Source organism: Brachyhypopomus gauderio, chromosome 3 (genome assembly GCF_052324685.1).
Source record: "Brachyhypopomus gauderio isolate BG-103 chromosome 3, BGAUD_0.2, whole genome shotgun sequence".
In the NCBI taxonomy this organism is placed as follows: domain Eukaryota; kingdom Metazoa; phylum Chordata; class Actinopteri; order Gymnotiformes; family Hypopomidae; genus Brachyhypopomus; species Brachyhypopomus gauderio.
In genome coordinates, this window is record NC_135213.1 from 12458348 (window position 1) to 12602526 (window position 144179).

At 44.1% G+C, this 144179-nt stretch overlaps 2 protein-coding genes and 1 long non-coding RNA gene across 28 annotated transcripts in view; 2 read left to right on the top strand and 1 right to left on the bottom strand.

Moving 5' to 3' along the window:
- The first annotated feature begins 8552 nt into the window (after nt 1–8552).
- On the top strand, nt 8553–69026 carry svila (supervillin a). 14 transcript variants are annotated; one of them, XM_076999575.1, is made up of 45 exons: nt 24185–24423; nt 24454–24614; nt 27976–28036; nt 30575–30693; nt 32113–32179; nt 32302–32447; nt 32750–33431; nt 34919–35002; nt 37802–38707; nt 39080–39235; nt 40302–40336; nt 41711–41775; nt 41958–42091; nt 43134–43229; nt 44341–44593; nt 44943–45014; nt 47617–47986; nt 51089–51302; nt 52174–52303; nt 53533–53577; nt 54160–54228; nt 54803–54853; nt 55141–55309; nt 55622–55708; nt 56084–56170; nt 56285–56462; nt 56726–56898; nt 58245–58400; nt 59113–59249; nt 60001–60148; nt 60342–60487; nt 60575–60750; nt 61749–61905; nt 62282–62475; nt 62587–62669; nt 62885–63033; nt 63232–63340; nt 63920–64127; nt 64239–64372; nt 64465–64620; nt 64982–65125; nt 65626–65747; nt 65881–66036; nt 66574–66594; nt 68349–69026. In XM_076999575.1, the coding sequence occupies exons 2-45, from the start codon at nt 24560–24562 to the stop codon at nt 68433–68435; spliced, it is 6987 nt and encodes a 2328-aa protein (XP_076855690.1). In that variant the 5' UTR covers nt 24185–24423; nt 24454–24559; the 3' UTR covers nt 68436–69026. The 14 variants fall into 14 exon arrangements, with proteins under 14 accessions (XP_076855705.1, XP_076855703.1, XP_076855699.1 ...); XM_076999590.1 differs by lacking the exons at nt 24185–24423; nt 24454–24614 and adding an exon at nt 8553–8858; XM_076999588.1 differs by lacking the exons at nt 24185–24423; nt 24454–24614 and adding an exon at nt 19005–19193.
- Nucleotides 69027–97395: 28369 nt separating this feature from the next.
- znf438 (zinc finger protein 438) lies at nt 97396–137056 on the bottom strand. 12 transcript variants are annotated; one of them, XM_076999608.1, is made up of 6 exons: nt 136789–137056; nt 136476–136602; nt 121946–122078; nt 104590–106327; nt 100585–102229; nt 97396–100371 (listed from the first exon to the last, which is right to left on the bottom strand). In XM_076999608.1, the coding sequence occupies exons 4-6, from the start codon at nt 104636–104638 to the stop codon at nt 99789–99791; spliced, it is 2277 nt and encodes a 758-aa protein (XP_076855723.1). In that variant the 5' UTR covers nt 104639–106327; nt 121946–122078; nt 136476–136602; nt 136789–137056; the 3' UTR covers nt 97396–99788. The 12 variants fall into 12 exon arrangements, with proteins under 12 accessions (XP_076855723.1, XP_076855727.1, XP_076855729.1 ...); XM_076999612.1 differs by lacking the exon at nt 136789–137056 and having other exon boundaries at nt 104590–104649; nt 106164–106327; nt 136476–136760; XM_076999614.1 differs by lacking the exon at nt 136789–137056 and adding an exon at nt 104025–104098 and having other exon boundaries at nt 136476–136760.
- The window catches only part of LOC143510354 (uncharacterized), a 13620-nt gene continuing 896 nt past the window's right edge, over nt 131456–144179 (top strand). Inside the window, exons 1-2 of one of the 2 annotated variants that reach the window (XR_013129951.1) lie at nt 131456–132507; nt 133476–133663. This is a non-coding gene — a long non-coding RNA (uncharacterized LOC143510354). The remainder of the gene's footprint in view (nt 132508–133475; nt 133664–144179) is intronic. The other variant, XR_013129952.1, reaches the window with a different exon arrangement.

Here is a 144179-nt window from a genome sequence, read left to right on the forward strand (position 1 = left end):
GCAAATGTGCTTGTCGCGCGAGCACCGTCCTAAAATCAAGGAGGAAAAAAACACTTGAGCATGAAAAAAGACAGTTTAAGCACACGCACTAACACAAACGTGCACGGAATTTGGCTTTCTGTGCTCGCGGCTGTCATATTTATGCTCCCGAGTTGAATATTTACGCTCGCAAAATTTGTTTTTGTCACAGACATGACCCCATACAAAAGCCCTATTGTAACGTTCTGCTTAGCGCAGAGCATGGAGGCGGACACAAACGCTGAGAAGAGCGAGATTTATTACAGGGCATTCCATAATCGTAGTCGAAGTCACAGGCAGGGGTCACAACGGGAGAGCCATCCAGATTAGACAGGTACAGGGGCATGATCAAAACAGACACGAAACAGAGCAGGGATACACAGAACAAAGAGCTCACGGAGAATCAAAACACAACCGAACGTAGAACCCCGGGTAACTTCCACGACAGAACAAAACAACCGACGAAGGACATGGGAGACGCAGGGGCTAATATACACTGAACTAAACTAGGACCAGGTGCTAACAATGACGACAGGGGCGTGGCAGACAATAGGGAATTAACGAAACAAACGAGCAGGGCGGGATGAACAGGCACGGAACACAGACACAAGGGAACCCGGAGTGACAGCTAGGAGAGGGGGCGTAGCCATACGTGATACCTATATTGTTATTCCTAATACTTCTTATTATTGTAGTGCTTGAAAAGCCCTATGTTGTTATCCTTCCTTCTCTAAATGAACTTCCACTAATTAACCCTGATAAGGCACACCTGAAAACCATTTCAGGTGACGACCTCTTGGAGCTCATTGAGAGAATTCCAAGAGTGTGCAAAGCAGTAATCAGAGCAAAGGGTGACTATTTTGAAAAAACTAGAATATAAAACATGTTTTCAATTATTTCACCTTTTACTGTTAAGTACATAGCTCCACATATTTTCATTCATGGTTTTGATGCCTTCAGTGAATCTACAATGTAAATAGTCATGAAAATAAAGAAAACGCATTGAATGAGAAGCTGTGTCCAAACTTTTGTCCTGTACTTTACATACATCTCTCTCACACACACTCCACATTCACCACACAGACACACCACACAGACACACATACATTCATACATCTCTCTCACGCACAGTCCACAGTCACACACATATACACCACTTAGACACATACATTCATACATCTCTCTCACACACACTCTACAGTCATACACACATACATTCATACATCTCTCTCATACCCACTCCACATTCACCACACAGACACACATATACACCACACAGTCACACACACATATACATCACACAGACACACATACATTCATACATCTCTCTCACACACATTCCACACAGTCACACACACATATACACCACACAGACACACATACTTTCATACATCTCTCTCACACACACTCCACACAGTCACACACACACATATACACCACACAGACACACATACATTCATACATCTCTCTCACACACACTCCACACAGTCACACACATATACACCACACAGACACACACACACATTCATACATCTCGCTCATAGCCACTCCACACACATATACATTCATACATCTCTCTCACACACACTCCACACACACACATATACACCATCACACCATACACACACATATATACACCACACAGACACACATACATTCATACATCTCTCTCATACCCACTCCACACACACCTCAATATAAATTTTTATATATAGGATTATAATGTATTTAAATTATACTGTATTGCACTGTATTGTAAACATTTTTGTAAAGCACTTTGTGAGCTACTCTATAAAAGTGCTATATAAATAACACACGCACCTCTCATACACACTCCACACCCACACACACACACATACATACATCTCTCTCACACACAACTCTCTCATACCCACTCCACACACACACACACACACACACACACACACACACACACACACACACACACACACACAAACCTCTATCATACTCACTCCAGACACTCCACACCCACACACATACATCCATCTCTCTCACACACCACACAGACACATACATACCTAAGGAGGTGTTGTCATACACACAATACACACTGCACACCTTCATACACATCACACTATACACACTATGCATCTTCATGCACTACACACACCATATACAACATATACATCATACACACTACACACCTTCATACACACCACATATTCCCACACACCATAAACAACTTAATACACACTCTACATTACACTCTAAGCCTCTCACAACCAGCAGCTCCCCTCCCCCACACACACATACATCTCTGTCTCTGACACACATCACTCAGACACACACACACACACACATACTTAAGGACGTGTTGTTCAAGTACACAAACACAGACACACACTATGCACACAATACACTCACTGTACAAACTTTCATACACACTGCACAGTTGTACACACACTCGCACTCACCTTCTCTCATGCCATATACATCCCTTCAATCACACACACATACACACACACACAGACACATACCCATGAGGTGTTCTTCAACTACACAGACACACCCTATGCACACACCATATACACATTGTACACATCTTCATAAATACTGCAAATGCTGTTATACACCCGTACACTCACCTTCATTCATGACGTATACACACCATCATTCACACACACATACACGCACACACTGTACACACTACACTATCATCACACCATACACACTACACACCTTCATACACACCACATACATTACCACACACCTCAGGCTCATCCTCAGGCTGCTATCATCTTCATGGTGATGCTATCTCTGTGACATGCGAAACCAGCCAGCTGGAGTAATAGCTATGTATGTTGAAACAAGTAAAATATAAAAGACTTGGGTAATTGGAGTATCATCACTCAGACATTTCTTTTGCTAGATTAAAGCAAAAGCTGATAAATTCTAAAAAACGATGTTGTGATGCACAAGCTCAACGCACAGCTTTGCCACACTGGAATAACTGGAGCTACATTGTGTCCATCATCAGACATCTGTCTAACATACACAGACCTCTCTCTCTCTCTCTCTCTCTCTCTCTCTCTCTCTCTCTCTCTCTCTCCATTTGTTTTCTCCATTCCTTTCCATACTTTTCATCTTTTAGTCATCCCATGGAAACACACTGGCTTCAACTGCTGACCTAAGCATATGCTAATATTCTCTGTGAGGTAATCCCACTACCATTCTCACATCCTGCCATCATAAAGAAATTCACTGGTTCTGTGATCTATTGCATTACTAGAAGCACCACATCTGCTAGTTGATCTGAAGCACATATCTGTGGTTTTTACTCACAACACTTGTTTAGTTACGCTCACAATTCCTAGAGACACACTGATTTTGTTGCTCATTTAATCTTTGAGCCATAAAAGCCAAGTCTGGTAGAAATGTTCTGCACTTAACCTAAACACATGACTGCATTTTATGCATGTTGCCTTAGGCAGTGCCTGTATGCCCTATCTGAAACCCAAGTGAGACATCAGCCAGCTACTGTGTGTGATACAAAACAGTGTTCTTTTGTCCCAGACACATGAGAAAGGTGTTCAGTGTCTACCCAACAGTCCTTGTCTCTTGCTCTTTCATTCTGAGTGATCACCTCCCACAGTGTCTCCTGCTCTCAGCTAATGAACAGAACATGTCACAGGAGCACTGTGCTAAGCAGACTGTAGATGGTCTTCATGGACATTGTTATTATAAGTCAGCATAGAAAAAAATAAAGAACTGAGCTATTGCTGAATTTCTGCTTGTGGTCACTGCTTTAGCTTATGAATGTGTTTCTTTGTTACAATCTACAGTTAACGTTTAATTCATTTTTTTAAGTCATATGTATTGTACAGCACAGACAATCATTTATTTGCAGTCAATATAAACATTTCAGTGAAGACACTTAACTAGCCTCACCTCAGAACTGTTGAGGTGAACAGTCACTGTATTGGGGTGAACAGGTACACTGTTTGCGTGAACAGGTACAGTATTTGGGTGAACAGGTACAGTATTGGGGTGAACAGGTACAGTATAGGGGTGAACAGGTACAGTATTGGGGTGAACAGGTACACTGTTTGTGTAAACAGATACAGTACTGGGGTGAACAGGTACAATATTGGGGTGAACATGTACACTGTTGGGGTAAACAAAAACAGTACTGAAAACAGTGCTTGAAAATGTACAGGTATAAAAGTTGCTTGCTTGTTCTGTCCTCAGTGTGCAGTGTACACAACACCGACCTGTTTCAGGTTTGGTTTCTGTTCACTTCATCTGCCAACATTCAGTCAGCATCCTTGAACAGGTACTGTATTGGGGTGAACATGTACACTGTTGGGGTGAACAGGTACACTGTTGGGGTAAACAGAAACAGTACTGGGGTGAACAGGTACACTGTGTGAACAGATACAGTATTGGGGTGAACAGAAACAGTACTGGGGTGAACAGGTACACTGTGTGAACAGATACAGTATTGGGGTGAACAGAAACAGTACTGGGGTGAACAGGTACTGTTGGGGTTAACAGACACAGTATTGGGGTGAACAGATATGCTCACTGGTACTAGGTACTGTTCATGAGGTGCTTTGAAAGTTTTGTGCAAAGGTTGGAAATCCAAACAAGAAATACTGTTTCCCCCCCTTTGGCATTATTTTCTCTCAAGGACAAATAATCTTTCTGGGTCACTAACATACATAAACCATATTCAGTAATCTTACTTCTTCGTAGATTGTGCAACATAATCCAGTAAAAGACCACGGGCTCTAGCCTGGGACACACATATCTTTCTTATGGACAACATGGCAAATGGAACGGCAATCAAACCGCTCCCACTGCAACATGTGCAATGAGACTTGGAGGAACAACTTTATTTACAGTGTGCAACAGCTGTATTTCATCTTTGCAGTCACTGGGGGCAGATTCAGAGATGCAGGCCTCACTCTTCCATTTAGGCTTTTTAGCTGACTGTTAGAAATGTTTTTTTTTTCAATCTACATGCATACAGTGGGGAAAATAAGTATTTAGTCAGTCACCAATTGTGCAAGTTCTCCCACTTAAAAAGATGAGAGAGGCCGGTAATTGACATCATAGGTAGACCTCAACTATGAGAGACAAAATGTGAAAAAAAAATTGAGAAAATCATTTTGTCTGACTTTTAAAGAATTTATTTGCAAATAATGGTGGAAAATAAGTATTTGGTCAATAACAAAAGTTCATCTCAATACTTTGTTATATATCCTCTGTTGGCAATGACAGAGGTCAAACGTTTTCTGTAAGTCTTCACAAGGTTGGCACACACTGTTGCTGGTATGTTGGCCCATTCCTCCATGCAGATCTCCTCACGTTTCATCTTCATTGCCCTTGCTGATGGAAGGAGGTTTGTACCCAAAATCTCACAATACATGGCCCCATTCATTCCTTCATGTACACGGACCAGTCGTCCTGGTCCCTTTGCAGAGAAACAGCCCCAAAGCATGATGTTGCCACCCTCATGCTTCACAGTTGGTATGGTGTTCTTTGGATGCAACTCAGCATTCACTGTCCTCCAAACACGACGAGTTGTGTTTTTACCAAATAGTTCTACTTTGGTTTCATTTGACCATATGACATTCTCCCAATACTCTTCTGGAACATCCAAATGCTCTCTAGCAAACTTCAGACGTGCTTGGCTTAAGCAGGGGGACACGTCTGGCACTGCAAGAGCTGAGTCCCTGGCGTCGTAGTGTGTTGCTGATGGTAGCCTTTGTAACGTTGGTCCCAGCTTTCTGCAGATCATTCACTAGATCCCCCCTTGTGGTTCTGGGATTTTTCCTCACCGTTCTTGTGATCATTTTGACCCCACAGGCTGAGATCTTGCGTGGAGCCCCAGATCGAGGGAGATTAGTAGTGGTCTTGTAGGTCTTCCATTTTCTGATTATTGCTCCCACAGTAGATTTCTTCACACCAAGCTGCTTGCCTATTGCAGATTCAGTCTTCCCAGCCTACAATTCGGTTTCTGGTGTCCTCCAACAGCTCTTTCGTCTTCACCATAGTGGAGTTTGGAGTGTGACTGTTTGAGGTTGTTGGCAGGTGTCTTTTATACTGTTAATGACTTCAAAGTGGTGCCATTAATACAGGTAATGAGTGGAGGAAAGAGGAGCCTCTTAAAAAAGAAGTTACAGGTCTGTGACAGCCAGAAATCTTGCTTGTTTGTAGGTGACCAAATACTTATTTTCCACCATTATTTGCAAATAAATTCTTTAAAAGTCAGACAAAATGATTTTCTCAATTTTTTTTCACATTTTGTCTCTCATAGTTGAGGTCTACCTATGATGTCAATTACAGGCCTCTCTCATCTTTTTAAGTGGGAGAACTTGCACAATTGGTGACTGACTAAATACTTATTTTCCCCACTGTATTGTATTAAACATTTAACTATTGAAATGCAGATCATATTAGCACTAGAACGTGAAAGCAACAGTATTTTTATTCTGCTGGATTATGTTGGTTTTAAATTATTAATTTGATGTGCAATGGTTTGATTGAAGCAGATGTTTCAGAATGTTTATTATTTTGGTAAATAAAGACACTTTCCTTAGTAGGTAGAAACATACTAAAGTGTCATACTAAAGTGGCATACTAAAGTAACATACTGGGGTAGCTCAGTAGTCAAGTTACTGGCCTGGTAAGCAGAAGGTTGCTGGTTCAAGTTACCACTGTTGAGCACTTGAGTGAGGCCCTTAATTGCTCAAACTGTATTTGGTCACAGCTCTAAGTTACATTGGACACAAGGATCTGTTAAATACTGTAAATATCATGTAGTAATGTGTGCTTGAAAATGTACAGGTATAAAAGTTGCTTGCTTGTTCTGTCCTCAGTGTGCAGTGTACACAACACCGACCTGTTTCAGGTTTGGTTTCTGTTCACTTCATCTGCCAACATTCAGTCAGCATCCTTGTAGTCTTCAGTTCCCATACGACAAAGGTTTCTTTGTAACTAAGAGCTGCTTTACTGTCTTCTCTGTGGGAGAGAATTTAGCTCTGGCCACAAGAAGTTTGCTGACAGTAAGAATATTATTTGACATGATGAACAATTGAAGAATATGTTGATATGGAAATTACTGGAGCACATACACACATGTTTCAGTACATATGTTTTTTCTGTGCATATGTTTTTTGGTCTAACTGAATAATACTTTCTGTTGTCTCTATTATGTAGGCTCTACAATAAATACTGAACCAGGGTCTACAAATCAAGTTGCTATGTTGTCTTTTGTTTTTTAATTTATGAAAGATCAAGATAATTGTATACTGTCTCTCTCTCACTCCCTCTCTTTCTTAAAAATTAAAAGTCAACTCAAAGTGTTGTATTGGCATGGCAACGTATGGTACTATCACCAAAGCTTAGATTATAGAATTTGAGATTATTACAAAATATAACTAGAAATTGAACATTATAGGCTATAGTTTGTGAAATAGGAAATTGGATTGGAGAGGAGAAAAGAACTTTAAATAAAGTTTGAAATAAAACAGCTCTCTCCCCCTTTCCTCCTCTCACCTCTCCTCCAGTTCATATGGCCATTTCGTCTTGTCGCTGTGCTTCATTATATAATTCTAGCAGTTAAGACAGAGTTACAGTGCTACACATCTTCACCATGCAGAAGATTCAGGTGAGAGTTTGTTTTTATTTTCTACTTGCCTTGTGATAATAGTTTTACTATTTGAATATGACCTTTAACATTAATATTGTGTCATTGCAGGTTTACTGCAGTACACTTACTCATGGGATGCCAACAAGGGCTGATTCTAATCAAGATGCATTATGTAGGAGTTATGACGCCCACATATACATTAAGTACACAGAGAGGTGCATGTGTGTGTGTGCGTTACCATCATGTGCATGATATGACCGTTTTAATTAACACACTTGTTGATACACAAGTCCAGACACTGTTCAGACAGAGAGAGAGAGAGAGAGAGAGAGACAGACAGACAGACAGACAGACAGACAGACTTGACAACATGCTGAAATAATGGATATGAGAGAGAGAATGCAGGAAAGTTCAGGGCTGGTATGCAAAACCAGAGGGCAAATATGGAGCACTATCAGAGAGAGCCATGCGAGAAGCGTGTATAAACAGAAACGAGTGACTGAGGCTTTTGTGTAAGCCTCCATGAATAATGGAAATTGCTTCAATGTACAATTGTGTCTAATTTTCTATACTGTGTAAGTGATGCAATCTATCTATCTATCTATCTATCTATCTATCTATCTATCTATCTATCTATCTATCTATCTATCTATCTATCTATCTATCTATCTATCTATAACTGCATTTCAGTCTAATTTTTCAGATAGCATGTATGAGGCTCTTAACAAATGCTAAAGTTTTGTTTTGTAAATAGGCTCCTTAACCATTAAACTGAGATCCTACACGTTGTTGCGGTCGATCTGCAGCACCAGAAGAAGCAGGAGTGAAGATGCTGCCCACGGGCTCGGCCCTTTAAGAGTAGCCTCACGTCGCCCGGAAGCTGCCTCAGAAAGGCAGCTGTCGGTAAGTTTGAGAATCCATCGACCAGGAATGACAGACGGATGGACGAGGTCTCGTTTTCTTATGAGGTCGCACGCAAGGCGCGGAACGCGTTTTCTTTTCTTTTTTCTAAGAGACATCTTAGGAGTTTTCAAGAGTGCGACTTTCCAGATATGCTTGTATTAAACCGCTTTGAGAACAGCCACAGCGTTTCAACATTACCATCCCAACCTCCCCGGAGCGCTTCAGAAGAGTGAACGTTCACCTCACACACCGACTGGTCACTTGTGTCCTCGGAGTCCAGTCTGTCAGCCTTCATACCAGACCCCGGACACTCCGTAAAGTAAGTGAAATCTCCGTTTAAACTATACTTTCTGGGTTAAATGTAAGACGAGTGCAAATGCATGTATGCGGGGTTTAACTTTGTTCCCTACACGCCTGTAACGTCTAATGAAAATGCCATCAGGTTAATAGTGAACACAGCCCCTGGTCATTAATAGTGAACACAGCCCCTGGTCATTAATGCCATGTTAGGTCATTTTCTCACGTTTCACTGCTGTTTTCTCCTGTCACTGTGTTATTTAGTAACTGAACTGAAGTCAACGTTTGGTTTTTCTTGTAATAAGTTTCTCAAGTCGTGTAAGACAGTATTTTGATGAAACTGTTATAAATAAAACACTAATGAAGGTGCTTCTAAAACATGTTGTTCAGATTATGAAAACACACGTTGAGTGGGATTGTGTATGTGCACCAGCAGATAATCCGAGATGCGCTCGCATTCATCTATGAAGCCCATGATTGCCACAGAAGTGGTATTGCATGGATATAGCATATCACGTTTGGATTAAATGTTCTGCAGCACGGTACATTTGGGACACGTCTTCACTGGATACTTTTTGGACACGTATACTGACATGTCGAAGTCCTGTTGATGTTGAAGAAAGCTGTCATTATTGTGGTGGTATTTACCTGGCTCACCTGCTCTGCGGCTCCTGATCACTCCAGGTTTAGCCATTCTTCTGCTAATCCTAATCCTTATTTGAGGATTAAAAACCACTTCCCTGTAAAGTCACAATTCTCTTAGAGATAAGTGTGTTAAAATTTTGGCACTGGTCTTTGACAGGAACTGCAATGGAAAAGCTGGCTCAGAGATAATGCTACTGTTGATTTTAAATATAAAGTAAAATATACCGTTAAAGCATATCCACAAAGCAGTTGTTTGGGTAAAGCATGAATGTGCCGAAATTAGATTAAGGAATCTTAAGCATATTTGCAGAGATTTCTTGGAGCTGTTAGCAGATGCTGCTTTGGGAATTGTTGATGCCTTAAGAAGCCATATTTATGCTAGCAATTATTTATTTTATGACACTGCATACTTGCATAATACTAATACTAATAAAACATACTAATAATGTCAAAGTTTTCCTCGGGGCGTGTTTTCACACACAAGAGCTCGTTCCAAGTTGGTTATTTCATTTTCTTTTCCATTTATCATCATCAAAAGTGTCTTTCTCTCCTGCTCTTGCGTGCACACGCGTGCGTGATCAGGCCTCCAGCGTGGCCGTGCTGCTGACCATCACTCAGCAAACGCAGCCCGCAAGCTGTCAAAAGACAGCGGCTGTGTGGCCCACTGGCTTCGGAGAAGATGCCAAGGGCAGGCGGGGGGAGCCGGGGTGCTGAGAGAGGCCACGCTGCCCTGTTGACCTGCTGCCCTGCTATTTGTCAACAAATACAACCAGAACCTGTATGCTGTTGACACTCCGTTTTGGAACCTTGGGAGGAAGGAAGTCTAAGTCACATGGTACAAATGCGCTTGTGCCTGTGTGTGGGAAGGCTTCCCTTCTGGAGGGCTTCAGAGCAGAGGGCAAGCACCGATTCTGCACCAGTTGCTCAGTAGTGTGTTTTCTCTTGACTCGGAGTAAAGGCCAGTGTCCTCTTGGACAAAGGAGGTTGGAACAAGATAGTAAGAACTGCAAGACCAACAGTTATAAAACGGGTCATCCTTAAATATAGCCAAAGACATTAAGCCTTATGAAGTTAGGTGGTTTCATCTAGGAATTTTGACCTTTTTAAAAAAATCATAAAAAATGATAGTTCTGAACATCAGCCATTATTGTTCTAACAGGCCACAGTTCCAGGACACACCCCAGCTGAGTTACAGCAGCCATCATTCGTTAGTTTTGGAGCTTGCATCATCTGTAGAGGCCCAGGAATGGGTGGTAGATGGGCTGGAGATCAGAAGGAGCCTCAGCCATCACCAGCAAACTCAAGCCTGCGTTGGGATGAGGCACAGATGGGAGCCCCTGACTCCCAGTGGCAGCTTGTGAAAATGGCCCTACACTGAGTGTGTTGGGATTTTGTCTGGTTTGTGCATTTTGCTCTATCATGTAGGATGTTTTTTTCCTCTTGTGTGTGTGTGTTTGCACATATATCTTCCCTGGAAATGTATACTTTATACATTTGAGTGTAAATGCAGAACACTTTTCCAGATCCTAAACCATGCTGCATTCATGTCTGTTTTCAGCATCTGCCCGACGTGGCCTTGTTGAGAGCTGCAGGCATCTAGAGGCCTCCCTCTTCAGCTAAGGTTGTCGAAGGAGGTGGTGTCATACATGCATGAGTTTTCCAACCTTCTACATGTATTAAACAGTCCGCACATGTACGTACACACACACACACACACACACACACACACACACACACACACACACACACACACACACACACACACACACACCTAGTATTGTATTAGCTTACAAAGTGCACCATTCCTAGAGGGAGTTTTTCAACACGTGGGTATACCCCCCACACTGAGGAAGCATACGGTACACAGATGTGTTGATCATTCAGGATCCACTCTGGCTTTTGTCCATGAAATACTGAAGGAAGCTGTAAATTGTGCTTGTTTTGGAGTCTGCTGGCATCGACTTAAATGTAAGTGCCCTTTGTTGTTTGTTTGATGGTGTGTGAGGTCAGTAATCATTGGTTTCTTCAAACCAGCTAATATGCACATGCTAAGGTAATCCTTTGTGCTTTGTCCCTATCAGAGAAATCACATTCACTGCTAAGTGTATACAATCAGCCTTCTTTTGCCGTCTTAGGTTTGGTTGGTTGCTGGGGTGGTGCATAAGTGATTGGTCTGTATCCAAGATGCCTCTCTCTGGTTCATCCGGGAGTCAGATCACGAGAGTGGTGATGTCACCAATGGCTTCTGACATGTGGTCGGGCCTCCCTGTCAACAGCAAACCGTTTCCAGCGTAACGGCACTGAAGTTTGGGTTGGTGCTATGGTAACTGAGGGCGGGCCCACAGAGAGGGGTCGGGGCGTTGCTGTTGGAGAGCAGCCGTGGGTCCGGCCTGCACTGCAGTAAGAGAAATAAAGAACATGACTTTTCAATTAAGTCTTCCCCCTGTTTTCCCTCCGTCAGAGTGCAAACAGCCACATATGGGGCATGACCAAACCCCTCCTAGAGCAGCATTCCCATGTTCAAGAGACCCAAGTCTCTCTGTCAGTCTTTCTCTCTCTGTATGTGTGTGTCTGAAATATTTAACACTTAAAGTTTTCTTCCTCGTTCATTTCCCCCCCAAAAATCTGAATGTCCATTTTCTAGTTTAAGATCATGATAAAAGCTGTTTTCAGTCTCTCAGAACGGAGAACTTTTCCCTGAGAGTTGGTGTGACATTTTGATAAAATATGTGAGATTTAACATGTATTCTTCTCAGCAATGTATTGTGTGTGCGTACTTGCACACGGAGGATGAAGTCATAGGCATGTGTTGGTGTTCTAGTGAGAAATGTGATTTACGAGGCTCACAGTGTCCTCTATAAAATGATACATCAGTCAGAACATCTCTAATCATTTGAGACCAGAGAAAATGCTTGCCTTAATTTAGTTGTCTTTCAAATCTCTTTATAAATAGAAAAATAAAAACCCATCATTAATAATAATTGCCTGTCATCTGTGACTTTCACCCCGGTCCTTTTCTTAACTGCCCCACCCACTGCCCCACCCACTGCTTCACACTGTTGCAAACTCCCACCCTTTTCATAGCAAGGTATCAACGTAATGGCCCACATGTAGCATGGTGCTGTGCAGGCGTGTGGTGGGTGACACGGCTTCAGGCCATGGTAAACGACAGGCGTGACCTCGGCCTCATTTGTGTTCAGCGATCTGTCAGCATTCGTGTGGCTTTCCAAGTCTGAGACACACAACCTACCTGTTGATTGGGAGTCTGTTAAGAGATCTGGATGTTGAGTTGATGTGGGCCTGCAGGCATGACTGTCAGCTCTCTGGTGGAAGGATTTTATGACCGTGTAGGTGTTCTTGGACTAGTTTGGTTTATTGCTGTATTTGATATTAACAGGAAAATCTTGTGTCTTTGATAAATGTAGTCTTTTGTCCTTGTGGTTCCTAGTACCCGTCTTTGGGACCGTACATTCAGAACTTGATCCCCATGGTGTCTCCTGGACTGGGACTGAGAGCCTGGAGCTGTAACCATGCGTGTCGGTGCTGAGATGATTGTTCTTTAAGTGCATGGAGTAAACTCTTGGCCAAACTTGAAAGAAATCCACTGTGATCCATTTCCTTTCACATGGCAGAACCCCTTTTACAAGCAATCTGGTCATGTTCCCAGCAAGTCTGCTTGTTGTATGCTAGTTTCTATAATGTATATATATAAAAAACAAACAACAACAAAAAAAAAAACCATTTGTTTTCTATGTTTTTCCTATTGCACTATAGTGGTGGTCTAAGTCTTCTCTTAATCATCGACAAGCAGACACGCATGTCCCGGTGGACAAAAAGCTTGCACTGATTAAATGTTTGCATATAAAGCCTGGTTCACACTACACGATTTTAGGCTGGTTTTTCAGTCGCCGACTGATCGCCAACAAAAACTGTGGTCGGAGGCAAATCGGCGATCACTCGTCGCTCGCTCAGTCGTGTAGTGTGAACTGCTGAAAGACGCTGAAAGACGCTCGCCGAGCCGACGACGCTCGCAGACGACTGGCAGATATCTAGCATGTTTAATATCTAGCAGTCGGAGACTGAGAGTCGGCAGCAGCGTCTAGCTACAGCCAATGGGAACGCGGAGAGAAAACTTTCAAGAATGCTTTCAAAACAGTAACCACACAAAATCCTCACCTTTCTTACAACTTTACTACAACACTGTTTAAGTTATTGTAACAGCACTGGAGAAATAGTGCGATTGATTATATCTATCACTGCAACGGAGAGATGAAATAATTCTGGCAACTTGGGACTATGGAGTGTTTAAACGGTAAAAAATAATAATAACGAAAATGTGGAGTACATGTGCATTGTTTTTTTTCTTCTACGTGGTGTTGCTGGTTCTGGGAGAGTTTCGTTTTCGTGTTCTCGTGTTTTTGGACGGCAGCCAGATGAGTCGGCGATTCCCCAGTCGTGTAATTCGTGAGCCCGCGTCGCCGATCAGTCATGTAGTGTGAAAGCCACAACAACTGAAAGACTCGCGATTACAGCACGACCAGTCATGTAGTGCGGACGGCACAAAAACCTGACGACTGAAAAGTCGTGTAGTGTGAACCAGGCTTAAGGGGCTTTGCCAGATGGACATATTGGCACAGATCCATATAGTTGTTGCTAAAAAGTATTTTCCAGCATGACCTCATCCTACCCCTCATTAAACGTTTTGGATAGCATAATGTGCGTGTGTTTGTTAGCAGCGGGTTGCTTCATTTAGGTCCCTCGTCGCTAATGAGAAACACTTTATTATGTGTCTTTTATCTGGGCCCCATCGTGGTCAGCTGTGTACTGGGAACGGGCAGAAGATGGTTCCTCTGAATTTCCATTGAAGTCCGTTCTAATCAGGGAAGCCTCAGAGGGGATGTGGTCTTGTCTTGACAGTAGACTGACCGTCTCGTGTCTGGCCAATGGTCAGCCAGTGTATTGAACATAAAGCACCACCTCTTTCTTTTGGGGGGCAGGTCACAGTGTTGTGAAGCTAGTTTATGGTTTTGTGGCGAGGTGTTTGTCTGGTGGTTGCCAGTTCACGGTGCTCCTTCTGGGCTGCTGGTCTGGGCCGTCTTCCTCAGGGTCCACCTCTCGGACTCCTCTTCCTCTCACTGGTGTCCATGTGGCGCTCAGTAGATCTGGTTCTGGTGGATGTGTCTGCATCTCCCAAGTTGAATAGCACACAGTTGATTTAAGGGTCAAGGATGGTGTGGGACAGAGCAAGCAAGATGGGAGGTAAAGTGCTCGTGGATTCAGGCCCTCTCGCTCCCCCTCACGCTCCCCCTCACGCTCCCCCTCACACTCCCCCTCACGCTCCCCCTCACGCTCCCCCTCACACTCCCCCTCACACTCCTACTCTCGCTCCCCCTCACGCTCCCCCTCACGCTCCCCCTCACACTCCCCCTCACGCTCCCCCTCTCGCTCCCCCTCACGCTCCCCCTCACACTCCTACTCTCGCTCCCCCTCACGCTCCCCCTCACACTCCTACTCTCGCTCCCCCTCACGCTCCCCCTCACGCTCCCCCTCTCGCTCCCCCTCACGCTCCCCCTCACACTCCTACTCTCGCTCCCCCTCACGCTCCCCCTCACGCTCCTACTCTCGCTCCCCCTCACGCTCCCCCTCACGCTCCTACTCTCGCTCCCCCTCACGCTCCCCCTCACGCTCCCCCTCACGCTCCCCCTCACACTCCTACTCTCGCTCCCCCTCACGCTCCCCCTCACGCTCCCCCTCACACTCCTACTCACGCTCCCCCTCACGCTCCCCCTCACGCTCCCCCTCACGCTCCCCCTCACACTCCTACTCTCGCTCCCCCTCACGCTCCCCCTCACACTCCTACTCTCGCTCCCCCTCACACTCCCCCTCACACTTCTACTCACGCTCCCCCTCACGCTCCCCATAACCTCTCAATCTCACCTTTTTTTGGCACTTGTTTAGTATCTCTGTTGTCCATACGTGATTTTCTTTTTTCTTTCTTTCTTTAGTTTTTATGACATCCCACTCTTTATAGCATTTCTCCTATTGTCAAAATCTTTCTTTTTCCTGTGTGTGTGTGAGATCTAGCTTGCTCTGTTGGCTGGTTAAGCCTGTTTATTCTTCGGGTTGCTGTATATTGCAGAGGGCTGATTTAAAGAGGCACAGTAAGAGTTTAGAAAGCTTGATGCTTGTTGTTTGAAAGTTGCTGTGTCAGCTTTTTATATTTTGGGCTAGTTTACCATTCGTGTCCGTTACTATTGACCTGCTGTCTTGAAACGTGATGGTGAAGAGGTGCGTTTTCCTTCTTCATATTGAATTTGTTCGTTCCAGGTTACTCATGCAGAGCAAGATCATTACTCCACGTCCCCCACACGGGACACTTGTGTGATCCTGCAGCCTTTTGTTAATTTTCCTTTTCTTGCATAAAAGTGATACCCAGGCCATAGTCAGCAAAAAAAAAAAGCATTTAATGATTTCATTTGCTTGTCCTGGTGGCTGGAGCAACCCTTGCTGCATACTTAGCAAACGTGAGGGTTCAGAGGTGAAAGACTTGCTGATTTCTTATTTCCTTTATCTCAGTAACCAGTGGGCTTGTTTGCAGAGTCGGCGGTTTAGTGCGTTCTCATTTGGTAGCTGGATTTTCAGCCTCTTCTGTGTAATTCATCAAGCACAGTAATACATGTTGCCCATACTACATTTTCACTAGCTTTGTTCATTCTGTGATTTCAGCAAGTGGTGTTTTGAGCAGTCACATGAGCTGTGTGTGTTGACTGTTGGCTGTCTGCCTCACCACACTCACCACAAAGTTAATCCAGACCCAAAGGACACGGACATTACGGAGTGCTATATGATCCGTGGTTGCTTTCCTTAACAGAAAAAGATGTCGGAATAGCCAGCTCAGGCCTGCGTGCATGTTTGAGTGTAGATCTTCTCTTGCTGTGTGTAGTAGCTAATTGCAGGTGTATGCATCACTGCTGTGTTAAATACCAGCTTCCCTGCAGTGCGGTTACAGAAGAATAAAGTGATTTGTAGTAAGAGGAAGACAGAATGAACGAAGAGGGCAAAGCTAAGCTGAGAAGCACCAGAAGGTCTTCAGCCTTTATGTTGAACCTCATGGAGCTGAACTTGTGTGTGTGTGTGTGTGTGTGCGCGCGTGCGTTTTGGGGGCTTGTGTGTCTCTCTTTCACTCTCTGATCTCTTGGCCTCTATTCTTAAGAGGATCAATTAAGTTTACACATTTCTTCCACTTTATCTTTGCTGGCTGCAGTAATGGGCACTCGAGTGAGCGTCACGATGTATTATGATGTTATTATTGTCTTGGACTCCAGCCTAAAGACTCGTGACTTGACTTGGGTTTGGTTTTTTCAACTTTTGAACATCTAATTGGCTTTAGCACAGCTGAATTGCAAATGATAATCTTTGCACTTATCTAGCCATAGTCTAAATACCTCTAAATCTGTCTAATACATACACACACACATGCACTCTTCTGTTTTGGAGCATTCAAAGTTCCTGAGTTCCTTCCTCGACTCCCAACTGGACATTTCATGTTTGGCTTACTGATCAAACACAGAGGTACAAGTGAGGAACAAAATGTGTTTTTGTCTGTGAGTGTATGACCATGCAAGAGACAGGACACTAGGTGGCACTATGGTCTATGAAAAGCTCCTTAATTTCGGTCTGCCTTTGGGCTGTGGCTCTCACTTTTTCTGCCAGTGTGGTGTGTGTTAACAGAACTTCTCAGCCATCAGGAGGCGCCGTGATGTACCATAACACACTGCGGATTCCATTTTCGCTGCACGCTGTGGTCATTGGGTCTTTCATGCTGAATTTAAAACGTATCTATTGTGGAAATGGATTTCCTCAAGCTGCTGAAATCTGAGTTTCATTACACTGACTTGTTGTGTGGTTGGGGCTTCCAGCACATGCAGTGCAGAACATATTCAGATCCCTTGTTGCACATGCTATAAAGGTATGGATTTGATTTTCAATTATATTTTCATTCTTACCCCGTTTGCACTTTATAGCACATAACGAAGTGAAAGCATCATGTTTTTGAGCATTTAAAAATGCCTTATTCATAAAAGTATTCACACCCTTTACTCAATACTTTTGTAAAAGCCCCTTTGTCAGAAATTAGTCATCTTGAATATGTTTCTCAGTGGTTTGTGCATGCAAGTCTGGGCAGTTTACGATTTTCATGAAGACGGATCCTCTCAAGCACAGACTGGATTGCAAACATCTGTGAACCGCCATCTTCAGGTCTCTACACAGACATTTAATGGAGTTTAATACTTCATGCAGGCCGCTAAAGAGAAGTTAGAGTCCTTTATATGCCGTTTAGTAATCTTCAAGCTTTTTACCAAACGGTGCATTCGGTCGTGCCACTCTGAAGGCTGCAGAGGTGTCTGTCTCTCCTATAGGTTCACCCATCTCTGACCAAGACTTTTGGAACTCCTCTAGAGTGGCTATTGGTTTCTTTCTTACCTCCTAAAGGTCGTTATTGCCTGCATGCACAATTTGGCCAGATGGCAAACTCCAGGAAGGTTCAAGCTGTGCCAAGTTTCTTCCATTTCAAAGTTCTTGAGACCATTGTGTTCCTTGGAGCACTCTGTGTTGCGTATTGCTTTATATCCTTGGCCTGATCTGTGCCTTACTCCAATTTGATTGAGGGGATCCACAGTTCCTTGGACAGTTCCTTGGACATCAGGGCTTGGCTTTTGTCCTGACAGTGCAGTGTTAACTGTGGGCCTTTTATAGATCCAGGTGTTTCCAAACTTTGTCCAGTTACTTCAAACTCTAAAAGTTTGGCAGTCATGGCCTGGCGGTTAGGGAACTGGACTTGTGACCGGAGGGTCGTGGGTTCGATTCCCAGACAGGCCATGACTGAGGTGTCCTTGAGCAAGGCACCTAACCCCAACTGCTCCCCGGGCGCCGGGCTAGGGCTGCCCACCGCTCTGGGCACGTGTGATCCACAGCCCCCTAGTAATCACTAGTGTGTGTGTGTGTGTTCTGACTGCACAGATGGGTTAAAAGCGGAGGACAAATTTCGATTGGGGTGTAAAAATCACAATTGACAAAATATGGCACATTTCACATTTCACATTTCATTTAAAAGGTGGAGAAACATGGCCTAGAGTCCACAAATAATGAAAGCAAACCAAATGCATCTGTCCACAGTTTGGAGGGCTACAGCAAAGGGGCCTGAAACCTTTTTCTGAATATGGAATTTCAAACGAGGATTTTGTTAATTTTTGAAAATGTGATTAGGTACAGTTTAATGGGTAAAGACATGGAAATTGTATCCAATCAAAATCCACTGCACAGTGAAGTGAGGTTGGAGTTGTTGGCTTGAAAGAGACACTGGTGGGAAAGTACCGTGCTATATTTGTGGCCTTCTGATCCCCTCCTGGAGCACTCGGAGTGGATGGGGGGTGGGTGGAGGGCTTGATTAACGGTGTAGCGATACGGGGGGTGGGGGTGGTGGTGGGTCGGGAGGGGGTTGTGTTCGTGCCGTGTCAACATTGTGAGATCCCTCTCTGTGATTCTCCGGTCCTGTGCCTGACTCGCACTGACCTTCCTTCAAGTCGACCAGCCACGCATGACCACCAACCACCATCTCCAAGTCGAACCATTTCCACGCAGTGAGATTAGGTGGACCTGCTTTGCTCGGTGTCCCCTGATGAAGGCTCACCACTGACGATCAGCACACCCAGTAAGTTCTCTGGTGATTTTTGTGTTGGGTTGAGACTTTCCAGAGTGTGTGGAGACTGGGGGGCGGTGAAGGCCGGCTGAGGGTCTTTTTAGCAGGTGTCTGAAGCAGATGGGTGTCTGGGAAATTATGTATTGAATATGTTGAGTGCCATGCCATGGTGTGGTTTGTGGGTGTGTGCTTGTGTAAGCATGTAAAAAATGTGAAAGCACTAGAGAATCCACAAGTTTCTGGTTACTCTCTACTGTAAATAAAGTGTGTATGTGAGTGAAAGAGAGAACTGTTGCATTTGTGGAATACAGGCTCCTTTTATGGACACTCGGGGTAATTATATCCCATACTGAAATAATGGACACATGCAGTTCACTTTTTCACTCAAGTTTAATCAAGCTAACTGATATTATTCTGGGGCTAAGTGTTTTCCTTGTAGGTGTTTTACCTTCATGAACAGTGGAGAGGGCTACTCTGTTACTGGTGTGTTTGTGTGTGTGTTTGTGTGTGTGTGTGTGTGTGTGTGTGTGTGTGTGTGTGTGTGTGTGGACGGTGATACAGGATGGCAGAGTAACTGGGGCTGAAGTTGTCCAGCTGTCCACTGAGGCCCACCTGCTCTCCCCTCATCAGAATATAGGAACTAAAATAGAAGAGGCGCATACCCACGAGCCCCTGGGGCCGCTCACAAACGGGCTTTGTCACTGCAGCATGAGGTCAGGCTGTAATTCTGGGTACAGGTTTGCTCACATGTGCAGCCATATATGCTGGTGATGTGAACCATTAACGCCCCAGGTTACAAGAGAACCTCCGTCCTTTCAGCTGAGGGCAAGTCACGGGGGGGGGTGGGGGGTTGTAATGTGTGTGTGTGTGTGTGTGTGTGTGTGTGTGTGTGTGTGTGTGTGTGTGTGTGTGTGTGTGTGTGTGTGTGTGTGTGTGTGTGTTTGTCTACGTGTGTATAATATAGAAAATGCAGGTCTCTCAAAACACTTCACTTTGTGTCTGTCATCAGTGTTTGATGGTACCAAGATAGGCTTTGTTCTCTTAAGGTGACGGACACTTCACACCTCATCATAAACTTCCCAGATGTAGTTAGTGTCCCACTACACAAGTGTCCCTCTGAGACAGTCTCTGTCCTTCTCAGATGCTCACTGTCCTGTTTTATGGCACAAACTCTGATTGGCTCTTCACAGCCTTTTTCCCCTTGGCTTGGGAAGTGTGTGTATCTAAGCTGTAATTGTGAAGGAATGGACAGCAAAGGCCATATGACTATATGGGCTAGTGTTTTGTGTATTTAGAGGTGTGTGTGTGTGTGTGTGTGTGTGTGTGTGTGTGTGTGTGTGTGTGTGTGTGTGTGTGTGTGTGTGTGTGTGTGTGTGTGTGTGTGTGCGTGCGTGTGTTCACTTGCTGTAGATGCTGTGTAATCAAGGGTGTTATAAGAGTACTGTGTATACAAATGGACCAAAACACACTCGCATGTCACACGTGCCCCTAAAGGTGCAGTCTCCGGTCAGACCAAAGAACTGGTGACCAGGACACAGCCACTCAGCTGACACCTCTCCTTATTGGGCAGGAGGGGCAGAGGTGTGTGTGGGGGTGGGATGTTCTCCTGACCTTGCTCTGAAGCATACAATGTGCTTCAAGAACCCAGCGAGTGGGCCTGGCTGAGATCCACTATAAACATTAACCAATTACAAGCGAGTGTGTGTTATGCAGCTCTCCATGTTGTGCTACACTCTTGTGAAGGTGGAAGCATCTAAGCCTCCTTGCCCCTCCAACTGCTCAAGAACGCCCTGTGGGGTGTGACCCCAGGCTGCTCCCAATACGTCATCTTCAGCATTTTCTTAGCGTGACTTTTTAACGTTAAATACATCAGAAGAAGCACCCTGTGATAGGAGGTTAAGTCCTGAGTCTGGCTTTCAGCAGGCTCTGGTAAGAAAATCCCTCCCTCGTCAGGTCGCGTCCTGCTTGTGGGGAATTGGTATCTGTGTGCCTGAGGGCCAGCACTCTGCAGGGGGCCCGTGGCTCTGGCCTGGCCTGCGCTTGGCCTTTCAGACTTCAGTCGAGTGGAAGACTGATGGCCATCTAGAGAGATGCAGTAAACTCTGTATTTTATAACCCAGTGCAGCTCGACCTCAGCTTGGCTCATACAGACCCCCCCATCCCTGTCTATCTCCTCTATGAAACAGTGTAAACAGGCAAATCTAGACCCTGAGAGGTGTGTGTGTGTGTGTGTGTGTGTGTGTGTGTGTGTGTGTGTGTGTGAGATGAACAGGAGCAGGGTTTTCATGGATCATAGCATTTATATAATTTCCTGGAATTGTTGAATTCTATTCCTCACATGGAAAGTCAGGGGATTTAATCAATTTTTATTTATTTTTTGGAACAGTTCATGAAATGTCAGGGTATTATAACATTTTATTTGCTATTTATCAAAATATGTACATGCGTTTCCCGTATGGTGTGAGGGTTTATAAAGGTTAAATCAGGTGATGTTTCCAGTCCTGTCTTAATAAAGGTGCCCTATTTTAAACATTAATTACAGGACATGGAAATTCAGCTAAGTGGTTGAAGGTGAGCGAACGATCAGGGAATTAGACTTTTGTAGTGGGAATGCTGGAGTAGGACTTTGAAGAGGTGGAGGTGTAGTCGGGCTCGGGCTGGTGGGGAGGCAGGCCTGCTAATGCTCGTTGTGTTCTGCTAACTGGCTCTGTTTCATGGCGAGATTTCAGCAAAGCCTTAGCTGATGAAGATGGTAAAGGACACCTCCAAGTCCAAACCCGTTTCCTACATCCTGTATTCCTAGACTCATTATGTGCTTGTTGAGGCTTTGGGGTAGGATGGATTTAAGGTTTTGAGAGGTGTCTATGAAGATCCCAAGGCTAACAGGTATAGCTTGGTTGCCAGTTCAAACCCCATCATTGCCAATTTATCCCTGTTGGGGCCCCTGAGCAAGGCCCTTAACACTCCTTAACATTTGCACTAAATGTATGAATTGCTCACTATCATAACTCACTGTGGATGATGGTGCCTGCTGATTGCTCTACATGTAACATTTTCATCGACGGCCACTGCACCAGTGCTGTTTCCAGACTGCATTACTGTTGGGCTGTGACCTTTTGTCCTGTCGCTTCTTTTAAGTAGCATATGCCTGGCTTTGCGTTTCCGCCGGCTCCACGCAGTAGCACGAGCCTGCCACACGGTGGCGCCTGCGCAAGTGTGTACTGTGTATGCATGTGTCACTGCTCCATCAAACTTCACCAGAGCGCATTTGCACTTGAGCGTGATGTCATGTGTCATTTGAGAGACGAGCGGAGTTTATTATATCTAATGAGGAGGAAGCATGCAGCTCTCGGGAGGAGATCGTGGAAGCCAGTTGCGTCCAGGCCTCCTGTGGTCGGCCCTTGGGTTTAGTTTGGACCTTATGGTATCTGACGGGATGATTATTTGGGGCAGTAACTCATGCTGTGGAATGCCTTTGAAGTCTGCTTGTGTTCTGTAATGGTTCTTTTGAGGTAGTCCATGTTCTGTATTGGTTCCTTTGAGGTCGTCCAATTGTGTTCTGTGTTCCTGCAAACAGGGTTCTGATTCGTTATCCTCCCTTGCATCTTTCAGAAACTGTAGCTGCAGCTGAAAAAGCAGGGCACATGTAGATTTGACTGTGTGTGTGGGGGGGTGTGAATAAGGAGTGTTGCAGTGGAAACATTGCAGGCAAGATAATGAGACAGAAATAGGCTAAGCCAAATGCCAGTCTATATGTGCTTTAGTGCTTGACCTCCTAGCTGTGGTAGTAGTACTCTTTGCTGCCCCCTGTCTCTCGAGCCATTGCATAGCCTACACACACACACACACACACACACACACACACACACACACACTCCCATTCTACAGTACTGCCTCTGACTTTGTGACTGTGTCACTGAATCTTTTCATACATATTGCTTTTATATTCACCCCCCCCCCCCCCATCAAAACGTAGAACACCCTGAAACATTTAGTTTTTCTGTTGCTGTTCTTTACTGTCTCCTTTGTTCAGGATTTCAGTTTCTGAGGCTGGGCTACGGGTCTGTCCTTCTCTGCTCTGTGGTTGGTCCTCGCCACACGGGAGGTGTTTCAAGGAGATGTGGAGCTCCCACAGAGTTTGGCGTGTTATGGTTATCTTCCATTGCATGGAGCCCCGGTGTGCACAGGTGTCTGATGTATGCTGGACGTTCCTGTCCCAGCCCTACAAACACCGCAGGGCGCACAGTTAGGAAATACACGCTAATGCGGTGCAGGTATTGTAGAGGTATGTAGTCAGTGGTTAGTCAATTCACTAATATTGCACACGCACGCATGCAGAAACGTGGAGAGATTTGCAACGCGGCTTCAGAACCTGGGGCCATGGAGACCATTCGAAGTTCATTGTCACAGAAATGTATTCAGCCAAGTATCCTTCATTCTGGGGCGCTGCTTGGTGAAGGTTTCTGAAGGAAGCAGGACTTCATGCGTTTGTGGCTTCATGTGAGATAAACAGAGAAATTGGCATGTACGCTAGTCATAAATCAGTTTCCCCTTCTCCCAGCTCCGGCTATTTTGCAGTGAAGAAGCTCTTGCCACAATATTTTATTCTCTCTCTCTCTCTCTCTCTCTCTCTCTCTCTCTCTCTCTCTCTCTCTCTCTCTCTCTCTCTCTCACACACACACACACACTGCACCTCTCCTCTTCTCCTTCCTCCCTGCAGTCTCTTCTCAGTAATCTGATTAACATTACGTGAAGTGCGTTAGCGCAGCCCTCACTTAGCCCGTTAGCGCTGTGGCTCAGCAGGATCCACTTCAGCGCGAGCAGCTGGGTAGCCGATGTGAAGGAGAGGCACGAATGGCTGCTCCTCCATGGGAGGATACATCTCTACACTAGCGCTCTCTCTCTCACACACACACACTCCCTCTCACTCCTCTCTCTGCTCTTTTCTCAACCCCTCACACTGCGTGCTTGCTTGCGCTTTCACTCTCACCCCTCTCTCTCTCTCTCTCTCTCTCTCTCTCTCTCTCACCCTCCTTCACTTCTTCCCTCCCTCCCTCCCTCCCTCCTCTGGCTGACTGTCCCAGGACTCCCGCAGTAGTAGAGTCTGCATCACCTTGACGTCCGCCCGCTGCCTGCCTGCAGTCCCCTCCTTCTCCACTCTTCCTTCAATCCCTCTCTTTCTATCCTCTTTCTGCTCCTCCACCACTACCACTTTGTTCTTTTACCTCTCTATTCCCCCCTGTCTCTCTCTCTCTCTCTCTCTCTCTCTCTCTCTCTCTCTCTCTGTCTGTCTCTCTCTGTCTGTCTCTCTCTGTCTCTCTGTCTTCTGTCTCTATCTGCCTGTCCTCTGTTCACCCCTCTCTTACCTTTTTGCCAAAATGTACCAGAACCCGTGGATCACCAACTATCTCAGCCATGTCAAGTTCTGTCAAGGTGAGTAGAACCTTGGTGTGCAGCCCAGCGAGGGTGCTGTTCTACATGCGTGTGAACGGGCCCTGCCCCGCATCTGCGTGACGGGACGCTCCCGCGGCAGTTTTAGCAATGCAGCTTTGTTTCCGAAGTCCATGCAGTACATCTGTAACCTCAAAGGGCGTTCTGATTAGGTGCGGAAATCGGAGAGAGAGAATAACGGATTGAAAGAGGCGGAGGTGTGGAAAGAAAGGCGGCGGAAATGTCTTGGCTATTTGATACTGTTGCTTTTGTAGGGTTTTCTTTCGTAGTTCTATTTGCAGCGTGGTACTCCTGCTGGTGTTCCTGAAGCAGTGAGCATGTCAACTCTTGTGGCACGTGCAGTACCGTCACTGTTCCTGGATCAGTTTAAGGGGCTTGTTTTGGCACGTGCATGCTTTGCAGAAGGATATGGCTTTCTACTTCCCCTCTGTTTTGCCTAAGTGGTGCAGAGGTTCTAACTGGTGTGGGTGAATTGTAACTCTCTACTGACTGTCTGGGTCTCTGCCTGTTTTCTCCAAGAACCATGCAGACATCAAAGGAGCCTTTTCTTCCGTAAAAGCAATTAAATGCTTTGCAAGTTTACTCTTAGGTTGTTAAATGGGTTTAAAGTGTTATTGCATTCCTCCACCTACTTTTCAATTGTTTACTTTTATTGGAGTACTACAGAGTTTCATTTTGAGTCTGTCATTTCACTAAAGAGGTGAACACCCTCCACACAGACCTATCAAACACTACGTCCTTAAGATGGTTAATTATGCTTAGATGGTCGGAGGCCAGTGTTTTCATTATGTCATTCATAATGTAGGCAAGACCTCAGGCAGCGAAGGGCCACGCTGGCTGCGTGTTCCTCCGGAGTAATCCAGTTTGTCTTGAGGGCTAATCCTTCATTAGCTGAAACACCGTCCCCACCAAGACAGAACTGCCATGCTGCTACGTTGCTATGGAAATGCCTCTGTTTTTTTTTGCCGAATGTACTCTCCAGAAGTCTAGATGTGTCATTCTTCTGCCCAGTCATATTTTTAACTCCTGTTACAGCTTGTAACACTTTTCTTTTCTTTTAATATTGTTTTCCTTTCTTTCACTGCGTTACGCTAAAGTTGTTCTTGCATTGATTGTGTAAACCGGAGTGTAGCAATAGATTTGAGCTACTGCGGTGTCACTGGTGAAGTGTTTATATTGTGCACTGAACTGTGTCTGACGTTTAATGGCACTCTACACTTCCTCGTGCTCACAATCAAATGGCAGATGGCCAGATGGTATTAACAAACTGCCACATTAAATAGTTTAATGTAGTATATGTGTATATGTGGGCATCTCCCACCCCTCCCCCACTTTCCTCTTACTGCTAACCAGGCCAGGGCAATCAGTCTCTCACCCTTAAGGTCTGCACGTGCTTCCAGCGTGATTTATCACACAGCGATGACAAAAATGCTTGAGTCATGCACTCTTATCTCCCCCTTTAGAACGTTATCCAAGACTGTGTCTGTGCTTTAAAGCCGGCGGCCAATGGGAGGAGAGGATGGTGTGAAAAAGATGGGTGTCCTGACAGGACAGAGAGCCTTTTTTGCTTTTGAATATATAGATTATTAGGACTGTGGTTGGCATATTCCAGCTACGTGTTTGTGTGTGTGTGTGTGTGTGTGTGTGTGTGTGTGTGTGTGTGTGTGTGTGTGTGTGTGTGTGTGTGTGTGTGTGTGTGTGTGTGTGTGTGTGTGTGTTACAGTTACCATACATATAATAAAAGCATTAAACTACACCATGTGCAAGTTCAGAAATATTCAGACACTGATGGTGCCCTAATCTCTTGTTGATTGGCTGAACCTGGCTGGCCCTGAAGGCCTGTGCATGGCTTCAGATGTGACTGCTGGAGTGTGTGCTGTTTATTGCTCTGGACATCTGTCCGTTTCCTCAGTAGTGTGCGTTGCAGTTCTAGCTGAGGTCAGTATTTGTAGTGTGTGTGTGTGTGTGTGTGTGTGTGTGTGTGTGTGTGTGTGTGTGTGTGTGTGTGTGTGTGTGTGTGTGTGTGTGTGTGTGTGTGTGTGTGTGTGTGTGTGTGTGTGTTACAGTTACCATACATATAATAAAAGCATTAAACTACACCATGTGCAAGTTCAGAAATATTCAGACACTGATGGTGCCCTAATCTCTTGTTGATTGGCTGAACCTGGCTGGCCCTGAAGGCCTGTGCATGGCTTCAGATGTGACTGCTGGAGTGTGTGCTGTTTATTGCTCTGGACATCTGTCCGTTTCCTCAGTAGTGTGCGTTGCAGTTCTAGCTGAGGTCAGTATTTGTAGTGTGTGTGTGTGTGTGTGTGTGTGAGACTCCAGTATGTCTTTCCACATCAGCCATGAATCAGCATGCAGGTGAGAGCTCTTCGCTTTGGCTGACTCCAGTCTTCATTTCACACAGTCCATCTCCTTGTTTTCTTAGTTCTTCTCTGACTTTAAGCCTTCCCATCTCTCTAATCACTGTTGCTTCATCAGCTGCCGCTGTGCTGTGAGGTGAAAGGGCATGTCTAGGCATTGTGGGACGGTTTTAGTGGACACTCTGGCCAGCTGTGAAAACACTACATGCTGAAACTCAGTCCTGGGGGAATCTACAGAGCCCTCGTTTATTCTCCCATCTCAGATGATGTTTGTAGAAAATGAGGAAGCTGTAATACTCCTCCACAGCAACATCTCCTGTGTGTGTGTGTGTGTGTGTGTGTGTGTGTGTGTGTGTGTGTGTGTGTGTGTGTGTGTGTGTGTGTGTGTCTTTGTCGGTCTGCTGGAGGTGGTTGATTAACTCAAATGTTAAACGATGCTTTCAAGAATTAACTTCTATATAACAAATGTACAGTACACAGTAAATGCAGTAAATTCCCTACATCTGGTGTTATATGCTTATAGCAGGGCTAAGATAACATTAGTGTGGCCATCACCACATTCAGATTGAGGTGGTCAGATTCCAGTAAGTCACTAATAGATTGTGAAGGGATTTGCTTGTTCTTCAATGGCACAGAGTCAAATATAAGATGTTGAGTTTAGGAGTCCACTAGTACTCGTGCAGTTCAACCCCTATTTGAGAGTTTCCATCCAGCTTCTTCCGCAGGATTAGTCATGACTGCCCTCAACAAAGATAAATAACATTTGACAGTAAATGTTTTGATGGAGGAACTATCAAATGCCTTTTTATACACACAACTATATTTTCTGTGGGAAAGATCCTGTTTGAATCTCTTGCGCTGTAAACAGTCAGCATTCGCTGAGAGAGAGAGAACTAAAATAAGTCAAACCCGTTTTGTGAAGTCAGTTGGCATGGGTGACATGTATTGCTCACTGTGGTGCTCTTGTATGTCAACAGGCATCACAAAGCAGACCACCACCACAGTTGGCAGACCTAAGCTATCACCAAGGGCTCTTGGGTAAGTGCTGTTAGCCTTGCGTTCTTCATCCTCATGTGAAGTTCAGCTTGACCTCTCTTTTTCCTCTCTGTAAAACGTTCCTGTAAGTTTTAGTGTGACTGCCCCATTTCATAATGCAGTTCAACATCTAATGAAGCCAGGCCATTTTTAAAATGTAGTTTTAAACAGAGGTGGACAATCCAGGTCAGAAAGAAAGTCCTCACCAGGATTTTGCTCAGGCTTCCTGGATTGTGTTGATTCCACTATTTTTTACCTGGCTTGCACTTATTAGAAAATCCAGCAAGCAAATCCAAGGATTTTCTGAACCTGGAATGTCCACCTCTGGTTTTAAACTACATTTTCTTCCATTTGTGGCCAATTTGTTGTGGGATTCCTGCTGTGTTTTGGATCGGTATCATGCTACATAACTACTTTTGAGTTTTAGCTCACACACAGATGCCTTGACACTGTACTGCAGAATTTCCTGGTTCTACTTGGAATTCATTGGGCCCTCGTTAACTGCAGTCCATCCAAGGTCTCCACCCTTCCCCACACCATTCTGTTAGCTCCACCCTTCCCCACACCATTCTGTTAACTCCACCATGCTCCACCCTTCCCCACACCATTCTGTTAGCTCCACCCTTCCCCACACCATTCTGTTAGCTCCACCCTTCCCCACACCATTCCATTAACTCCACCCTTCCCCACACCATTCTGTTAACTCCACCCTTCCCCACACCATTCTGTTAACTCCACCGTTCCCCACACCATTCTGTTAACTCCACCCTTCCCCACACCATTCCGTTAGCTCCACCCTTCCCCACACCATTCTGTTAGCTCCACCCTTCCCCACACCATTCCGTTAGCTCCACCCTTCCCCACACCATTCTGTTAGCTCCACCCTTCCCCACACCATTCCGTTAGCTCCACCCTTCCCCACACCATTCCGTTAGCTCCACCCTTCCCCACACCATTCCGTTAACTCCACCCTTCCCCACACTTCCCCACACCATTCTGTTAACTCCACCCTTCCCCACACCATTCCGTTAACTCCACCCTTCCCCACACCATTCTGTTAGCTCCACCCTTCCCCACACCATTCTGTTAACTCCACCCTTCCCCACACCATTCCGTTAGCTCCACCCTTCCCCACACCATTCTGTTAACTCCACCCTTCCCCACCCTTCCCCACACCATTCTGTTAACTCCACCCTTCCCCACACCATTCTGTTAACTCCACCATGCTCCACGGCTGCCATGAGCTTTTGGTGTTGCATCAGTTTGTTCATCAGGTGCAGGGGAGGCTTGTGGATCCTTGTTTGTCATCCAAGGGCTCATTTGAAGAATTTGTATCATGCCATTGGACTTACCTGTGCAGGTCACACCTCCTTTGGGAGACCAGCAGGAGCTGAATCTCTTCTGTTCTACTACCTGTCCCAGCTGTCTGCTATATTACCCCACTACTCCAGCCTTGGGTGCTGCAGCCTGTGTTTTGAGTGGACATTGCATTTTGGCTTACGCAAGACAACTTCTCATTACCTATGACTAATGTAAATTTGGTCGGGATATATCATTCCTCCTTTCTGTTTGTTATCCTTTCATTCATTGGAAGTAAAGCGGTCTCTAGATTTTGGTGCAAAGTAAAGCACTTCACAGTTTATTGAAGACAACACAAAAGGTGCTGAATTCAATCGTTCCAGCATGCTTTGAGTCTACCGAACACCTTAAGGCATTACTTCTGCCAATGAAATATATTTTATAGACAGATAATTTATGGGAATAATTTATGATTGTTCATATTTTATGTAAGTAGAACACATAGAATACAGGAAATAGCTCCTAAAATGTGTTGATTTATTATTCGCTTTGGCCATGGTCATCAGTTTCCAAAATACTGTGTCTCCATGTTATCAAGTGCTTGTGCAAAAACCGCTACACGTGTGTGTGTGTGTGTGTGTGTGTGTGTGTGTGTGTGTATGTATATATATATATATATATATATATATATATATATATATATATATATATATATATATATATATATATATATATATATACACACACACACACACACACACACACACACACACACACACACACACACACATTTGCTTTTCATTCTTTTCATCTCCACTCTTTTTGTACACTCATAATGTTTTCTTATTTGTTTACAAATGCACAAATAGGAATGTGATGTTTACTATATTTCATGCCTTGACTTAATTTTCTCATATTTACGTTTTGGAATCTTGTACAGTACTGTATGCCAATAACCCCATTTGCTGTCAAGAAATATTTTTTTTCTGTCAGCTTGGTACTTAGTGAACTAATTCCAGTAGAGGAAAATAAGCTTTGTAAAATTCCCCATTTTTCAGAAAAGAATTCCTCCTCTTTTGCCAAGTTACAGTTGGGACAGTTTTTTTTCCCTTGCAATAAAACTGGAATGCTACATTTTCATCACAATATCACTATTTGCAATAGTTTTCTTTATGGATTCAGTTATCTTCACTTGTCTCCCCGTCTGCCGTATTTCAAAAGCCAGTTTTCTGTTTTCCTAAGCTTCCAGAAAAAGCTCTTGTTTGAAGATAAAGTATCCCAGACCAACCTGCCTGTTGAAGATAAAGTATCCCAGACCAACCTGCCTGTTGAAGATAAACCCCTGACCAGTGTGCACAAAGGTGAGTGAAGAGTGTCCAGTCCTTGCTAAATCACTTCCGCTTCACACTTTGGGGGCGATTAAATGAACTCTGGTTTTGTTCAGCAGCAAGACACACCAGTTTGGTTTTGCTGCAAAAAGTTACTGTGACCATCTACTGAAACCCGAGGGACTACACCACTTGAACGCCTTATTCTGTTAATATTACTCCAGTCTACCTTCACTGGACCCTCTTTTCCCCTATGTGCAACGTCCATTGACTGGTCCCGGGGGGGGGGGGCTACTTCATGACTTCCTGCCCATTAAGTCAGGCTGGGGGTCGAGACTTATGTCATGATGGCCTATTTTTACCCTCCTAGGGTCCACCTGTTTTTAGGCCAGTGGCTGATCTTACTCAGTAGCCCTGTAAGTGATCCTGGTGCGTACAGTGGTTTAAGTGTATGTGCCGGGTGGTTTAAGTGTATGTGCGCTTGGGTTTAAGAAACGGGAGAATAGGATTTTGATGATCTGTCACCGGAGCAGCCTCCGTTTGGTAAGAGCTCACAGAAGACTTGCGCCATACGGTTAGATGATGTGGCCCGGAGTACCCCAGGACCAAGACCTATTATCAGACCAAGATTACAATACTAACACTGGCATGTGTCGGTTAGAGTGGCCTTGCAACATCGTGAACCGTCGGTTAATATCGTTATACGAAAAGTGGTCTGCGTTTAGCAGTGGAGTATTTTGGACCTTAAGTAGACTTGTGAAGAGGCATTTATTTGTGGTTTGGAATTGCCTTAATCTACAGTGTGTGTTCACAGAGGACCATGGCTGATATCCCTAGATAGAACAATCTCACACTATCTGTGCATTGTGTACAGTTCTAGAGAGGACATCTGGACTACGTGTCATTACCTAGAACTGCTCATCGGGAGGTAAATGAAACCCAGCAGTGATTCTTGACCGCTGTGGCATTGTAATGCTATTGCTATTTGATGATAAACTAAGACATTTCACTCCTTGTTTTGTTATAAGCAGTGGTGGGTTTGGAAGAGAGACCATTTGTGATTGGGTGATTCTTAAAGGTCTTCATACACGCATCCAGGCATTTTTTGGATTTGGGGGATTTGGGTCATTCCTGTAGCTTCAGGATCTCTGTGAAAGCTGGAGCTTCTCGAGCGCTGTTGGACAGTAATTTAGTCATGATGGTCACTCCACTTGCTTTTGTGAGGCTGATTTCTTTGCTGCAGTGGTATAGTAGAAAAGAACTTTACTTCTCATTAAAGTGTTAAACATCTCTCATTGAACTGTTGATTACTTACCTTTACTTTACTTATTTTACTGAGAATAGGGAACCATTTTTTTTGTTTACAGAATAAAAAGTTTAAATCTTTTCTGTTGCGAGTGTTGTTCACCTTGTGTTTCCACTGCCGCCTCCTCTTGTCTTGTTTCTCTGCAGTCTCGGAGTTAAGGAAGCGATTTGAGAGCATCAGCACGAGTCAGAAGGACCGCTGGGACATGAACAGGTAAGACATTTTTATTAGCAACAGACATGAATCGAATTCAAATGTTTGCAGATCTGGTTGTATTTCTGTGGCTGACTTGTGTTCTGGGGGAGTTAATGGCTGCCTTGTCCCGCCTCTCCTAGGAAGGAGCGAATTGCGCGGCGCCTAGAAGGGATTGATGGGGATATCCAGCTATCCCTTTCCAGCACTGGTCTGGTAACCCATCGGCTGCTGGAGGAGGACACGCCCAGATACACCCGAGCAGCAGACGCTTGTGACCCATGCACAGGTAAGAGCGGTGGGATGATTCTTGACTCTAATTATACTGTACTGTATTTACAACTAACCGAGTAGAAACACGAGTACTTGTGGGTGTTGATGAATTTCTGCAAACATAAGCGTGTTGAAAAGTAACCAAAGCAACATGCTAGTGAAACCTACAACAGTTCTCAATAGCAGTGATTGGAACCAGAAATCTGGAGTGTTTAGAGCCTCTTAAAGGCTCCATTACACAGTAATTTAAGCATTTGCAGTTGACATACTGGCAGCAAACAGGGTAGAACCAGGCTGTAACTTGCTTTTCGCCTTCAGCTTCTCTCCAGCACTTTGGCAGAGATGACCCTGCTGAGTCAGACCTGCATGGCTCAGGGTGTGCGCCCAAGTACCAGATGCATCCGGAGACGCAGTTGGCCCACCCCGCTCCGGCCCACCCCGCGCCGGCCCACGACCCCAGCTCTACCGGCACAGCTGGCCTGGAGTCCAAAGCCGAACGCATCGCCCGCTACAAAGCGGACCGGCGCCGTCAGCTGACCGAGCGCTACCGCATCTTGCTGGACGAGGACGGCGACGTGGACCGGGCCCGAATGTGGAGGGAGCCCAAGGGCCCGGAGCATCGACACAGGCAGCAGGCGGACACGGGTGAGCAAGCGGAGCGCCACGCCCACGTGTCCCGCCCAGAGCCGGAGAGGGACTACGGCGGGGAGCGGGCTGACTCACTCTCCGAGCACGAGAGGAGGATGAACCTGGAGAACCGGAGGAGCGGGCAGGACTGGGGTGGGGTACGTGGGGGTGGGGTACGTGGGGGTGGCGTCCCTGCCCCTGACCCTTCCACCACGTACATGGACACTTCTGAGTACGCCAGGGCTCCAGGCCGGGAGCAGGTTGGCACGGAGGTCCCCAGATCACCCAAAGCGAGCCGACCCGCCAAGCAGGCGGCTTCCCCGGGGGATTTGTTCATGGAACAGCAGGCCCAGAATGTCCTTCACAAACAGGGGTAAGTGTTGGCTGCCCCCGACACTCGTGACACTCTTCATCTATTCATGGGCTCTTTTTGGCAACCTTCCATTCTCACCTTTTTCATTTCACTCTTTTTTTTTCCAGTCCATCCCCTTCTTTCCTCTCTCTCCCTTCTCCTGGTCATTTAAAATGTCAGTTTTGGCCTCCGGCACTCTGTATTTGTGATGTCTTTAGCAGACTCTGTCTTCATGCAGAGCTTCAAAGCATACGGATCCTCTTGTGAAATGGTGCAATATTGAGTTTTTTCTCTTTTTCTGTAATCCTGTAATGGGAGGACCACTTAGTCTGTGTATTCCAGTTTGTTTGCTCATAATACGAGTTTCACAACTCTACAATGAAAGAAATCTGAATGTGGAATCACACATATTATGTTAAGTTAGCTTTAATGGCAAATTCCCATGTAGCATAAATAAATCTAGTAAGATATAGAAGATGTGTTTTTAATCCTGATGTTTATTCTTATCTGATCTCCACAGATTTATATTTCTCCATTGTTTTCCTTCTTTTCCCTTAGCTGTATCATATTTTCTTCTCCTCCATAACTTTCTAAAAGCTTAATGGATGTGCGATGCACAATAACATTCAAATAAGTAAAGTTAATCTGGGATTTTTGAAAACCTGAATAGTCAGATTATGATGCATCTGTGTGCTCGCATTTGTAATGTAAGGCTATCTGGAGCTCATATGCAGGCTGAGTGAAAATTAAAATGATGATAAAATGTTTTAGGTTGTGTATCTGTACCATTTTACAGCTGTGCAGACGCACATAATTTCCAATATACACGGGACAGTGACTCGCATATCCATCATTTACTCTGATCTTGCCATTGTGACTTTTTCTAGTCCTTTCTCCAGTGTTTCTCCAGTGTTTCTCCAGTGTTTCTCCAGTGTTTCTCCAGTGTTTCTCCAGTGTTTCTCCAGTGTTTCTCCAGTGTTTCTCCAGTGTTTCTCCAGTGTTTCTCCAGTGTTTCTCCAGTGCCTGTGTGTCCTGTTCTTGCACCTTTGTGATTCAGAACCGCGGCTCCTGCTGTAATCCTGCCTCTGTGTGTTTTTCTTATCGGTTTGGGTAAAATCTTGAGGTTTTGGCCTTAAGATTCCAGTTCTCTTTGGCGCACGTTCAGTCGTGTACGAGTGCGGTGAAGCTGCTTGTCCAGTGTGAGTGTTGTGACTGCTGCTGCTGGAGGTGTTTTGGCTCCTGTCACAGGGAGATTTGTAATTGCTATTTGTGTCATGCAACCTTATCATCTTTATCCTTTCCTCTTATATGCAGATGCGTTGAACGAAAGCCCTTTTTTTATGTGGTATGAATTGGAAAATGATTTTTCCCATTTAACAAGCTCATTCAAGGTCTGAACCACTTGGCCTGCTGGTCAAGCTAGATATGCATAAGATCGTGTCTGTTGGTCCATGGCTGGCGGCCATGTTGAGAGGCTCACTCATTCACATCTCTGTCGCTGCATTTAGCCCCCATAACCAGCCAGCCAGCCAATGGTCACTCCAGACTGATTCAGAAGGAGACACCATTTCCCCAATCAACTGGCCTTCCAGGTACCTTCATGTTGGGGTGACTGGTTGTGTCTCATTCTCCCTCTAATACCCGCCACATCTAACCTCATGGCCCAGTTCAAAACCATCTATAGTCTCTTCTCCACTCTTTGACAAAGGAGATCTCACTGTATCCATGTAGGACCATAGTACTTCAATGGGTCATTTGATTATGAAGCTTATTTAAGGTTAGAAGGTCTGTTTGGTCCTGGAGGACCAATGTACCAAAGTTGAGATTCTCAACATGCTGTAACTGAAGATTACACCATGGTACTTTGATAAATCCCATGTGATTGTATTGTGCATTTTGAATTGGGCCTTTTATTTATCTAACCATAGCCATGTTTTCATCCCACGCTGTTAATGGGTGGTGGTGTTGATTTTGTGTGTGTGAACATTTTATTTATTTTTTTGGAGTTTCCAAGATAATCAGTTTCCTTAGAGTCCCTTTCTAGTATAACAGTTACTAATATGTTGGACAGTCAAACACTGCTTAATCTTCATTCCATATCTCCTCTATTTTAGTGTAGATCTGTGTTTTAAGGATATGTTTGAATAAAGGTTAATGTCCTATTTCTGTCAGTTTGAAGGGAAATGTGCTTATGGGGCGTGAAGTGTAAAATGGGAGAATTTCCTTTGCAGGATTCTCACTGACTTTATGACGTATATTCAAAATGATCAGTAGGACGTGAGCAGTCATGCATAAAGGGAAGAGAGAACCATGGCCTGACTTCCATCCACTCATTTCACACACAAATTGTCTGTCTGGTTTTTGTCCATTGATTCTGGCAAGCACGGTGGTGTTTCTGTCCTGTAGCTGCACTGGTAGCATCTGTAGTGGTTAGGGAGAACATGTTGTAGATTACAGGGTGGCTGTTTGTCCTCTCATTGCTTCCCCCGTCACAGCGGCGGCCGCCTTCGCCAGTCCCAGTGAGGGTGATGGCGGGGGAGGGGAAGGTCATGGCTTTGGGTGATGACGGTGAAATAGTCCTGACTCATCTCCTCTTGCCTCGAGTGGAAAGACGTTCTGAGAGTGTTCTTATTCATGAAAATTTTAAATGGCTACAAAATAAAGAGGCTTTAGAAATGCTTTGAGCTTTTTAAATGCCGTTCCATCTTTTTAGGGTTTTGTCTGCCTTTTGACCTCTCAGAAGTCATTAGTGGTGGTTCTTTTGTAGAACCACTCTGTGGTGGCTGGTGTTGAAGTCAAACACATTTTGCTTGCTTTAGGTGAACATGCTCATCACCTGTCCATAATGGCTAATAATCTAGGCTAGGTAGTATATACCCTAAACCTGTGCATTCTCTTCTTTGTCTGTGGTAAGCCACAGAGTCAAAGTAAAACCAGACATTAGGCAGGCTGTTTATTATTTAGATAAACATTACACATAGTAATCCAGTCCTGTGTAGGCAGCTGTGTAGAATAAATGCATAATTGCCTGAAATTAAGCACCCTTGTATGCAAATCTACACGGGCCAGCATCTGGGAACCTTTGATCAAAGGTTCAAAAGAAAAGGCAAATGAGCACATTTTGCCAAAATAAAATGGATGTTGAACTTGAAAACGCTGGCGCAGTGAGTCGAGCCATGCAGGGTGCAGCGTGCTCGTCATGGCCAGACAGCTTAAGCCAATCGGCGTGTGCCCACCCCCCACTCTTTCTTTTTGGCTGCGGTGTGAGAGATTTCTGTATTGAATTATTGAGATGCATCTTAAGATACTTATAAAGGTCATTAATATGTCTCCACTTGCAAAGAGACACAGAAGAAAGCAATCATGTTTGACTTATGTTTGACTCGTATTAGGGGGGGAAAAGTTCAAACGAAGTGTGTAAAATACACCATATATGCAGGTGAACCATCAGCACGTGCAGATGGCTGGAGGCTTTGGGCCTGGGTCGGGTCACGGAGGCTTTAGTATCTAAAGGAGTGTGGAAGAGCCTGAAAATATGGCTCTGTACAGGAGGCGTGGGAAGACAGGTTAATGACTTCTGCCTTAACAGTTCTCAGCTGCAGGAGATCCAGTCTTGACATAGGATAACAGATGGGGGGCCTTGGATATAATGCAGTGTGCAGTAACAGATGTTCAGAGAAGAAGGTGACAAAATGTTGGATATTTTTCATTGTTTTAATGTCTTAACCCCTCCAGAATTGGACGCCTTTTTGTGTAATCCGTGGTTTATTTAAACAGTACTTGGAAACTGAAGAGTTTAAGTGAGTCTTACCATCTGCTTTCTCTGTGCTGGGAACTTCAGCCTGCGGTGGTAACCTTAATAAAAAATAAAAATAAAGGAAATGAGTGAACCACTGACAGCACATATCATGAGGTACTGAAGATCCAATACTAATATCAACTTATCGTATTCACCAATTATAAGGCAATAATGAAAGCTGAAAATCTTCAGGCTCTGAACAGTATTGGTGCTCCAGTGCGTCCAGGTTCACGTTCCCCTCATCTGCGGGCATTATTTCACTTACCAGCACATGTTTCTCATTACTGCTGCTGTAGAAAAGAAGAAATTTGAGAGCGTCTGAATGTTTTTTGTTTTTGTTCTTTTTCCTTCCAAATATGATCAGGTTGATCACATCTTAATATACTGGAGACATACCTGAATAAAAACGAGTGTGATTTGCATCTTTAAGGAAGAGGCATTGCGCGGAAGACTTGGGGCTGTATTGTTAGATCCTCATTGCCTAACTCATAAAAGTGTCCCACCTCAACTCACTCCTTGTGCTGGGTGATCTCTGGTTTTTCCCTTTGTTAACTATCTTGGTGTTAACCCGTCTCTCTCTCTCCTCCTGAAGAATCAGAGTTAGGGAGAGGCAGGCACGTGAGGAACCATCACAGAGCAGCCTCAAGCAGGGTTCCATGTCCGAGGCGCCTGCATACCGCCGTAACCCCTGCTACCCAGCCCGCTCGGCCTACCATGACCATCCGGGCACCCACCTCGCCTACCAACCAGCCCAGCGGCAGCACTCCCGTGCTGGGCAGGCTGAGTTTCAGGACCGTGGCTGCCTTGGCTACCTCTCCATGGGCAATGAGCCCAGCCCTCAAGTTTGGCAGGAAACAGATCTAGGAGTTGAAGAAGCGGAGAGTACGAGAGAGGTGCGGCAAGACCCACGGGCAGAGAGGCTCCTGAGCACCAGGAGAGCCGCGTTGCCCTCTACGGCCCGAACAACGGAGAGAGGTTCTGACGACCATTGTGGCAGGCCTGGGGAGACGCATCGGGCCTCGGTCAAACAGGGCCGGGACGGACGGAGCAGAGATGGAGTAAGCAAAGAGCCTAGAGGGAGATACGATGGTCGGCCACGCCGAGAAGATTATACTGAACACGTGTCCCGACTTCAGGCAACTGAAGCGGTGCAGGCCAGAGCCAGCCACGTCCAGGACAGACCGGAGGGCTGGCATCGGCAGCGAGGAACCGGCTGTCCGTCATCCCAGGACACGGCCCAAGCCCCTCTCCCACCGTCCGATGGACGATGGGCTCCAGGTCCGGCCAGGCACCTCACTCATTACATAGCAGAGAACATACAGACTACTCCTGCTCCTGCATCACCCGCCCAGCTAGCCGTCCACCGCAAGGACGGTGGCCCTCAGGCCAGCGCCGCCAACGGAGACCGGTCCCCTGTTGACGCGATGGTTTCTGTAGCCCAGCTCCGCCACTCCTATCTGGAGAGTGCCACAGGTCCCCGGAAACCTGATCAGTTTCAGTATGTGGAGCTTTTTAAAATACAGGGCCTGTGTCTCCCATTGGGCTCTTTCTAAGACTAACTCTGGAAAATTAACCTTCAAATTGCTTCAGCTAACTTCTAACCACAGAGGAGATAGAAACGTGGAAAAAAAAAAAAAAAAACGCTTGTTCATCCTAACCACCGCTATCTGGCTACATTAGTTGGCAGACTCCACAGCTTTCACCCAAGAAATGGGATGTGGCTTACTTTCTCCTGTTGCTGGAAGGATGCATGTCAGTGTTCTCACTGTTGTTCATTTTGTGCTGACACTAATTCAGGCACTTTTCAGCCTCTTAATCCCTTGGGCCTGTTCTGATGCTGCTGCCTGCTTCCTCCACTCTGTTGTGGTAGGGTAGAGGGCTTCCCTGCCATCACCGAAGTACCCTGGAGAAGTGAGAGAGCGTCCCGGCAGCCCCGGAAGTACACGTCTCCCTCTGAGAGTAGAAAGACCTCAGAGAGGTTTAGAACGCAGCCCGTCACGTGGGCTGAGCAGCAGGACACCAGTCGGTAGGAGGCGTAGAGGGCCGTACCTGCACGAGCACGCCAGTGTGGGGCTGAGCTTGGAGATGGCACCTGTAGCTTTTGCATCTCCACCTGCTGCTGAATCTTAACTTAACATCTTAACTGATATTCACATGGAGTGATCTGTTTGTGTGACATGGCCTTTGACGGGTTTGCCCTTTTTATTCCCCCGGTAAATATTGTACAGATCAATATATGCCATTTACAAAAGAGATGAAAAGGTAGATCAACACCCCCACCCCACCCACCCATCCGATGGTCATATTAATTGCTGCAGTAAGCCATCTTAAATTTTGTCTCTTTCCAATTAACAAGATTGTTATTCCACTATGTTACGACCCGCCCCTGTGTAGGGTAGAGGCGGACCAAAGAAATACACGGTGGAGTGCAAGTGAATTGGGAAAACTAGGAGACAGATATAACGGTTTGCCAGACTGTTTTTACTGGAGTGCTGCACAATAGACCAAAACAAACTTCCTATAAGTGGACTGTAGACCGTGCCAAAGGAAAGAAATAAAGAAAAGAAACTAGCCTACCTAACAAACTAATTCCCTAACCAAGTATACAAAGATGGCACGTGCCCCTAAACTGGTGTACTAAACAGGCAGTATTCCTACATGGATGTCAGAGAGTCAGAGGGCCCACATAAACTGTCCACTTATAGGAACAAAGGAACAACAAACATAACAGAATAAAGACCAACACAGAAACAAAACTAACCATACCCAAAGTGTTCCAGTCCAATATCTCAACAGTGTGCTTATATATAACTAAACAGCGTTTGTCAGACACGCACCCCTGCTCATCTGTCTGCCAGTCTTACTGCTCTTTGCACGCTGCTCAACAATCTACCAAAATCTCCCTGCTCGTTACACGCTGGTTAAAACAGGTCTGCAAATCTCTTATTTCTCATTGTGCTACTTCTCTCTCACATGGTCATTGCTTCTTCTAACATTTGATTGGTTGAGTCATTATCTAACTGCTTCTAATTTATTTGCTTTGATCTTTTAAACATATTGGATACCTGATATTGGATCTGTACTTTCCACAGGTGTTGCCCAATCTCAGAAGCACAAGTTACAGAAGGTTAGTCAAATGTCTTTAGTTGAAGCCATCAAAACATTTTTAAACCTCTTGGGGTTTTTTTTTTAATGCTAGTTCTGTAGTATAGCGTCATTTGTTATGCTCTGCTACTTTTAAAATGAGATTTTTTTTTTGTTGTGTAACAATTTTTTTTTATTTAGTTATTGTTTTATGTAATAATGGCTCATTTTCTTAGAATTGTCAAAGATTTTAAAGACTGGAATAAAGGCTTGAAAAAGGACTATGTAGAGGATGATGTAACCTAATTACACAGCTTCTGAAGATTAATCTTTTTGCTTTGGTTTCAGATCTTTGTGTTCATGATTACAATTCCCAGTAGTGTAAGCCCGTTCTGCCATATTACAGCCTACCAGCTGTTCTGTGCTGTAAAGCTTCTGAGACTTTGTGTCATTTAAAATGAAGCACAGTAAAGTTTTAAAGAGACCAGCTGATATTCCACATCCTGTCTACTAGCTGACAAGGAACATTGCTTTAAAAGCTGACCTACTGCCAGTAGATCAAATACGTCAGGCAGCGGTCGACCTCTGCACAAGAGCAGGTCCTTTTGTCTTGGTGTGGAGGAATCTGTGATGGCTGGAGTGGTGTTTTGAAGTCCTCTGTATTTGTTTGTTCGAAAAGACTACTAATGGCTCAAAGGTCAATCAAATACCCCTTCAAAACATTTTGATGTTGTATTTGCTAAATCAATATAAAATGTTGGAAAAAACAAAATTCATTCTAGATGCAGAGCAGATCTCTTGGTCTATTTGAAGATTTGATTTAAAGATAAAAAATATATTTTATTTAAAAATGTTAAAATCGCTCAACCTATGTGTGTGAGAGAGAGAGAGAGAGGGATTTCAGCAACACAACATAGGCCAAAGGTTTTGCACTCCGTCACTCTTGGGTGTAGCATTAGAGCCTACATCAGAAGCCCTGCTATAGAAATTATGTCAGAACCGCAGTATCTTCCCACCTGCAGGCCTGTGCGGCCCACAGCTCCAACATTAAAGTCATGACTCAGACTCGAGTGAATCTGCAGTAGACGCAGTGCCTCTCAGCAGCAGGGCCGTGGCCCAGGGCCAGGGGCTTTACTAGAAGCTCTCACTTGTTGACAAGAGAAATAATTTGCCTGAAATTGGTCAGGGACTGGACAACAGGAATACACTCCGTCTGTGTGTGTGTGTGTGTGTGTGTGTGTGTGACTAAAATCTTTTCACCATGTGTGCCGGACTTTGTGTTGTCCTCTGCAAACCTTTTGCTTTGAAAAGGCTGTTCTCACGAATATTCCTTCTCTCTCTCTCTCTCTCTCTCTCTCTCTCTCTCTCTTTTCTAAATGTCCTGTTTTTCCTGTGTCCTTTCCCACTCCTTTCCCAGTGGATGAAGAGAAGTTGGATGAGAGAGCCAAAATGAGTGTTTCTGCCAAGCGTTCTCTCTTCAGGGTATGTGCGTGTGTGTACGTGTGCAGATGGCTTAAACACTTTTCCAACTTCACACAAGATCACTAGAAAAAGAAGTGAAGAATCCCACAAGTTTTCACAGTAGAGTTTTATTAGCCCTTTACGAGCATGAAGTCGTTTTTTTATTTTTATTTATTTATTTAATTTGTCTCACCATGTCTCAGGAACTGGAGAAGAGCATGGATACTGTTTTGAAGCCACAGGGTTATAGCGGTCCGTCTACACGCAGACTGAGACGAGATCAGGAGCGCTACCGCACCCAGCCCGTCACCTCTGAGGAAGTTGTCAGCGCTGCTACGTAAGGCAGCCCTCACTGATCCGAACACTCACACACGCGGACGATCGGTCTCTCTATAGGGTGCGGTCCTCTGCCTGTCTCTCTCTCTATAGGGTGCGGTCCTCTGCCTCTCTCTCTATAGGGTGCGGTCCTCTGCCTGTCTCTCTCTCTATAGGGTGCGGTCCTCTGCCTCTCTCTCTCTCTATAGGGTGCGGTCCTCTGCCTGTCTCTCTCTCTATAGGGTGCGGTCCTCTGCCTGTCTCTCTCTCTATAGGGTGCGGTCCTCTGCCTCTCTCTCTCTCTCTCTCCCTGTCAATTCAATTCAATTCAATATAGCTTTATTAGCATGACTGTATAGGGTACAGTGTTGCCAAAGCATTACAGCAATGTTAACAATGACAATAACATTGACAAAGAACAAATAACAATAATAAAATAAGATCAAATATGATAACATTTAGGGAAAGTTATCATTTCAATTATTTACATTCACATTCTGAAGCTGAAGGGGAGGGTTGTTTCCCACTGTCTCTCTCTCTCTATAGGGTGCGGGCCTCTGTCTGTCTCTCTCTCTTTAGGGTGCGGGCCTCTGCCTGTCTCTCTCTTTTTCTCTCTCTCTCTCTATAGGGTGTGGTCCTCTGCCTGTCTCTCTCTCTCTCTCTATAGGGTGCGGTCCTCTGCCTGTCTCTCTCTCTCTCTCTCTCTCTCTCTCTCTCTCTCTATAGGGTGCGGGCATCTCTTGTTAAAGTTGTGAAAAGTTCCTGTGAGAACTGATTTTTGATTTTTTTAATTTTTTTTGTATCAGCATAGGATTTCAAAGCTTGCATAATGTAGTGGATCTCCAGAGTGCATTAAATTCACGATATCACCATAAATTCTTTTCCAGTGAGTCACCCCTGAGCAACAGGTTTCATCCATGTGTGATTATTATACATTTGCCAATGTGTAATGAAAAAAAAAATAACCTTCCACTCATGTAGTTGCAATCTCAGGAATTTCTGACTTCTATCTCCCCCCCTCTCTGCCCCCCCACCCCTCTGTACCCTTCTTCATCCTTGTGAAGCGTCCCTGGTCCGTTGTCACAGACCGTGTCTGTTCGTTCTTCACTAGCGCGTGCGTCTAGTCCCACTGTAGTCAGCAGCACAGTCACCCAGCCCAGGTACTCCGTAGACGTGGACACGTGTGCACGTGTGTGTCAGACAGACATGGTAGTGCCCTTGGATACTAACACGCCCGGCAGTCCTCACAGAGAGCATGTGCTTTTATTTTCAAACCGTGCGTGTTAACACACCTTTGTGTAGTTGATGCTCTTTGAATTGACCTGGATACCTTTTGTGGTCCAGCAAAACATTTTGAAGTTTATAATTTTTTATGTAAGACTTTTAGGCCTGCTGAATAGTCGTTGGTCTTTAGAACAGTTAGTAGATGAAGATGAAGTGTGTCAAAGGTGAGTTTATGGGTAGGTGCAGTGCTCCCCCTTGTGGAAGGTTTTAGAATTAGTCACAATTGAAGAAACTCTGGATCATGCACATTGCATACATATTATAAAATCATATTACATTTGACAAAAATTTCTCTCTGTGTTTCTCTCTGTGACGAGATCAACCCATAGTATTCTAGCCTAAAAAAATAACTCCTTTGTGGCTTTGAATTTAGATGCAAAACAGCTGATTAATCAAAGGTCACCTTTTAAAAAGTCGATATCTTGTGGTGTCTTAAAAGCTGTGAAACCTTGTGATGAGTGTCAGGATGACTGGGACAGGATGTGTCCCACTATGGTGACGCCCGTCTCTCCCAGAACCTGCGTGTCCCACTAGAACCAGCGCCAGGCCTCCCTACACCATGCATGCGTCTGCTGGGACTTTACTCATCTGCTGCACTGAATATGCTCGTCTAACCTCCTTGGACAAACCCTCTGGCTGTTAACCATGTGGATAAATGACACCATGTTATGATGTAAACAGCAAATTGATTTTAAATCACATAAGCAGTACCCAGCAGAGGCTTTGTTTAAGGTTCTGTTGCCCCTTTGTAGCCCCAGGGTGGTTATTCCTCCCACAATGCATGCATCGGTCATGTAAACACAAGTTATACTATAAAACCCTTCGCCCTTTGAAAGTCCTGAAGAACAGCTTACAGTAGTAAAATGGATGACCTGACGCATGTCTGTGAACTGACAAGTTGTGCTAATCTGCTGTTCTCACCCTCCCCTCTCCCTCTCTCCCTTCATCTCCCCCTCACCTCCTCTGGGGGGGTCATTTCTTCCCCAGCTCTGTGGTCCTGGAGCGGGCGAGGACGTCACAGCTGCGTCAGGACGCGTCCGATACTGGGAGAGCCGGCCACTCCGTGCCCGATACAGAATGCCAAGAGGAGCCGGACCTCTGCACGCTCAGCTTGGTGGAGAAGATGGCCATCTTCAACAGACTGACCCAGACGTCCGTCCTCAAGCCCAGCGGCCGCAGAGACGGCCGGTCGAGGCGTGGAAACGCCCGCTACCAGACCCAGCCCATCATCCCAGGACAGGTAGAGCAGGGTTTTTAAAATGTCTGGCAACACTGGTTCATTGCTCCATCTTCAGGAGCGGCGTTATGCAGTGACCCTGAAGAACGCTGCAGGGGCAGAGAGAGTGGACGTGAAGGTCACCAACCCTGGTCAGGTCTGACGCTGAAGGTGTACTGGAGAATTAAGAGAAAGGTGGATGTGGCCTGCTAAAAGCCTTAGCTCACCCTGGTGCCCAAGACTTCAGGCCTCAATGTTTTCAAATAAAGTTCTAGGGCTGAAGATTTTCTAACCCACCACCACCACACACATTCTATTTCAAATTGCACATACGAACACGAGCTTCTGGGCCTGATGGTTCTCTTTGGTGCAGGGCGGCTCGGGCTCCGACCTTGCTGAGGAGGACGAGGAACAGTTTTCAGGCAGCCTGAGCGAACTGGACTATGTGAGGGCCCGAAGGAGCGATCCGCTCCACTCGTCGCTTTGACCGCGCTCGCTCTCCGGGCCGCACCTCAGCGGCGCTGCACCTGCACGCTCTGCTGCGGCGTCCGTGCTCTTATTCTACCATCCCCTTCGGGATCGGCTGGATGTTAGCATGCTGCAAGTTACGAGTCCGTGCTCTTATTTTACCATCCCCTACGGGATCGGTTGGAGTTTAGCATGCTGCTAGCTACGAGTCTTAACTGCGCATATGGTAGATTCAGGAAGTGTTCACATGCCTTGTTGAACACTTTTATAGTGTTTTGGATCTGACTTTGAATGTATGCGATTGCCGTTTTTGCATTTGATGCCGTGTGATGTTGAATGGATATGATTATCCTATTTAGTTTGTCCTCTAGGTACAGTTTAGCTAACTCCAAGCAGGCTGACGTGCCTTTCGCAGTGGCTTCTGATTTACCACTCTGCCATAGTCCTGATTTTTGAAGTGCCGTAGAGATGGTTGTCCATCCAACAGGGTCTCCGATCTTCCTATGGAAATGCCCAGTATGACTACATTGTGACGAGCTTCTTCCATTCCAGCATCATTTGAGGCCTCTAGTCCTGGGCAGTGTTGTATAAAGTATTAGAGACCCGTAAAAGTACTCTATCAAAAAAAGTGACTTAAGTAGAAGTACAGAAGTATTCAGTATTTTTTGTACTTAAATATTGCAAGTAGTTTATTCTAAAATGTATTACTCAAGTACTGAAAGTAAAAAGTACAAGTATTGTGTTTTGAATTAATTTAAGAAAGCCGTCAAAGTTTGATTATCAATTGCTTTTATATATCACTTACTAATCAAAGATGTCAAAGACCACAAATACAAGTGTTCTGTATGTACAAACAAGTAGCAGCAACTTAAAAAACTGGGCTTAACACTTCGTACACAAAAAACAGATAACCTATGTCCCGCTACGTCGTAGGTTTGACGTTAATTTAGCTGAGAAAACGAGGTGTGTATTGGACGTAAAATCCGTTCGTCGGGTTCTAAGGGTGAGCCTACTGCCCTGCGTTTACCCTCAATAAATGCCCTTACCCTATAAAAACACTACACTATAAAATGGGCACATGCTTAGTCAGCATGAAAAGAGACACGGCTTACTGTTGCTAAAAACACAACTCGGCGTGACCTCGCCTTTGATTGCCAGGTAATGTTAAGTGAATACTGCAGCACATCATGAACATAACTAGGTTAGTTAGCTAAGATATCTAACCTAACTAGTGCTTACTGACAGCTAGAGCTGGTGTGTCTTCTGTGCATTATATTTATAACTTGCATTGATGTTTCTTCAAGTTCAAAGGTTTTTTGAAGACCAATATTTCACCCTCTTTAGGGAGGCAGAGATGGCACTTCATCCTATAGGAATTTACTCTCACTCCAGCAAACGCAAACACTGTCTCTAGGTAGGGCCAGGGTGGTCTCCTTCCTCACCGCCACGATCACTCGATGTTGAAGGTGTGGAAGGTGCCAATATATGTACATAAAAACGCCAACAAGCTTATTATGCAGCACTTATGCTGCTCTTCTGCTGTTACCAAACACTGTACCATCTCCTTTAATGAGATAAAAAGCGAATTATTTGGAATAATTTCGAGTATGTGTATTTGTATAAATATGTAAATTAAGCGGAAGGTGCTGGTAAATACTGAAAATGGACCTTCAAAGTGCCGTACAAGTGCATGAATTCCACCTTGTAACTTCGCACGCACAAAAATCGAGAGGTGCACGACCTCGTGCATGGGCGGAGCCATCGCGACTGTGTCATTTTTGCCGCGTGGACCCTTGCGGCAGTGTGTGTAGTGGGAGCTTTGCGAGTATGGGCCTCCGTGTCTGATCTGTTTGTGTGAGCGCTTCCTTCAGGAGGGGCCCTGCCAGTGCTGTGGTTCTGAATACGGTCTGGGCCTGGACACGCACTACAGCCAGTGCAGAGAAGGCCTGTTGGCTTGTGTTGAGGTCATGATTTCTGCTGCATGGTGTCATTACAAGAAGCTTCATTCTTAAATGATTTGTGTGTGTGTACTGCTTGTGAATGAGTGTACCGGTAGTAATTTTTAAAGCTATGACCTCTTCATGCCCTGATTAGAAGGCATGATGAACAGTGTGTTTTGCTGTTTGTAATTATGAGAGTCTCTGTGTGTGTCGTCTATATCCTTGTGTGTACAATATCAGTATGTGCATCTTGCTACTTGTCATTGTGGTTTTGTGAGTAGAGACTTTGATTAGTCAGCACGATTTACCGTGTGTGTGTGTGTGTGTGCATGCTCCTGTGTAGTAAATACACAGAAACGGAACTGTGTAAGAGGTGTGTTAGGGTTAGGATTTGTCCCTGTGTCGAGACTTCCTGTTACTGGATACACTGGTTCTCTGTTTCACTTGGTGACCCCCCCCCCCCCTTTACGTCCTCTGTCCTTTGTCCCACTCTTCGTGTGTGTCCGTTGTGTACTGTCCACGTCCGTCTCCCTGTATCCGTCATCTTCTCCCACTGCCTTATTTTTTATTTTATTTTTTTTAATTTTTTTTTTTTACTACCTGACATTTCTGTTATATTCTGTCTCCTTCTGACTGCAGGTAGAAGGCGTGTCTTCCTTAAGCACCACCTCCTCAGCCGTTAGATCTTCCACAGTTTCCACGGCGCATGCTGGCGACATCCATCTGACCGACGTGTCCAGCATCACCTATGACCAAAGAACCCTTCCCTCCTGGCAGCAATCACACACTGCTACAGCAGTACAGAACTGGAAGGGGCCCTCTGAAACATCTGCCATCCTGAGAGAGGAGCCCAAATTGGGTGTTGGCAAGAGGAAACACCCCTCTCCGGAGAGCGTGAGGCAGCCAGCCAGGGAGTGGGAGGGACGGAGGGAACACGGCCAGGAGGAAGTTACCTCTGGGGATCTTCTGGACACAGCCAGTCAACAAAGGTCAACAACAGCCGTGCCAGGTAGGGTAAAAATGTGGAACGTTCATACGGTCACCAACCACTTTCTTACGTACTCTTGTTCAGTTGCTCATTAATGCAAATATCTGATCAGCCAATCTCGTGGTAGCAAGGCAAGTAGACAAGCTCAAGATGACTGAACTGCTCAAAATTGACCTTCAGAATGGTGAAGAAATGTGTCTCATTTAGAATGTGGCGTGGTCGCCGGTGTAATACGGGCTGGTCTGAGTGATTGACTGCGATTCACAGAGAAAAGGTTCAGTCTGCAGCAGTACTTTGGGCAAAAATGCCTTGTTGTTGCCCCAGGTTAGAGGAGAATGGCCGGACTGGTCTGAGCAGATAGAAAGGCAACAGTAACTCTCCACTCTTTACAACTGGGGCACAGTGAGTAAAATAAGTATTTGAACACCCTGCAAGTTTGCAAGTTCCCCCACTTAGAAATTATAACTCTTAGGTGCATGTCCACTGTGAAACAATCTCATGAGACATAATAAAAAATAAATAAATAAATTGGAAATAAGTACGATTTTTTACATAATTTATGTTACTGCTGCAAATAAGTATTTGTACACCTGTGAAAATCAATGTTAATATTTGGTACAGTAACCTTTTGTTTGCAATTAGAGGTCAAACGTTTCCTGTAGTTTTTCACCAGGTGTGCGCACACTGCAGCAGGGATTTTGGCCCATTCCTCCACACAGATCTTCTCCAGATCAGTCAGGTTTCTGGGCTGTCACTGAGAAACGCGGAGTTTGAGCTGCCTCCAAAGATTTTCTATAGGGTTTAAGTCTGGACACTGGCTAGGCCACTCCAGAACCTTAATATGCTTCTTACAGAGCCACTCCTTGGTTATCCTAGCTGTGTGCTTTGGGTCATTTTCATGTTGAAAGGCAAGTTAATTTATACAGCACCTTTCATACACACTGGCAATTCAAAGTGCTTAAAAGACCCAGCCATGACCCATCTTCAATGATCTAACAGAGAGAAGGAGGTTGTTCCCCAAAATCACCCAGTACATGGCCCCGGTCATCCTCTCCTTAATACAGTGCAGTAGTCCTGTCCCATGTGCAGAAAACATCTCCAAAACATGATGCTTCCACCCCCATGCTTCACAGTAGGGACGGTGTTTTTGGGATGGTACTCATCATTCTTTGTCCTCCAAACACGGCGAGTGGAATTACGACCAAACATTTCTATTTTGGTCTCTTCTGACCACAGAACTTTCTCCCATGACTCTTCTGGATCATCCAAATTGTCATGGACAAACTTAAGACGGGCCTGGACATGTGCTGATTTAAGCAGGGGAACCTTCTATGCTATGCTGTGACGTCTTGGTGTATTACCCACCATAACCTTGGAAACAGTGGTGCCAGCTCTCTTTAGGTCATTGACCAGTTCCTCCTGTGTAGTTCTGGGCTGATTCCTCACCTTTCTTAGGATCATTGCTACACCAGGTGAGATCTTGCATGGAGCCCCAGTCCGAGGGAGACCGACAGTCCTGTTTAGCTTCTTCCATTTTCTAATAATTGCTCCAACAATTGATATTTTTTCACCAAGCTGCTTGGCAATTTCCTCATAGGTCTACACATTTGTCTCTGGACATCTCTTTGGTCTTAGCCATGTTAGTAGTTGTAGTCTTACTGATTGTGTGGGGTGGACAGGTGTCTTGATGCAGCTAACGACCTCAAACAGGTGCTTCTAATTTAGAATAATTAATGGAGTGGAGGTGGACTTTTTAGAGGCGGACTAACAGGTCTTTGAGGGCCAGAATTTTTGCTGATAGGCAGGTGTTCAAATATCTATTGCGCAAAAAAAAAAAAAAAAAAATCATACATTCTGATTTCCAGGGTTTATTATTATTATTATTATTATGTCTTTCACTATGGACATGCACCTAAGATAAACTTCAGACCCCTTCATGATTTCTAAGTGGGAGAACTTGTAAAGTTGCAGGGTGTTCAAATACTTTTCTCACTTGCATCTCTGAATGCACAACGGACCTTGAAGCAGATGGGCAATAGCAACACACACCAGGTGCCACTTCTGCTGTGCAATTTTGGTGATCCAGTACAACCTATGTCTTCAGTGGCCTGTTCTTGGCTGACAGAAGATTGGAAAAATGGTGTTTGGTCTGAGATGTCTAGATTTCAGCTGCGATCAGATTTTGGTGTAAACAACACGAAAGCATGGATCCATCCTGTTTTGTGTATTAACAGTCCAGAGCTGATGGTGGTCGTGTTATTGCATAGTGTGGTTATGTCAATGTGAACCAAAATCTCCTTGTAGAACCTTGTAGAACCTATGCCATGAAAAATTAAGGTAGTTCTGAAAGCAAAAGGTTGTCCAACCCAATGCTAGTAAGCTGTACCTAATAATGTGGTCTGTGTGTGTGTGTGTGTGTGTGTGTATGTGTTGTGTGTGTGTGTGTGCTGTGTGTGTGTGTGCTGTGCTGTGATTTGTTTGTTTTTTGCTCTGCTCTGTTCTTCCGTCCTGTGGGTTGACTCTGCTGAGTGTGCACTGTGGAGCCCAGTGGAGCCCAGGCTATCTCTCTCTCTAACACATGCAGCTTTGTTTTGGTATGATGCGTATGTCTGACTATGAAACTCCAGTGATGTCGCAGAGAAAGAGACGACACGTCTCGCACTGCACCGCGTGACCCGCCATTTCCTGCAGCATCTGTGGTTCATGTCCTTATGTGCTTCTGCACGTTTCCTCTACCTGAATCTACTGTGTGTGTGTGTGTGTGTGTGTGTGTGTGTGTGTGTGTGTGTGTGTGTGTGTGTGTGTGTGTGTGTGTGTGTGTGTGTGTGTGTGTGTACGTATGTATGTTGTTCCATTATGCACTTTTTATGTAAATCGGATCAAATAAATTTAAAAAATGTCATGGGGTGGTTTCGGTGTCTCACCCCACCCTAATGTTCTAATGTTGTGGGTGTATGTGTGCATGCGTTTGAGTGTGTGTGTGTGTGTGTGTGTGTGTGTCAGTCTCTCTCACTCTTCTGCCTCACTGAGCTCAGCCACTGGGTTGTCCTAAGAGCTTCCTGTGTGTGTGTGTGTGTGTGTGTGTGTGCGCGCGCGTGTGTGCATGGGTTTTGTCTGTAACAGGTCTTCCCGAGCAGACAGTAGCAGCGAGAGGCATAGCAGCGGCTGCACAGTCCTCTCTCACACAGCACACACAGGCTCACACACACACACTGCAGTCGCCCGAGTCCCACAGGCCCGCTGCAGAAGACGGTGAAAGAGAGAGGGACTTGTGCCCAGGAGAGGCGGACGAGCTCTTGAACATCATGTCATCCCAGCAGATGTCCATCCAAGACAGGTGGGCTGCTTTAACTGTGTACTCATCTGTGCTTGAACACACTTTAAACTACATCACTTCAGCATAACAGTTTTTCTGTTGGAAGTGCTAGGACCCCTGAAGCATCTCGATATAAGGCTGTGAAGAGTTTTAAACATGTGCTTGTTCATTACGATCCAAACTGGTTTGTTTACAGATGTTAAAGCTTCCTGGACACTATAGTCCTACCGTACATTTTGAAGTGGAGACAAACCTTGAGTAATGATGCTAGCGCAAAGATAGTTATTGCAAGTGTGTGGATGTGTGACCTAATTTTACGGACAGACAGAGACCAAGAAGGAGAGAGAGGAAGACTGACCAGATTGGTTTTAGCTTTTTGTGATGTAGCTGAAACTCCATCTGTACACCATAAAGCTTGTTTGAGGTAATTAAGTAAAGATTATCATGAGATAGACGTGTGAGTGAGAAAGCAATAAATCTTTTCTTGCGTGCGTGGTCCTGACATCACGGTGTCAGTGCAGCCTGAGGTCATGATTTTTCAGCTTCTGACTGTTTGTAAAAGTGACTTTGCATCTTGCCGACATAATGGTGGATATGGTGTTGAGCTGATGTCAGACTGTGTTCTGTTGCCATGGTGTTGTACATGTGATGGACAGCAGGGGGTTATCTAATGCCACCAGAGACTTGCTGGCGTAAACAAATAGGACTGTAAATTGACTGATATGATGCAGTAACCACATTTCCTCACTTTGTATGGCTCTCCCTGCACTCCAATACTGCTCCATCCTACTCCATCACTCCTGCTGGGCACTCTGTCCCTCCACCCTCCCCTGTCTGTTATTGCTTCTGTTTGGCTTGGTCTAATACGTGTGTACGTGTGTGTGTGCGCCAGGCTGGCTCAGCTGAAGAAGAGCAGTGAGGAAGACTGGAGAAACAGGATCAATAAACAGGATGTTGTGAAAGTGGCCATTTCAGAGAGGCATGCTCAGCTCTGGGAGGTGGAGCAGACCTTTAAGAAGAAGGTAATTCCTCAAATGAAATAAAGTTTAAGCACTTATTGGATGAAACTCAACATTCTAAAGTTCTTTATATATTCTACTGACCTCTAAATGCACACTATATATAAACTTTAATTAAAAGTTTAAAAATAAACAAAGATTATTTGCAGATGCAATAAGAGAGGTATTGTTGCTTCTCACCTAACCATTTTTAATGGATGGTTATCACAGGCCTCTGGCAGTGGTGGGGAAAATTCTCCCTAGATTCCCTGCTGCCTGTTTTAGTTGATGATGTGAAGAAGTGGAATTTATAAACCAAGGGTGGTTGTGTGTTTTGTATTAGGCTGTATAACAACATTCACTCATATTCTAATTGGAATTTATTTTCTTGTAATTTATTTTCAATCTTTGTATTTTGTTTTGTTTATCCTCTCTACTGCAAAATCTAAAGCTTCTTAATCCTTTATATTTGATGTGTCCTCCCCTTAAGCAGATATATGCTGTCTTAACAAACACACTGTCCAGACAGTAAGGCATGAGTGGGGTTATAAGAATGCTGGTGTTATACGTGGGTCTTAATACATTCCTATTATACTGTACAAGATCAAGAATAGAAAAACACTTCAACATTAAAACAGGTGAGAATAAGCAAATGGCCTGAGCCCTGTAATCTGGTTTAGCAGGACTCAACGCAGCACCCGCACAATGGCAAGAATGGTGTGTGTGACTATACAAGTAAATAACATAATTCATTTATGTTATTTGTTCTAATTCATTTTCCTGACTCTGCAAAGCTAGAAAGAGTAGTTTATCAGTGTCGAAATAGTCCTGGTGTTGTTTGAGATGCATATATTTAGAAGAATATTGATATGTTGGCTTTTTATTCCATCACTGGAGTACAAATCTGTCATAATGTTTGTTTTTACTCAGAGGTGTCCTAATGTTTTCCTGTGTGCAGTGGAATATCTGGTACACGTGATATTTTCCTTTTTTGGTCGCCTTTGTCAGTTTAGTCAGCGTTTGGTGTTTAATGAGATGTTATGGCAGGTTTGATGAAGAACAGAGTTCCCATTCTCCCTCGGTTATTTACATGCTTGGTCTTTCATCTTTTGGACAAAAAAAAATGACAAGGAGGAATCAGGAAGGGTTTTCACAGAGAAGAGAGACTTTTACCAGTGGTAGGGCCAGTGGTATTGTTAGCCTATGGTTTCCAAGACCATTCTTGGCCTTATTCGTTTAACCCCATTTTTTAGGGCAATGGAATTCTCGATGACTTTGCAGTATCTGATCAGCTCTGGGTAAGACTGAGTGTGTGTTTGATGTTATGCTGACGGTGTGCTGTACTACTGTTTCTACCCTGCTGTTGTGGTTATCCGTGACCCTTCCCCCTTGCTTGTGATGGATTTACTGGTTCCTGTCGTGTTGCTAAACTAATGGCATCCATACAGTCAGACTGGATGTTGGTCTCCCAGTTATCTCCGTCATGACATAATTTTGACCTCAGATTAATGGCCTTGCTATACTGTCATTGCAGCCATTGTGTGATACTTAGCTTTGGACTGTAGTAAATAGTAAACACAAATATTATGTGTCTTTTTTTTTTTTTTTTTTTTTAAAGCTCCGATCCTGTTTTATTTCGGACACTTTTACATATTCCCTGTCTAGGGCTTTGCAGCTAACCATTTGTTTTGCATTGTAATGTTTTTGTTGCTCACTTCAGCAATATAAAATAACCGTTTGTTCTTTTCGTGTTTTTGTCGGTATCGCTACTCTACGTAGACGTCATCTGTATGTCGGCGGCTTTCGCTCCTTCATCCATCCTTTCTTTTGCATCTCTCTATCATGTCTGTCTTTACCCCTCCATGTCTTCATCTCTGAAGGAGCCTGTCTTTTCTTCCACTCTGTCCTGTGCCTCTGAGACTCTGGACCCCATCGACCCTCCGCCGCAGGTGAGCGGGAGACCGTGGGTATCGCCGTACTCACCTCGCTCGTAGACGCTCTCGAGAAATGGGCCCAGTTGAACCACTAAAGCGGTCCTTCATGTGTACCGTCTCTCATGGCACTGAAGTGCCCCATGTCTGTGCCATGCAATTCTCCCCAGTGGATGACCTTTCCTTAGTTTTGCTCTTCGTCCTTCATATCTGAGCTCACCTGGCTTTCCTCTGTCGACCATAGAGGCTCTGAACGCTCAGAGGCACCATTTAACTGTTTACCAGAACACTTAGTCTCCATCAGAAGAGTTAGCACAGAGCTAACATTCTGTCTCTTCACACACACACACACACACACACACACGCACACACAACACATACCTAACAGCACAGAGCTTGTGCTCATACTGCATGGATACGCTGGCACAGATACTCATTAGGGATTGATGGGGTGAAGTGTGAGGGGTTGTCTGGCCTTTGCTGTGTTTTAAGAGCCTCTCTGGTCTACACTGCTTGTTTTCATCCCTCTCTTTCTACTCTTCTATCACCCCTGCACGTCTATTATTGCTGCACCTCTGTCCCTCCCGTGGAGGCCAAACCCCTGCTTGGGCGGGCTGATGAGCGTCACCCCTGGAGACGGAAGGTGCCCTATATCATGCACCAGCACACACACACACACACACACACACACACAGACACACACACATGCACCCAACGATGGCACTAGCTGTGGTGCACAGGACTCTGTCTTCACAGCACATCAAAGGTTTAAAAGCATTGGAAGGAAAACGGCAAAGCAAGGATTGTTTCTTTGGGGGTTTTTCATCCAAAATGAAATCAATTTGCAAAAGTCATCATTGCTGAATGTGAACATGAATGAGTCTTTGAGATGTTGTGGTAAGTTTGTCTTTGTTTGCTGCTCTTGTTCAGAGGATGGTTGGGGAGGAAGAGCAGGTCCAGAGGGCTGAACACATGCAAATGTCCATCCAGGACCGCAAGCAGCTCATCACAGCTCAAGAGAATGTCTGGAAGGTCAAAGGTCAGGGAGCCGCCAATGACTCCACCCAGTTCACCGTGGCTGGACGTATGGTCAAGAAAGGTCAGACAATGTGCAATGCATATATTTATGTTTAGGGTTTTTTTTTTTTTTTTTTTTACATATCATCTCCCAGATCTCCCTACAGCAAAACTATGACTCATTTGACTTGAATTAAATGATAAATCCCACTTTCCGTCAATAGAACAGGACAGTTCTGAATTTCCTGCCATGTGTTAAGGATTAGCTAGTATTACCTCCAAGCAAAAATGTAAAGAATATAACTATATATGGCATTTCATTGTGTTGTAGAGGTCATGGTTATGTAGTCTTTGAGTGGTTGAGTCATTCCAGACACTCTGCTCTGTGTCTCAGGACTGGCAGCCCCTGCTGTGCTTGAAAACCCAGTACTGTCTCCTGCTACCATTAAAAACAAGAACGCCATTTCTAAACCCCAGGAAGGTAAGGAAATACACACACACACACACACACACACACATACACACATGCTGCATAATAGCATTTTTATCATGTAAAATCTGACATATAATACAGAAAATAATTTGGTGGATTAAAAGGGTTGCTATTTATTTATTTTGAACAAAAATAGGTTCTTCCTGTTACAGCACATTAAGCTGCAATGCAATGTTTGTGTGTTCTGCACCCACAACCTCTCTGATATGAACATAGCAAAATGGCAAAAAAAGAAAAACACCAATGGATGTCATTTTCAAAGCCAACCAAAGAACTGTGAATAATGTGCTTCTAATCATAATTCATTTGTGCTTTGTCTTATCACATTCTGTAATATTTCCCTCGTGTTTAACGCCTATTCAGAGATTGAGGTCAAGCAGGACATGAAAGTGGAGTCAGACGTGAAGTTGGAGAGGTTGGAGTCCTTCCTGGGTCGGCTGAACAGTAAAGGTGAGCAGGTCCGGTCCAGCTGCCCCCGTGTGTGTGCACTGCTGTGCTAAATCTACCTGCTCAAATCTGCACCTTATAACCTCTTCAATTGTTTCCTCTATCTTTGACACCCAGTGGATGGACTTCAGGAGACCACGCTTACAGTCACTGAGAAGTCAGTTAAGGAGGTCATGTCCATGGACGACGATTGCTTTGATAAGTTTTACAAACACACAGAGGAGCTCGTGAACGTTGCCAGCAAAGTGGAGATCGATGATGACTTTGACACCATCTTTGGAGCTCAGATGCCCAAGTAAGGCCAGTTAAAATTACTAACTTAGGCAAATGGGAAGGTGGCAACTTTGAACTTTCAACTTTACATTGACCATCATTATTTAGGATGTTGACATAAGGTATTATGTTGGATGCTACTGTATTAGCAGAAGTAAACTAAGCATTACAAGTATACCAGAATAACACGTTGGCTGATCACCAAACCTGAGACTGCAGATGTAGTCTGGCTGCACCCTGCAAGCAGCATTGTGTATCCTGACCTTTGACCTGGGTGCTTTCCAGACTGACCTCTGAGATGGTGCAGCATAAGCGGGCAGTGCGTCCGGCACGGAACGTGCAGGCGTCGAGGAACCCTCTGAAGCAGCTGGCCGCCCGCCACGACCTCAGACGAGAGTACACGGAGTCCAGACTCAACGTGGGCCTGCTGGAGAGCAAGAGGATGAAGGAGGAGAAGAGTGAGTGATGGAAGCGGGTGGAGGAGGAGAAGAGTGAGTGGTGGAGGAGGAGGAGAGTGAGTGATGGAGGCGGGTGGAGAAGGAGTAAAGGCTCAGTGCTGGGCTGCACGGGTGGTGCTGGGGTGGGACCCTGCTGATGGCTGTGTGAATCACAGGCCGTTTGTGGCTGTTTCTGGGTGCATGGTGAGGACCATCAGTCTCTCTGTGTGTGTGTGCGTGCGTGTGCACATGTTTTTGTTTTTTCTGCCCCAAGTACCATATATATCTGGCATTGTGTTGCTAACATAAATCTTCACATGAAAAACTCTGAGTGCAGCCACTCTGTTATTGTAGTGTAGGCAGTAGTGTAGAAGGAAACAGGAACTATGACTGGGCTGTATTACCATGTGCCTGTTTCCTGTATTTGTTTAAATTTGTTTTCGCTTCAGTTCACATATGTAGATTTGCAAGATATTTAGCCCCTCCCCCCAGTTCTTACTGTCTGCCATATGATGGCTCTCTCTCTCTCTCTCTCTCTCTCTCTCTCTCTCTCTCTCTCTCTCTCTCTCTCTCTCTCTCTCTCTCTCTCTCTCTCTCTCTCTCTCTCTCTCTCTCTCTCTCTCTCTCTCTCTCTCTCTCTCTCTCTCTCTCTAGCTGAATATTCAATTACAGCTTTGCCAAAGCAGTATTACAGTAAAGCAGCATAAATGAACCTTTGTAATTAAGGAAATGAAGAATTCTGTTTTAATGATTGACTTTATTTGAACTGTAATTGGTATGAAATCATATTTGAAAGAAGTCAAGAGGGTAAAGATGGGAAATAATGAGACAAAACAATTGATAATTAGATATGTGTTTATAAACAGTGAAATAAAGTGTGTGTGTGTGTGGGGGGGGGGGGGGGGGGGGGGGGGGCTGCTCGCTGTGGCAGGCATATGTGGGTGTATATATATTTGGGGTGTATCATCTCGGAGTCTGTAAAATAAATTTTATTTGTGCTGTCTTCTCTGCCCAGCTATTGGTATTGTAGGGCTTTGTAGTAAGTGATGGTTAGTGGTACATTTTTCAAATGTTACTCAAAATTCATCTAAGGGTTATTAAATACTGTTAACACTGGGGGATAGTAACCGAATGATAGAGTAATATAATTGGGCTAATTCACCTCTGCAAGTGGTATTTATTTTTACCTAATTTTGTAGTGCATAATATCAGCTGGGTGTTTGTTCTTTTTTTATTTGAGAGTGAGCCCTTCACCTCAGCCATACAGCAGTCTCAGTTCTATTATAGACTGTAATATATTGAGCCAAATTCAAACTGGTATTTGTGAATTTGAAATCTCCCTCTCTCTCCCTCTCCCCCTCTGTCAGTGAGTAAGAACAGTGGATTCTCTGCTGTGGCTCTGGCTGGTTTGGCCAGTAAGGAGAACTTCAGCAGTGTAAATCTACGCAGTGTGAATATATCTGAGCAGAGCTCCCACAACAGCCACATGCCCTACAAGACTACCATGCTCATGCAGGTCAAAGGTCAGTGACTTAATGGCAATGACTCAAAGGTCAATGCCATCTAGCATTAACCAAGCATGCTTACTAATGCAGACTTGCAATATGAATACAGACCACGTAGATATCCATTTAACCTTTTTGGCAATCACCTTAGTCATAAGAATTATGAACTCAAGTAGTGTCTTAATCAGAGTAGAGTATGTGAGAGTATATGCTCTTTAAGTAGAATAAGTATGAGTATTTGCTCTATAAGCATATATTTTATAAGTAGGTTATGTACATATTTTATTAGTAGAGTACAGAGGTGTTAATTCCAGATGCAGAAAGTAAAGGTCCTCACCAAGATTTTGCTCAGGCTTCCTGGATTGTGTTGATTCCACTAATTTTACCTGGATTGCACTAATTAGAAAATCTAGCAAGCTTGAGCCAAATCCTGGTGAGGACTTTTACTTTCTGAACCTGGATTATACACCTCTGGTGGAGTATGTTGCATCTCAGGGTCCTGTCGCAGGCTTGCCCAGTCTAGGTTCTGTCCTTGTGTTTAAGAGCACTAATCCATCAGTGTGTTTACTGCGTGCCTTTCTTCAGTGTAGAATGATGGGAACACGCTGTAACTGTTCAGGGCCTTCTGGGTAGTTATAGTGGCTCTGTGGCACAAGTGCAGGACTGACATGCCCCCCCCCCCCCCCCCCCCCCCCATTTTAAAAATGTTTTATTATTTATTAAATTTTAGGTCGACGGCATGTCCAGACCAGGTTAGTGGAGCCCAGAGCTTCGTCCCTGAACAGTGGCGATTGCTTCCTCCTGGTCACACCCCACCACTGCTTCATCTGGATCGGAGAGTTTGCGAACGTGATTGAGAAGGCCAAGGTGAGTGTTGGTGGAGATGACACTCGTGCACGCACGAGAGCACAACGTCCTTAATGACGTGCATGTTTACATCAAGGCAGCCTGATTGGTGAAGGAAACTAAACACCAAAATCACTACGTATGCCTGCTTATGTACTCCTACATAATGATGTCCTTTAATGGATGGGGAATGTGACACTCAGAGCAAGGCTTTATTTATCTATCTATTTATTTAAATGGAAATCGGATGTAGTACTGCGCATTTTTGGCAGTACACAAATGGCAGTACACAAAAGTTGCAACTGATGAAGAAAACACAAAATATTTCTGCTTGCAGCATTTAAATAGCTTTGTTCATATTCATTGAAATGGCTCTGTTCACATTCATGTTTGACGTGTCGGAAGTCATCTAACCACAGTGCTGCTTTGACATCACACCAAGGCAGGATGTTGGTTGTAAAAGACAGGAAACATCTCAAAGATGTTTGTGAAAAGAACCGTCGCATAGTCATGCTTTTAAAAGACAGAGATCACGCTGTATGGGGTTGAATTTGGCCCACATCTGACAAAGGCCCCCTGCAGCAATTTCACAGTCTTTACTTACTTTTAACCTTTCAAGGGATTATGTAGTAAACTTTGAGTTATGTATAATAAAATGATCTGGGCAGGTAGAAGGCATCTCTCTCTCTCGCTCTTACTCTCTCTCTCTCTTGCTTGCTCTCTTTCTTTCTTGGCCTGCTCCAAGTTGAAGGTAAACAACATCTCTCTGCAGGCTTCCGAGCTGGCGACCTTCATCCAGACCAAACGTGACCTGGGCTGCAGGGCCTCGCATGTGCAGGTCATAGAAGAGGGCATCAACACACACAGCCACGCAGCCAAGGACTTCTGGAGGGTCGTGGGAGGACAGAGCAGCTACCAAGGCAATACGCTCCATCCTGGTCTTCTGCCATAGTCATGCATGCCTGTGTGCTGGAGATGGGGCTCCTGAAGCACACGTGTGATGGTGTCTGAGCTCCCCATGCAGCACTGTTGAAGGACGTGGATGGTGAGGGCTGATCTGAGAGCAGTTCCCAGCGTGTAATAACGGAGGTCTCGTGTGCTTTAATGCCACAGCCGCAGGGACTCCGGAGGAGGACGAGTTCTATGAGAGCGCCATAGTGGAGACGAACTGTATCTACAGGCTGCAGGCGGACAAGTTGGTGCCCGACGATGATTACTGGGGTAGAATGCCACGCTGCACCTTGCTCCACCCTACAGAGGTCAGGCTCCGCCCATCACAGCCAATAAACCATAACAAGTGCTTAATGAATGTGAATTTAAGAAGTGTGTGGTGTGTGTGTGTTTAGGTGCTGGTGTTTGATTTTGGCAGTGAGGTGTATGTGTGGCATGGTAAAGAGGTGACCCTAGCGCAGAGGAAGTTGGCCTTTCAGCTGGCCAAGCATCTGTGGAACGAGACTTTTGACTACACAACCTGCGATATCAACCCCCTGGACCCAGGAGACTGCAACTCCCTCATCCCCAGGTGAGCCCTTCCCAGCCTGGGCAGAAGGGGCACTGAGGCTTGTTGGACTGGCATGCACGCAGCTGCCCACTGTTGTTTACGTGCTCTGCACAGTGTTGTCAGTGCAGCGTAATAGCTCATTTTAGCATCAGGAGCCTTTTAAAGATGTGACATGGAGATGTGCTCTGTTGGTGTTGGGAGGAATGAATTTGGGAGCAGAGGCTCCTGTCAGAGCACCAGCCAAGAATCTTTGTTTTAGATAAACAGGTCTTGGTTACTCATAGCAGTGCCTAAAACATGATACAGAGAGCTTCAATTTGGCAAAAACACCCCACACCATTCCTCTCCCATTCAAAGTTCAATCCGCCTGATTCTGCACTCTGTATTTTCTGTAATGGCCTTGATGTTGTGCATCATGCTTTCTCTGGTCGTACCAGACTGATTTCTCCATTTGGAGGTCCTGGTGGGAGTTATTTGAGGGTTACCATCAACATTTGACCATGCTCTGTTTAGTTTTGGGTGCTGGTTCTCTAAAGCTCGACATGCTAAATGTGTTTTGGTGAGCTGAGCAAAGTTAGCGATTTGGAAGTCTTCTAGATGAGCATGTGAAGAATGTAGAATCATGTATAAAGGATTATGAGTAAAGGATGAATTAGTCTTCTACCTATGCACATGGAACATATGTGGCTTTGATGGGAACTGTGTGTAGATCCATGTTTTGTGTGAGTAAAGATACAGGGAAGCTAGTGATTACTGTCAATCCTATTGCAGTTTTCAGTCTGTTAACTCCTCTGGTATTGGGTCCTAAATGAAGGGCTTTTAAAACTGTCTTTCTCTATTTTCTCAAACACTCCTCCTTGTTCCTCTTTCATACCCTTTAATGCAGCTGTCTCTGTCTGTATACTTTTCCATACCTGCTGTTATTTATTGTTCTCTCTCCGTGTTTGTGTGTGTGTGTGTGTGTGTGTGTGTGTGTGTGTGTGTGTGTGTGTGTGTGTGTGTGTGTGTGTGTGTGTTAGGAAAGGACAGGGCCGTCCAGACTGGGCAGTGTTTGGTAGGCTTACACAGCATAACGAGACCACGCTGTTTAAGGAGAAGTTCCTAGACTGGAATGACTCCAGTAAAGCTTCAAAGAAGAACGGTGACACACAAGCTATTGAACAAAAGGTACCGCAGGTCTGAAAGGTCTATTCTTTCTGCTCTTTCACCTTCCTTCTCTCCTCATTAGCCACTGTGTTAAATCCACCCGTCTTGCAGGCGTGTTTTATAGGGCTACAGTTGCACACTGTAGTCCATCATCTCTGAGCATGCCCAGTTTCTCAGCTGCCTGCTCCCTCATTAATCATGGGCCAGTTTCTAAACACAGGCCCACTGCTGGTCTCCACACCATAGATGAAAAAGAGCAAAGTTATGTGCAGTTCTTGAGTATCAGCAAGAATAACGTCTATTTTACAAATGGTTAAAATAATAGTAAAGATATTAACTGACAGATTTTATACAGACATTGCAGGATTTCAGAAAGGAGATTATTGACTTACATTTTACTTTGTAGGAGGTGCAGAGTGGAGATTGCCGGCCATACAATGCCTCTCTCATGTTGCCACTGTCACGGACACCTGTGCGGACCGTTCTGGACGGAGTCGATGTGGGTCGGGGTTACGGGTTGGTGGAGGGAGATGACGGGCGGAACTTCGAGATCAGCACCCTGTCCGTTGATGTGTGGCATGTTCTCGAGTTTGACTACAGGTATAGAGTTCGTCAGTTGTAGCACACTGTGCCTTTTATATGGTGAAAATAAGTTTTGTTCTGTTCAGAATCCTGTTCTGTGAGTGTAATTTAATGTGTTTCCTTCTGCAGTCGCCAGCCTAAGCAGAGCATTGGCCAGTTCCATGAGGGAGATACGTATGTTGTTAAATGGAAGTTTATGATCAGCACAGCAGGTGAACACTGTGATTTCTCAATAACGGTTTGGGAGTGATTCGCATTTGTCTGCGTCCTCAGTGTGTCTAAACAGCCAAACCATTGAATGATTGTATTTCCTCTACTGGCATACCAGCGTCACATATAAACGAAAGAGCTACCTCGCTGTGAGGCGTCATGACAAAGTGATTAATCTTGTGTGTGTGTTTGTGTGTGCGTGCTTGTCTCCCCTCAGTTGGAAAGAGGCTGCATTCAGAACGCATCATTGGTCCAGGGAAGGAGAAGTGTGTGTATTTTTTTTGGCAGGGGCGTAACTCCACGGTTAGTGAGAAGGGGACGTCCGCTCTGATCACTGTGGAGCTGGATGAGGAGAGAGGAGCACAGGTAACCCCACTGACGTATTCCACACCTTACCAACATTAAGCACTTTGATAGTTATCAATATAACTGCAGCATAACGTACCGATTATAGGCCCTCCAACATGGAAAGCTGGGTTAAGGACTAATGTTAAGGACTAAGGCTTAAGGACTAACGTTAAAGAATAAGAAGGATTAAGGTCTGTGTGTGCACGTGTATTCCAGCTTCAGGTGCCACAGGGGAAGGAGCTGCCCTGTTTCCTTCAGTGCTTTAATGGAGGAATGATCATTCACGCAGGGAAGAGAGAAGAGGAGGAGGAGGAGAACACCCAGCGTACGTCCCTGACCTCTGACCTCTAGCACCTCTGACCTCTACCAGGACTAGTGCTCATACACCCTTTTAGTCTCCTAGTCCATTTTAGCAAAACTTGTTTATTAATGTACTTGCACGTTCCAAAACAACTACATTTCATTCTTTTATCCTGCTGTGGCACTTGATAAGAGGTTAGGAGGATGGAAGACTAGGAGTGACTAATACGAGCAGAATAAATAATTCCTGTTTCCGACATGTCAGTCACGGATCGGCTGTATGGTGAAAACAGGAAAAAGCTGTCTGATCCAGATAGTGCCCAGCTAACAGCAGCCCCTGGACTCATGGGACATTATGACACTAAACTTCACTGCATAGCAATCCAAAAATATTGTATAAAATTTATAATTTTTAGTGTGCAAATATAAATACGTAGTTTAGCTATGGAGCATTGATTTTGATTGATTCAAAAAGAGTACACAGCAATAAGCTTTAGTATGGCTTGTGACAAAGGTGTTCTTTTTGTAGCTTTCCTTCATTTTGTATCACAAGAATGAGATTCTCACTCTTTGTGCTGTCAAAATCCCTGCGTGTAAACCCTAGACGACTGGCGGCTGTACTGCGTAAGAGGAGAGAAGCCTGTTGAGGGCCATCTGCTGGAGGTGTTGTGTCACTGCAGCAGCCTGCGCTCTCGCACCTCCATGATTCTGCTGAACATCCCCAAAGCCAACATATACCTGTGGCACGGATGCAAGTCCCAGGCGCACACACGGGATGTGGGCCGTACTACCGCTAACAAGATCAAAGAGCAGTGAGTGGAACCATCATTTCTGACGCTAGCGTACACTCTCGCGTACAGATGTTACGTACATAATTGTTGTCACGCCTTTTGCACACGTTTGTATTGTCATTGTATTGTCAGTTGTCCACTGGAGGCGGGGCTTCACAGTAGCACTAAAGTGACCATCCAGGAGTGTGATGAAGGAACAGAACCAATAGGCTTCTGGGAAGCCTTTTCAAGGCGTGACCGAAAAGCATATGACTGCATGATTCATGGTGGGTGGAATTAAACCACTGGGCATGTGCACAGTGCGTGTTTGCGTGGGCTTGTATGTCCCGATGACACAAGATGATCGTTTATGTTTCAGACGTAGGAAAGTTCAACTTCGTGCCCCGACTGTACCAGTTGAGCAGTGTTTCTGGGGAGTTTGTGGCTGTGGAGTGTTTGTGTCCGTACAGAGAGGCGAGCCTGGTGAACTCCATGCCGTTCCACCAGGAGGACCTGTACAACGCCTCTCAGCCAGGTGCAGTACACCACAACGCAGACCAACACTGCCAAACACGAAGCTCCCACACGCTCTGTCAGACGGGGACTATGCGCTTAAACGGGCCGACCGCATTCCACTCCGGTCAAGTCGGGAACTGTATGAAGATGAGCTCAGTGATACCAGTGGCAGGGCAATGATGCCATGATGTTCACTGGCTGATCCTTGATTTCCCAGTTTCCCTTTCGTTTTAATGCAGTGATGAGCTCTCCAGCGAGATGGTCAGGTGACCATAGATGACCTGATGATGTGCAGCAGAAACTCCTGCTGTCCTGTCTGTGCTAGATGGCCATGGCTGTAGTGGCACTGATGTCATTTCCTCTGTGTCTTCCTGTTGTAGCTCTCTTTCTGGTGGATAATCATCACGAGGTGTACCTGTGGCAGGGGTGGTGGCCTCAGGCCAGTGATAACACAGGCTCCGCCCGCATACGATGGGACTCGGACAGGAAGTGCGCCATGGAAACCGTGCTCCAGTACTGCCGAGGTAATGCCACCAGACAATAAAGCTTTATTATGGAATAGCTACAAAAATTTCAAATAGTGTAATTACAGTGGTATGCAAATGTTTGGGCAGCCCTGTTCATTTTCATGATTTTCCTTTGGTTGTTCAATGGTTGTTCGGATCAGCAATTTCAATTAAATATATCAATCATATAGCAGACGAACACAGTGATATTTGAGAAGTGAGATCAAGTTTTGATTTGCCTAATTTTGTAAATAATTATTGCACACTTTGTGAATAAACTTCATTTCACTTCTCGTATCACTGTGTTTGTCTGCTATATGATGTATTTAACTGAAATTGCTGATCTGTACTATTGCTCTTTAATGCTTAGCCTCCACAGTAGACATATACAGTGGAAATGTTCATTTCAGAATACTCAACAACTCACATTATCGAATCAGGATGTTCACAGAACACGAAAAATCTTTTTCATAATTGGCTTGTGTGTGTGTGTGTCTTGGTGGGTTGGGGTCATGCAGAGAAGAATGAGAAGAAGCCTCCTAAAGCATACCTGATTCATGCTGGACTAGAGCCCCTGACCTTCACCAACATGTTCCCCTGCTGGGAACACAGAGAGGACATCGCTGAGATCACAGAGAAGGTTTAACTTCACACACCCGATGACAAAGTACCACAAATGCATATGAACCATAAAGCACGAGTTATGGGTGTGGATGGAGCATGAATGCGTGAATGACCAGTGACCATTTCTCTATGCCCATCCCATACTGTAGGAGGCAGAAGTGTGTCATCAAATTATTCTGGTGGAGGACGTCTTGGCCAGACTATGTAAGACCACCTATCCACTGTCTGACCTTATGGCCAGGCCCCTCCCAGAAGGTGTCGACCCTCTGCGCCTTGAGACCTATCTGTCAGATGAAGACTTTGAGGTGAGTTAGTAGGGCCTGTTTGTTGAATTACAAAGTGGGTCTAAATAACAACTTGTAGTTTAAGTTATAAATAAAGGTTGTTCTTTGCAATAACCTGTTTTAGAAACTGACTGCTGCGGGCTTCATCGGACACTGTCAGATTGTTAGCTGTGTGTTTTATGTTGTGAAACTGATACCGTTATTTTTTTTTGCATTGTAAAACCTGTGTACATAGTATGTGCCTCATTTTCTAGCTAGCTTTGTCTCATGTTCTCTCTCTTGCTGTGTCTAGTCTCTTTAGCTATTTCATGGTCTCTCTCATGCTCTCTTTCGTACTGTCACTCCTGTCTTGTTCTCTTTCTTTTGCTCAAATTTTCTCTTCCTCCCCTCACTCATCCTTCTCTTATTTCGTAATTTGCCCCGTCTTTTCCCTCCTTCTTCCGAACCCTTTTGTATGAACTCTCTGTAACATCTTTCTCTCTCATTCTTTCTATCTCCTTTCTCCTGTGGTGGCATAGTCTCACATCTGACAGAGGTTAAATTTTCCTTTCACTTCAGGGTGTGGGGGCCTATGGGAAGGTGAGTTCTTAAAGAGTCCTGGTGTTCTCCCCACATCCACAGAATCCTCACGTTTGGAATCAATCACCCAGAATTCCTTTTTGTTTGTAGTGCATCCTTCACTAAATAATAACTTCTCTCTCAACTGGGTGTGCAAGTCACCTGGCACAAATAATGCATGTGCTTGTTTTATCATTAACTTATTAATTGCTTTTATTGAAGAGTGACTTCTTGGCTTTAATGCTTTGATTTTAATCCCCTTAAATCAACATTTTCTACTAAACTTTCAAATGATTCTTTAAACTCTTTACCATTTAGGCTGTATTTAAATTTTGACAGAAAACGTGATGACAAATAATTATTTAAAGCTGAATTAAAATGTTCAAAAATGTATAAAAACTTTTGAGAATACGGATACGTTAGCAGATGTTTGACATACGTATATGTGGTCTGGTCTCAAATGGGTTAATTTAGTTTTATGGTATGACAGTTCAGTTGTGCAAAAGCAGCCTGGTGCTATTGGCCTTTACTAAAATGACTGAATGATGTGATTTAAAATTTGACTGGGTAGTAAAATGAAGATGTACAACTAAATGAATAATGTGGGAGGTAAAACTCCCTTCCTGGGAAGAAAGACTGGGTCCATATTTTCTAGCCAAACCATTCAAACAGTCCATGATGTGCCTAAATGCATAATAAAAACTCCCAAAGCATCACACAAAAACTAAAACACTCAACGGCCTAAGGATTTCAGCCCAAAGTGACAACAGTAATGAACTATTCAGTGTGTGCAATAGCAAGTGGATCAGTGAACAAAGGACACATTGTCCTAATATATCCATGTACTAGTTGTCCCATGTCCTAATACATGAAGCTGTAATGTCCAAACTAATAAGTTTCATGTATCTGACCATAATAGTGCAGACTTGGCAGAATGCCAGTTTGAAGTGTAACCATATTCTGCACACATGAGAGAAAAATACAATATGTCTTGTAGTAGTTCATAGAGACAAAAAACAAAAAATGCCGGTCAGTACGGTTTTATACCAGTCTCCATTTTAATTACAGACTAGTTTTAGCTGGTCTATTATCCTATGAATTGACCACCATGTTAGAGTATCAGCATCGGCGCAGATGGTAATTCTGAAGTGAGGGGGACCAAGCTGTACAATATATACGTTTATGCTTGTAGATGCTAGATTTCGGATGGGGTCAATATAAATCTGGAGGGGACATGTCCCCCCCGTCCCCAGTGCCATCTGCGCCCCTGAGTATCAGATCTCCACCAATGCTGATCCTTTCCCACAGGTTCTAGTGATCCTGTTTTGGCATTGTTGTATCTGACTAGCACCAAAAGCTAAGATCAACAACTTCACAGCTCACGGATCAGTTGGTGCAAGGAGTTTCTTTCATTGTAGTTGCATAATAAAGCAATACAATATATCTATGTATATATTTTTTTATCATTGCCCAAATCATTGTCAACTAACCCAGGTTTTGCCCATCTGCCTAAGCACGTTTTCTCCCACAGTCATATCAAAACCAGTTCTCCCAGTCACATACCACTGGCCGTCGGTATCTCTTAATTTCAGTGTGATGGTTGTGTGGAGTGTGTGGAGGTTGGTGTGGTGCACTTTTACACAACTTTATCCATATCCAGCCTTTCTCCTGTAGTTAAGCACCCATTATTAGGCCTTTTCAAAAGTGTGTGTGTGTGTGTGTGTGTGTGTGTGTGTGTGTGTGTGTGTGTGTGTGTGTGTGTGTGTCTTTTACAGAAAGCCTTGGAGATGACTAGGAGTGAGTACGAGTTGTTGCCAGCATGGAAGCAGGTGAACATTAAGAAGGCCAAGGGCTTGTTTTAGAAGCACTGGGAGTGTCCGAGTGTGTCACGTGTGTGGTGGTGCGGCAGAAGTGAGATGGCGCACGTGTGAGGAGAGATCGCACGTGAGATCGCACTCCCTTTCTACACAAACTCTCACGTGTTGACTCTCTAAGGCACGGGTGGGCATTTACTCTCGCGAGAAGAAAGATGTGGTTGTCCAGAGTGGCAGAGGTTTACCAGCCTCTTGTAACATATTTTCTTTTTCTCCTTGATCTGTTTTTATTTGTTTCCTCTGCCACATGCCATAACAAATTCCACGGCTACCCACGTGTTCTGAAAGGTGTGTGTGTGTGTGTGTGTGTGTGTATATGTGTGTGTGTGTGTGTGTGTGTGTGTGTGTGTGTGTGTGTGTGTGTGTGTGTATCTGTACAGTAAATTCATTAATGCGTTTTATCAACAATCAATAAAGATTGTAGCTGAGGAACTCAGTTTCCTTACTCAGATTCCGCAGTGTATAGTGCCTTCTCCATTATGTACAGTTTATATAATGAAATATTTAATAGTCTGCAATTTTAAGTCTTTTGTGAATATATAACACTAGAGGGTAAATAAACAAAGAAAAGTGTAAATATGCCGTGCCTGTTGCGTTATTTTCTGTCATCTTCTCGAATGGGGTGCAAGTGTGGTCGCATGGCATTGGAAACGGTTCTGCTGTGAATGAGCTGGTCCATGCGGGGATTATAGTCACTAGCACGTCTGAAATACCTCCGTGTGATCCAAGTCTTGAGTAATGGGATGCAATCTTCTTCCATGTGTATAAATGCACTTTCACCTTAATCATGTAGGCTATGGTTTGTTTCGTAGATAGAAAAAATACTTTTGAGAATACATTTGATCGAGTAACGTGAAACATTTAGGCAATAATCTTGGTAAGGATGAATACATTGGTAAACCAGTTTCCTTTACAAATGCACGTGGAATTGTTTTGATATTGTTCGCTTGAGCATAAAAGATTCACGGTTGAAAAATTTATATGTATCTTAATGTTGTTGTGTTTGGCCTTGTGTCTATGTCTGATTGTATCAAGAAGAACAGAGATAAAAATGTTGCCATGTAAGAGTGGGTTTATCTTCCCAAAAATCCATATCGCGATCCAAGATATGAATTGCGATCTTTCTTCCACAAATTAAAAGACACTATTGCATTAAAACCTGAGCTTAAAGCTGTTATCAGTCAAAACACCTCCATTAATATTACAGGTTTATGGAAGCCCATTCCCGCCGCTTGAAGAAAAAAAAAAAAGTCCATGTAGTAGGATGACCATTATTTTAATTTGGGAAAACAGGACACCTTGGAGCGGGGGTGTTGCATGTTGCGTACTGTCCTGTCACACGCAGGGCCGTGCGCAGTGCCCTAGTGCCTCCCGGGACAGGACGTGAAATACGGACATGTCCCGGAAAACACGGACGTTTGGTCACCCTACCATATAGTATCTCATAATGACTTACTTTCTATAATTATGACTTTGTATCTTGTGATAATTATTGAGATACTAAATCATAACTGAGACTGTAAGTCATTATTACGAGATACGAAGTCATAATTATGAGAAAGTAAGCCATAATATGAGATTAAGTCATTATTATGAGATACTATTCATAATTGAGAATCTCAATTATGAATAGTATCTCATAATAATGACTTTGTAAGTCATTGAGATACTAAGTCATTATTATGAGATACTATCTCAATTTGAGATTGCAAATCATAATTATGAGATTGTAAGTCCTTATGAGATACTAAGTCATAATTGAGATTGTAAGACATTATTACGATATACAATCATAATTATGAGATATGAAGTCATAATTGTAATTCATTATGAGATACTATTTCATATTGAGATTGTAAGTCATAATTATGAGATACTAAGTCATAATTGAGATTGTAAGCCATTATTACGAGATACAAAGTCATAATTGTGAAATTGTAAGTCATTATGAGATACTATTCATAATTATGAGATTTTAAGACAGAATTATGAGATACTATATGGACTTTTTTTCTTCAAACGGTGGGAATGGGCTTCCATAGAGGTTTCAAGTACTGCATTAGTGAAATAAGACTACTAACGGAACGGAACTTTCTCCTTGTTTTATCTTATCTTGTCATACGGTATTATGGGAAAAAATCTGCAACTTCATCACATGCATATAGTGCACCAGTGTATTAAATGCCACATTATATACAGCTTTAAACAGCACCAGATGAGGTAAATCCCCATAAATAAAAAACAAAAAAAACGAACAAAATGCCAATTGCAGTCAGAGCCTTCAATATACAAGTTAACAAAAACTGCACCTAAGAACATCTATACAGATGGGTGTAAGAATTGACGAGGAGAAAGACACAAATGTCGTCTGCGGAGAGGGAACTAGCCTGATATTACTATGGTGGTAGATACGTGCTATAATTTCAGTCAGCGCATCTTTCTTGTAAGCACCGTGGATCCATTTTATTACCAGACATCAAAGGTTTTTGTGATGTTTCGCAACAGAAAGAACGCATAAAATGTCACGACCTCTGTGTTGTAAGAAACGGAAGCCTGGTAAACTTAAAGCGGCTTCAAACACCAGAATTGTGATGAGATGAAGCAGTATGTGAAAATAATCCTTCAGTATCTTCTTTATATGTTGTTTACAAGTAAAACGCGATTTCACACATGCAAGTAACAAAGAAAATAACAATAAAGTTAACAATAATTTAGATTCTGTTCTCATCTGTTTGGACTGAAATTTTGCAATTGATTCTCTGATCCTTTTTTTATATTTTTTTTTTTACGCATTTCAAACCCTTTTTAGCAATTATGTAATAACGTTTAATGTATTATTTGTATTTCATTATTCAACATGGCATAAAAAGTATTTTAAAAAATCCATATAAATATTTGGACATTTAGTAATAATGGCATTGGGATGTAGCTACTAGTAGGAAGCCGGGTTATCTCAAATTTACTGTGGTTCTGAAAAGAGTTCAACTGGGAGTACAATCCTGGGCAAATATTAAAACAATGAACTGGGGAATTGGCCAGTGTGTAAGGAGGAATGTGGTCAGGAAGGGAGATGACCATGATGAACACACCTGTCTCGTCATCCCACCTACCACTGATTGGCAAAGTGAGACAAGCAAGACATGAGTGCTGCATGTGTTCCTGGGTTATCCTGGCCCTCAAACCCAGACTTCTAGTCATTCGTGAGACGAAGGTCACAAAAAAGATAATCTCTCACAGCAAACAACCTGAAGGCCAAAGTTTTGAAGACCGTGGACCAACGTTGCAAGTCTTGCAAGGCAGACATCACATTTTGAAGAACAGGAACAGGAGGCTGGAACATGACTTAAGGGTAAAAAAAGGACGTGGAGGTCACAGTGGAGGCCTGGGTGTCTGAGCTGATGAGAATGATTAAAACAGTACTGGGGAAGAAATAAGAGTAATGACTGAGGAATTACAACAAAACCTTTACCAGACAGCATTAAGTGGTCCTCTATTAGGATGGAAGAGACGCTTGGTGTGACATAACAGGTAAGAGGGATTTGGTCACCTACAAACAAGCAAGATTTCTGGCTGTCACAGACCTGTAACTTCTTTTTAAGAGGCTCCTCTTTCCCCCACTCATTACATGTATTAATGGCACCTGTTTGAAGTCGTTAACAGTATAAAAGACACCTGCCCACCACCTCAAACAGTCACACTCCAAACTCCACTATGGTGAAGACGAAAGAGCTGTTGGAGGACACCAGAAACCGAATTGTAGACCTGAACCAGGCTGGGAAGACCGAATCTGCAATAGGCAAGCAGCTTGGTGTGAAGAAATCTACTGTGGGAGCAATAATCAGAAAATGGAAGACCTACAAGACCACTACTAATCTCGATCTGGGGCTCCACGCAAGATCTCAGCCCGTGGGGTCAAAATGATCACAAGAACAGTGAGGAAAAATCCCAGAACCACAAGGGGGGATCTAGTGAATGACCTGCAGAAAGCTGGGACCAACATTACAAAGGCTACCATCAGCAACACACTACGATGCCAGGGACTCAGATCTTGCAGTGCCAGACGTGTCCCCCTGCTTAAGCCAGTCCATATCCAGGCACGTCTGAAGTTTGCTAGAGAGCATTTAGATGTTCCAGAAGAGTATTGGGAGAATGTCATATGGTCAGATGAAACCAAAGTAGAACTATTTGGTAAAAACACAACTCGTTGTGTTTGGAGGACAGTGAATGCTGAGTTGCATCCAAAGAACACCATACCAACTGTGAAGCATGGGGGTGGCAACATCATGCTTTGGGGCTGTTTCTCTGCAAAGGGACCAGGATGACTGGTCCGTGTACATGAAAGAATGAATGGGGCCATGTATTGTGAGATTTTGGGTGCAAACCTCCTTCCATCAGCAAGGGCAATGAAGATGAAACGTGGCTGGGTCTTTCAGCATGACAATGATCCCAAGCACACTGCCAGGGCAACAAAGGAGTGGCTTCGTAAGAAACATTTTAAAGTCCTGGAGTGGCCTAGCCAGTCTCCCGATCTCAACCCCATCGAAAACCTTTGGAGGGAGTTAAAAGTCCGTGTTGCCCACCGACAGCCCCAAAACATCACTGCTCTAGAGGAGATCTGCATGGAGGAATGGGCCAACATACCAGCAACAGTGTGTGCCAACCTTGTGAAGACTTACAGAAAACGTTTGACCTCTGTCATTGCCAACAGAGGATATACAACAAAGTATTGAGATGAACTTTTGTTATTGACCAAATACTTATTTTCCACCATTATTTGCAAATAAATTCTTTAAAAGTCAGACAAAATGATTTTCTCAATTTTTTTTCACATTTTGTCTCTCATAGTTGAGGTCTACCTATGATGTCAATTACCGGCCTCTCTCATCTTTTTAAGTGGGAGAACTTGCACAATTGGTGACTGACTAAATACTTATTTTCCCCACTGTATATGTATTTATTTATTTTATGTTAAAGCCTTTATTAGCTGTTTGAGCATAAATTAACTGAAATGCTCCTGTTTGTATTAATTAAGCATGCATACTAGCTGGGAATATCTTTGTCAGTATGTATCAAAACCGAAGTCTTTATGACCATATATCATATCATTAAAAGTAATATTATTATCATTAAAAATGGCCATTGAAAATGAAAAACAATGTATATTAGTTATCAAGTACTGTAATGTCTAAATGTTTTATGAATATGGTTGAAACCAAATCTTTATTTGAGTGCAAGGTCAACAAGTGCAGAAAATTTGAACAAAAATTCAACAGCATTTTGTAACAGTAAAAATAAGAGTGTTCGTGTTGCTGTTAAATGTATTATAATAACTGCTGCTTGTTTTGCATCTTAAACAACAAAGAGCATCTGAAGCTCCAGTGCTGGAGGGTTTATCTGATGGAGGTTCTGTTTGGAGCCTGGCTCCTTCTGCTGGAGGGAGGTGACTGGTTTTGGTCTGAGCATCATACAAAGCTTGCAAAACATCAATTGAATATTTTGTGTTAATACAAGGCCCAAAGGCCTCCATATAGAACATGGAGAAACAGATGTTTGTCAGAAAAAAGGCATGCATTCATTTGTCCTTATGTAATTATTTATGTAATATTTAATCTTTAAATTTTACTGTCTTTCAAAATATGTACAAAAATATTTGTGTAGTGCGAATATTTGTGTGCAATATCTTGACCAGCAGGGGGAGATATACTACTGGCAATAGACTTAAAATAGTTTCTGTTGCACCTTTAGTGTTCCTGAGTTGAAATTGATTCAAAAGACAAAACACACGGTTTACTCTTTCCTAATATCTTCATGTATTTATTTACCATTTTACTGTTTTGCTACTCTGATCTTATCAGTTCAAATGGATTCACCTTTACCAGTAGCTGAGGTGTAAACTTCCAGTCAAAAAATTGGGAAAATTGCAAGTTTGAATCAGAAATGAACGGCTCATCCAAATCATTGTTAGTGCTGTTGTCAGAAAGCACAGTGGTCACACACACACAGCTTGTTTTGATGCTTTTTAAAGGTCAAAAGTTTGTGTAGGTGGTGGTACGCATCATTTTTGACACGGGAAACATTTAAATGGCAGTCAGTGTCTGCTGTTTTGTTTGAAACTGAAACCAGTGCATGAGAAGACTTGTACAGATATGAATAGACTGTGTGATCTTTATAGAGATGAGGATTATGCCACCGAGTTAGACATTAAAGAGATCTTGATTACATATAAACATGTTGAAGTCTAATGTAAAGGTGGAAAACCTCATCCATCCTTAATCCTTAAATGGATTTTTAAGTTATTCACTCTTCTGGCTAAACTTAAACATTTGAGTGAATTTTGAGTGCATTCCATTCTACTGTTTTCACACCAACACATCTTTGTGTTGCTTGCCAGCTTGAAAATCTGTTTTGTAATACTTCTGAATCAAAATGTTCACAGAGACTGAGAGCATACTTTTCTCTAGACTTTTCTTCTCTATGACACAAACCATGTGTCTATAATAATATATTGATAATATCATTGGTAGCTTAATAAGATTGGCATGGTAACCTTAAAAATGTTTTCCTTAAGACATTCTTCATACTGTCTCTCTCTCACAATATCACAGCACCTCCAGCTGGGCTCTGGGCCATCGGAGAAGGAAACGGGGCTTCGTTCTGTGTGTTTTTGGCCAATCAGACTACAATAATATACACTGACCCTCCACTGGATCGTTCGTGCATGTGTGTGTGTGTTTGCGTTCATATTCCACCACTCTGCTTCACACATGCTCTCAGAAACAGCACATTTTGGAGGTATGCTGAATGAGAGAGTCTGGAGCTTCTCTTCTCAATGACAGCTTCCCCGCCTTCATCCTCCTCCTCCTCTTCCTCCTCCACATCATCTCCCTCTTCCCTGTTGCATTCTTGTGTAGGTGTGTGAGTGCACACATACTTTGTTTTAGAGAGACGGAAGGGGAGAGACGGAAGAGCAGGCGGGAATGCATGGGTGTTAAAGCCCAGGTTAGCAGGCTGAGTGGTGCTCGTGGTCCGTCCAGATGGGGCCTTCAATGCATCTTCTTCTCTGGCCTGCATGAAAGGGACTAAAGTCAGCAGAGGACGGCCAGCACCTTCCTCACGTCTCTGGCATCCTCTAGACACAGCCCTGAAACAGCTGGATGTCATGGTGTGGGGGGGGGGGGGGAGTTGAAGCTCTGGTGAGAACATCAGTACAACACTGCTCTCATCTGGCCTCTACCTCGAAGCAGCGCGCACTGAAGGTGCACAGGTCTTTGTGCAGATTGTTCTGTAGGGTCCTTTAAAAGGCCTGTGTTGATGGGAGACCACTGCCCTCGCAGGTTCGCCACTAGATAATTATGTCGGGTGCTGTCCCTCCGTCAGCAACATTTTCAGCCTCGTATTTAACCATAAAGGACCCAGAGACCTGCTGCATTACAGGCGAATAACTCTGGTCTAGCAATGTATTGCTAGCAATGAAAATGTTCCATTGAATTGCCTACACATGCCCTAACTCTTTCCAACTAATTCAGCCCTCCCAATAATGGTCACACTGATGAGAAATGCTACCTGCACAGCCATCTACAGCCCAGTAACTAAAGGAGGTCCTGGAGCTAATGAAAGACTTCTAGCTCACAGCAACAGGAAAGCGCTGAGCTCCAGGCCCTGCCTTCCAAGCTGCTCTTCTGTTATCCTGCTGGGGACATGGGTATGTTTGGGATTAATTATTAGGTTATACAGGTAGTAATTAGAATATCAGACAATATTTACCCCCACCATATGGCACGTATACACAGGGAGGGCACCTCTCCTCTCTCCAGCAGGAAGGGTGAACAGGCGAGCGTTTGGCAGGTATCTCTCTAATGCTCTTAGCCATCTGCCAATCTCCGGCACTCTCCCCCCAAGAACATAATGTTTTTGATTACTGTGTTAATTTCAGCCTGGTCTGCCTGTGTGGACACCCTGCAATCTCTGGCGGCCCAGCTAGCAGGCTTGGCCAGCAGCCATGCCCCGTGCCTGCCCGGGGTTGAATGCATGTGTGGATTAAGCCATAGGTGTGAACTGTGGCAGAACAATAGCGTTCAGAGGACTGTTCTGTGCTGGCGTTGGCGTGAGGCTCCTCAGCTGTTTGTGGACAGACGAGCAAGTACCACCACCACACCGCTCTGGAAATCCTGCTGTTGGAGCTCCAAAATAATTCCATCCATTTGTTCCATCTCTCCGTTGCTTTCTTGATTGCTTGTTTGATTTCTCTCTCTAACAGTTCATCCAGGCTATAGCCACTTTCTCTCTCTCTTTCTCTCTCTCTCTCTTTCTTTGTGGAAAAAAAGCTTGTGCTCATCTTTTCCTGCCCAAACACAGAAGGGCTAAGAGCTGAAATGATTTATAGGAAAGAGATTTTGCTCCTGCTTCACTGGGCCTCCCTGTTCTGTTTTCCCCTCACTTTCACTCGTCTGTGGTTTGTAGCTGTCTCTATTAGCCCAACTTTCTCTAATTGCTGGTTGAGTCCACTAATGCCCTCATGGTATTTGAGTTTTGAGGTATTTGAGTGGTTTGAGTTTTGGCAGCTACCATTCAACTTTCACTGAGTTTCCAGGGGAAAAACCATTTGCACCACTGAAGATGTCTACACATTATAAATAAGAGGCAAAGATCCTGGATGGATGGATGGATGGATGGATGGATGGATGGTTGATTCAGCAGTATCTGTCCAGTATTTGAGCGGTATGACCCTGCAGTATCTTTGTCCAGTATTGGAACGGTATGGCACGGCAGTGTCTCTGTCCAGTATTTGAGCGGTATGACCCTGTAGTATCTCTGTCCAGTATTTGAGCGGTATGACCCTGCAGTAGCTCTGTCCAGTATTTGAGCAGTATGACCCTGCAGTGTCTCTGTCCAGTATTTGTGCGGTATGACCCTGCAGTGTCTCTGTCCAGTATTTGAGCGGTATGACCTTGCAGTATCTCTGTCCAGTATTTGAGCGGTATGACCCTGCAGTAGCTCTGTCCAGTATTTGAGCGGTATGACCCTGCAGTGTGTCTGTCCAGTATTTGAGCGGTATGACCCTGCAGTGTGTCTGTCCAGTATTTGAGCGGTATGACCCTGCATTGTCTCTGTCCAGTATTTGAGCTGTATGACCCTGCAGTGTCTCTGTCCAGTATTTGAGCGGTATGACCCTGCAGTGTCTCTGTCCAGTATTTGAGCGGTATGACCCTGCAGTATCTCTTTACATTTACAGTATTTAGCAGACGCTCTTATCCAGAGCGACTTACAAAAGTCGCTCTGTCCGCTTTGAGTGGTATGACCCTGCAGTATCTCTGTCCTGTGTGGATGCTTCGTCTCTGTTTTGTGCTCTGTGTGTATTTCCTGTCCCCCGTGCTCAGCCAGCCCACTCTCATGTTCTACCCATCTGGAATCATTAGTTGGTCTGATTGAACTAATCAACAGCAGTAGACACTTTGTTTAGGACTTGCCCATTTCCACCTTTGTTGTCACACTTCTATACTGACTCCTGTCTGTCACTCACTCACTCACTCACTCACTCACTCACTCACCCAACAACTGCATCATGTTCAGTACATACATGTAACCTATTTGGCCATCCTTAGTACAGACTAGTACACTGTTGTTTTTTATTTGAAGCTGTGGGGAAAACACCTGATCCAGTAAGTAATTTACTGTTGGAGAGCCTATATGTCCAGCTGTGTGTGTGTGTGTGTGTGTGTGTGTGTGTGTGTGTGTGTGTGTGTGTGTGTGTGTGTGTGTGTGTGTCTGTGTCTGTCTCTCCCTCTCTCTCACAAACAGACACACACACACACACACAAAGACATAGAGAATGTGCCTGCATGGGTGAAAGTGGTCAGGTGTAGCAGTTTAGATGAGTGAGCAGGGACCAGGAACACAATGATGCGTGAGCAGGCGGAGGCAGGGACTCACATGTGATCGGTTCTTAGGAAGCTCTCCATGGAGCAGCCCAAGCTGAGGAAGCCCACGTCAGGTCTCCAGCTCCGAGACCTGGCCTGCTCACACCCGCCTCCAGAACCCAACCTACTGATGACTGCAAAATGCTCGCAGTAGACACAGTTTGGCTGTGGAACAAAAACCCTTGTGTGTGTGTGTGTGTGTGTGTGTGTGTGTGTGTGTGTGTGTGTGTGCGCGCGCGCAAGAGAGGAGTGTCTTCTTTTATAAAACTTAAAAATTACACTAATGAAAACTTGTGTTTTCTTTTATTTCTCTACGCTCTGGTGGGTGAGAGCAAACAGAACATCTGGCCCCTGTCTGCTGCCCTGATTAGCGTTTAATTAATGAGGGTAATGAGCTCTTATCTTAGCCCAGACTAACTCAGTCAAACAGTTGTTAGAGAGAGATGCTGCCAGAGTAACCCGGCTGACCCGCGGGCTTACTGCAGTGTCACCAGCACATTAGGAGAGGCTAGGAGGGCAAGCCAAGCTGCTGGCTAATGTACAACTGCACTGGCAATACAGGTCAAGCATTTTCATTTTCTTAATATGAATTTATGGTTAACATCACATTCTCTCCCCTCCTCAGCGATTCTCCCCTGTTCTAGGCCTCTGGTACATAAATACATTCAAAAGCTGTAAACTCCCACCATCCATAAAAATGATTAAAGTGCCTATTTTGGTTAAATCTCTGCCTGCCCACAACTGTGTTTGATTTTCTATCTAAACCAGAACCATGTGACATTCTGCATTGACTTCCAGGTACACACACACACTTAAACGTGTGTGAGCTGGCACACACATACACACACCCTTCTCCTGGGGGCAGGAAATGAAATCCAGGATGTAAGAAGGTATAAAAATGTATTTTGGACATCATAGCACATATATAAATGCTTTCTTATATTCACCATGATACGTGGTTGGATGGGGCACTGTTCACATTTTCAGAAGAGTGCTCCATTATGAAATATTATAAGACTGGCAACTGGTTGGATTGTGAATATTATTGTTATTTTTCTATCAGCTTGGCCTGCCTGCATGTTTTAGTTCTTCTGCCAAATAGCCGTCTGTAGGGGAGTGTATGTGTGAGATCTCTGACATAATAATAACATGCATGTTGAATAGCTTCCTGCCTCCTTGAGCTCCCTTGTAGGACATCTCAATCCTTCTACAAAAAAAAATAATAATAATAATAATAAAACCTATTGTTAATTTAAACAAAATTGAATTCGTCATGTTTTCCAAAATTGTTCTTTCCTGAATCACTCCAACATCATAATATCTTAGTATTATAAGCATTGTGTATATTTAGATATGGTAATTTGAATATTTAGACATAGTTTGGTCCTATCGTTGTGTAGGATGTGGAGCGTCCCACACGCCGGGCCGTCTGAACACGTGTGTCATTGTTCAGGTGCTTTGTGTAGGGTTCAGCTTAAGGGTTCTGCGACTTCCTCCAGAACCTTCTGGGTCCTGCCAACCCCTCTTTTACATGCTCACTTGTACACGTGCATACATGTTTACGTACACGCGTATGTACACACTCGGTGATTATATTCCTCAAAGAAACCACGGTCTTTTGTGAGTACTGACACGCCACGCATGTGTGAGAACACACTGTGATCTGTTGCGTGCGATATCCCCAAGGGCTCAGGGCTGAATTCTTGTGTGTATTGAATTTGAATATAGTTTCAAGTATATTAGAATTACAACAGCAAGAACTCAAACTTTGTTACATTCCCACAGTCGTGTACAAATAGATTCAGTCCACATGGCACTATACTTCTATACAAAGCCCACTGCCTAACAGAGCCAGCTGTCAATCACAAGTTACTCCTCTGGATGTAAGAATCCACACGGGGCGGAGTGGAATACAGCTGCAACTACGGGTTGAGTTTTCTCTGCCACCAAGGAGAGTTCGTATTGGAACAAAGAGAAGCCGCACGAATATCGTCTCCCCTTGCTGGAGCTTCAGGAAGGAGAGCGGTGGGGTCAGGGGTTGTACTCATGGCAGAATGTCAGCCTGACTCGTGTACACTTGAGAGATTCTTCTCGCTTCCTCAACCTCTGACGGACACGCCTGCCGGTGAGGCGCTCGTCAACCTTCCATTGGTACGTTTTCGATAGTGCGGAAGAAAAAAAAATGATGAGAGGTGATTTTGAGGATGCAGCTTCAAGATGGCCTTATGTGCAAGAGTGAAGACTTCACATACAGTGGGATGCAAAGGACATGGTGATTGGCCCAAAGGACATGGTGATTGGACAAACTGATATGGAGATTGGACAAACGGACATGGTGATTGGACAAACGGACATGGTGATTGGACAAACGGACATGGTGATTGGACAAACGGACATGGTGATTGGACAAACGGACATGGTGATTGGCCCAAAAGGACATGGTGATTGGCCCAAAAGGACATTGTTATTGGCCCAAAAGGACATTGTTATTGGCCCAAAAGAACATGGAGATTGGCCCAAATGAACATGGAGTTTTTCCTTGCCACTGTCGCCTTTGGCTTGCTCACTGGGGGCTAGGACTCTGCACTTGTAAAGCTGCTTTGTGACAACAACTGTTGTAAAAAGCGCTATATAAATAAAATTTGATTTGATTTGATTTGAGATTGGCCCAAATGAACATGGAGATTGGCCCAAATGAACATGGAGATTGGACAAAAGGATATGGACACCTTTTGGTCCAATTAGAATCTGGAAAGAAGAGAAAGTGTCCTGCATATCCCCTTGGGTCCACATATGATGAAGCAAATGGCTGGGTGACATGGCTAGAGACATGGCTGGATGTTGCCAATCTGAATAGACACTGTTCTATCAGTCTAGTTTGTTGGACTTCTACAATAGATTATTTCAATAACAAAGGTCCTAAAAAGCAAAACTAATACAGCACGTTGAAGACATGGGATACAGCAGCCAGCTAGATTAATCATAGATGTGGAATACTGTAACTGACTTCACTGTCAGAGTTAAACTGACCGCTTCTCTCACCCTCTGGTTGTACTACTACTAAGTGCAAATACCTAAGAAGGCTGAACCCATGTTATTGGCGTGACATGGCCAGTAGGAGGCGCTCTTGCCTGGAGTAGAGCTCTGTCTCTGTCTGCCCCTCTGTGAGAGAAGCAGGGCTACACAGATTCCTCATTACAGGGGCTGCTGATGCACACAGAGGGCATGATCAGATTTTGGAAAAGAGACAACAGAGAGAATGCACAAATGGTATAAAATCTACATTTATACACTATATTGCCAAAAGTATTCACTCACCCATGCAAATTATCAGAATCAGGTGTTCCAATCACTTCCAAGGCCACAGGTGTATAAAATTAAGCACCTAGGCATGCAGACCTAGGCATGTAAAATGTTTTTATAAACATTTGTGAAAGAAGGGGTCACTCTCAGGAGCTCAGTGAATTCCAGAGTGGAACTGTGATAGGATGCCACCTGTGCAACAAATTGTGAAATCTCCTCGCTCCTAAATATTCCACAGTCAAGTGTCAACTCAGCCAGGAAGTGATAGGCCACGTAAACTGACGGAGTGGGGTCAGCGGATGCTGAAGCACATAGTGCGAAGAGGTCGCCAACTTTCTGCAGAGTCAATCACTACATCCAAACTTCATGTGGCCTTCAGATTAGCTCAAGAACAGTGTACAGAGAGCTTCATGGAATGGGTTTCCATGGTTGACCAAGTGCAATGCAAAGCATCAGATGCAGTGATGTAAAGCACACCGTCATTGGACGTTTTCTGGAGTGAAAAATCGCGCATCTCCATCTCACAATCTGATGGACGAGTCGGGGTTTGGCGGTAGTCAGGAGAACTGTCCTTGTCTGACTGCATTGTGCCAAGTATAATGTTTGGTGGAGGGGGGATTATGGTGTGGAGTTGTTTTTCAGGAGCTGTGCTTAGCCTCTTAGTTCCAGTGAAAGGAACTCTGAATACTTCAACATACCAAGACATTTTGGACAATTCCATGTTCCCAACTTTGTGGGAACAGTTTGGAGCTGGCCCCTTCCTCTTCCAACATGACTGTGCACCAGTGTACAATACAAAGTCTATAAAGACATGAATGGCAGAGTCTGGTGTGGATGAACTTGACTGGCCTACACAGAGTCCTGACCTCAACCCGATAGAACACCTTTGGGATGAATTTGAGCAGAGACTAAGAGACAGGCCTTCTCGTCCAACATCAGTATGTGACTTCACAAATGTGCTTCTGGAAGAATGGTCAAAAATCCCCATAAACACACTCTTAAACCTTGTGGACAGCCTTCCCAGAAGCTGTTCTAGCTGCAAAGGGTGGACCAACGTCATATTGAACCCTATGGATTAGGAATGGGATGTCACTTAAGCTCATATGTGAGTCAAGGAAGGTGAGCAAACACTTTTGGCAATATAGTGTAGGTATTCACAAGTACAGACTCTCACTGCTGTTGTCACTATAACTCAAACACACATAAACAACTCAAGAATGCTGAGTAGTTGAATGAATTGAAAGATTTACGGCAGAAAGGGAGAGAAGAGAAGTGAAGAGTAGACTGCCCCAGCCGTACAGCAGCCTACTGGCAGAACATTCATCCTCATTAGTCTCACAGGGTCCTACGCACGAGTTCAAACACCTCATCACAGCTTCTGTAGTAGACTTGACTGCCATGCAGGGGGAGACATAAGAACTGGATTTCAAAAGACAGATCATAGCTCACTGGAAATCGGGTGTCGTTCCCTGTGGTAACGGCCCCTGTGTACGGGAGAGTTCAGCACGGCACGTCGCAATCAACTCGCCTTCAGAAATCTTGAGGTAAGAGGGGAAACTCCAGAGCTGTGTCAGAGGCCCAGGGAATTGTCCAGCTACGAATGAGGACACGTGCTTGCTGTACACCACACTGCCCCACTGGTACTGTCCATTAGAATTCATTACACAAATCCAGGCCAGGTCGAAGCTTTTGACCCTCTGCAAAGAGAGACGAGAGGGTGTGTAATTCGCATCAGGTCTTCCTCGATCAGTAGCACGTGTTGGCTAGCGGTGAGATGGGGTTTACCCAGCCAGAGCCCTGGGTAGATTCCTCCACAGCACCAGGGTCAGAGGCGACGAAGACTGGCTCAACAGACCGAAGATTATGGGATTTTATATTGTGTTAGTTAGGATGCAGATGGAGAAGGAGGAAAAAAATCATGTGGTTCTATGTAATGAATGAGAATGTGTTTTTCTGGGATGTTTATGCATGTGTAATTATTGAAAACTAATGCACATGCAAGTGAGAAAATGATTGTGTCCGTGTGTGTTTTTCTTGTCCTCTGCAATTTGCAGTCATCGAGTTGATGCATTTTACTAATCTGCAAAGCAGTCTGCTCAGTCCTAGGTGTGTGTGTGTGTGTGTGTGTGTGTGTGTGTGTGTGTGTGTGTGTGTGTGTGTGTGTGTGAATAGATGAACAGATGTTCCTTGCAATTTTATGCAGCCAGAGCTACAGTGTCCAGCATCGCACCGTAAGGCTATAACGACCCAGTGAGTTGACATGTTTTCATGGGGAGTGTGTGAGTTTGTGTGTGTGCGCACATGGGCATTCATAGGTGTATGTTGCCATTACAAGTCATTTTGATTAGTGCAAGATTATTTTTATCATTCAATTATTTAAAAAAACATAGCAATGAATACTGTTTTTAGATCTGGAAAGGAAAAATATTACTGATATCAAGGTTGTTTTGGTCTCAATTGTTTTCAAAGTGAAGCATCAGTTGCACACCAAGTTAGATGATCTGAGGTAAACGCATCAAATTAAGTGCTGGATTATGTATGTGTGTGTGAGAGGCAAGAGGGTTTTGATTTTGTACATAGATAATTCTTGGATCGATGGATAACCAATTATCTCGGTCATTGTCAAATTTTTTACAGTGCCTTTTAGTGAGACAGATGATCATTAGAAAAGATTTAAACTTCAACATTGAAAACACGCTTAATTGCAAACCTTGAAAGCAGCTATTGTGGGCGTCTCTCTCACAAAGAAAAACAGACCTGGGTATTATTTCCATTTAATACAATGTGCCAAATCACAGAAATGTGCTTTCAATTTCCCTCCGCTGGAACTCTGAAGCAGATGGGATCATCCTCCCTGGCCAAACACACACTTCTCCCTCCTCCCCTCAACCCAGCGGCCGCGGCCCTGTCTCACGCCCGCGTCCACAGACGTCTGTGTGGCCTTGGAGGTGTGAAGTCAGCGGTTTTTCCACCTCCCCCAAAAGCAGCTGCATTTAACATTAATAACCTTGTGTCTACCTGAGCACGTTCACCAACAGTTTGCTATTCTGTCATTTTTCACTGTCCCCTCTTGGTCTCTTTCATATGCAAACGTGCACACACACACACACACACACACACACACACACACACACTGGCTGTTTAATATGCTACAAACCACAACCATGCCTTGCTTCCAGAATCTCGTTTCTCTTCGTCCTAGCTGAGCCGTTCCTCTGGGAGACATCGTACCCCGGTGCTCAGGTGCAGTGGCGGCTGCCAGAGACCTCGGACTTTCCCGTGACTCTGTCATAATTAAGCAGGCCCGCTCTGTCCAACAGTGTGAGCAGCAGTGGGAGTGTCTCAGCCCAGCAGAAATATTAATGAAGGGGAAATGACGTCCCACAACACAGCTGAGTAGCGCGAATGATGAAAAGGCAGTTGAGTGTCAGCAGGACGTGAAGTTATTGATGACCGGAACCGTTTAATAATTTGTTTTGTTTGTTTTTTCAGTGCTTTGCTTTTTCTGTTTTCATGACCTCTGCTTTCATCTCCATTCCTTCCTACTTTTTTAAAAATAGGAACTGAAATGTATTCTCTGGGGTATAGGCAAGCCGTGGTCCTTAGCTCGGTACTTTCATATTCTTAGGGAAAGAACTTTGATATTTCCCTAATAATAGGAAAATAAAAGTTTTATGGCTGTGTGTGGCAGAGGTGTGGTTGCAGAAAGCCCTCACACAATGTCAACTCAGAAGTTGAGAGTTCAATCCAGTTTATGAAGGCCTGTCTCCAGTCTCCTCATCAGATACCATGAAATCAAGATTGTGATATGCTACAGAGGAAATGTCAAACTCCACGTGGTGACCAGCGGACCGCAGTTTGACGACCCCTTTCCCGAAGGACAAAATGACATCACGCTCAAAGCGAGCGAGACGGCTGGTCTGATTGGCGACAGTCTGTTTTCATAAGAGTCTGAAGGAGAAATGAAAAAAAGGAAAGAATGAAAAGGAACGACAGGTGGGAGATTCAGCTGCTGGTGTCCCTCAGAGTCCGCTGGCCAAGGACGGAACACCTGTCAGGAGACTGAGGAGATCGTTGGGACTGTTTGGGGTATTGGATATGGTTTAATTCAATTTGAGGAGAAAAAAAGTCCTCAGGCAGTTTACTCTGTTCTATCATTATATGGGAGCGTAAAATTGATTTGGCAAGTAGTTGCCACTCTAGCCTACTGTAGGTTTGTGTGGGTGTCATTGTCGATGTAATAAGTATTACATAGTACATATCAAAGGGTTACTCGAGCTATGTTGTTGTTTTTTTTTGCTTGTCCTTGGGCTGGACTGCGTATGAGAGTTCATATGGAGCTTCAGAGTCAGATGGGACGTTACAGGATAGCTGAGCTCCTCATATGGGCCACAGCTGCACATGGCTGTTCTAGTGCCGGTGTGATGTCATCTTTAATGGACGTCCATGTCTCCTCTGGGATACAGGAGAATGGAAAAAGGGGTAAAATGATCTTTCTCACAAATCATGTGTCCACCTGCTGTGCGCATACCTGCCATGTACCCGTGTTAATTATACTCTACGTGTCATTTGCACAGAAGCCGCAGTCTTCTACCCCACCCCTGTACCCCCGGCAGGGTCGCTATGGCAAAAACAAGAAGAATGATCGAATGGCACGGACCGAGTCCGCCACCTCCAACCAAGGAATGGCCGACTTGAAAAGACGAGACAATGGAAGCCGTGCGTGATGGATGAGAAGCCGTGCGGAAGGTGAGGGTTTGTGCATTAGAGCGGGCCACTCCGCAAGCCCCGCCCCCTCCAGCACCCGGGCTGAAACAGATCTCCACCAGGGACGTAAGGTGAGCCAGCCAGGCAGATGTGGGGCTGAAAGGGTCAAGGTGCGTGTGGCGCGGGGGGTCAGGGAGGGGAGGGGGGTGTGTGTGGCACTGCGCAGTATTGTGCCTGCATGCATGTGTGTTTATGTTTGTAAGCTGTGTGTGGTTTTTCCTCCCCTACTTTCTTAGGACATCAGCAATTTTTTTTTTCTATCCATGACCTATTTTTCTGCTGTTGCTCTGACAACTTGAAATATTTAGATCAGACCTAAGCCTTCATCTAAACGGAGGTGCGAGATCAAAGCCGAAGCTGTATCAGCTACAGCTTATTTAGAGTGGAGAAAAACCGGAGCTTGTGCTTTCCAAACCGAAGTGGTCACGCCATGAAGACACACAATGGTGGTGACTGACACTCGCAGTGAACTTTGATGGTTCAAAATCAAAATCATGTACTCTTACGGAACCTGCTGGTGCCTACTGCTGCCCGTTCATTCAGTCTCGGGTCATGGCCGTAAAAGGATTTATGAGAGCCTTATGCAGAATGTGATCTCAGTCATTTTGGGAGGGGAATATGGAACCCAGAGGAGTGATTGGATGGTGTGATGAAAGAGTTTATGGCGGTAGGTGGAATTAAACAGCAGGGCGGGACTTAAGGGATAGGTGGACAGATAGGATCAGAGCAGGCAGAAAGAAAATGAGGAGATAAGAAAAATGCACTTTTGGTGTTTAAATTATTAACGTGTACAAAGTGCTGAGGGTGCGGGTTAAAGCTGGACCGTCAGAGGCCCAGTCTGCCTCCTGAACTTCTCTGTGATATTCTCCTCTTGCTTTTTGTTTACTCATTTATCTGATCCTCATTCTATTCTGGCTCTAACTACAAAGTAGTGAAATTACTTTACTTACAACCAAATAAATCTTTTAATTGGAGAAAAAAGAATCTTTGCTTATCATGAGCAAATATTGCTGGGTGTGTCGTTTTACTAATAAAATTAATATGAATATTTTTTTGTACTTATGTACTGCATATGATGACTTTGTTGCAGGAAAGCATACATTAACATTCTCTCTCATTCACAATCTTTCTCTCTGCCTCATTATTCTAATTCTGCAGTGTTTGATTAAATATTTAAAGTGTGCAGCACTTTCTCTGGCATCAGGTGTAAGCCACTCCTGTAATCTCAGATAACGCTCCATATTTACTCTGTCTGTGTGTGTGTGTGTGTGTGTGTGTGTGTGTGTGTGTGTGTGTGTGTGTGTGCACATGTGTGCGTGCATGTGTGTGTATGTGCGTGTGCGTGTGTGTACAATAGCTCAGATATCCAAACATGTTTCCCTGAACCCTGTAATTCCTGACTATCGTCCCACTCCCTTTCTTGTTCACACACACACACACACACACACACACACACACCTTTTTTCATAAACTTTTTCATTTTACGATCTTCCAGTCACTCTGCTATAGGTGTGTGCAAGAGAAAGCAAGACACATGTTTGTTCATAGTGGAATGAATGCTGAATGTATCCTAGATATTGTTATAATGATATTAATGTCAAGTTGCCTGATCTATTTTTAAAAAGTATTATTTCTAATCTCTTTACTGTACAGTTCAGGGTTCACGTGTGAATGTAATTACAGACTGTAACATCCTTTCCATTCAGTGTTACATAATGACATTAGCTAAAATGAAGCCCAGCAGTGTTTGGGAGCAGCACCTGAGTACGGATCAGTACTCAAACCCACCAGCATTACTTAGTGTGGCATTCGTCTCAGATGAGGACTTCAGCTTATGACCTTCTGTTCCCAAACATCACTATTTAGTTGATGCATTTAAATGCTGAAAGCATTGAATGAACTATAACTTACTTTAACAAAAACAAATTTGCAGTTTTTGTTTTTCAATAACAGGGTTTTAGTGTGGTCTTGTTTTGCTGGAATTGGACTAAAAGTGTGGCCAAGACACTTTTAGACATGTGTAGTATCTACTACTGTTAATGCTGTAGATGCTTCCTTAGCTGATATTTAATACTGGGCATTAAAGTGCCCAGCTGTTTCTACAGCATTAAGGTTGGATCCAACCCTAAATGTTATTTACACAATCCAGGTTTGGAGATATTAGAGTATGGTATATGGCCAAGTATGTTAGACCTGCAGAAGCGTGGGTCACGATTAAAGATCTGGTTTACAGCCAATGAAAAAGGGTAGAAATGTTATTGTTCAAATTGTTCTTTTTACTATTAATGCAATGCATGCTGTATGAACAGAAAGTCAGATGATAATATTGACACTATGAGCTCTCCTCAGAATCATATATACTGCACCTCCCACACTGTAACTCTGTAAGGGTTTAGAGATGGATGTCCATCTCGGTCAGGTACAGTACTTGCTATATATATGTATATGTATATATATGCCATGCACCTTAGTAGCCCATAGTATACAAGTGTACGTCTACTCACTTAAGTGCATTTATGTGTATTTGGTAAACAGGTTTAAAGGATAAGTTACACTTTGTGCTGCTTGACAAGCTATTGCAACCAATCATATACCAATGTACTCCATTCCAAACAGCACGCCATTCTGGTAACCAGATGTTCTTTTGTGAAATGTAAGCCATCTGCTACTGAGACTCCATGATAGCTGATCTTAGATGACAAGCCTCCCATGACTGTATCCATGATACACTCTCATTTAGTTCTTCTACTGGAAGTCAACATCCACATAGAAGTCGTGGGAATCAACGAATTATTGACACAAAAAAATCACCAATTTTCAGTTTGGTAGTGGAAATATAAAATTTTAATTGATTGAATTTTAAGAGATTGTAGGTATTGAATTGTACTGAATAAATGTCCTAAACTGATAATTTTTTCAAACTTTTATTTTTACTTGTATTCATTATTGTTTATTTATTGCCATCTTTATTATTTAAATGTACTTAATTTAAATGATAGCCTCAGCTTGTTTTTTTGTTTTTTTTTTTGTTTTTTTTTGACAGACTGAACTGTGTATTCACCTGAGATCTTGACCTCTTTTATACTAACATAAACATGTCTTATTGTTTCTGGTACCACTCAGTTCTTCTCTAGGCTTTGTGAAACTGAAAGATCTTTCAATAGGATCTTGTGCTTCAGAACTCCCTGAACGCCGTGAGGGTGGACATGCCTGGATCAAGTCCATTTTGCTGTAGTGTTGAGAAGCTTTGCCTTGGGGAAGATTCTTCATCCTGTTTGGAACAAGGTCAAGGGAGCAAGCGCATGCAAAACATTTATTCTGTTCTTACACTCCATATTTAACCTGCAGACATTTCAGTTTGGGATGGCAATCAAATGGCACTGCTCTGATGATGTAACATTTTTTTCTCCTCTATCCATGGTTCACCATTTGGAGATTTTCCAATCACAAAATGCAGTGCCAGTTCCACAAGCCTGTGGCCTCTGGTTTGCTCTTCGTGCTTAAAATCTGTTCGTTTTCCTCAGCGTGACCTCCATGTCAGCTCTGCGGTCATTTTCACAGCTTCCGAATCACATTAGAGCAGATCCTCTCAACCTGGCACAGAGGTGTAGTGATGCTCCCCCCCTACGCAGCCCCCCCTCTACGCAGCCCCCCCTCACGCCCCCACTCCTCTTCCCAAGCTCCTTTTATTTGCTCTTCATTGGCACGTATTTGTCACTTTTCCTGTTCCACCTCTACATGCAGTGCAAAGGAAGCCCATTTTTCCTAAGCTGTGACGGGAAGACTCAGGGTGGCGGGTGGGAAGCTGCCAAGCCTGAAAACATGTGACTCATCAAAACGAGAGAGAGAGAGAGAGAGAGAGAGAGAAATAAATGACTGTAATTGATTCTGACTGCTGAAGTGGGATCTGGCTCTATCCGAAGGAGGACCGTCACAGCTGAAAGCCTGGCTAGGGCACTCCTGTCCGGGGGAAGGCTGCAGGAGAGATGTGGGCAGGATGTACACAAGGCTGCTCATGATGGAATGGCTCGTTTAATTCTCTTAACTGCGGACTCTCATTAGTCTAGACCGGAGAAAACAGAGGTGGGGATAAATGGAGTGCGTGATGGATGAATCCTAATTGCCACTGCTTGACCACAATCCATTCTTATTTCATGTTGATGAAGAGCAATGGAGAAAAAGCTTGGGAGGTGAGATGACTGAGTATCAGTGTCAGGAGGACACCACTGACCCCCGTCTCAGGTCCTCTCTCAAGCAGGCACCATTTAATGCACATTTAATACACCACCAGTATTACCAGAACCCATGTAAAGTTAAGCAGAGATGTTTATAATTTTGATATCAGGCTGAAGATCCAACCATGACTCTCTGGCTGAGAGGCAGGCAGGTTATTGCACGATCACACTATCGCCATATATGGGAGCCACCAGGGTCACGTTCATCGTATTCTTTATCCTTCTCCTCGTGTTCAAGTACTCAGTACAGGGTGTTCAATGTCACCTCCAGCCTCTGGGGGAGCTCTAGACTATGTGTATAATATAGACTTAGAACTGAAAGTAGGTGAGAAATGTTTGTGGACCATGCTTTCTTCATTAGGTGTTGTCTGCATTCTCAAAATCTATATTCCATTCCATTTCATTTGTAGGTGAAATAGTGACTTTTTTATATGGTCATATGTATATTCTATATAGTGGTTTAGTTCTGATCTCTGCTTATATGAGGTGTGAGTTGATTAGCCTAGCTAGCATGTATCTGAGAACTGTTAAAGTTGACACTGTGTTTGTAGCAGCTCAGACACTGTTAATGAATTTTAAGTTAGCTAGGGTGACCAAACGTCCGTATTTCCCGGAAACATGTCCGTATTTCACGTCCTGTCCCGGGTTTTTTTTTAATTGAGGAAATGTCCTGGTTTTTAAATTACCTTCATTGGACTATCATTTGTTATTGGAGTTTTTGTTCTTGACTTTTACTGAAAAGCATTTTTAATAAACCAACTGTAAAAACCCCGCTCCAAGGTGTCCTGGTTTTCCCAAATGAAAACATGGTCACCCTAAGTTAGGAGCCTTAACAAAAGACTTGGTCTGTGTTCGAAATAGTCTACTACATACTACTGGTGTACTGATGGAGCCCCAAATCAGTATGCCATATGCAGTATGTGACCAAAATGAAAATTTCCAGTACGCGAAACATACCCGGATGACCTACTACTTCCGCAAATTATTCCAGTACGCGAACAGAGCTATCTTCGTGGTGTACTGCATCCCATCATGCAACGCTACGTTCACGTGACCCCGTAGTATGCTTTGCTTTTGTCGCATACTGGAAACTGTACTGCATACTACTATGAGGACCAGTATGCAGTATCCAGTATATACTGAGTCCAGTATGCAGTATCAAGTATGTAGTATTCTATTTCGAACACAGCTTTGGTCTTTGGTTTAGCTGTGCCTTGTACACCATTTATATGTATTCTGATGAAAAAGGGGCACTTTGCCTCACTCAGCACACATCTGCAGCCCGGTAGGTGCTGGTTATCCAAGTGCTGGGTTGGAGCGTTATAGACTTCCCTCTACCCAACCACTGGGGAGACCACTGGGGAAGAATTGAGCCTGCTCTGGTCTTCACTGCCAAAAGTTCTATTTTTGTGACCATGACTGGATCATGGGTGCAAACTGCGCTCCAGTGGTGCTCCTGTTTGTAGTTCGATGACAGCACGGACTTTCTTCTGGCAACCATTCCAGATGGTCTGTTTCCAACTAAAAATAGAATAGATGATACAACCAACTCTCAACCCACTGTCCTTCATTTACCTTGTGTCCCCTTCCATGCTGCTTTTGCATTTATTAGTCATTTATACTTACTTGTTGCGCTAGTATTGGATATAAAAGTAAAATGTTTTGTCTGACTTCATGTGCAAATTTCTTCTCATTGTTTAACCTGTATGCCATGGAAATTGAGTTTTGTAATAGTTCTTAAGGACTCGGGTGTACTTGAAAATGTTAAAATAGGAAATTCTGTTGATGATTTGTTCATAAAAAAAATATACTGTAGTCTGCTATATAGTGTGATGTTTCTGAAAACATTACTCTTCAGTTCATATAATTTCAGTGGATGAAACAAATATATTTAAAAAGTATTTTATTTAAAAAAGACAATATGGACAAATGTAAATGGCTCTCATAAGTGAATTATTTTCAAAATGGACCTTTGCTGTGGCCTCAGTCAGCATGCAGTAATGAGTGCATATATTCTCAAATCATTAGTGTATGCTGGAGTAGACTGTGTGGTATTAATGGAGTGTTGTGTCCTGAGTTAATTTTTTGCCGCTTGGTGCCTCATACACGTCTGCTTGCAGGCGCACAGGAGCACGCGTGGATGTGGCCAGCCCATACTGTACATAATAATAGAGTAATCAAGTCTCCTGGGGGCCTGCGCAGTGTCATTAGCCTTATTTGGGAGATGAGAGAGGGGATTGGCTGGGGAATGTAAGTTACCACTCGGGCAGACCTAATTCTCCAGTGGCTGCTGTTCGCACGCTGCTGTGTTCAGAGCCCTGAACAGCCCGGAGGATGGGAGGCGTTTGCCCAGGGTGAAAATGACGTTCCAGATCCCTGTTCTCCTCAGTTGAGAAGGCCTTGAGTGCTTCTGGGTACTACTGAAACACTTCTGTTGTCTAGGTTTGTGCAGTAAACACACACTTTTTCAAAGAAAGGAAGAAGTAAAATGTAGCAGATTCTTCTTCATGGATTCCAGGTTTGTCTAACGCCAGCTCAAGACATCTAGAGTTTAACCCTAACACGTGGTTCTAATATTCAGATGCTTTTGAAGGCCTTGAATTGGATCTGATGTGTTAAGATTAGAGTTGGAACTGATCCCTGCTGATCCGTAGCAAGCAGCACACAGGAGTATTTATCCAGTTGTTAGTTGTTAGGATGTATTCTCTGGACAAAAGAATAGAGAAGCTGGATTAGCAGAGACTTTGCTTAACATAACAAGTGAATCAGAAGAGGCTGCCTGTGGGCTATTTTCTGCATTGGTGCCATTTGGGGTGTCCCACTGTCGACCCACTCTCAACCCAAACAACGTAAACCTTTAAAACAAGCAATTTTTAGTGCACAAACATTTTTTTTCATTCAGATATACTACATGTAAATACAAATAATAGCCTACGCTCTGCTAATGGGTGTAACTACATCGTCATCGACATTAGGCTACCCATTAGCTTGAGTTAGCCTGAGGCTAGTCCTGACTGCACTCTCTGAAACTGAAACAGAGGCGCTCCAGAGGATGTTCTGGGCCAGTGGTCTTTGCTGTCTGCGGTTTGTTTCAGGTCAGAGGTTGAATGTGTGTGTGTGTGTGCACAAAGTTGTACTGGGCAGATGGTTGCTGTCCCTTTGGGCACTCTATAGAAGACCCAGTGGAGCACAGTGAGTCTATGCCATCTGGACCACTGAGCTCGCAGCAAAGGGCAGAAGGAGGCAAAGGCAATGACATTGAAGCTCAAAATACCCCCCCCCCCCCCCTCTCTGTCTGTCTCACACACACACGTGCACACACACATTTACAGGTCATATTCAAAAGAGGTATGTTTGCACACGAGTCCTTCCAGATCTGAGCACGTGTCCTCGAACCTGATTGTGTGAGAGAAGAAGTGTTAAGGAGCTCAGAGCTCGTTGGACTGCAACGTCTTATTCCGTTCTGTGAAACTTGCATTTACAGACCTGCCTTAAAATCATAATGTCTGAGAGAGTAAATGGTCTACAGAGGACACAAAAGTTAATCTACATCAATAAAAGTTCTGGGTTGTTTTTATGTAAAATAAATAAAAGAAGTAAAAATATAAAGTCAAAATGTCAACATGTTTTTACAGTTTTACTAGTGAAGATGAAATTGTAGGATGTTCAATAAAATGTAATATAGTGTAAAATAACTCCCCTAAAGTAATACTTTACTGAAGCACCTTTTTAATGTTATTGCAGCACTGTTTTGGGGAGGGGGCTATCAGTTTCACATTCCTGCACCATTTCCCCACTCTTCTAGCTCATGGGACTGTGGGGGCCCATCCTGTGCAGCACCCTCTGTACCCCACAGGCTCTCAGCTGGATCCAGGGCCTGGGCTCTGATTGGACAATACTAAGGGCAGTTTGACCGGGGCCTTAAAATTAATTTGATTATTAGTTGGTGGTGATAGCTCTCTTTACATAAGACTTCAATTCACACATTCAATCTAAAGTGTATATTTCTTTTTCCAGAATAATCATTCCTTGATCACAGGAATGTGAGGGGTTCTGCTCTCCATGCTGTTTATCTGTAATATTTGATCACGTCTTGCACTTCTACCTTAATCTTCCATAATCTTGTTTGGTTTGGGGGCTTTTTGACACTGAGGAGGTCAGTGTAGCCACCGACAGTCACATGACAAGCACAAGCAGTCACATGACAAGCTAAGTCACATGATTGAGCAAGACAAAGCAGCCTTGCACTTCAGCAGGGCCAAGCCTCTGCACGTTATACTCCTCGACCACATCACCCTGCTAGTGGTTTTTGAGTAGGTGTTTGTTTTTTGTTTTTTTAATATTGGACTAGACATAATCTGAGGCCAAGACCCTGATCCTCAGCACAATGAAATCACATCAAAAACCTGAGGTAGTGCCATCGAGTGCATGAGTGAGGTTCATGTCTGGGTTCAGGGTCAACCAAACTCACTGAGAAGTAGTGTTTGACTGTTCGTGACAATCTCCTCAGTGGTATTCATGTCCTCTCTCTCTTCAGGCAGTTCTTAGTTGTGAAAGTCTGGAGTCTAATATGTGTCTGTGTATTTGTATGTGTAAATTAATTGAGTTTCCTTCCCCACGTTGCTGTCTTCGCCTCATTGTCCTTACCCGTTTGTCTTCTTGGGTTCGTTTTCCTGTCCCTCTCCTCCTCCACGTCCCCGCGCACGCTCCACTACAACAGGTTCTCTCCTCCTCCTTCCCTCCTGCTCTCTCATCCTGTTCGGTGGGGAGGGCTTTGATCTCCTGTGAGTGATCGTGTTTCCGGTGTGAGGGAGAACGCGCGAGCAGGAGAATGAAAGAACGAGCGTCTCAATGATTAAAGAGAAATATGCGTCGGCCTTCGCTCTCCAGGGTGACCACGCCACGTGCACCAAGAGCCAGCAGAACTACGCGTGGACTTTCAGCCTGGACATGCCCGACAACCAGGACCCGTCAAATCCAATAAGAGCGGAGAATCTGCGGGAGAATTGGTGAACATGCACTGCCCTGGGATCTCAAAATGACTTCAGTGACATTACTATGTTATCTCCATAAAATGAAGCAATTTGTTTCAGTTAACGTTTCTGTTTTATAGTGTCATTTGGTTCTTTCTGTTGGTTCACGGGATGACTGGGGTTAGCACACACAAACCTGAACTCGGCACTATGAGATACTGCACGTGTTGGCCTCACAGAGCATGTGCAGCAGCAGCTCTGAGCCTGAGCCAAATCTGAGCCAATCATGTGCCTGAGGAAAAGTGTTTAATTCAAGACTAAAGCTCCAATGGTCTGTGTACATGTAAAACACATCCATCCATTATCTTTACCACTTTATCCCGCTAGTTTGGGTCACGGGGTCAAGTTTCCAGGATGTATGGTTATAGTGTTTGTGTGTGAGAGCAGCTGACAATGAGCAGATATGAAGAGATGCTGACACTTTCTCTCTCTCTCTCTCTCATATATATATATATATATATATATATATATATAATCTCATTTCTTCTCTTCCCTCTCTCCATTCTGTTTGCTTTCCATATTCCCAGCCTTCCCATGTTTCCGAAGCTCCAGCACCTCTAGAATTCCTTGGCATCATGATCTGTGCAGTTTGCTTAATCTCGACTGCATTACCCCTACTTTGTCAAAAAGTTGCTGCCTGTGTCTGATGCAACAGTCTCTCCTGGGCCATTTCGTGTGCTATTCATATCTCTCTTGGGCCTATTCGACCACAGATATTCAACTCTCAAGATATAACAGGGGCACTTCTTAATACCTCAGTACTGTCTTCCTTGGCTTGTGGGTCTTCATTTTCGGCTCCTTTTCCAGGATTGGAGTGTCGTCTTGGTTTTTCCTGTCAAGATGCTGTCTCTGCTGAAGAGTTACATTCCAGACATTGCCTTTCCCGTTGGCTGTGGAGGTCTTCCCACAGAATCATGGCTAGCTCCCCTCGCCTTGGCCTGCTAAAGCTACTTTCCTGCCCCTGTGTCCATCAGTTCCTGTGGTAGCCATATTAATTGTGGTTGCCATCCTTCTCTTGTTGGGGGGGAGCAAGAATGAAATGGGACCTTCTTATTTGGGGATCTTCGGTGGAACCCTCAGATCCATCAACTGATTCAATTAGACCAGGAAATAATAGGAAGTTATCCATGCACAGATAGCATTTTAGCACATCATTCATTCCACTCCCTCTGTGAATAACTGCATGGCTTCCCCCTCTGCCTGTCTTTCCTAAACCAGTTTAACTCACTTCATTTGATCTATGACTCCAAGAGCTTATCTAGCCAAGAGTAACATCTCGAGCTAACCCAATCCTTCTTGCATAATTTTCATTCTGAAAGAAATATAGAAAAACTGACTGATTAACTTTCTTGCTGTTGGTCATCACCGATTCATCTGCGTTATATCTCAACTCAAACTCCAAAAACTGTTCTATGGCAGTTTTTAGGATGTTTGGACATTTCAGAGTTTTGTATTCTGGTGCAAAGCAGGAACCACCAAGGAGTCCAAAGTTCTCAAGTTCTTTCTCCCTTCTACAGTCTCTCCATCAGCAGTTCCAGGTATGTACTGCACTCACAAATGGAGACATGCAGAAACTGGAGGTTGGGAAATCCCTGGCTCACACCCCTCCCTAGATACTTCCTCTTGTGTGCATTCCCTTCAATTCATACAGAGAATACAGTGGAGAAATAAATAAACTCAGCAGAAGCCTAACTAGATTTAGTCACTGTTTCTTTATTGAGGCACTAAGTTATGTGGGTTTCTCAAAAACAAGAGCACAATCCAGTGAGAGCAGAGGCTAAAGCCACATACAACAAGACTAAATAATTATCACAGTGGACAAAAGGACAATCTTTAGTGATGGACAAGCAAATTGTCATGTGAGACCTCACTTTTAGAGACACCGAGTTTTATATATATATATATAATATTGACACAATTCTAACACAATGTCAGTCAGTTTAAAATTGCAGTTATAAGCATAATGTAGTATTTCATCCATAAAAGGGCAAAAAATTGATTTCAGTTCAGGCAGGGGTGGGGTGGTTGGTTGGGGTACTTAAACCACTGGGCAAAGCACTCAACAAAAGAAGAGTGTTTTAAGATGAGCATTAGATCTTAATAGTCTTTGCTAACTGCAATCAAGATTCAACTGCTCCAACACCTTCGCTAAACTCCAGATTGTCACACTAACAGTCTGCAAAGCTGTTTTCATGCATTTGTATCACCCTTTTGATCAACACAATTTTCTCGATATATAGTTAATATGCTTGAATAACTCTGTATTGTTGGGGGGGGTGCAGGGGTGGGTGGGGTTTGACGACTTAAAAATGATAATTAATTAAGGTAAAATATGCCCCAGCTTTCATGAGAAGTGGAGAGGGGGTCACAGCACAGAGGGGTTTAAAGCTGGAACTAAGCTATTAATGCCACATTAGGTTTCAAATCTGTAATCTTTTCTGTACTGAGATACATCAGCAGCGTGAACCATGTCTTCTATGCAAATATATAATATCTATGTATCTGTATGTTTCATGTACCTACATTTGTATATATAGATATATAATCTATCTATATTTCACATATATAACAACATTTGGTAGAGTTTTGAAACATTCAATATACATTCGTTTACCCTGTGGAACTTTCCTTAAGGAAATGAAAAAAAATGAATATTTAAATAAATCTACTTTTTAAACTGGCAATTCTCTTCCTATCCAATACAACAATGAACATCAACAATATGTCTGCACACACACACACAAAGTGAACATCTTTATGTGTGGCCTTAGATTAGAAAATGTATATAAAATTATTTATTTTTATTTAAGATCTCAGTATGGAATTCTTAACCAAGATCAGCACCTCAGAATTGACAGCAATGCATTAAAGTGTAGAACTAGGATGAGGGCCAGAGGCATACCAAGCTCTGTGGAGTGGCAAAGAAGTCTTACATCAGCACCATTTCATAGTCACTACTGTGCAACGCCAAACAGAAATTCCAACTTCTATAATAATTTCTGCATATTTACACTAAGTGTTAAAACTCTGGGTGGGGTTTTTGTATAATAACCATATGTGTATTCAGTGTGCGAGTAAAAACGTGATCTCCCATAGGTTAGAATGAGATGGCAACGAGATAGCAAATTTGATTGAGAACACCACCAATGAAGCAATGTCAAAATCTCCAACGCTATTATGTTTGTGATTGTATAAGACCATTTAGTTTTTGCTCCTTAAGCAGAAGCTGTGCGTTAATGTTTGTAGCCATTCAGAAGCACAGCTTCCACATGTAGAAAAATGCTTTACGCCACCATGAAAAATGCAGGCTTGATAGTTTTATTCAAGCTGGAGTTTCTTTCGTTTTCAGGCCACTTTTGCATTGGTGGGATCCTAGTCCTGGATTAAAGCACTTGATGAAACAGTTCAGCTAATAGCTGCCAATTACTATCATGCAAAAGAGACCATGCTGGATACAGGCTTTTGTTCCCTGGTTGCCATATTAGCAGATTTGGCTGAACTATTCCTTTAATGTTGATTAGTTGCTGGAAATACAACTCGGACCAGAAACGTGACTCAGACCAGAAACAGAAACGTGTGTGCTACTCATGCAGTGACTTGGCACAGCAAGGATGTTTTGCAGTTGCTGCATTTTCTATTAGTGAAGCATTTGCCACACATGCCTGAGCCATTCAAAACAAGTGGTTGTCGCTACCATTCAATGCATATGACCACAGCATCACAAAATCAGTGATTATTGTTTTAACATATACTCGCTGGCATTCATGAGGACATCAAAAATTACATATTTTTGAATTACTAATGCAATGCTCACTAACTAAACAAATGCTCTGAAATACTGTTTTTCAAACTGCCCAATCAAAATCCTCTCTTTAAAAAAAATAAAATCAAATGCAACTAAAATGAGCCGTAACGTATAAAAAATTTTTTTATAAATTAAATCCATATAAAAACATTGTCAATACCATAAAATTACAGTGCCAAACAATATGAAAGTAAGGTTGCGGTCCACTTTCTGCCATTTGTTTTGCTGTGCTTTAACTTGCGTATCTTTCGCATCTTTATCAAAATACCCAGCGCAAGATGCTATTTTGGGCTATGAGCAGGTGTGTCATCTTCTCTGGAGTCCAGGACCTCCCACAGCACGGCGGGCTCTTCACAGTTGTGACGCCCCCTCCAGTGCTCCAGAACGTCTTGCTTCCTATCCAAAACCTCACTGCACAGAATGCAATTAAAGCGCGCCCCCGACCTAAGGCTCACGGCCTTAGCCCGCCACCCGTCAACGTGCTCCTCTTCACCTCCCCCCTCTTGCTGGTCCCGTTCCTCTCGACTCTCCGTCGCCCCCTGGTGGTGCGCGTGCAGGTGGCGCTTGAGCTTGGAGAAGGAGAAGAACTCCTCGTCGCAGCTGCCGCAGCGCACCAGGTTGCGGCGTTCGTTCAGCTGCCTCCAGTAGTGCGCGGCGTGCTTCACCAGCTCGTCCTCCGCCTCGCGGCCGCCGTGCACCGCCCCGTCCCGCAGGCGCACCTGCACCTCCTCGCCGTGCACATACAGCAGGTGCAGCTTCATGTCGGCGAACGTGGGCGTGATGGCCTGGCAGCGGCCGCACTTGATCTGCAGCTCCACGGGGTCGACGCGCTGCTCCGGGGCCTGGTCCTCCGAGTCGGCACACCTGGACACCACAAGACGAAAATGGCCACGTGTTCCACAGACTAGCCACGCGACACTTTTTATACAACAAAATATACACAAGTAACTGCTCGCCCTGACTTAAAACGTGAGAACGATATGAATAAGCAACGTATTAAAATTGCTTAATAAACAGGCAAGACATCAGGTTATCTGCCATGAGATATCTGTGTGTGTCTAAGTGTGTGTCCTGTACCCTTCGATAGGCGTGTTCTCCTCGTGTTGGCTGATTGACGGTTCCACGGTGAGTATGACCCTGTGCACTTCTCTCAGGTGGCTGAAGTAGACGCCGACGTAGCCGAACGCCTTCTCGCAGAACTCGCAGCGCAGGCTCTTCCTGGGCCTCCCCTCGGCGTGGTGCAGCTTCATGTGTGTGCTCAGGCTGCCCGAGTGGGCGTAGGCCTTCCTGCACACGGGGCAACCGTACGGCCTCAGGTTACTGTGGCTGTTCATGTGGCTCTGCAGGTGATGTTTGAACTGGAAGCACCTGCTGCAGGTGGGACAACGGTGGAGCGGACGACCGCCCACGTACAAGAACCCGCCGCTGCCTCTGTTCTCAGCCGCCGATTGATGGCTGGGGGCTTGGATGGAGACTATGCCGGGGCGGGTGGCAGTCAAGGGTTTCCCCGTCATTGGCTGCCCCAGGATGAGCTCCTGGTCAAGGTTCTCTGAGGCAGAAATTGAAGGTAGAGGTACAAGTTGGGGAACAGTTGTTTCCATCACTAAAATGGGCTTTGGACGAATACTCCGATATTTTTTCGAAATGTCCACTACGGAAGAAGTCTGGGTGCTGGAGGGAGGTTTCTCTGGTACTCTCCTGCGAAAGAATGACAGAGATCTCTTCTTCCTCGCCTCAAAGGCCAGTATGTCCTCCATGGTTTTCCTCTTCCTCCCCCGCCTCTTGCCAGGGGATTTCTTGCAGTGGGTGGCATCTGCATCTTGGAAGAGGCAATTGCTCCTGGCACTGTTGTCTGTGGTCTTGGCTTTGATGTCTGCGGGGCTTTTCGGGCTGGCTTTGGCCACAATTGAGGTCTTCCCTGGTGACAAGCTGCTGGTGAGGCCGGATGGTAGGAGGGAGTTCTTCACCTTGGCATAAGGGAGGATGGGGAGCTTGCCCTTGGGGGGAGTGGGAATGATCTGAACAGCTTTACTGAAGATGGTGGGGGAGAGGACGGTAATGGCGCTCCCTGTGGAGGCTGCCCCTTCTGCCGGGGCTTTGATGGGCGAGCTGTTACTGACAGGAGCTACAAGCGTGGCTGTAGAGACCCCAGTGGGGTACCTAAGGGCGTGGAGGGAGTCCACGCTTCTGTCCAGCGCCGGCTCAGTCTCTGACCCTGGGTACAACGCAGGGTTGTCGGGAAGCAAGACTTCAGACGAAGGAGCGGAGCCCATCTTGACGGTCTGTTCAGATGATGGTTCTTGACTTTCACCCAAATCAGAGACAACAGAGTTTTTTACTGCAGCTGATGTCGTCTGTGAAGGTGGACCAGCCTTAGCTGTGCTCTGTGTCCGACTACTGGCTTTTTCTGAGCCCCTCTTGCCTCTCATCGGCTGGTACCTAGGAATCGGAAGCTTTAAGTTCTTCTGGATTTGATGTTGTGGCGGCGTCTGAGGCAAGGCCACCAACGAGAAGGTACCCTCTTGTCCAGCCACCTGCATGAGGGCGTAGTTCTGCGCCGGTACCAGGATGGATTTGGGGCTGACAGCCGTGGAAGCCTCAGGAAGGATGGTGGGTGGCTGGCAGGAGGACAGCACCGCGGAGGACGACCCCAGTGCCGGGGCTTTAGGGGCAATGCTGCGGAAGTGAAGAGCCTTCATCGGGGCCATGGGGCGGCCCTCACCTGTCAAAAGATCAGCAGGAAATGCGTCGATTGCTTAAGAATTGCAGAACGAAAAATAATGATAATGAAAGGAGAGGCTGTTAAACGTATTCCACCATTTTCTTGTTCACACGCACCCCCCCCCACACACCCCCACACCTCCACCAACCCACCCTGCCCTGGGCCACAGACTGAGAGCCCTTTGATTTGGACTCAGTGTGCAGGTCTTGTTCATGCTGTTGCTCAGTAAGGGCAAACCTCCCTGTGTTCACACAAGCACACATTTCCCACGGGGATAAAGGGCCATCGGAGAACTAAAGCTAACCCAAAGGCAGTACCTATACATCATGAAGAGTAAATCAACCCTACACAGATATACAGATACACACATAGGAAAAATCTACCTATAAAACGTGTGATATGATGGGTAACAAAGCAGCAATTTACGTCATTTTGTCTAAAGAAAGGGGGGGGAAAAGCCGGGGACAAGCAAGTCTCTTTTGTTTAGCATTAAGGAAACTCAACTGTGGGGAGTGTATGGAAGGGCACTTGAGTTCCTTGTCTTTGTATGTAGTTATTCTCAGAAACGCCAGCTGTAAAAGCATGAATTTCTTTTTTGTGAAAATTCATTCACTGTCCAAGATGGAGACATGGAGAAACACGTGTACGCACGCACGCACATGTGCGAGCACACAATCTGTGGATGTTTCTAGATGAACACCTGGAAGAGCTTGGTTAGGATGGCTTATTTTGAGAGGGCATGGCCCTCAGTACTTCCTCTCACATATGCTATGAAATACTCTATTTGGTCAGTTAAATTCAGCTCAGCTGTGACTTCAGGTCAGAGCAGAGAACTTAGCAGTCCGTGTGGAGGTGTGGTCCTGGCCCCAACTGAAGAAGCAGATGGTTTTGCCTGACATTAATTCTAGATTACACCAAGAAGCATGTATTAGCATCAATCAAAGGGGACCAATCGTACAGTCAAATAGCCTTGTGATCATCTGCCAAGGCCACCAAAAAATGGTGAAAGACAAATAAAAACGATTATTTAAAAAAAAAAATTATTATTACACCCTGCATTGTCACATTGCAGCTTTACAAATGTTGGGTCCAGATCGCTAATGAGTAAGCACATGGCAACAGTTGTCTGCTTATGATGGTGCTTATGATGACATGCAGGATGTGAACTAATCAATACGTAAATCTCAGTACATCTGAACGCAGAGAGAACCAGCAAATATATCTGCACTGACAGTCTGAGTCAAGTGTGATTTAATATACCTCAGTGCAGACATGATGGATTTGAATACTGTATTCAGTAGGGCTTGTACTGCAGACTGTCTAGTCTTTGTCATCATATTTTCCCAGTCTGTTCAAACCATATCATAGATCATATTTGTTTGTTTATTTTCTCTATGTGAGGGATTCATAGCACTCGTATTATATAATTCCATCTCCTACTAAAGAGCCTAACATGAGTATTCCTGTGAAAGTTAGTAGAAGATGAGAACTAAAACGATGTTGAAGCAGGAGAGCTCAAGTCAGCTCTCTGTAGGATTTCCCTGCTAGTCTGAGGAGAAAAAACACCACGCATAGCAGCTATAGATTTGTTAAAGGGAAAGATATAAAGATGTATTTTTAGCTACAGCCAGATACACAATGAGACAGAACAGCTAGACAGATTAGCAGGTGAGAGGTGAGAAGTTCAAAGGTGATGGTCTGGTGTTTATGTTAGTGGAGGATTTATGGCCAAGCCACGCATGTGCATGAATGTGTGTGTAGGTGTGTGTTTGGTAAATTTGTGTGTGTGCCTCACCCATGCGTAAAAGAATGTGCTGAGATGGCCATGCGCTGGTCACTGGGTCAGGAGAGCTTCACCAATCTGAAAACCTGTCCACAGCTCTGAGAAGACCTCACTACGACTTACTCTCTGCTTTATAGAAATGTGACAAGCTACATCATTTTGTCACATAATACCCAAATTTGACCTCAGCAGAACCGCTGCTGGACTTAAGTGCAGTCTTAAGACCACTTTAAGCCAAGCATCGTGCAGTAAAGCATCTTTAAGAACACATTGGAACAGGCTGTTATTGTCCTTCAGCTAATTCACAGCCATGTTTCCCATTTGCATTGTTTTGGAAAGTTCCAAGCATATCATATAGATTTAGACATGAATAACCAAAATCACAGTTGGGTTATGGTAATGTTCATTTTCATAGGTATATCCTGTTCTGTTACAGCATTCGTTCTCAAACCAAACGTACAATTAACAGTCCGTTTAATAAGGCTGAGTGTGTCGCAGCCCAATACAACTGCACTGGGCTATAATTTCCTGCTGGAGTGGTGAGTGTGTGTGGAAGGGTTGTAATCTTCATACTCACTTTGCATGTGCGATTTCTGTGGACTGACTCGCTGTTCGTGGGGTTTCATTGCTGCCGTCTCTGCAATTCAAAGCACAACAAAAGAACTCAGTGGCTAATGTATAATTAAAACACCACATACCTTAAATCACAATAGTTAGTTGAGCCTATTTGTGTTTTATCCATAGTTTTGTATCTACCTTCCTGTCACACTGTCTAACACACACACACACACACACACACACACACACACACACACACACACACACACACACACACACTCTATCTCACTCAAAACTGGAGGACATTCCAGATGCCATGGGGGTGAAGATTAGTGTGGACTGAAAAGTAGAAAAACAACAGCAGGGAGAAGATAGGATAAAAGGGAAACAAGAGAGGAGGAGGCAAGATTGGGGTTAGTGTGTGTGTGTGTGTGTGTGTGTGTGTGTGTGTATGTGTGTGTGCGTGTGTGTGTGTGCACACTCAATCCTATGAGATCTCTGGCCTGTAGGTGAGGGTCCTCATCTGTGGCTGTGTGATAGCAGCTTTGGAGTGTGTGTGTGTGTGTGTGTGTGTGTGTGTTGTGTGGGCAGTGTTTTGGTGCAGGCTAGCCCAGTGCCCCTGCAGGTCTGGGGGGTGGGGGGAGATGAAAGGAGTGGATCTGTGGGAGATAAGGGAGGTGGACATGGGGAGTGTGTTAAGAGAGTCTGCTTCCACTGAGCCTACCAAAGCCTGTAGTCCTCCTCTCACTCCCACAGTAAGAGACACACAAAAACACCCCAAAAAACAAAGAAATTATAATCGAGACAATAAATAACATCTCACTGCTCTTTTTTATTTATTTATTTATTTATTTTTTGATAACACAAGATCAGAGTTTTATACCCCAAATTCACTAATGGGATTGTGTGTGTGTGTGTGTGTGTGTGTGTGTTGCAGAGCTACTGAAAAGATGTCTGCATTTTTAATTGCTTTGCTGAGAGAGATGGGGGGCGGCAGCATGTGAACTTAAACCAGTGGAGTGGAACCAGTGACATCTCCAACACCTATAACTGCACACACACTGGAGAGTCCAGCAGTGCACCAGAGGCACGCCGCAATCATCCCAGTTATCTGCTGCAATACCCTTGAATAATAAAGCAGTTAACCTGACATGTCGTTCAGTTAAACTACATTAACACAGCAAATTATCGCATGGCAAACATGACCTAGTCTCTACCTCAATAGCCATTTTCACTGCTAAGTACACACGTGCACGTGCACACAGGCACATGCATGTGCACACAGACAGACTCTGGCCATTAGTTGTCACCTGAGCTAATCAATGTAAAAGGAAAAATCTATTCCAATTTCAAAACTACAGGCTTGCCTGGACATGCAGGATGTGAACTAATCAATACGTAAATCTCAGTACATCTGAACACAAAAAAACAGCAAATATATCTGCACTGACAGTCTGAGTCAAGTGTGATTTAATATACCTCAGTGCAGACATGATGGATTTGAATACTGTTCAAACCAGATCACATTTGTTTGTTTATTTTTTGGACGGTGAGATATTTGTATGACTGAGGCAGTGTGATGGCGCTCCAAACCTTCTCGTGGCAGTGATGCTTGTTTCTGTTGTGAGGAGCCTCGATGCTGCACTGCAGCCCAACAGGATGCTATAAATCCAAGTGTTGAACTTTGACCCTTCGAATGCGGTCACCAGACCTGCGACCTGGTGTGCGCCGCATGTGCACTGCAAATGCGGGCCATGCTGCAAAAAGGTGTGTCGGCACACAGAGGCGAGAGCAGACACGCACACGCACACGCACACACACACACACACACACACAAACACACACACACTCCTGGGTCAGCCGCAGGCTTGGCCATTCTCACACCACCCTCCCAGTTTGCCATGCCACTATTCTCCATAAGGTTGCATCCAAAAACAAAAACTGCATTCACACTTTTAAACGTGTGTGTGTGTGTGTGTGTGTGTTGTATCTATATTTGTGCTATGTGTGATGGGGGGTGTGTCTGGAAGGTAAAGCGTCTCTGCAGCGGAACGTGCTGAGCGAAGGAGAAAAAAACACACAGCTAAACCATCCTGAGAAGCCCAGCAAAACACTTTATTGATGTTCTTCTGATGACATGCAAGTGACAACAGTTCGCTAGCGGCGCCATGATGAAAGCCTCTCAGTACAGTGTGCTCCTGTCTCGAATAAAACAAATATGGCTGTCATTTCTATTACAAATGAACAAACACAACAGAAAGTCAATATCAAAGTCTTACCAAACAAACCCACTTTCAGATGTTATCTACTTCTTACCCTACCTGACATCGCCAAGTCTGTCTTCGTAATCTGAATTGTTTTTCTTTTTTTAACGAGTAGGTGTATGTCAGCCTTTCCTGTCTGTTACACTAGTTTCATCTCTCCGTTCTTTGCATTGGAATGTTTCATATTTTCCTGGTCAAACCGATTATGTAGATAGTGGAGAAATTCTGTTCATAAATGAAACTTTTACTGCAAACGTTATTACCAAAAGCCACCTGAAAACTTGAGAGTATACTATTAACTCTTCTGGTTCAAGAAATTAAGTTTTTGCTGCTCCTTGTAGGTTAAACATGTGTGTTTTGTCTAGAGGCAAGGAGTTGTGTGTGTGTGTGCGAGTGTGAGTCACCTTCCTGAACCTTTCAGTGACCTTTTGCAGTGCAGTGTGACATTTGTATTCATTAAGTGGGTCACTTGCCAGTGGGCATCAGTACGGTATGACACTCTCTACGCATTCGGTTTCTCTCTCCATCTCAACCGTCATTCCTGGACCCTTTGCTTGCCTTCATCATCTCTACCTCCTCGTTCGTCTGCACAGGACCAGTCTCTCGGAACTAGACACGACGTCGTGAGAAACTTAAAATGTTGGTGATTCACACGCAAAGTTGGTGAATTTGTCAAGTTGTGTACAGCGAGTTAGTCTTGGTAAACTGAAATCACATCCTGCTGATAAACATGACTGCCTTGCTCAGAATTTCACTGGCTCTACATTTGAGCGACAGAATGCTGATTATACAAAAGCAGACAACAAACAAACAAACAGAGAAAATGACTGTTAAATACAGACATCCTGTCATCCATCTGTCCATCCAGGCATTACCAGAGGGGAAGGAGACCTCATATTTCCCTGTAGCGGTGACTGAAGAGGTAGCTAGTTTAAAGGAGATCACCAGGAAGGGGTGTGATCACAGGAAAGGAGCTTGCGTTCTTCATGCAAAAACATTGGGCCTACATTCCACATATCAGAACAGCAAGGCACAAGAAAAACAGCGCGTTATCATATGCACATTCTTTTATGTTAGAGAGAATATTGGAGCAGACATGAAAGCACCAGCCTCTGTCCTTATTGGGGAATTGGGAACTTCAGGGACTTTAACAGTGAACTCAGATACTGAGATCTCTGGCGCTTCTTTTAAAACAGCCTGAGATCTGTTACAATGGTGAGGAAAGACTCCATGCTTAGACATATGGAGCTGTGCAGGTCCGTCTGTGTACGTGTCACCTGACCTCACCAGCACATGCTCCTCTGCTAACCCCCGGCAGCAGCACGGTTAGCCTTATACAGCTAGTGCGCGTCACATCCAGTCTGCTAGATGAGCAACGCCGGTGCAGCGGTCCAAAGGCGAGAAGTTAAACGAGGTGCCAGAGACAGGAAGTGGAGGCTTTACTTTGTACACCCGAACAGGAACAATCGTGTAAATGAAATAGCAAATGCTGCTGGGTTTGTTATTATACAGACGGGGAGACGGCTGGGGACCTCAGTGAGATCAACAGTGTCCAACCAAACACCCATTTACCAAGTAATCTCTCAACATCTCCCAACGGAAGAAAGAAAGAAAGAAAGAAAGAAAGAAAGAAAGAAAGAAAGAAAGAAAGAGGAGAGAAGACAGGAATGGTTTGAGGTGTGTGTGAGAGAAACTGGTAGAGAGAGAGACAGAAAGAGAAAGGGAGAGAGAGAGAAAGAGAAAGAGAGAGACAGAGAGAGAAAGAGAGAGAGAGAAAGAGAGAGAGAGACAGAAAGAGAAAGGGAGAGAGAGAAAGAGAGAGAGAGAGACAGAAAGAGAAAGAGAGAGAGAGACCTCCTAATTTGGCAGGTGTTCTTCCATCTCTGAGGAGTTGGAGAATCTGGGAAATGTTGTCTGGCAAGATCAAAGGGAACCCATGCCGTAATCGCTGTGGCAACCAACAGTAAAGCTGTTAAATGAGCCAGACTCGGCCCTGGGTCTTTAATGAGAAAGTTCTCCGCATCTTTCATTTTAAGAGCCATTTACTAAACCAGTGTGCTCCAATGCTTGGGCTTTCAGATGGCAGGTATCGATCGAGAGCACTTATCATGTTCTACTACTGTTTCTATCATGCTCAAATGATCAGTAAATGAACTGGTTGCCAGAACAAAATCCCATCCGGCCCGAGTGCTGACATTCACACTACATCTGCGTTCGTGATTGGTTCCTGCTTAACAGGATGCTGAGCAGACAGAGTCTTTTTAACATGCGACTTTTATTAATGACACTACGGTAAAACATAATGGAACTGAAGCCAGACAGACTGACAAAGAAAGTAGGCAACGCGCACACTTAAAAACAATGACACAATAACTACACAAGTGTAACACATAACGAGACGAGAGAGATGAAACAAATAACAAAGATGAACACTTACTCTCTAAGAAACTCACATAGGCGTATAACTGAACACCTACAAGCTGGAGGGCGGAGTTAGGGGCGGACCACGACACAAACATTGTTATCCTTGTTTATTAGTTTGCTTTATGCTCCAATACAACTTATAAATAATAATTTTAAACTTTATTCATGAAAGCATAATCACTTGCCTTTATAACTACCAGATGACTAATATCATTTCACAGGAATCACATTTTGAGCGGAGTAAATCATCTCGAGAGTGGACAAACTAAAGGGAGTAGTAAAGGGAGTATGGTTACACTTAACTAGACACTGCTGTTAGCCCGCATTACCAGTTCAAATCAATAACGCATTCCTAACAGAGATATCTATTTTGATTCAGAGTTCAATCCCATCCACGGGGGATTCCCACAGATGTTTGGAACAGAAGTGTCCGTCATGGCTAAGGGGCGGAGCATGAGGCAGTGCGAGCGCTAGACAGCGACTGCGGCAGCTGTCTGTATTTATAGTGAGGCCCATGGTGAGAGAGGGACTGTGCATTTCTCCTGGGATTCTACTGCTAAAAGATGCATCAACCTCTCGGTCTCCCAGAAACAGTAAACAGAGAGGAAATACAGCTGTACGCTGGCCTGTGTGCTCTACACTACACAGTGGCAAGGCCAGGGTCTCGTTAACATCAGGATTACTAACCAGCCATCTCCTGTTTACTGGGCCAAACTGCTGAAGGAATACAATCTTCCTCACTTCAATAATTCATTAAACTTGTAAACTCGGTGTCTATATATATATATATATATATATATATATATATATATATATATATATATATATATATATATATGATACGCAGCATATAATCTGTAACATTCTGCATATCCAGATGTTTTCCATTTTGACCAGGATAACTTTTATACACAAATACAGCCATTTCACTGAATAGTCACATAAGTTGCTTCGTCTAATTCAGTCATGCACTGAAGAAAACCCAATGTGATTTAAGCTGTCCAGTAAGCTGTATAATGTTAACCGTAACGGGCACTGAGCAACTCCCCCAGCCCCTCCAACCCACTCCACACAATCAAGTCCAGAGTAAACGCCCAAGCCTGAGAAGACGCTTGTCGGCATCCTGCCCATCCAACGGTGACGCAGGCCCCTACTCCGCATAGCTCACACTGATGTGAAGTGAATTATGGGAGCGTTATGTATAAATGTTTAAAGGTCTAAACCAGGGACTAGTACTCCTTCATATGCCTGAGTGAACTAATCATCTGACCTGCGTGCTGTGTGGAGGAGCCCTGACGGAGCTGGTGAGACAGAGAGCTGGGCACGAGAGGTGGGCACGAGAGTGCGGGCACGAGAGTGCGGGCACCAGTTCACGTGCTCACTCGGCAGAATTAAAGGTGCATGTGTGGCCACAGTGAGCATCAGACAGCAGGAGTGATGCATCCTGACACCTCCATTCATTCATTCAGCAGAACACACACGTATACACACACATACACTCTTTCCAAGTTCTTCTTTTCCAAAAGTATTGGTTCACCTTCCTTGACTCACATATGAGCTTAAGTGACATCTCATTCCTAATCCATAGGGTTCAATATGACATTGGTCCACCCTTTGCAGCTAGAACAGCTTCAACTCTTTTGGGAAGGCTGTTCACAAGGTTTAGGAGTGTGTTTATGGGGATTTTTGACCATTCTTCCAGAAGCGCATTTGTGAGGTCACATACTGATGTTGGACGAGAAGGCCTGGCTCTCAGTCTCCACTCTAATTCATCCCAAAGGTGTTCTATCGGGTTGAGGTCAAAACTGTTTGTCCACACCAGACTCTGCCATCCATGTCTTTATGGACCTTGCACTGGTGCACAGTCATGTTGGAAGAGGAAGGGGCCAGCTCCAAACTGTTCCCACAAAGTTGGGAGAATGGAATTGTCCAAAATGTCTTGGTATGCTGAAGCGTATGGAGACGGAGAAGCACGATTTGTCACTCCGCCCTACAGTCCAGTAGCGTCATGCTTTAGCCAATGGCATCCAATGCTTTGCATTGCACTTGGTGATGTATGGCTTGGATGCAGCTGCTCCACCATGCAAACCCATTCAATGAAGCTCTCTGCAAACTGTTCTTGAGCTAATCTGAAGGCCACATGAAGTTTGGATGTCTGTAGTGATTGACTGCAGAAAGTTGGCGACCTCTTCGCACTATGCGCTTCAGCATCCACTGATTCTGCGCCGTCAGTTTACGTGGCCCACCACTTCATGACTGAGTTGCTGTCATTCCCAAACACTTCCATTTTCTTATAATACAACTGACAGTTGACCGTGTAATATTTAGGAGCGAGGAAAGTTCACGACTGAATTTGTTGCACAGGTGGCATCACAGTTTCATGCTGGAATTCACTGAGCTCCTGAGAGCGACCCATTCCTTCACAAATGTTTGTAAAAACAGTCTGCATGCCTAGGTGCTTAATTGTATACACCTGTGGCCATGGAAGTGATTGGAACACCTGAGTCCAATAATTTGGACGGGTGAGCGAATAGTTTGGCAATATAGTGTATATAGTAACACTGTGACCTTTGAACACAAACATCCACAGGCACTTTAACAGCTGAGCAGATCTACTGAGCACCAATGCACATGCTTCCAGAGACCTCCCCTCCATAAACACACACACACACACACACACACAATCAACACGCTTTCATTGTCCAAACACAAATGGTCTCTATTTAAGTCTTTGAATATGAATAAATGATGACTTGGGTAAAAGGGTGATATAATAAGAAAATGTTTTTTGCTTTTATGTGGTGTAGAACACCCTGGAGTCCTATCACCAACTCCCAGCTGATGCATGTCTGTATTAGTGTGTCTGTGCGTGTGTGTGTGTGTGTGTGTGTGTGTGTGCGCGTGTTCATCAAAAGATCATTTGCAAGCACAACAATCAGATGCTCTTAGACAGCTGACCTCACTAACGGTTCAGCACAGTATTAGCCAGTCCCAGGCAACACCAGAGGAGGTATTAGCCCTTCAGAAAAATGCAGCCTATTATTAAGGCCTTCTTATAGATTATTCATAAAGCATTGCAGAGTGCTTCTCTGTTTATGAATAATGCATAAGGAACTCAAAAACTATATTAAAGTGAATAAATATTTAGCCTTTGAATCACTGTTTTTGCTGGCTAACTTTTAAGATCTAACTAGCAATTAGATCATACAGAGGGATACAAAGCATACATAAGGAGCACAAGTATAAATGTGACTAAATACAGCAATAATGGATAACAGCAACAACTGATGTTCTGGAAACACGGGGTCTGGATTACCCCAAACACAAGAACCAGTGTTACATTTGCCAGCAATTTCTTTCTTAAGACATAAGAAACGAATGGGTTCTAGTGTTCCATTCAGGATCAGCCTTATACTACACACCATTTAGCTGCATGTTCTGAAGGGCTGAAGATAAATAACACTTATATTGCCTGTTCAAACCTCTGCCGGTCTTGCTGCCTTGTGTCTCCTTTGTAAACCCCGAGTTTCAGTGTATCGACGCGTGGTTCTTTCATTCTGGGCTGGAACTTGGGGCAGAGGTGTGAGGACAGACACACTGAGGGAATCCGGCCCTGCAGAGTCTCTTGATAAAATAACCACCAGGTGTCTTTGCTGCCTTTTTCCAAACGCTGGTTTAGTGACAGCCGCAAACAAAGCTGACAGGGCTTGGTTAGAATCACACACAGCTGCACGCTGGCCCAAATAAGCTGCGAGCGGCAGCGCGTCAAGGGAAGGAGAACGAAATTACACCCTTCAGCTCAGCACGCTGCCATTAAAGCTCAATTAGAGAGCTACACTGATGTCATCATTACGAGACACATGACCGAGAGACCCAGTGAACCGATGCAGGCCGCTCCTACTAGAGGTCGCTGAATTAAACTTAACCATGAAACCTAACCCATCATAAATATGACACAGCTCAAGTGCAACGACGTAATGCGAAATCTGTATTCGCAGGAAAGTAAGGCAGGTGAACCTTAACTCAGTTCAATGAACACTCTACAGGAAGAAGATGGGAGTTCGTGTCTGAATGTATACTTGTCTGATTTGCCTTGTCACTTTTACGAAGGCTCAGACAGTTAATCTGCTTCCGCTCCGCATGGCTCTTTGGGAGTGCTTCTGTAGAAAAGGTTTCATGTGTAAACTTGGTTTAACACTATAAATTTGAATTTTGGGGGGAAAGGGGGAACTGAGCTAGACTTCCTTTCGTGGAATGTAGAAGTCGTACCCGAACTCCAAACGGAGGATAGGAACAGAAGGCTCGGAAAAGCTCTCATCTGATCTCCGCATAAGACAACAAATTAAGATTCAAGCAATCAGATGCTTTTGGCATCCAGAAGACCCAGTATGACTGAAAGTCCCTCAGGGAAATATACTTCTTCTAAATTTATCCAAGTTTACTTCTTTTTACTTTCCTGTCCACAGTTTGTGCTGATCTTAATAAGTAGTTTGTGTAGAAGCATGATGACAATCTATTCAAAATCTGTATTTTTGGTCCCACATCTGAACATATAGGATTAGAGATGCTTGTGTGTTTGTCAGGCCTTTGCACTTCTGCAAAACAAGTATACACAAATTCAGTGCTGACCTAGGACCAGAATCACAATTTGAATATTGTCTCCACAGCAGATTTTCCCTGATCCCTAGTCACAGTGAAGAGAACACCAAGAACTCAGTTAAACAGTCAGCACTTCGAATTGATCCTAGTCACCCCTGCACGGATACAGTAACCAGACGCTCTCTCCTTCAAACAATGTTTCAGCTAGTAGCCTTTTGTGTGGTGGCTGGTGATTCATGTCTTAACAAAAGGGCTTTGCTCTGTCCATTTGCTCCTGGAGTGCTAACAGCGGACCGCTTTCATTTCTACACCTCTGCGCGTGAGCATGTGAGGGAGAAAGAGGATCCACAACGTGTGTGAATAATGCATGCGCGCCCGAGGGCTCCCTATAGCATGGAAAGGCTTGTCAAAAAAGAACAACCTAAAGAGGAATCAATTCTCTCTCTACCTCCCTCTCTCTCCCCTATCAGCCACAACATTAAAACCACTGACAGGTGAAGTGAATAACACTGACTATCTTGTTACAGTGGTGCTTGTAAAGGGGCGGTGTATATACGTGGCGACAAGTGAGCACTCACTTCTTAAAAGACGATGTGTTGGAAGCAGGAGAAATGGGCGAGCGTACGGATCTGAGCGGCTTTGACAAGGGGAGAACTGTGGTGGCTAGTTCACTGGGTCAGAGCTTCTCCAAAGCAGCGGGGCTTACAGGGTATTCTTGGTACACAGTAGTTAGTACCTAACAAAAGTGACGCAAAGAAGATTATGCAGTAGTTAGTACCTAACAAAAGTGGTCCAAAGAAGAACAGTTTGCAGTTGTTAATACCCAACAAAAGTGGCCCAAAGAAGATTATGCAGTAGTTAGTACCTAACAAAAGTGGCCCAAAGAAGAACAGTTTGCAGTAGTTAGTACCTAACAAAAATGGCCCAAAGAGCAATTTGCAGTAGTTAGTATCTAACAAAAGTGGTCCAAAGAAGAGCAGTTTGCAGTAGTTACTACCTAACAAAAACAGCCCAAAGAGCAGTTTGCAGTAGTTAGTACCTAACAAAAGTGGCCCAAAGAAGAACAGTTTGCAGTTGTTAGTACCGAACAAAAACAGCTCAAAGAGCAATTTGCAGTAGTTAGTATCTAGCAAAAGTGGCCCAAAGAGCAGTTTGCAGTAGTTAGTACCTAACAAAAGTGGTCCAAAGAAGAACAGTTTGCAGTAGTTAGTACCTAAAAAAAGTAGCCCAAAGAAGAGCAGTTTGCAGTAGTTAGTACCCAACAAAAGTGGTCCAAAGAAGAACAACTGGTGAAGAGGCGACATGGGTCATGGGTGCCCAAAGCTGACTGAGGCATGTGGGAGCAAAGGTCAGCTCAGTCTGTTCTGCTCCCACATAAGGGATACTGTACCACAAACAGCTCAGAGAGCCTGAGACAAACCAGGTCCTCCTCCAAAAGTTCTTACCATGGGCATGTGAGCATTAGAAGAGGAACCACGGACAAAATCTAGAGATTATTATAATGTTATGGCTGATCGGAGTGTGCGCTGCACACTTTGCAAATTAAATTTTTGGATATTGGCCAGTTGTAATTTTTTCCCCCATAAGGAAGAAGCTTTTTCTGCAGGGGAAGTTTTTAGAAACTTTTAAAAATGAATTAAAAAGCACTATCTAAATCTTGTATTCACAAAATGATTTCAGACCCTTTACTCACTACTTTGTAGAAGCCCATTAGGCAGCAACTGCACCTAAGTGTCTTCTTGGATGCACCTCTCCAAGCTCGGTACATCTGGATTTAAGCAACAAATCCCATTCATCTTCCATCTTGCTGGATGGCGAGCACGTGTGAACTGCCATCTTCTGCTCTCTCCCATATGTTTTATTGGGTTTAAATCAGACACGTTATTGAGTTAAATTCAGGCCACTCAGGAACATTCAGGACATTAATTTATTAATACTTTATATAATATTACACATACATACACACACACACACACTATATTGCCAAAAGTATTCACTCACCATCCAAATTATTATCAGGTGTATAAAATTAAGCAGAGTGTCATCAGCAGGTTGCATGGAAGAGACATAGAAAGGCATAGAAGTGGATGTCCTGTATATGTGTGTGTAGATAGATAGATAGATAGATAGATAGATAGATAGATAGATAGATAGATAGATAGATAGATAGATAGATAGATAGATAGATAGATAGATAGATGTTGAAGCTTCTTAAAGCACTAATGGACATTGCATTAATGACTTACAGTATCTGTGTGCATTGCCAGCTGTTGCTATGGAAATTAAGTTAGGAAATTCAAAGAAAAGCAACAACACTGTTGTAACTTTAGAGCCTCATGGGATGAATGCTAAGATGCAAACATTTGGATCCTCTTTCTACAAATTCAGAAGCACAGCTGATAAAGGACGTCTTCCAGCACATCCTATTTCTCTGGAAACTGTATTTCACAATACGGGTTTATATACACTGTACATATATACATGCATATATACACTGATGTGGCAAAAATCATGATGCAGGAGCCAGTTTAGCACCCCCTCTAACTCAGTGAAGTACAGAAACTCAACACACCATCGATTCCACAAACAGACAGAAGACGTCTGCAGGGACATTGAGCCGGGCTGTCTGGACTGATAAAGGACCGCTGTCCTGTTTCTCTGGATCCTTGTGTACTTCAATGAAATGTGCTGTTTTTAAATCATTTCACTCCTGTACACTAGAGCTATTCCCTGGAAGTTTCTTCACATATATTTAACTAAAATTAATCACCTAATTAAATAATAGGAACCAAAAGTGGTAATTAATTCATTACCGCTTAGAACTTTATAGAACATGTGAAAAAGTACCAGAATGTGCTAGAATGCTTATTATAGGAGCAAACAGAATTGTATAACAATCCAGTTCCCTGAAGATATCACAAAACAATTTATCTAGCCAACTGACCCGAGTAGACACAGTCTGATTATCCACATTAGATTTCAAAAGGTACAATACTTCATAAACTGCATAAATGTAGGGACTGCATCTGAGTAGTGCTGGCACAGAACATCTAAGGTTTTGGTGGGTTTGTACATTTTTACAAATAGACAATTTCTTCCCCACTTTCCCTTCTGCCTCCTCCCAGGTGGCAGAAAGAGGGAGAGTGGGCCAGCAGATGAACAGACACCCTGCCGAACAGCCAACCCGAGACAGGGGCCATCAGCCAATCAGCAGAGAGCTAGAGTCGGCGCCGGACCAAACCTGTCTGAGATTGGTTGGCTCAAAGCACACTACATTTGGGCCAAAATACAAGAAGAGAAGGCTATGAGAGAGCAGTGGATGTGAACAGGGCAGAGAGAGACGAGTTTGCTTTTTAACGGCTCTCTGCGCAACAAAAACCAGTGAACTCACTTTCTGATGATAAGAAGGTCACTACTTCACCAGTGTTGAAAACCGTCCAAGACTTCAAAGCATTTTTCTTCAATATGTCCAACAACACCGGCAGGAAACAATTCTTCACCAAAAGAACTAAGCATTTCAGAAAGGATAAAGCTGTACAGAGGTACTACACCTTCGATGCATTATTATATAACTAATCCATTTCCTTCATATTGGTTATTTTCTATCCTCATATTCAAACACATTAACAACAAATTAAGACGTATGAGGAATTGAAATGTGGAAGAAATAAAAAAATAAATTAAATTCAGGCATAATTTGTGTGCAACTTTTAGACAGACCTCCTGTAGGTGGCGCACTGCCTTCTGCTGAGACACACACTCCATCCCTTCACAAACCAGACGTGCGTGTGTCTATGTGCACGTTTTTGTCAGAGATACTCAAATGATTAGAAGCTTTAACATCTTTTCACCTACAATCTACCCTCCCCCTCAGGTTCTGTTACACCACAAAATAACTGAATGGCTTTCTAAAATGCCAAGCACCTTGCTTTCTTACTCAGCAGTAGGTGACGGAAGTTTCCGGAGGCTGGCAGTGAAGTGCTTCAGTTAGGCTTTCTGCTGCACACCTGTGATGGATGACCTACACTGCGCATGAACAACCAAACCACCTCATAAATTATCCAATCACTGATAATGTCATTAAAACATCTAGCCTCATTAAAATATCCAGCACACCCAGGTACCCTGTGAGCCAAGGGTGTTCTGCTGACTCCTTCCTTGTGCTTATAAAGAACTGCGCAAAACCCGCCTCACTGTGTAACTATTTAATGCTTCTGACATTTCGTTCAGCTCACCCACTCCTGACTCCACTTATTAAATTAACCGCATGCAAATACGAAGGCGGAAAAGAAATCCGGGGGCATGTCTCCTGTTAGTGATTAGCCGCAGGTGACCTTACCGCGCAGCTGAGGGACTTAGCGTACTTAGCGTAGCGAATTGATTGCTGCCAAAGCCTCCTCAGCATAATGGCTAATTTTCAGGTCAAGAAAAAGATGAAGAAGGACAGCGGAAAGAAGGAGGCCACTGGGACAGAGCAGCCGCCAATGAGGAGCGGCAGAGAGTGAGGAAGAGTGGGAGGAAGGAGTACACAGGCAAAAAAAAAAAACTCAATAGCTGCTTAAAAAAAAATAAAGCCAATAGCCTTCCACTCATTGACAAGAGTGTTTAGGCCAATGACAAAAGACAACAGTGTGTGTTTGTCCTTCTGTCATGAAAACAGACAGGCACACCGACGGACCAGACGGAGGATGAACACAAGCACCAGGACACTGCACACAGGACAAATACTCAGGTACCCTGCAGAGGGCTCAGAGAGGAGAGAAGGGAAAAAATGCTGACTCATCAGTTCCCGGTTCACATTTATTTCCGACAGTGTGAGGTGAATCTTACCTACAGATAAACCCAATGAGAAAGGAATCCAGTGTCTGGTTAAGTCATGTGTCATTCTCCAGTCATGAACGGGGAGTTGCACTTGCAGTTCATTACAGAGCACAAATATTTAGTATATACATTTTAATAACCTGTTTAGAAACGCTACTGTTTCCTTTCCTGCTGTCCTCTGAGCTCTTGAAGAACATTTGATCAACCACATCTTTTCAAAGTGTTCGGTGTGTTTAAGAACACGGTGATAGCTGCTCTCCCGTGGCATTCGTTTAACCTCCAAGCACCTCTAGCTATTCCACATTTTTGCTCGAACCTGGTTGCCAGTTCCAGGTAAAGCCAGCGTCAGTGTCTACACAACCTACAGCGTTGTAATCAATGTCCTGCTGACCATGGTTATTTGACCTGGTTGTAGGGAGAGCTGTAATAGAACATATAAATCCTACGTTGAAGATCTCCATCTTGTACAGTTATATGAATGTCGGCGCCCAGTACCACGGGTCCGGTATGGATGTATGAATGTCCGTCTCACAGAGTACTTTTAGCTCTACCTGCTTTGTGAAAGAGTGGCACTTTTCAAGCCTGAAAATAGAGAGCTCTGCTTCAGAGAGAGATTTATTACCTCAAAGGAGAGAAACAAAAGCATCAACAACATAAGAGTGTACGTGAGTGATTTCTACCCATCCTGTACTACAACCACAGGCAGAGAGCACTGGCCTGCCACGCCTACCTGACGACATGTCCGCTCCCTCTACGGTGAGAGAGGGGACAGGAACTACACAGGAAGCAGCAGAGAGGAACATCACTATAACAAGAGAACAAACTGGCAGCTCTAAAACAGCCTCCATTAAGACACGCAGATGCATTACAAAGCAGAATGAACCTCTCTCTCTCTCTCGCTCTCTCTCTCTTTCTTTCTCTCTCTCTCTCTCTCTCTCGGGTCTATCCTAACTTAAGGTTCTATTTAACCGTGGGAGGTGGGAGGATATCCGTTGGGTGGCGGCCACTTCCTGTGTGAGACCGCAGTTTTGGTCACAGGTTTGTGTTGCCATGATCACAGACAGGTAGCGTGCTTTTAAACATGTTGTGACTCTGAAGATGAATTTTAGAAAGACCTTCGGAAGCCCTTTGGAATAATTCTTAAAATGCTCTCCAACAAGAATCAGACAATCAGAGTGCCTACTTAAATGGAGAAAAATAATAAGCATAAAGGGATAACAACACTAAGCAAGCCCAGTTTCACTGACCCCTCATCTTCTTCAGAAAACTCTAGCCAAGTGTCCACAGTACATCTCCAAATGCATCACAGAACATGAGTGGTCTTATTAGTGAGCCTTGGATTCATGAGGTTTGCTATCTTGCAATATCATCTACAGTCTAGTGACAAAAGATTAGTGAAGTCTGTACTTCGTAGCCGTTGTTAAACACGACAGTTGAATCTCTTGTTTATGTGCATTTCAGCAGCCTTCAGCAAAGGTATTAAATCATGTAAAAAGACTCCATCCTTATAGTTGAGGTTAAAAAAGATAATTATAGAACTTTTTTAACCACTAGGCTGCACGATCTGATAACCCCTGAGGTTAAAATGCAGCGGATATGCTGCCCAGCCAGTTAGCTAGCTGAGTAGGTAATACATCCCTTCTCTCACATTTGAAGTCCTCAGCAGCACAAATCTAATTCCCCCATCATGACAAATTAATAATAATCATAGTAATCCTCATCCCCATAGCTCTGTCTGGAACATCCCACATTATAAGCCAGGAAGTTAACCTAAACTCCAACAAAGCAACTACCACTAGTGAAAATCATTCTTAGATGTAAATCAAACCCAATACCCATTACCAAACTACGTTATATAATAACAGGAGAACAGCAGTAGCTCTTCAAAGCCAGCAAGGTATTTACTGCTGCCTAACCTCACTCCTAACCAATTTCTGTGTTTTGCTAACAGGGCTGGAAACCTAGCCTAGGTAGCCACTACACAGATGGGCTGAGACCCCTGGCAACTGCCCACCTCTACAATGGGTTGGACGGATGGACAGTCTGTCAGTCAGTGAAAATGTCTATTCTAGGCTGACCGGCAAGGTGGTCCAGCAACAAAAACAAAGGGGGGGTGGGGGTTGGGGGGGGACAGAAGCAGTTAGGAACAATCTCCATCTGTGCATTGCAGGCACACACCTGCCACTACCATGAACCCTCTCTACTCCATGTGGTTCTGGTTAGCATGTACCGTTGGTCTGAGAGGCTCTGATGTCTGGCATGGCCGCAGCACGAGGGCAGCATCGTCTTGGCTCTCTCAGCTGGTTAAGAAGCTCCGGGGCCTGGAAGCGATTACCGCTCATGGGACAATTAGCTGGCGCATCGGCTGGCTGAACGTAGCAGGCCTCGCCAGCTACGCTTTTTGGGTCAGACGACACGGGCGCCACTTGCTCTGGTCTGTCCTGGGCGTCCAGGAGGCCGGCCGCTAGCGCCAGAAGACCGCTCTGTCATGCGCTGCTCCGCCGAGGCCAGAAACACCAGGTATGAACACGTGAGAAGAAGCACACAGCCAGTAAGAATGAAAAGCAAGATTCTGAACCAAAAGCGCTCTTCCTAATTTCAGCAGGCACTGTAAGCCTAATTATTTATTCTGATCAAACTTCTTGCTCTGAGATATTTAAACCTGTACAGTTTTACCTGGGAGAGTTGCTCCCTCTAAGAGCCATTTGTGTAGAACCTGCAGCATGATGTATTTGGTGTCATGTGACCATGTGACATCACTCAAATTGATCACAAACTTCCTCTGCTCCCTCAAAGCCTTTCAATGTTGTCATGGGAACAGATCCGTTGCGCAGAGCGATGGCTCCGAGAGCCAGTGAATGGTTCTCAGATGCATCATGCTTTTATGGGCTTTCACGGGAGGGAGGTGCCATTTTTACAGCCTTTTTGGTCAAGTACAGCGATCGAACCCCTTTCTGTGACCGTTCCAAGGTCTCAGTGCCTGAGCGCAGCCTTACTGGCTGCTGTCCAGTGCTCACAGCCCTGTAGGAAATCTTAAGCCTGCTTTCATGGGGACAAAAAAAAAAAGAATTAAGGTTCACCTATCACATTATTTTTGGCCCGTTATCTTTGGCATCATTCATGAAAAAAAAAATCCTGCCTGTGATCATGGGGTATACTTGTGAAAACACATTTTCACAGCTACTATGGCTAAGGGGGGGGGGGGGGGGGGGGGGGGGATGGAGAGATTTTAATCCTTAAAAACAGGAGGTTCGCCCACGCGCTCACCTGGGACTGCTCTTGGTCGGTGCGAGGAAGCCAGGAGGTTATGGGAGCCTGGGAATGTTTAGCATGAAGAAAGCGATCTGAAAGGAGCTGAAGCTGTGGGAATTGGACAGGAAACATGGAGAGTAACCCTTTCCTGCCCGAGAGAGAGAGAGAGAGAGAGAGAGAGAGAGAGAGAGAGAGAGAGAGAGAGAGAGAGAGAGAGAGAAAAGGAGGGCAGGGGAAAATAGCGCATTAAGCATCTGACTTATTTTCACACCGATGCCAAGCTGGAGACCTGTCAGCGCTAAGACAGCTGGCTGAGCAAGGACACAAATTGCCTCCCTCCTTATGCAAATTGAGTGGGGGGGGCGAGTGGCGTAGAAGCCATCAGATCTAAATCAGACTTAATTTTTATACAAAGGACAGCTTTGAACACAACTGGATGCAAACTACTGCATGGCATAATCGGTAGTTGAGGTGACTGTGCAGTCTGATAATGCACTCAAAACATTTTTTTTAAAAGAAAGAAACAAGAAAACATTTTGGAAAAACATTTTGGTGCACAGGAGATCTATGCAGCCAACAAGGTTTTTTAATCAATGATCAATAAAACTTCTCTCTACAAGTCAACTAAATTAAGAGACTACATTTACAAAGGAATTCAAAGAAAACTCCCATTCCAGTTACACATAAAGGCTCAACTTTTCATCACTGTCCCTGAGTAACTCCTCCAACCAGTGGTCTTGCCTAAGACCTACGAAACACACAAGTAACCGACAAGGAAGTGGCCAGACTGGCCAACTGCAGATCGCTCGAGTCTGAGAGATAAAATAGAAGTTAAATGCCGCATTAAATGAGTAGCATTGCTGAACACATCACTTCAGTGTAGACATGAAGAGATCTGACCAAGGAGAGGGTGACCAACGCCAGTTCAAAATACACACGTCCGATTTAAAACAGCCATGAACGCATCACACAAGCTCCTACCCAATGCAGTGCTACACAAGAAAAAGAAAGAATGTTATTAAAAGGCCACAGGAACAGAGCGTCTACGTTTATGACAGCCCCCCCCCCCCCCCCCCCCAAAAAAAAAAAAACGTCAAGATTCAGGGCCTGCATACACAAACACAAATGCAGAACCATTAACATTTTATTACAAAATCACAGCTAAATATGATGATCAAACAATGTACCTGGAGATAATTTGGTAATTTAGAGAGGAAAAACTAAATTCAGCAATCACAAGAAAATAAAACTGGTGTACTGCAAAAACGTTTTCTCTAGAAAATCCCCATAAAAAGGATAGCTAATTAGAAAACAAACACAGCGGAAATGTGACTTGGTGAGAGAAAATGCACTGGGAAGAAAAGAAACGTTTAAAGACGGTTACTTTGGCAGCACGACCAGATGATAAAACACTGCACATGCTCAGTGGACAGCGTATAAAAATGTTTGTTAATCTATCAGTCACTGGGGCAGATGAGAGAACGGTCTGGTTTAGTGATGCTTCACGTATCCAGAATGGATTCCAGCACATCCTTGGAGTGACATAATTTATGGAAATAAAACTTGGATGACTTCAAATATGTACAGCAAATGCATTATGAGCGAAGCCGGGGAGAGGGAGAGAGTACATTGGGAGGTTCTATGTAGCGTGACGCTAGTGCACTCTTTTCAACAGATGTCTCCTGTGATGGGAGACCAGAAGTGGGATGCATCAAAAAGTCAATCTCCAATGTTCCCAGTAATGTATTTATTGTAAAATATTAACATTCATTCTTCTCTAATTGAGCACAAACGCAGTTAAGAGTTTCAGCGGTGGCTGCGTTAATACCGACAAATATCTAACGTGGAATACGTCCACAGGTCACTTATTTCTGTGGTGAAGCGTCATGGCCTTTTTGCTGAGGACTCGGAGATCCATTTGTGACCATGGATCCCTCAAAGCGTCTTGAAAAGACAAACCCTCCTCAGCGGGGTTCTTTAAATGTGTTTCCATGGAGCATGTGTTTTACTGAGAACTTTAGACACTCTTCCCCTGTCCAAAACATAGGGAGATTTTCACAAGATTTATGGTTTATCGTTTTTCAACGTGTTCAGTCAGGTGTGTGCAGGCCTTCAGAATAGTCCAGCCATAGTTCACAGCATCCGTGTAAGCACTACTGTATTTACTCAAAACATTTCTCTTTGTGCACTTCAGTGCAAGAGCATTAAGGAGAGGAATATAGAACAGTGACGATTAGCTGATATCACATCCATCACTTGTGTGATATCACGCATCACTGGTTTAGTTGGCATGCGGCCCTTTGCAATGCAAGTGACCATTTTCAATTGGCTATACTCCAGCGGCCACGCCAATGGAATGTTGACGACAGCTGGTCATTGTTGAAAGTTTCATTCTAGGTCATGTGACCTGGTTTGGATTCCAAAAGGAATCTGGAATTGAACCCTCGCTTTCCTTCTTGTCTACATGCACACATGTGCGCGAAATAACATTAGCACAAACACACATACCAAAACAGACATTCAAACGTTCATTAAAAACATAAAAAAACTAAACCAGTTACAATCAGGCTCTGCGTTTTCCTTTACCACAACTGGACAGTATATTTCTTTTAAAGGGAAGATCTGGAGATCTTTTAACAGAGGTCTGCTGTCACAGACCAAAAAGTTAAACGAGAAGAGAGAGAGCAAAAGAAAACAGCTGCGCTCTGAGATCCGTCCAGAGAACAAGCGCAGCGGGGAGAGGTCAAGCAATGAAGAGAGGAGCACGTAGGACCCGGCCGGCCAGCGCCGGACGGGCAGGTGAGAGCACTCTAACGACTGAGAGAGAGAGAGAGAGAGAGAGAGAGAGTGAGTGTGTGTGTAAGGGGTTGAAAAGCAAGGTAAGGTCCAGATGAGGCAGCTGGGCTCTATTACTCCACGCTGACCCTCCTCCTCCGTGCAGGAAATGAGCAATCATTTAGCAGTGACAGGTACATGCTGAACCTCACCCCCCCACCCCCACAAGCCCACACTGCTGCAACCTCCCAGCCTCTCCCATTGGCCAGGTCTCCGAGTGACTTTGTGTGTGTGTGTGTGTGTGTGTGTGTGTGTGTGTGTGTGTGTGTGTGTGTGTGTGTGTGTGTGTGTGTGTGTGTGTGTGTGTGCATTACACACCCATATGCGTGTGTAAGAAAAGGTAAAAGTGACCAATAGAACAGAAGTATAATTGATTATGTAAGGGAAGAGGCGTCTCGGAGAATGCTGAAGAACGCTTTCTGGTTTGGAGGAGTCTCGTGTGAGCTGTGAAAGCTGGGCATGACTGATTTTAACTGGCTCCGACTGCCAAAACTGACTGAATCACATCCAGGACGAGCAGAACTTACTGAACGGACAACAATACCCATGCACTATGTAGAGAAATGTCTGCTTGTCTTATCTACTGAGTGCACTTGAATGCTGGCCACGTTTGAGAAGGTTATCCAGCAGGACAGCTGATGTTACAGAAGGGTTGGGTGGTATAACAGGAATATCAATATATGATTTAGAATTCCTAAACTGCATAATGGGAACCAAGTAATAGCTTCCATCCTTGTGTTAGCTGAATAAAAAAGGGCTATAAGGATGAAGACTGACTTCCATTTCTTAAATACGGTTCATCAATTAATATGTATTGATACATTAAGGTCTGTTACTGTATCAGTACATATTAATGATGAACCATTTTCAGTTCATGTTATAGATTATTTTTTGCTGTTTACTTCTTTAAAGTATATCAGAGAATTTAAATACATTTAGCAGGCATATTATTCATTGGAATGGTTTGTCTTATTTGTTTATATGAATATTCAGGGATAAAAACAGGAAATACCCACTTGTGACACCCAAACTGAACTTCCAAAAGAACCAGACCAAATCTAAAAGCCAAAAGAACCACACCGATGCCCTGCAATACCACAGCGAGAAGTGCAACACATTCAGAGCCAGCTCATCGCGCCCCAATCCTGCGAGCGTCTCCTTCAGTGATGGTCCTGGTAGTCGGAGTCTGGCTGGGTTCTGGAGACAGACGCAACCCCGCTGTGAAGAAAAGCCTCACACATGCTCCAGTCTATCAGTTATAATAACACTATCCCACATCTCACAGTCCATTGTTTAAAAGTACTTTTTCAGTACTTTGTGAGAGTTCATTTAAATTTTAAGATATTTTACAATGCATTACAATATTTTACGGAAGTACGCAAGTCTGAAATTCTCAGTGTGCAAGCCAGAGGAGATGGTGGTAATTAAATATTCCATGGGAACTTTGAGAGGAACTGAGCACCTGGCCAGCAACGGGCAGCAGTCAGAATTTCCTGTCATCTCCCCATATCCATTCAAGGTGCAGCCCTGACCTCCATTAACCTGAATATCCTGGCCCTCACAACAACACACATACTACTCCACTAATGATCTCTTAGTCCATTTCCGTCGCCTTTCGCAGTCTGTGAAAGTAAAGAAAAGGCAAATGAGAGCTAGTTATCTTAATCACAGACAACAGCATCTGGCTCTCTGTCGTTTCTGCATAGGACGACATTATTCTTAGGTCTTACTCATTTGGCTTCAACATATATTGCAAGTATTATGATACTGCAATAACGATCTACTACCTTATTCCATTTGAACAATAAACTGATTTGTTTAGCACACAGTGTGTAGTTTTTAAATAAAGACTACCAGTTTGAAGTAGTAATCAAGTGTCACCACTCGCACAGGGTTCATCAGTGAACAAATGAAACCACATACAGAAACTGATACTGAAAGTCCCACTGTAGGCTCACCCACTGCAACGTGATTCAAAAATGCTATCTGGAATGGTCCTATTTCACAATATATCACTTATATTCACTTATTTTCAGCCACGCAACACTGAATGCAGGGCTGTAAAGTGCATTTTAGCATGCAGTACTACACACATCTCTCTGCACCTCAATAAGTTAACAGCAAAGCCATGCACAGTGCCATTCCGTTTAGTGTGTGTGCTAGTACGTCTGGAGGGGACCCCCCCCCCCCTCCCACAGGGCAGCCAGCCCAGCAACTTGGAGGCTAGTTCACCACAGTGAACCATGAAACATGAGGACTCCCACAGTAATGACCACAGGTACAGTTGTGATCAAATTTATTCAACCCCCAATGCTGCGAAGGGTTTTATGGAATTCAGTGCACATTTGTAATTGTGTTCATAATGAAATCTTACAAGGACTTGTTAAAGAACTAAATGCAACTAAGATAGCATCAATTTTTTTTTGTCATAAAGTATTAAATGGCCTTTTTGTGATTTCTTCATTGACACAATTATTCAACCCCTTTACGACTACCACTCCTAAGAACAGAGGTTCATTCCAGTGTTTTCCATCAGGTATTGAAAACATCTGTGGATGTCAACGAGCAGCAATCAAGCATGATAAGCACCAATTAGGCAGATTTAAAAGGACAATTTTAATTGTCCCTGTTTGGGACAATGGACCCTGTTTGGGACAATGGACCAGCGCTATGTTTGGAGAAGGAAGAACCAGGCTTATGAACAAAAGAACACCTTGCCTACTGTGAAGCATGGCGGGGGGTCAATTATGCTTTGGGTACAGGTACAGGAAAAGCTTCAACGTGTGCAGGGTACCATGAATTCCCTTCAGTACCAGGAGATCTTGGAGGAAAATGTGATGGAGTCAGTCACAAACCTGCGGCTTGGGAGACGTTGGACCTTCCAACAGGACAATGATCCGAAGCACACATCCAAGTCCACTAGAGCATGGTTGAACATGAAAGGCTGGAACATTCTAGAGTGGCCATCGCAATCACCAGACTTAAATCCAATTGAGAACCTCTGGTGGGACCTAAAGAAGGCAGTTGCAGTGCGCAAGCCTAAGAATGTTACTGAACTGGAGGCTTTTGCCCATGAAGAATGGGCTAAGATACCCATAGGTCGCTGCAAGACACTTGTGTCAAGCTATGCTTCACGCTTGAAAGCTGTCATAACTGGAAAAGGATGTTGTACTAAGTACTAAAAAATAATGTCACTAGGGGGTTGAATAAAACTGATAATGATGTGAGCACAGTAAAGACATTTGTGGTTATTCCATCATAAATATTATGTTATGTTTGTCTAATTTATAAGTGCCTGTTTGATATAATTGTAAATAAGATGACTGAAATGATCAAAATCAATGTCAAACTGGCCAAAACACTTTATTTCAGTGGGGGTTGAATAAATTTGATCACAACTGTACATGTACATATACATTATAATATATATATATATATTATTATATATATATATATATATATATATATATATATATATATATATATATATATATATATATATATATATATATATATATAAAAACAGATATATTATTTACCCAAATATATTAACCCAATTTCATTAATCCGAATGTCCAAACAGCCAATCACACAGAAGAAACTTAAATACATTAAGTTTGCATTTAATAGGTATGTAGATGACCTACTGTAGTCAGGATGACTTGCTGAGGCTCACACCAAGCATGGGAGTGTGGGAGAAAGAGGATTCAGTGACTTTGAACATGAAGCTGCTGATCTGCTGTGATTCTCACACACAACCATATCTATGGTTTACACAAAATGGTCCAAAAAACAGAAACTATCCAGCGAGCAGCAGATGTCTTGCCAAAAATGCCTTGAGGTCAAAGAAGAATGTCCAAACTGGTTCGAATTGATAGAAAGGCAACAACTCAAAAAACCACATTTAATAATGGAGATACGCAGAAGTAAATCTCCGAATGAGCAACACATTTAACGTTAAAGCAGATGGGCTACAGCAGCAGACGACCACACCAGGTGCCACTCCTGGCTAAGAACAGTCAACTGAGGAGACATCTCTCATCAACGCTGGACATTAGACGATTAGGAGAAAGCGTTGCCTGATATGAAGAGAGGTCAAGTCCTGGTTTCTGCTGGGGCATTTTGATGTGCAGTAAACATGAAAGCAGGAATCCATCCTGCCTTGCATCAACTTGTTGATGTTGCTGGTTGTGCTGTAGTAGTGTGGTGGATATTTCCTTGGCACTCTTTGGGGCCCTTCAATACCAACCGAGTATCGTTTAAATACCACGCCCTGAGCTTTGTTGCTGACCAGATCCATCCCTTTATCACCACAGTATTCTGATCTTATGATAGCTACTTCCAGAAAGACACACCACATCACAAAGCTCAAATCATCGAAAACCTGTTTATTGAACATGACGGTGAGTTCACTGTACTCAAATGACCTCCTCGGTCACCAGATCTCAATCCAATAGAGCACCTTTGGGATGTGGTGGAACGTGAGATTTGCATCATAGTTGTGCAGCTGACAAATCTGCAGCAACTGTGTGATGTCCACATGGACCAAAGTCATTTACAAACTATTTACAACAGTTTGATGAATCTATGCCATGAAAAATGAAGACCGATTTCTTCATATTACCAGTTCTGATTCCACCCTGGTACATGCAAGGTGTACATAATAACAGGATCCAGAAACGATCACACCAGCAGCTGTCAGAGAAAGGCTTTTGAGGATGAAGAGCTGGACAACTCCAGGGCCAATCATACTCCAAGAATACTGTCTGAAGAAGCTAACCACACACCATGAATAGAGTGAAACTGAACCAGCTGCTAACAGATGAAACCCACCCTCGATGATGATGATGATGAAGTCCTGATCCTGAAAGACCCCTGGAAGAGGCAGTTCCATCCAACTACCTGCGGAGAACTCGCCTCTGCACAACATGCAAGTTAACCAACCGGCCACAGTAGTGATGCATAAACAGGAGGAGAGGGCTGTAGTGATGGATATAACAATACCAAACCATAGGAAAACCAGGAGTAAGGAACACAAAAGTTGAAGATATACAAAGAGCTGAGAGAACAGCTGGAAAAGATGTGGAAGGCAGAGGTGTCAATTCCAGGTTCAGAAAGTAAAATCCTCACCAGGATTTTACTCAGGCTTCCTGGATTGTGTTAATTCCACTAATTTTACCTGGATTGCACTAATTAGAAAATCTAGCAAGCTTGAGCAAAATCCTGGTGAGGACTTTTAATTTCTGAACCTGGAATTGACACCTCTGGTGGAAGGTGTAAGCAACAATGGTTCCCATGGTAATTGGATAAATAATAAACTGGGAGAACCAGCCGATCTCAGCTGCCAGGCCTCTGGCTGGGCTCTCCCTGGCTGGGGCTTTCAGCAAGGCCCATGAACCTGCATGGTTCCGCTACGGCACATGCACTTTGGTGAGCTTCTATGTACATGGTGATAGGACCTCAAGAACTATACAAAGGCTCCACACACACACACACACACACACACACACACACACACACACTTAGACAGTCTACAGGTTGCAGCTAATTTGTCCAGTATTAACTTGTTTTTACCATTATATAACAACTGCAATCTTTCCGCAGTTATTACAGCAATGTGCAGATTAAGCTGCCAGGTTTGATGTGAGGCAGTGCTTCACCTTGGCTGTCCTTGAAATTACCTCATATTTTAGAAGCTTACAACTGTTAGTAACCGGTTACAAACATGGAGCCGATATAAGATCAGTGTCTGTCCGAGTGATATTCTCCAATGCTCTTAGCATCTTAAAACAACAAAAAACTGTAATGAGAGGTCACATATGCACACTGTCATCACTATCATCATACTGCTGTAGACCAGGAATAATGCAGTGCACACATAAAGCACTCCCAGCATCCTCTGAGACCCAAACATCATATGATTATCAGTCGATAAGGATCATCTTAGAGAAATGCAATCCTGACATGTCATACTCTCCCGTGTTCCCAAGGCCTCTGTTCTGGCCACTGCCGTCCCGCAGGCGACTACTCTGATGCACTCTCTCTCTCACTTACACACACACACACACACACACACACACACCAGGTCAGTTGGTCCCAAAGCACACTGATAACTTCCATCAGTCATTTTAATGGTTAGAAGGTCTGAAATTCAAAAGGACCTTCCATCTGTTGGGAAGGGTGACAACATTCTACGGCTGCTAAATAACAAAGGTCACAAATCCATGAGCAAGCTGACTGTTTATGAAACAGTTAGCCACAAAGTTGCCACAGTGACGAATTACACGAAGGGCAGATAAATGGCACGCTGTAGACATATTGGAGCCACCTTCAAATTTTAAACGTCGAAAAGTTGAGATGAAATGTGAGGGTTTGAAGAGCTATCAAGCTTGTTTTGTCAACGTGTCCAGTTAAAATGTCATGTCTACCTGGCCCTTAGAAGGCAATGAAACCTGACTTAAACCCATGTCATGTAAGGTCACTTGTGAAACGCATCTGGATCTAGGCCGTCTCACTCCATTTTCTCTCTCTTTCACTCTCTACTGCTCTCACATACTTCTCTCACCGACCAAAATGTGATGCTGGAAATGACACACAAGCCATTGCAGCTCCAGTGTGTGTGCACGCACATGTGTATACGTGTGGTGTGCGCGTGCGTGCGTGCGGTGTGTGTGCGTGTTTGTGGTGTGTGCGCGCGCGAGAGCGTGCGTGCGAGTGCATGCGTGCGGTGTGTGTGTGTGTGTGTGTGTGGTGTGTGCGGTGTGTGTGTAGGAAAGCTCCCACTGCCAAGCTTCTCCCTACCACACAAACACCCAGAGAAGAACTGACTCATAGAGGAGTCACCTCACCGTGGTGAAGGAGGCAAGCAGCGCAGAGATGAGACGAGGCACGCTGAAGAAAAAGAAGACGTTCAAAAAGACAAGACGGAGCACAAGGAGGGAGCGAAAACAAAGCGAGAGACCGAGGGCCAAGGTTACCGAATAAAAACAAAAAATAAAGTACGAGAACCATTTTTTTTTTTTGCGCTGTGTACTCCCACTATCCTGAACAGGACTCGACAGCCTCGCTCTCAAACGCTCTGAGGTCACGCAAGCTCTGATCCTGATTCAGGGAAAGTGGATAGCAGATGGAGCAGTCACTAGCCTGGTATTTAGCCGTTTCCTCCCTCAGTCACATCAACGGTGTTTAGCTCCTTCCTGTCTGAAACCACTTAGTCATTCTGCACCAGGTGAACTGTTTACGGGAAGAAATGTCACCATTTCGCAGCAATGTTACAGGAGACGTACTCATTTCATCCGTGGCACTCGGACACGCACATCTGAAGCGCATCAGTCCTCCGCTCCGTCACGAAAGGAGTCGGCCGTATTTGAACGCGGCGACATCTGTAACTAATCACTCACTTTAAAAGCGAGAGAGGTCATGTGACTAATACATGGGAGCGCTAGGTGAGTCGGTGAGAACCATGTCAGGGCTGCTATTTTTACCCCCGCATATAAACATCAGCTGTGTTGGTGGAGGGGTCTCAGGCCGGGTTCGCATCTCGCTGCTGTTTGGATTTAGCGGCATTTCCTGTGGCCTTACTCCACGTCTGCAGCGGCCTCGTGTCGACGCTCGCCTGGCCTGCCTAGGGAATGAGCTCCTGCTTCGACTTTGTAGGATCTTCATTCCATTAGGCCTCTCACCAACCTGGTTCACTGGAAGGTTGCAGAGCAGCTCACGAAGCCAAGAAGAACAATTTAGCGGTGAATGAAACACTCACCGAACCAGTCTGTCTCCTGACTCCACCAGCATACATTCACCAGTTCATGTGATTTTCCTGCTCAAAGTGGGGGTTCTTTGTACCGCCTCAGTCAAGGTGTTTTGGCTTACTTCTTAATGCCAATAAGGTGCTTTTGTAACAAAAAGAATTGGTGAGTCTCATCTTCCTAAAGGGAAAGTAGGGTTACTCAGGTGGGCCTGTTTTTAGAATCAACCACTGTTTATACAGAAGTTGTAAATATATCATACATGCACATACACACACTTGTGTGCGAGATTATTTCTGGGTGCGTCCTCTACAAATACGTTTATTCTATATTTGTCCTTTTTAATTTATTTTTCAAGCAAAAAAAACCCACCCATCTACAGAATGTTTGAAACTCTGGTGCATCAATTACTGCACCCTTCTGGGAAGGAGGCATGATGAGATAAAAGGTTTTGTTATGATAGAAACAATATTTCTGTGGGTGTTCTCCATGTGGACATGGAATATGGATTCCTTTCCTGTATATTTTGTGAGGGAAAGACACACTACAGATTCTGTTTGTGCAGATGACTCCCCCCAGACTGTGTTTTAAAGTGGTCAGTGAGCTCACATTAATGCCACGAGATGGCTAGGAACACGCACGAGGAGATGAGGAAGAACCGCCATGTTGAGCTGCCAAATTCTTCGATACGGAAACCAAAACTGGTCACAGTTAAAACTGTGAATTGTGACGGCCAGGCTAGCGCAGATGTGGGCCACGCTGTAGTTCGGCGGTATGGTGCGATTCTGCACGCGCTCAGAAAGCACGCACGGCTCCCAGCTCACATATTTACTTTGGCTACGGCGGTGCACCTCTCACCGGTATGCTGCACACTTGAAACAAAGACATTTGTTCTACATATGTTGAGCAAGTCCCGCAGTAATTAAAGCAGAGTTTCCTGACTGGGTTTTGATCTCTAATTGCAGCATGGCTACACACCACACGACTGACCTCCGAGAGTCAAGCTGGTGCTTATTAGCACACCCACGTCCGACGGCGTCTCTGTAAGAGAGAGAAGCAGCACCGATGGGTCAGTACAACTCGACCACTGAAGAAACGGAGAAAGCGCTCTCTTTATCCTCTCCCAGTGTAGGCTACATGCTGGAGAGCATAGGTGGGTGGGTATGGGTGTGTGTGTGTGTGCACATGTAGTGATGTTGACATGGTTCTGATTGACCGGAAATGTTAAATAAGCATCTGTGCTATGAAAAAGAGCCTCGCTCCCCTCTCTCTCACCACATGTGAAACCACACAATGTCTTTACACCTGCCAAAACAAACCTCAACATCCTCCAAAAGGACTCGGTGCATATTCCTCCACAGCACAAAACCCGAGCCGTGCAGTGTGGTATTTCATAATCTTTTGCAGTTGTGCTCACTGACACTGTGCATTTTGATTGCTGATGTGCAAGCAGCAGCCAAAAGACTCTCTGCTTAACCTAAACATCGTGTGTGTTTTGAAATTTACCGTTAATTATCACAGCGAAGAAAAACCATGTGGAGATTTTCTGACACATTTAAATCCAAATTTAAATATACACATCGTGATATAGAAAAAAAAAAAAAGCAATTTCACATTACCTGAGGGAATTTTCATCCTGTACAATATGTATCATGGCATTTAGACACATTTATCAGAGGTTTGTTAATAAAATCATCAAAACAGTAGTGCCCTACTGCCACATATAAAAACGGCAATGACAAGAAAAAAGAGTGACATTAATGACAAAACAGCAATATATGAAAACATGGGGGTAGAATAGGAAAGTACACCAGCACTTCCAGCCACTTCTGCAATACAATAAGTACACACTCCATTGGCTAAATGGGTACAATGGATGAGGCTCCCTGTGTAATTCGTTCTGTCCTTAGCTGTGATCTCAGAGTCCTTATACTCACTGATGGGAGCATATGCTGTGAACTGGATGCTCAGATTAAGGCTCAGAATTGATTTGTCCTGCAACCCAGCCACAATCCCCCCCCCCCCCCGTAATGCTCCATTTCACAATTATGCTCATCTGAAACAAACAACAAGAATAACTTACATTTTTCCAAAGTTTAATCCAATAAATTGAAAGTACAAAATATAAAACAAATATGCTCAAATATGAAGTGCTATATCCAATTAGCTACTAGTTACCATGTTTTAATTTGAAAGTGTGACACCACCACAGGCCTACTATAGAATAGCAGTTTTGGTCTTTGTTTCTCCAAGTACTAACAATATATCAACAGTATGCTGAGAAAAGTTGCCCATATTGTAAAAATGATATCCTATTGCCAAATTCTAGCTGCCTACCACAATGAAGCAAGTTAATTGAGTTATTATTATGTTATTCTACACAACTTATGCTGTATTGACAATACAATTTAATCACTTTTACAAAAAGCAGGAGTGATTGATTTTGAAGCAGTAAAATAGTACCTTCCTCAATGTTCTTCATCTTCAATTAGGGTAATTTGGTGAGATACCAAACAGCAGGTTAACAACTTAGTGTGAGTAAACAGCTATAATAATGAAGTTGTAAAACCTGAAAAACTACCTACAGACATATTGGGCATCATACAATAACATTTTCCCATTTTACCTTAAACAACTTGCACTTTATCATAAATTTACCTCCTATCACTGGGTCACATCTGATTTGGCAAATGTTTCCAAGTTTAGCAATTTGTGCTGTAACAAATGAGTTACCACATTAAAAAAAAGGTTTGATAGGAAATTAGATTCAAGATCATCTTGCCAAAACAAGACAGTAAAAGACTCAAACAGAAGTGCTGCCACGGGGAGGAATGAGAGAAAACGTGTCACGGTTGGCAATGGTGCCCTGTTAGGGGCTTCAAGAGGATGTTTCCTGGAAAACGGACATCAATATCGAAAAAAAAAAAAAATCATGTGGCTTTTCTTTTTCTCTTACAGAAGAACTGGATCTATTTATTTGAGAGGTTTATTTATCATTTACACTTGTGTGGTATTTTCGAATATCTAATTTTGGTCTTTTGGCCTGGCATCTAATCTAGTCTTTTGAAGCCAAAATGACGCAGAACAACCTCCAGCATCCCAGGATGGTGCTTTAATACACTGACAAATGTGAGAGAAATGGCATGTATTGTGACTATCTGCCACTGCACTTGTGGCATTTAGTGTTCTATCACCCCTACTGCTGCCATTATAAATACAAGACTGTTATGGCCTCAGCAGATTTATAGAGTAACATCTAGAAAGTTCCACCACCTTACGTCCTTTACTAATAACTAGTAACCACAGCTTCTCTGGCACAACACTGCTCACACTTGACTTAAGACTGTAAACAACCCATGAATTACAGGCAGCAGCAGCAGTAGCAACAGCAACAAGTGCTGGTAGTGTTGACGTGTTTTAGAAAACTATCTTCATAACTCGAGATAGTACATTTATGGGGAGTATTTTATAGACTCAGTGTATGATTAACTCTTCTATCCCAACACATGTAGTGAGTGGCGCCTCCAACACACCAGGACCGAGTAACACTGTCAAACTGACACCGGCCTGATTTATGACTGGCACTCTGTAAATAGACTCGTCGCTAGCCAGTTAGCCAGCTAGCTACGTGGTTCGCTAGACTGACAAGCACCGGTTGTGTTTTGTATCTCGCTTATGCGGAGACGAATGTGGAGAAACAGTTTTTCTGCTTGTTGACAAAACGTAATGTGTAAGTCTGCTGACTGGGCAGCGCTGTTCAACAGTTTGTTTAGTGAGGCGCTACACGGTTAGCCATCTTGTGTTCTCCTACATCGCTAAGACAACGGCGCGTGACTCCGGCGCGCGCTCCCATTGGCTGAGCGTGGCGTCGTAACGCGACTGCACGGGAACCCCATTGGGTTTTGTTTTCTGCACCGCAAGCGAATAACTCCGTCACGAAACGCAGTGAACGTCTTTTGTCTCACCTTTCACGAATACCCTCCCGCTCGCTCGCAGGTCTTCTTCATAAATATGGAGCGTGCCACATGTTCGTTTCTTTTGAAGAACGACAGATCTTCATAACTGTTTCTGTACAGCCATTTTGAGCCAGACCTTGAATGGCAGAATGTGGGGGAGTATGTTGATTGCGTGACTAGGAAATTAACGCCACATTTAGTCTCATTAAGAGTGTTTCTGGTATACACAAAACTAAATAAATATAACCTAAGGTATAACCCAGAACTTCGGTTTATATAATGTCTACATGACTACAAGCTGTGACCGATGTCTGTCACTCACCCCTCTCAAAAAAATAGTACGGCTCTCCCAACACCGGATAATCGCGAAAAATGTAGCCAATCAGGGAATGTGAAAATGCGGCTATCCAATTATATATTTTTCAAGTTTCACGTGCATCCGCCCCTTTACCAAGTTGCAATCGTCCTCTCGCAAATAAAATCATATAAAATAAAACGTAATAATAAAATAGATACTGTACATGGAATAAAAAATAAACGAGGACAACGAAGATGTTGTGAATAGACTAGAGACATTAGACGTCTGCCACTTGTCAACTCAGTCTATGTAATAGCAATGAGTATGCCCAAATTCTTCTCTCTCTCTCTCTCTCGCTCTCTCTCTCTCTCTCTCTCTCTCTCTCTCTCTCTCTCTCTCTCTCTCTCTTTCACTCTTTCACTCTCTTTCTCTGTATGTGTATGTGTGTGTGGCGCGCGTCTCTCTCTCTGTGTGTGTGTGTGTGTGTGTGTGTGTGTGTGTGTGTGTGTGTGTGTGTGTGTGTGTGTGTGTGTGTGTGCGTGTGTGTGAGGGAAAGAGTCCAAGAACTACATAAATGTGTGTGCTGTTGCAAATAGATCAATGTGCATAACACACGTCGCCCTAGCCTGAATAGAAGAGGTTCCTAGATAATGACTATATTGATCAGTTAAACACCTTTTCATCTGTCATTCTCAATCACAAGGGTGGCTTGTATGGTTTTCATGGATTTGTCTGTGTGTGTGTGTGTGTGTGTGTGTGTGTGGGTGTGTGTGTGTGTGTGTGTGTGTGTGTGTGTGTCTGTCTGTCTGTCTGTCTGTCTGTCTGTCTGTCTGTGTATTAATGCCTGCACACAAGTGTCGAGTAGGTTTTCATGGGTTTGGTTCAATAGGGTTGCATAGATAGTTGCACAATCAATCTCACACTTTAAGAATTTGATCCTCTATCGCAAACATTAAGCCAACAGTACCACTGAGAAAAGAACCTGGTATCAGATCAGTTCCAGGAACAAGATATCTTCCTGCATGCATATGTGCATATATACAATGCATTCAAATACACACAATCTTAGTCACATGACACCAACAGATAAACATTGTCAAGATGGTCACCTGACCATATGTAAAACATGTTTTTCAAGTCTCTTCTTACCTTTTGTAATCAGGGCTTGGCTAAGATAAGCAGTGTGGTGTAAAAATAATTGTAACTTATTTATTCATTATATAACAAATGAGGAATATGTTAGAGGAATGTGTAGGCTACTTCAATAGGTTTGTGTGTTTCTCTCTGAATGTGTATTCATTGAATATTTAATTAATAATAGACATTATTAACTGTAAGACACACTGAATTGCCTTTAATGACCAACACATAATAAGAACTGACCACTAGAAATTTATTCATCAGCACTCATCCAAGGTGGCTGCATGAGCCTAGACAGAGTTAAAGGAGCAAAAAAGAGTTAAAGGTCTCTGTGTGTGTGTGTGTGTGTGTGTGTGTGTGTGTGTGTGTGTGTGTGTGTGTGTGTGTGTGTGCGTGTGTGTGTGTGTGTGTGTCTGGCACTGTACTACAGAGCTTTATGGCTGTTTGTTCAGCAAAGGGAGTCATTTAGATGTGCTTGTCTTTGAAATCTGTCATCGTCAGCAGAGACAGTTGAAGAAAAAGTGAGTCAGTGTGGTGCTCCGCAGGTCCTATAGCTGTAACAGGACAGTTATCAGCAGCATCACATCAACACAGTAAGACTCTTTTCTTCTGTTGAAACACCTTCCTCCAATATGTGTGAAGCCAGCAAGCTTATCTTTTTAATGCAGCCCTGCAACTTAACACACTCTAAGGGAGAATTCTTGGTACTCGTGTTGGTTTATATGTTGTATGTGTAAGTTTCCTATCAAATTGTCCATATGAAGCAGTTCTGGCCTCTACAAGGTACTTGACTCATTGTCTGTGACAGTTACTCATACATTCTTTCAGAATCCACTGTGGATGTAATTTACTGCTTCATATGAGAGTTGCCCAATGGCCAGTGATGTTATGAGTAGACTTTTGGAATATAGTTGTACAGCAGCCATTCTGCATGGGGGAAGGTTCTAGTAACTTGTTGCATTCCATTGCTGGGACCCGAGGTGTCCACGGCCAAAACGCCAACCGACCACGGCAGCCCTGCTGTCTGCGTGGGGAGGATGAATTCGTCTGCATGGGAAGGGTAAAGATCTCCAGCAGTGCCGGCTACAGCTGGCCCCCTGCCAGAGTACATAGAACTGAGCTGTTCAAGCTTTCCTCCAAGCTCAGCTGGCCTATGATGTTTCAGAGTAGCAGTTGGAAAGCGTGCAGCAGTTGGCTCAGAGTAGAAGAACTAGATTATTGCACTGGTCATTAAAAAGGTGCAGACGAAGCACGTCATTATTTTATTCAGTTTCCGGTGTTTTCAGTGTCACTGTTTGAACTATTAAACCTTGGCGTTACAAGTTGAACATATTGTATGTGGGAAAATTAATCTTTCCCGGGGTTAGGAAAGCTTTTCTAGTAAACTTGACCTCTACTGCGCGTATCACTTTCAGTCTTCATCGCACCTCTGTGATGTCATTAGCCCTTCACTCCTTCTCCTCTTCATCGCACCTCTGTGATGTCATTAGCCCTTCACTCCTTCTCCTCTTCATCGCACCTCTGTGATGTCATTAGCCCTTCACTCCTTCTCCTCTTCATCGCACCTCTGTGATGTCATTAGCCCTTCACTCCTTCTCCTCTTCATCGCACCTCTGTGATGTCATTAGCCCTTCACTCCTTCTCCTCTTCATCGCACCTCTGTGATGTCATTAGCCCTTCACTCCTTCTCCTCTTCATCGCACCTCTGTGATGTCATTAGCCCTTCACTCCTTCACTCTTCAGTCCTCCTCACACAGGTGACATGGTGTCCATGACACAGAGCAGCTCTAAAAAGGTGATGGTAAAAGTGATTTTATTCATTCAACACGCTGCCCTTCATTCCCTATCTCTTTCACCAAGCACCTTGAGGTTTGTAGTTATGGCTTTAATGCACTGCTGGCCCCTATATCAACTCTTTTGTGTGTGTAGGTCTATGAATGCACATATTTTCTGCTGCTTTAAAATATTAGCAATGGTCACCTTGTAAAAGACTAAGGTTATGCATGTCATTCTTACCATATAAATGCTATATTCTCCTATATAACATATGCTTGCACTCTTGTCTTGACTTAGCATAGATAGGTATTGAAAGGTTTGATAATAAGGCTTCACTATTATGTAGTGAGCATAATACAGCAATATGTTGGGGGGCAAGACCTGGTGATGACAAAAACTGTTGTATCCTTAGACCTTATCTCACAATTATCACAATCATCTCAAAGTAGGTAAAGGTCATTTGTTCACCTAAAATATCAAGTGTGTCATTATGAAACTGACCGTATGATTCAATAAAAAAGTAAAAGTGGCACGAAAAATATGTTTTCTTAATTTGCAGTCAAATATACTGTTTCATAAATCCTGTGACATCATCAAACCCCAACTATTAAAGGAAGGAATTCTAAGTTGAAAAAAATCTATCTGAGGAAATCTTAAACCACTAAGTAAAGGGGACAGAATGAACCATCAGTAATAGGACTTAGAAGAAAGCAGTGAAGAAATGATTGATATCCAGTACATTCTCTGGAAAATGCCGAAACCTCTCTCTCTCTCTCTCTCTCTCTCTCTCTCTCTCTCTCTCTCTCCCTGTCTCTCTTCTTCTCTGAGCCTCAGTCCCATGCTGTCTCAGTTTCTCTGTGTCTTTCTCTCATTCTCAGGTATTCTCCATCTATGTGTCACCTCAAATGTGCCTCCATAAACAGCCTTGCCATACAGACTTTGCTATGCATGTGTGCACTTAGATATTTAGTTTTTAGTAGGGACCAAATGTCCTCATGATGATACAAAAACATGAATATTTGAACACTGTAGGGACGTTGGCTGGTGAATCTTCCAGGTAGTCATGCCAACAAATGAGAAGCAGAAATGCCTACAGTTCCAACATATACAGAATAAATTTAAGCTGTGGTTGTGAGGTGATTTTTTTGACAGAACATTTGGAGAGGATCTGGACTAAGCTGCATGACAGAGGCACCGGTACTCTCTAGATTGGCCAACAAAATCTCTCTAGGTCTCTATTTGATATGCTTTCTATCTCTTTCTCTCTGTCTCTTTCTCTCTCTCTCTCTCTCTCTCTCTCTCTCTCTCTCACACACACACACACACACACACACACAAACAAACACACACACAAACAAACACACAGACATTTAACACAACCACTGTTACCATCACCATTGCACAATAAAGCAGTTTCAATAAAAAAATTCATTAATTTTACTGTAATGATTATATGCGGTGCTACTCAATCACATGCACTTTCACAAGAGTCAAACATCAGCTGTGCACACTTCTGATTATGTGATACAATACACACTAATAATAATAATAATAATAATAATAATAATAATAATATGAGAATCATAAGAGAGAACATAAAAATTCATGTTCTTTCTTATGACTCATATTATTATTCCCTGATATATATGCTGAGTCCACCTGTATCAACAAATAAAGTTAATGTCATTTTGTTTGGAGTTTGTTTGAGCATTTGTGTAAACACATTTTAATCTGAAACCAACAGATTACTTCACTTCGTCCGTGTTTTTAAAACTAGACCAAGAGGTCTCTGTAACATCACAAGAAACCTGCATTGAAAACTAGATTATGAAGTCCAAAAACGTCAGTGAGTTATTTAGTAGACAGCCAGAGTGATTTAATGCCTCATACTCTCAATAAGTAGAAAACAGTGTTCATATGCATTTGTAGTGATGTCCAAGCCCTGGACTGCCACTTCCCTGGTGTTCCACTCTGGGTGTGGTTTACTTCTGCTGGGCGTCAGAACTACGGCTTCGTTCAGGGACAATCCACAGAACAGGAAGTGAGATCATAACGAGCTCACTCTTGGGAGGGGGAGCAGCGTGCCATTGACATCTTGATCTCGCCTTCAAAACATTCCATTGTTGGGCCTGCAAGGGTCGCGGGCTCTGGAATAGTTTCACCATTCTAACATTCAGAGTTGCATTTTCCCAGGGCTGCTGTGACTACACACTAAAACACAAGAGCTTGCGAAACACATAAACACTACAGCAGCTAAGTGTTTCTGGCTTTTGAGTGAGGTTATGATTTTGGCAGTCACCACATAAAAATTGAGCTGTTGCAACTTAGCTTTCTGCTAATGTGACAAACAATGATGAGCATTTAGTTTTATGTTCATTTAACAAGTTTTGCTTGGCATGTACCACTTACACTGTGTGTTCAAGGATAAACTGGAATTTAAAGGTCATTTGTCAGAACTAAGGAGTTCTCTCTATCCATTCACATTAGGTCTTTGTTCACAGAGGACTGAAACAAGAAGGAAATGTACGTCGTACACATTATATCTAGAGGCCTTCCTAAACGCACCTCTGAAAATGTCCTCCTCTGGGCCTCTGTAGTTGTGTAATGGGGTTTCTTCAGGCCTCATGTTGGGTAGACTCCCCAGGGTCACTTTAGCCACTCGGTTCTTTTTTCTGTCTCTCATCCATCATGGCTGGTTTCCCCTCTTCTGCTCTCCCTCCTTCTCTCATCGGCTCTAATGTTTTGCTCGCTCCCTCTCCCACCTGTCTCCTTATTTCATTCTCCCTGTCTCTCTTTCGTTCCTTCTTGCTTCCTCTTTTGTTCTGTGTTTCATGATGTTTCGTTATTACTGCTACGTTTTACTCCCAGTATTTCTTTCCTCTATTGCTCCACTGTTTTCATTTTCTTTTACTGCTGCTACCTCTCTCTCTGTTTTGGCCATAATGTGTCTCTTTATTTGCCACCTGTGATTCTTGTTCACTTCTCTCTCATCTTCTTCCTGTTTCCCACCTCCTTTTCAGAGTCTGTTACTTCCTTGTTTCTGAAATTCACCTGGTTTCTCATGTGTTCAAATATTTTTTTTTTTTTGCAGCTCAGTATTTTTCACCCTGTTCTCCTTCATCTTCTTTCCTTTCATTCTCAGTCTGTTACTTACCATTTCTGTCCGTCTCTCTCTCTCTCTCTCTCTCTCTCTCTCTCTCTCTCTCTCTCTCTCTTAGTCTCACTCTCTATACCCTTCCCCCATGCAGCTGGTGCCCTGAGCTGTTGGTCCAGATGGTGAGGAGGGGAGGCAGGAGCTTGTTCTCTGCGTAGCCCCACAGCAGGCCCTCTGTCCTGGGTAGCTCTCTGGCGGCTTCCCTGCCTGGGCTGGAGAGCCCTGCCCCCCCCCCCCCTCCCCCTGCCCTCCCCCTGCACCACTACTGCCAGCATTAATCTCCTAAACGATCCCGCTAGGAGGAGGATCAATACTCATTTACAGAGACACGGGCTGATCCCTTAATGTAGAGCACAGAGTATGGCTTTCCACCTCCACCCACACCCCACCCCCCCCAGCCCCCTGTCTGCCTCCACCCAGACAACGACAAAGGTAAATAGGAAGAGAGGGAAAGGGGACATGCAGACACATTGAAATGACAAAAATATAAAGGAAGGACAGGGCAAAGGTGAAGATGAAAGACAAGGGTGGAAGTTCAGCTTAGCTTAGCTCCATGACAAATGAGACTTTGGTTGATGAAGACAAGAAGCAATGTCTACCTTCCACGTTAATGTTCTGTCTGAGTGGGCTCAGGAGGTCTTGGATGGTAGGTCTCCTTGTATTTTGGGTGAGATGGGTGGTCCCATAACCAGTGACTGAAAATAGAGGCTTCTGACTTGACCACTGCTTTAATAATACTGGGGGATGTCTGTGTGCAGTGGCATTATTTTTACTCTTTGTTTTCCATCAGCAGAAGAAAATATGACTTCATGCTAAAGCGCCTCAGTCCAAGGAAAATGTGAAAAGGGAGGACTTTCCATTGAATAATGGCGGTGTCTTTTTCCAGTCGGTCTACTTTGCCCTAACATGAAAGCAAGTGAGAGAAAGATTTTTCTGGAACTCCTTCACTGATGTCTGATGATGGCAGGTCTTCACTGGAACACCTTTCTCGTGGCGTCTTCCGCAGCCGCACCGTGTCTCGTTCTCCTTTGCCGCGCGTTCCGTTGGGAGTTTGGGCTCCGGTCCTGCCGTCTCGACCCGGCTCCAGACGCCATCCCAGCCACAGCTGGAACCCGCTCAACAGGACCACCGCTGCAGTGGAGTCCATTACGGGTTTATCCAGGCAGGAGAGCTGGGGTGTTCTCTCACTCACTCTCTCTCTCCCCCACCTCTTCCTCACCAGGCATTAACAGTGGCAGCAGCCCTGGTGGGACCGGTGAACAGCCTCTCAGGAGGGGGCCATGGCAGTGGTCAGAGGGGAGATATTACTAATATGTCAGCCAGTACCCCTCTGGGGCAGAATGTC

What these genes read in the sequence shown, in the direction of transcription:
- svila (XM_076999575.1), top strand. Translation starts at nt 24,560, where the DNA reads ATGTACCAGAACCCGTGGATCACCAACTATCTCAGCCATGTCAAGTTC. An exon ending in GAGCAGCAGGACACCAGTCG is followed by an intron (nt 39,236 to 40,301) that starts GTAGGAGGCGTA and finishes TACTTTCCACAG; the next exon opens with GTGTTGCCCAATCTCAGAAG. An exon ending in CCAAGCGTTCTCTCTTCAGG is followed by an intron (nt 41,776 to 41,957) that starts GTATGTGCGTGT and finishes ACCATGTCTCAG; the next exon opens with GAACTGGAGAAGAGCATGGA.
- znf438 (XM_076999606.1), bottom strand. Translation starts at nt 121,020, where the DNA reads ATGAGCGGTAATCGCTTCCAGGCCCCGGAGCTTCTTAACCAGCTGAGA. An exon ending in ACAGAAATCGCACATGCAAA is followed by an intron (nt 102,230 to 104,589) that starts GTGAGTATGAAG and finishes ATCTTTTGACAG; the next exon opens with GTGAGGGCCGCCCCATGGCC. An exon ending in GAGAACACGCCTATCGAAGG is followed by an intron (nt 100,372 to 100,584) that starts GTACAGGACACA and finishes TGTGGTGTCCAG; the next exon opens with GTGTGCCGACTCGGAGGACC.